Raw genomic sequence first — 144,179 nt, 5'->3', positions numbered from 1 at the left:
CTTCTCCACACTACCATCTACAGCTTTCTTTACCTTGTAAAGCCAATGGGAGCTCACCACTGACTTGTCCTCTAGTCTCTGGACCACATCCCAAACACTGTTACAAACTATGGAATCATACTCATCCATCATGGTATCAACCCAAACTGGCTGTTGTACTACTTCCTTAAAGGAATATGTCTTTGTCACAACACATTTTCCCATAACAGCCATGTATCTAGTGTACTTCTCAAGTGACCTCCTCTACCTGCACTAAGAAGTGGGTGCTCCCACATTCTACCATGCATCGTCCAATAATCTATCAACCTCTCTAGTGCATTTTCTTCCCTCTATGAAAGACTCTTCCTAAGTGGATGTCTCCACTCCCAGATACTATGCATGTGGTTGCTCCACATAAAGCTGACGCTCCTCAAACTTAGGAGCAAAAATACCCTCATCTGCATGTATCTCAATCTCCCTCTCAAGGGAAACTCGCATGGCCTTCCCCTAATTGAATCTGACATCCCTGTAACCACTTTCATCCTGCTGGTTGGAAAGTACACCTGATATTTGTGACATGTATCAGTGTGCCCCATAAATATCCCCAACTCTACTATAGGCTCAAGCTTCTTCCATGCATATTTGGTCACATGGAAATATACCAATTACCCAAAAATCCTTAAGTGACCAACATCTGGCCTCTTACCAGAATAGGCCTCCTCTGGTGTCTTCATCTCAAGTATCTGATGTGGGTTATGGTTCTGAACATAAATAGTTGTGTTGCATGCCTCTAATTGTAGTGGTAGGCCCTGATCTTGCAACATCACCCTTGTTGCACCTATTATTCTTTTGTTCTTCCTCTCAGCCACCCCATTCTGCTAAGGGTTATGGGGTGTCGTCAACTCCCGTTTAATCCATTCCACTTCACAGAAGTTATTAAACTCGTTTGAGACATACTCACCATCGTTATCAATATGTAGAGATTTAACCTTCTTTCCCCACTCTTTCTCCTCCAATTCTTTAAACTCAAAAAACTTTGTGAAAGTTTGATCCTTTTTCTACATGAAAAATATCCAGCATTTACAAGAATAGTCATCTACAAATATAACATAATACCTATGTTTGGTCATGGATGTTGTCGAGAATGGTCCATAAAGCTTTGAATGGACTCACTTTAGAATAGCCTCCGCTCGATTGTCTCTATTGTGAAAGGAAGACTTGGTGTATTTTCCCAAATTACATCCCTTTCATGTGGGAAGACTGGTAGAGATCTGCTGCAATATATTTAAAGCCCCATGATGTAAGTAGCCCAATCATCTTTCCCACAACTCGTCAATTTCTCGGCTCTACACCCTTTCTACTTTTGTTCCCAAAGAAGCACACTCCTCTACCTCCAACTTATAGATATTCTTCACCTGAATCCCTATATTATTTACTTGACCCATGGCTATGTGTCGAAGGAATGCCTTTCCTTTCGAGAAGATCACATCATAGCCTCTATCATCAATCATAGAAATGGATACCAAGTTCTTCTTCAACCTAGGCACATATATCACATTCTTCAAGGTGAGTTGAGCCCCATGCTCCCTCTGAAAATTAATCGTGCCCAATCGAGGAACACTATGCTTCCCATCGTCACCCCTATCTATATGCACTTGGACATCTTTCTCCTCTAGGTCACTGAATAACTCTTTGTCACCAGTCATGTGGAATGAGGCTCCAGTGTCTAAGTACCATATGCTTCCCATCATTGGTGACACCATGAATGCAATGAGGGAAAATTCTAATTAAAATTGAGAGGCCAAAGCCTCACCCACCACTCCCCTTGAGGACTTCTTCTTGGACTTATTGAGTGGAAAATTTGTAGCAAAATGGCCCAATTCATGACAATGAAATCACTTAACTTTCACCATGTATTTCTTCTTACCTCCACGATAAGAATCCAATTTGGAATGGGAGGCTTTCCCTTTCCCCCTTTTCGCCTTAATCGCTAAGGAACAATCTCTTCATCATCAATCTTTGATAAAGAGCCATCCTAGGTGTCGTCCTAATCTCCTCATGCATCAAATCTGACAATAGTCGTTCCCAATCCAATAGCTTCTCCCGACCATTGACAAAGTCTTGATAACTATGAAAACTCTTTACGAGTCCTAGAAGAGATAGGCTCACAATATCATCCTCGGCAACCATGATTCCAACACTTCGAAGTTCATCACGACACTAAGTGAACTTGGTCAAGTATTTTGGAATCATCTCAGTTTTCTCCATTTTCATTTTTTGAAGTTCGTGCTTCAGTGCCAATTTCCTTTGGTCATTGTTGTTCTGATACAAGTTGGTCAATGTTTTCCACATAGCATATGGAGTTTCCTTGCCATGGAGACTTGAGTGGTTTCGAACTCACTCAAGGATTATCTGCCTCACCTTTGCCACACACTTCTTCCATTCAGCCAAATTCTATGCATTTAGTCATGATGGCTTAGGAATTTCTTGATCATCGAATTCCTTCAAGCCATTTTCCTCTAGCACAACATCCATTCTATCCCTCCAGGCTATAAAATTCGAGCTTCCTTTCAAGGCATACTTGAGCTGCAAATTGTAGAACGCCATCTGTCAATCTTGAAGTATGTATTGCAAATTTGAATTTCACCGGTAACCCAAAACTCAAAACCTCGAAATCTTCTCTAGTATATTATTCTCAACCCTGATACCATGTAGAAAATCATGTAGATTCACAAGCTGATTCAATGTACTAAATCATAGGACAAGAATCTACTTCTACTTTCAATCAGCGGAAGCCAATAGATTGATGAAAACAATCTGAACAAGAAGAAGATAAATCAATGGCACGTAACACAATATGTATCTGGGGAAAGCCACTACTCAAAACCTCAGTATATGTATGGAATATATCATAAATATGAGTGAAGATACAAATATTGTTCTCACTAGAACAATTCTGCACAAGTATGCTTAACTCTCTCAGCTCCCAAGCTAGCTCTTGGCCAACACTTAGCCAATTCTATAACTCTCCAAGCCCCTAATCTCTTCCATAATTCCTAGGATGAATAGCCCATATTTAAAGTGAATTCATGCTTCCAAAACTGCGTAATCCAAACATAGGATAGATATCTTATGCATGCATGATATTTAGACTCCAATAAATAATACAACTGATAGTACATTGTCCGTGCACTCTAGTCTCAACTGAGTCCTTCTCATAATTGATATTCATGAGTTTCTGATGAGGGAATCTTCAGTTAACTGGAGTGACACTTGTGGTTGAACTAGTGTACCAACTGACTATTAACTCTCTATTAGTTCCTTAAATAGTTTGGAACTAATTTAACTAAACTTAACTCAGTAAACTCATTGATCTAATTTCCAAGTCAATTTAAACTCATACTGGACCCCTAAAATTTAGGGAAAACATATACATGACTACAAAAAGACTTCCAACTCGAAATTCCTAAGCTAGTTAAGTTAATTAAACTTAATTAACTATTTACAAGATGCTGTGAGAATAGAATTCAATTTTAATTCTCAATTTAATTCAAATAAAAATTAAACTGGAATTTCTTGTTACCATTTCTCAATATATTGTGATTTGGTTTAGTTGACATGATATACCTTGTAGGAAGAGTATCAAATATGACTAGAAATATGGTAGACTACAATTCCCAAGACTCTCCCTATGGATCATATGAGCATCGTGGTTTTATGAAATCCTCTGATTTGGAACACAATGAGAATCTTAAAGGCAGAAATAATGCCTTGTAAGGAAGACAATGAAAAAATTATATAGGCACAGGAGAAACAAGAAAAGGTAAATGCAGTGATACTTCAGAATTTGTCAGAATTGTAGTGATAGGGGCCACTTCAGATAAAACATGAGTAGGAGGACAAAACTAATGGCGCATATGGTAATAGGTGTCGTGGCGGTCATAGGTCAGATAGAGATGACATGGTTAGAGATTGTAGATTGTTGGATAGTCTAGATAGGAGAGGTGATAGACACGGGTACTATTCTAGTTTTGGTTCTGATAGGCATGATGATCAAAATCATTATCATCCTTATAGGAGGAGTAATAGGGGGTATTTTCGAATGAGTTTAAGAAAGCAAAGGCACCTACATTTTATGGAGAGATGAAAAAAACACAAGATGAAGAGGCATGGTTGCTTGGTATGAGGAATTTCTTTAGGTTGCATGATTACTAAGAGAACATGAAAGCCAAAATAGCTACATTCAATCTTAAAGGTAAAGAAGGTTTTTGGTGGGAAGATGTGAAGAATGTTAGAGGTATTCGTGAGGAGGACTTGACTTGGAGTGAATTTGAGAGACTATTCAAGAATAAGTACCTATCAGAGAGATACTTTGATGACAGGGAAAAAGAATTATATGAGCTAAATATGGGATCAATGACAGATGAGGAGTACACTAGTAGGTTCTTGGAGCTACTGAGGTATGTTCCTTAACTCAAGGAGGAGAAGGCAAAAATTCAAAGATTCACTAGTGGGTTACCAATTACATTCAAGGACATGATTGAGTTTGATGAGCCTAGATCATTGGATGAGGCCATCTGAAAGATAAAGAATTGTTATGAGCAATCAAAGCACAAACCTGAGACTAAGCCGAATTGGAAAGGTAATTCAAATAACAAAGGAAAATGGGAGAAGAAGTGAACAAGGCCTCATGATTTAGGTAATAAAGAGAATGCAACACCATTTAAGAAGTTCAATGCATCTGATAGAGGACAGGGACATCAATCTAAGGAGCAGAACAAGGATGCAGGCTAGAAGCCTATAGAGTGTTGGACTTGTGGAAAATATCATCATAGGAGATATTTTCCTCAAAATTAGGGTGGTAGGCCTCAGATATATAGTGCACAAGAAGTGCAGAGTGTTGGGGATGTTGGCTAGAGTGTTCCTCGTATCTATGCAATTTTGGGTAAAAGACAAGTAGATAATTAGGAATCTATCATTGAGGTAGATGATAAGCTTTGTGATCAAGTTGGTTCTATTTTGATTGACCTTGGATCTAATTATAGTTATGTTACTCCTAAATTTTTGGATAAGTGTGGTTTGAATAAATAAGTGTATGAAGAATCTTGGTTAGTGTCATTGGCTAGAAGTACATAGAAGAGAGTTCACTATTGGGTAAGAGTTTATGCATTTTTTTTGAAAGGTATGCCTGCTACAACACATATGAATGTATTAACATTGGGATCATACAATATGTTGTTGGGCATGGATTGGTTGTACCTTCATAGAACCAAAGTGGATTGCTACGAAAAATATATTGAGTTCCTGGATGACAATGGGGAACAAAGAATTTTGCGGGCTAAGAAGAAATAAACATCAGTTAGAATGGTGACAATCATGCAGGCCAAGTGTAGTCACAGGAAAGGATGTGTGTTATTTACAGTGAACATTTCTAGTGACAAAGGTAAGGAAGTTGAGGATGTAAATGTTTTGAGCACGTACCCCATTCTAAAACAGTTAAGGATGTATTTCCTAACGATATTTCATAGTTGCCACCCCAAAAAGAAGTATACTTTTCTATTGAGTTGGTGCCAGGGGTAGCTCCAACATCAAAAGCATGGTACATGATGAGAACACCTAATTTTGTAGAGTTAACATTGCAGTTGAAGGAAATCTTGGACAAGGGAAACATTAGGTCAAGTGTATCACCATGGGGTGCACCGATATTGTTTGCGAAGAAGAAAGATGGTACTCTCAAGATATGCATTAATTACAGACAGTTGAACAAAGTGACCATCAAGAACAGATATCCATTGTCAAGGATTGATGACTTTTTCGATCAGCTGAAAGGAGTAGTAGTGTTCTCAAAGATTGATCTGAGATCCGGATATCATCAGGTACACATTATAGAAGAAGACATCTACAAGACAACTTTCTGGACCAGGTGTGGGCATTATGAGTTTGTTGTAGTTCCATTCAGTCTAACTAATTCTCCAACTACCTTTATGTACTTGATGAATAGTTTGTTTTTTCTGTATTTGGACAAGTTCGTTATTGTGTTCATTGATCATATATTAGTATATTCTAGAAATGAAGAAGAGAATGTCGAGCATTTAGTAGCTATATTGAGATTGTCGAGAGAGCATAAATTGTATGCTAAGCTCAGCAAGTACAGTTTCTTTCAGACTGAGGTACACTACTTGGGACACGTGGTTCTAAAGGATGGCATAACAATGGATCCAAAAAACGTAAGAGCTATCATGGGGTGGGAACCTCCCAGGAATGTGGATGAGGTGAGATATTTCATGGGAGTGGTAGGCTACTATAGGAGGTTCATCAAGAAATTCTCACAGATCTCTTATCTTATGACATCATTGTAGTGTAAAGGTAAGCTTTTTGAATGCAAAGAGGAGTGTGTGACCAGTTTTGAGAAACTCAAGCAGTTGTTGACACATGCACCAATGCTAAAGATTGCAAATTTGGATAAAATGTTTGTAGTACTTACAGATACTTTCAAGAAAGGACTTGGTGGAGTCCTTATGTAGGATAGAAATGTGGTATTTTATGAGTCATGAAGGCTAAACGAACATAAGCATAAATACACCACACATGATCTTGAGTTGACAACGATCATACATGCATTGAATATTTGGAGGAACTATCTTCTTGGCAAGAGGTTTGTATTAATGAGTGATCACAGTGGTTTGTGATATATATTTGACCAACAAAATCTAAATGGTATGTAGGCTCGGTGGTCAGCCACGATTGCTGAGTTTGATTTTGAGATTAGGTATATCAAAGTTAGATAGAACAAGGTGTTCAATTCCCTTGGTAGGAGGATACAGGTAATTATGATCTCATAGGTGACAAATTTACATCATAGGATCTTGCAAGCAAGTAAGCAGGATGTTAGGTATATGGAGATTGTGCACAGGCTGCAGAAGAGTTCAGGTACAAGTACAGGTAGTGGTACATGAACAAGTACAGGTGAAGGTGCATAGTGTGTGGACTATTATCTTACAATAGATGGATTGGTCAAGTTTAGAGACAAGATATATGTGCCAGACAACAGTGAGCTCAAGAGGGTGATCTTGAGGGAGTTTCATGTAAAACCATATTCAGGTCACCCAAGTTATCAGAAGACACTGACAACAGTGAAGAAATTCTATTATTGGCCAAATGTGAAGAAGTGTGTAGCAGAGTTTGTGGCTAGATGTTTGGATTTTTAGTAGGTGGAGGTATAGTGTAAGAATCTAGGTGGACTACTACAACCGATTGCAATTGTAGAGTGGAAATGGGAGGTAATTTCCATGGACTTTATCACAAGTTTTTCGAGGACAGTGAGGCAACATGATTCCATCATGGTAGTGGTAGACAAGTTGACAAAGGTATCACACTTCATTCCAGTGAAGTCTACATTCTCAATGAGTGATGTAGCAAGGTCTTCATCAGGGATGTGGTTAGATTGCATGGAGTTATGAAGAAGATTGTGTTAGATAAAGATGTGAAGTTCACTTCCAAGTTTTGGAAGGAGTTATTTTGAGGATTGGGCATAGAGTTGGCCTTCAGTAAACCTTATCATCCATAGACAAATGGACAGACAAAGAGGGTCAACACAATATTGGAGGACATGTTGAGGATGCCTGTGATGCATCAACAATGTAAGTGGGAAGAGTGCCTTCGACTATTAGAGTTCGCTTACAACAATGTGTAAAAAGAGTCACTGAAGATAAGTTTGTTTGATGCATTGTATGGGTGGAGTTGTAATACTCCCCATCAATTGGAGTGATCCAGTTCATAGGGTTTTGATTGGATCGGACATGTTGAAAGACATGGAGCAGGAAATGCAAGTAATCAAGAAGAATTTGAAAGTAGTATAGGATAGGTAGAAGAGCTATGTAAATCAAAATAGGTTGTTCAAGGAGTAAGGGGTTGGGGAACATGTGTACCTGAGCATCAAACAGAAGAAGGGATCCTTATGGATTTGATCATGTTCCATGTTGGCACCCCGGTTTTGTGGACCCTTTAGGATTATTGAGGATTGGGCCAATAGCCTTTCGACTTGCACTACCTCCAACATTGAAAGTCCATGACGTTTTCCATGTGTTATTTCTTAAGAAGTATAATAAAGATGTTGATCATGTGATTGATTGCTCTTTATTGAAGAGGGATCCAGATGAAGAATTCCAGCTGGAGCCTCAGTGTATTTTGTGGAGAAAGTTCTTCATTCTCGAGAACCGAGCAATCGAGTAGGTTAAAGTGCAATGGAAACACTTTGGGCTGGATGAAGCTACATGGGAGATGGCTGATCAGATGTAGGATACGTATCCTTCCTTATTTGTTGGCTGAGTGGATGTTTTAGTATATGTCTTCGGTATCTATTTTTGGTACATGCTTTGGTGATGTTTTGTATATGTACATATGTATATGGATGTAGATACTTCCATGAGCTATTTTATAAAGCTCCAATAAGTGGTATGGGTGTCATGTCATTATGATCATATACTTGTTATGTTGTCATGTTTCTTTGCTTCTCATTAGGATGATGATTGTAAATACTGCATCGAGATAAGTTATAAAGCTTCATGGGTAGTATGTTTTTCTTGTAGAAGCCTTGTTTGTTGTAGGTGTTGTTGAGAATCGAGGATGTTGTTACCCCAAGTCATAGGGTTCTGTAACAACCCTGCTGAAAATTCCATGTAATAAAAGTTAATAAAGGCAAAATAATAACCACGGTTGATGGGACACTTATTCCAAGCTGAATGTTGGCAAAAAAAATAGTGATGGGTATCACTTGTGGTTGATTAATGGCTAAGGAAATTGGAAAATGAAATGGAAAAGGTTTTGGAAAGGAAAAATGGCATTTTGGCACATTTATTTATGAAAATAATGGAAATTAGGAGAAAAGGGAGGTAAAGGGTCACATGTTTAATGTGAGGAGGAAAATGAAGGAAAATAATGGAAAATGAAGAAAATAGAGGCCCTATTAATAAAAAGGCTTATGATGATCAATACATAGACTTTTCTTAGTTTAGTTTTAGAGCTCTCTCTCTCATACTCTTGGACACGTAGAGTTTTCTTGGAGACCTCTTGGAGAGTCTAGCATACTTGGAGTTTTGGAGAAATAAGTCAAAGGAAGAGGAGGAAAGCATAAGAAGGCATCAGGATTAGCAGCTACAATGGGTTTTTCTTGCAGGCAGCAAGTTGCATGTATGTTTCCTCACTAATTTTGGCATTCATGGCATATGCATGTGGTATATTGGTCATGATCTATCACTGGCATGGAGGATTCAGTGCATTGATAGTGGATTTTCCTAGCCTTTTTATTTTCTACATAACCATGGCCTTGTGGGTTTATCTCTTTTTTTTCTTGTTGGTTCTCATGTTTCCTTTAGCTTGGGTTGAGTTACTAGTTCCTGGAAGCCCTGGTTGGAAAAACACTCTCGAAGCCCTGTAACATCCTAGGTTGAGTTACGAGTCCTGGAATCCTTGGTTAGAAACACACTTTGGAAGACCTTGGTGGGTTGAATTACTAGTTTTAGAAGCCCTGGCTAGACAAATTCTTTGAAAGCCCATAATAAGTTATGGGTTGAGTTACTAGTCCTGGAAGCCTTGGTTGGAATAAATGCTCTAGAGCCCTGGAACGCTTGGGTAGAGACTAATATGATGATGGTTTTGTGATGTCTGACCATGAGGTGGAATCACTATTTGATGGGTTGAGGTGGTTGGACTCTGGAAGCCATGGATCGTTTTGGATTGATGTTTTTTATGAGATCCCACATTCATGGTTGGAATATGGAATGAGGGTGACTAGTTGAAGAGATATTTGGCTCAACCATGTCTATGGTACGGTGGTTCATGGAAGTCCCACAACTGGATGGCCTTTGTATCATTAATATGAGGTTATTTCTCCTTGTTATTTCATGAGTATTGTATTAGTTTATATGTGGATTATATGGTTGTTGTTTCCTTGGTATTTCTATTATTATTATGTTTTATGAACATGCATTATGATAGTAGCTATGTATGGATCTCATCATATATTTACTTGTAGATGAATGAACAATGTATCTATGGCCTAATGGATGAAACTGCAGCTAAAGTGTTGAGGCATCAATGATTCTTAGCAATTCTCAGAAGGGTATGAAACCCCTATGCTTATATCTATTTTTTACACATGTAGATTACATATTTGGGATATGTTTGACTAAATGCCTGTCATGGCTAGTAAGGGTCCATTCAAGGGCTTGTTTGAGAAATCAAATTTGCATCATTAGTCCATTGTTATAGTTTTTTTCTAAAGGTATTATTGAATACGGGGAAGTGACTTGGGCTCTGGGCCTGAAAAAGTGGCTCAAATCCTGGGGACATTGGAACAGCATTGGGAAGAATAGTTTTTAGATGCTCACATACCATGCTATGGGAGCATCTAGATGCATGCATACCCATATCGTTGGAGTTTGTGGGGGTTAATTTTTCTAAAAGCTCATTGGGACCCAAGGGCTACTTACTTGAGAGGTTAGGATAGTTCCTAGAGTGTTGTTGTTGATGTGGAAGGTCTGTATGGTGTGCTTCCTTCAATTCCACTTCCTTAAGGTGACTTAGGAGGTCGAATAATATCATATTAACTTCTTGTCACATGTTTACCCTGGCTTTCCAGTTACTTGGGTTGATTTGGGAGGAGTGTGTTACACTCTGGTTGTTATCAAGGTAAAGAAGATTAGGAATATTTACAGACTTAAAGGAAGTACTCAAGTCAGTGAGGCAATGACTTTATCTGAGAAGGCAGACGAAGAAACTTGCCTATGGCATCAGCGATTTGGTCACATGAGCGAGAAGGGTCTTCAAGTACTAAAGAATCATAAATTGCTTCCTAATTCAAAATACTTGAGGTTGGATTTTTGTAAACATTGTGTATATGGAAAACAATGTAAACAAAAATTTAAAACTGGAAGTAATAATAGGAAAGAAATTTTGGACTATATTCATTATGATCTTTAGGGACCATTTCCTACTGTATCTTATGGAGGTGCATTATGCTTTGTAACATTTATTGATGATTTCTCCAGGAAAGTCTGGGTCTATATGTTGAAAAGGAAAGTTGGTGTATTTAATGTTTTTAAACAATTTAAAGCTATGGTGGAAAATAAAATAGTCAAATCAATTAAATGTTTAAGAACTGACAATGTTGATTGCCATGCAGAAAGAGTCAATTTTGCGGACAAAACCGACCTCCCTAGAAGCTAAGGCTTTCTAGTGACAAACAAGACAATCAAGCACTATCTTTCCCTAAATATGCATTTAAAATACAAGCAACCAGGTGTTTAAAGCATACCTTTAGTCCAACGCTGTTTGTAGCAGCCAAGCCTCTTCGATCCAGATGAGCTCCTCCTTCTCCTTGAAGCCTGCATTCACTAACAAGCAAACGATTAAATAGCACCTGAATAACTCATATAATAAAACATATTCATCATAAAGACCAAGGAGTATATGAAACAAATTATATATAACAACTTGTTGAGAAAAATGAACTTAATTGTATTAATTGGAAACAAAAGAAACCATTACAACCAGTGCCTTGGTGTTGTGCAGGTCCCTCCCAGGGTCCAGCAAGAGTTCTCCTTTACTTTGATTAGCTCACCCACTTCCAAATGAAGCTAAGAAAGGATTGGAATATCTCCTATCAAGCTCTAAAAGGGAGTCCTAATTTCAGCAGCATCTACCCTTAGGAATGTTCAGCTTTCAACCTCTCCTCCCTCTGGCCCAATGCCTGTATTTATAATGCTTTGGAGGAAGTTAATCAGGTCCACCATCAATGGGATAAGCCCATCTTTCAATGGGATAGCTCCCCTCTTGATGGGATAAGTTCCTCTTTCTTTGGGATGCATGAACCATCTGGAGGCGCTCAATCCATGTCAAACCATCTTCTAGAATGCTCTAGATTCGACCACAAGTAACTTTTTTGAAGTAAAACTTGCGCCTTTCGACCTTTACAGGAGTACGCACCCACCCCTTTACAGACAGAGCGTACAAGTACGCACGTATTATGAACTTGAGGCGCATACACGCAGGTAAGGGTAAGAGAAACTGCGTAACCAGAGTTATATTGACTTTTAAAGACTTTCTCTCTTTTTTGGAGTTTGACATGAGGAACAGAGATATAAGACTTGCCAAGGAGGACAGTATGACAATTGATGGAGCCATACTGACTGCAAATAGTCATGGTGACAAATTTTAGTGTAACAGATTGCCCCCTAAAGTGCGAAGCCTGTAGTAGATTAGGGTTTCATATCATTTAGGAAGGGTGAAGCACTTTATCATTTCAAGGATTATCTTGTAGAGAGCCTGGTTGGAACCTGCAAATATTCAACACAAAATACATATATAAGATCATATCATCGCTGAGGTAGGCATTCCCATACTCAGATTGAAAACTTTAACTAACAAACTAACTACTGCTCTGAGATAGGAATGATTTAGCAGTACATCATAATTGTAGACTCATGTAGACACAGTATGGACGCATCCATCTGTTTATGATTAGTCTACTGTATAATGAATACAAAACTCCTCGCAGCGTGGATGGTGGAAACTAGATCCAGGGTCTTCATTTCTACTTCCCGAAATAGTATGATTCTATCCATGCGAATAAATGAGTTGATGTCGAACATGGTAGAAACCACTTGATTACCAGTCAATGATGTAAACTATTAACAAGTGTGAGAGAGACCACCAGCGATGTCAATGGCTCTCAAAGTACCCAGTACAATCCATGAGATGTGAATGAATGTGTTGATGTCGAACATGTCATAGAATCCCTTGATCGAAAGTCAATGATGTAAACTGTCGTCAAAGGTGAGAAACCTGCCATTGAGGCATGCAGATCTCAAGGTACTGACGATTTCTAGGTCATCTTTCTAGATAATGTGCTGATGTCGATAGAAAGCGACCCGTTGCAGGCAAGCCCACAACACGAAATCATAGATCAAGTTGAAGAAATGTAGCTGTAAGGACTGACTCAAGGATGGTCAAGATGGATGACAGGTATTTTGCAGATGAATGGTTTATTTGCAGTGACCTCTTGAACACATAACGACACAACAGATGGCTTGGTGACAATTGACCCAAAGTTAATACCCGGAAACCGGCTGAAGACTTTCAATGTGGTTTGATCAACTGTTAGGCAAATGATTTCCCAACCCAGGTGAATGAAAAGTGTCGTGTTCAAGAGTGGTGATAAGGTTTTTCTGAGACAAAGGATAACAAATAGGCTCATTTTTCTCTCTTTTCCCCCACCATTTCTGGCAAGTACCTCTTTATTTTTTTACAAGCTTGAGGAGGATAACATTTGCTTGATTATAAGCTCATCCTTCAGATGAGTCCAACTTAGTTTAGATTCAAACTCTAAGAAGGAGTGGTCCGTTCTTATTTGTAATCGAACAGGTCCTTTACTGTGAAATTTTAACGAGTCCAGTATAGGCGAAACTCGGCGTTTTTCAATTTTAGAGAGTCTAAAAAAACTTAAGAAGACTCCAGGGTTGACCTTTTTCGTAAATTTGTGTCTCCCAAGCCCGAAAAAGTATAAAATAATACTTGAGAGAACCGCTTGATCTTTACGACCAAGGAGTACTTTCATGATTAGTGTCTCTAACCTGAAAAGTAAAAAGTGATCAAGGACACGTCGTTTTATTTCCAATATCGAATTTGAAACGACAAAAATCTGGCAATCTTTTCATGTTTTTACGGTCAGAAAAGGGCTATAAGAGGACCGTCTTTTAATTCCATTTTAATGAGTGTAAAAGAAATGCTCCGCAATCTTTTCATGTTTTAGGAGTCAGAAAAGAGCTTAAAGATGACTCTAAGGTTTCACTTTTTCGTAAATTTTAACGAGTTCGAAAAGATGATAAAAAATGTACTCATATGGCCGACTTTCAATTTAATTTACGAGCAGGAAAAGACGGAAAGAACTCGACATTTTCATTTGTTTTACGAGAATGAAAGATAGCAAAATAATCTCAGGATTTTCATGAGTTTAACGAGTCTTGAAAATAACTGAAATTGACTCGAGATAGGTTTCATTTTTACAAAAGCTTGAAACAGAGAAGAACTATGCTTCAAAGTAGTTTTAGCTTGAAATGAAAAACTATGCTTGTTATAAGTTCGCATGCCCCCAGCACAATGACGCCAATCAAGGTACATCCCCCCAAAGCTTCATTTCATTCAACCAGGTGGATGAAATGAAGGTTTACTTTCGAAATCTTGGAAAGACTCGTGGGAGTTGTTTCATTTTTTAGTGAGGTTGACACAGGAAAAGAACTATCCTCAAAACCCTTGTTTCATTTTTTAAACGAGCTTGACACAAGATAAGGAACTATGCTCATAACTACTTTCTACAATCTACCTAACAAGGAACTCTACTCTAATAACCTTGATTCATTTTTTAACGAGCTTGACACAAGACAAGGAACTATGCTCTAAAATCCTTGATTCATTTTTTAATGAGCTTGACACAAGACAAGGAACTATGCTCATGACTACTCTCTACAATCTACCTATATAACCTATCCTTGTTTCATTTTTTAACGAGGTTGACACAAGACAAGGAACTATCCTTGAACCTGATTTATTTTTTAACGAGGTTGAGTCAGTAACAGGAACTGTCCTCATACTAGCCTGTTTCATTTTTTAACGAGGTGGAGACGGGAAGAAACTATCCTCACCGCTTCCAGTTTCATTTTTTAATGAGGTTGAGACAGGAACAAACTATCCTCACCCCTGATTCATTTTTTAACGAGGTTGACTCAGTAAAAGGAACTTTCCTCGAACAACTGATTCATTTTTTAACGAGGTTGACACAGGAAAAGAACTGTCCTCATACTCACTGATTCATTTTTTAACGAGGTCGACACAGTAAAAGGAACTTTCCTCGTACTCACTGATTCATTTTTTAATGAGGTCGACACAGTAAAAGGAACTTTCCTCGTAACATTGATCATGGCTTTCAACTGGAAGAAAGACATGTCAATGGACACACCTTGATCATGGCTTCCAAGAGGTCTTCATCAGAAGGAAGAATATGTCTCTGGAAGGAACACATGTCCAGAGGGATAAGAACATCGTGTTCAAGTAATCCCATAGAGTTTTCCATGTCAATTACCAGATCTAAATCAAAGGAAGATGAGAAAACAGTGAAAGGCTCACTTACATCGGTAACTGAAAACATGGGACCAGTTGCCACATAATTAACCCGTGGTAGGGTAGATACCACTTTAGAATCAGGAACATTTAGGGGTGTCATATTATTGGTAGTTGAAACAAGACTAGGGAACGAAAGCTGGTCTATAGTCACAATACTGCCATTGTGAGGGAAAGACATCACGCGAAAGAGTGTCGATACGACAACTTTCATTGCATAAACATGGTCTCGCCCAAGGAGTAAATTGAAATCCAAGGGACCTCGAACTACCATAAGATCAATACAGACAATTTTACCTTCCAAGGTAATGGAAAACTTAGGAAGGATCCCTAAAGGTTCACTAATGGTTCTGTTAAAAGCTTTCAGATTCTGCGTAATAGGCGCAATCTTAGGGGAACCCAAAGCTTTCCAAACAGTTGAGGATAAAATACTAACAGAAGCACCTTCATCTCCCTGAGTACGATGTATGTCCCTACCACCAGCCTTGACAATGATTTGGAAAGGGATGGAGGAAGGAAGACGAGGTTCTGTCAGCCTATTCCAATCAAAGGAAAAGACCTCAGTACTTGGAGGGGGTTCCATAGTAATAGGTGAAATGCCCCCTGGTGTAGAAGAATCTGATGTAACAAGAAGAACCTGAGCGGTATGAATTTCACTCTCTAAAGGGAAAGTGGGATCGACCGAATGTGAAATTGAATCGACCACTTGATCAACTAATGGATCATCAACCTGAGTGACATGAGTTTCACTCTCCAATGGAAGAGTGTGATCGACTGTACTTGAAATTAGATCAATCACTCCGCCAGTTGACGGTAGGTTGGGAGAAAGTTTACGGTAACCAGTTGGAAATTCTTGCTGTGGAACAGTAAGGTTTTCCAACAATTTTGAGGCTTCATCCATGTGAGGGCAAATGTGAGTTTGATGACTCCCTTTGCATAACTTACAAGGAAACATAACTTTACCCTTTTTCCCAGGAACCTGACTATCACTGGTTGATGGATCAATAGGAAGTTGATGAGATTTTTCTGACCATACTTCCAAGAACTTTGGAATACCAGGAAAATTGATAAGGAAGTGGTCACCCTTACAAAGCTTGTAAGGGTATTTGGGTTTACGATGCAGGTTGGAGGTTTCCTCAACACAACTAACACTTACAGCGATGGTTGGTTGGTTGACTTCTTTCTGATCTTGCTTCTTCTTCTTCTTATTCTTCTTCCCTTTCTTCTTCTTCTTAGATACCTGATTACTAGCGTCAATGCTTTTACCAAGCGAAGAGGAAGAAATGGAGGAAGAAAAATTAGGCGAAGAAGGTAAAGGGTCAACAGAAGGTTGGTGATGTTGAGATGGTGAACTCTGTTGAGGTGAAGCATTCGGTTGAGGTGGAAAAATTGGAGTATTTGGGGCCAACGAAGTTGAAAATAACCATATCGGTAAACCTATTGTAAATCCAGGTAATGACAAAGTAGCCATATAAGGAGGACCAACATTTCCAAAGAAAGGAAAAGTACTAGGATCCTCATTAAGAGGGGTTCCTAGGTTGGTAAATTCCGGAACAGTTGCCATTATATTCAACTTCAGTGAATTTAAAACTAAAATTAACAATTCACAATTCACACCTAACAATTAAAATTCACAATTCACACCTATGATTTCTAAAAGTAAAAGCAAACAAATTAACACGCGCTATCAAATCTAGGAGTCAAACCACACACAAATAGTAACCTTCCGGACTGAAAACACTAGTTGGTGATGAAATCCAACATCACAGAATTCAGTACAGAAGTGGTGGGTGGAACAGTTACCCCGGCAACTTGCTTAATGAATAGACTGGCACAAGTTCCTCCACTTTAACCGTCTCGAGTGAAGTGAACCCCCCAGAAAATCCAAGTGAGTCTAGCCGACGTCTGCTCCAGGTACAGTGGGATCTTCCCTCCACCGTCACCTTGGGTAGAACCCTAGAGATAATAGTCACTAAGGTCACCAACAGCAACAAATATACCTGGGGGAACATTCTACGATCCGATAGCACGCAAGGGCAGAGTAGCAAGCTCAATCCCCTTGCCGGCTCCTTGAAAATAATCCAAGGTTTACCGACAAGTGACCCCAGGCTCCTCGATAATGATTAATCCGAGGTTTACCGTTTGTAGTACATGCATATCTGGCGTCGTTCCCAATGAAGGAGGATTGATCCCCTCACTGGTTCGGACACGATCTCGTGCTTCTCCTTTAAGAGGAGCTTTCCCAGAGCATAAATGTAACAATTGGATTTATCCTACCGCAAGATAAGCTACTTGTTTGGTTTTACTGTCTTGGAGAGTTAATTACTCTCCTACTCCAAGACACTAGCCTAAGCTATGCTGCTGTATCAGAGCCCTAGAAAATAAAAATATGACTAGATGAATTTTAATTAAGCGGTGTGTTATTAAGGCTGTTATTACTCAAATGGGTAAATGGATATGAAACCAATGGTGTTATGACCCGACTCAACTGAATGCAATCGAATATGATAATGTAATCTTTTCAATTCGATGAATCCTAACTAAAGTAAGGAGAGAGTTTCCATTCACTTCCAACAATGCAAAAAATTGATCACTAAGAGAAAATATAACAAATTCTCTAATGCACTAATTTCATCAAGAAAAACTAATGCAAATCAATTCCACGATAGTTTTTCTTTATTTTTTATTTTAACAAAGCATGAAAAACTACTTAACAAAAATCAATTTTAAAATCTATGAAAATCTAAGAGAAATTTACTTAAAAGCAAAATCAATGAGGTGAAAGCCTACAAAATATAATTCCAGGTTGTTTTACTCGGTTACACTTCAACCAAGGACTAATTCATGCAGAATCATAAATCAGTCAAAAACAGAAACAAAAAGTTCTTGTTCTTTTTCTTAAGAATGAAATTCACAGCTTAACCAACAAGCTTTCTCGAAATTCCGCAAAGAGACAACACAAAGGTAGGTTTCTCACAAAGGTGGATTTTACGAAAGGTCTGACTCCTAAGAAGACTGAAAATACCAGGGATATCCAAGGTTTTTAAAACTTCTAAAGCCAAAGTCACTACAAGACCAATACAAAAATCAAACTTAGGGCTAGAACCTCTATGAACTTCACTAAAACCCTTGATGCTAACGAAACAAGCTTAGATGAAAACTTTTGATAGGTAACCAGTGGATCTGGGCAGTAAGAAACAAGCTATAAACAAAATCTAAAAGGTAAAAAGGAAAAAATGAAAAATTTCTAAACTTTTGACAGGGTATGCAGGCAGCCTGTTTGCACAGGTGCGGCCACGCTCTGTGTACAAAGCAGAAGTGCGTACAGGTACACACTGTGCTTAACGCAGAGGGTGCGTACTGCTCTCAAAATCAAGAAAAATAAAAACTAACTCAAGCCTAAGCTATTCCACCCAAATTCACAGTCAATCAGTCAAAAAACCAGAAAGAAATCAACTTTTCTCAAATCAAAGTATCAATCAAAAGAGAAATCAATCAAATCCATGGATTCCCCAGTGGAGTCGCCATTTTGTCATGCTGAAAGAGTCAATTTTGCGGACAAAACTGACCTCCCTAGAAGCTAAGGCTTTCTAGTGACAAACAAGACAATCAAGCACTATCTTTCCCTAAATATGAATTTAAAATACAAGCAACCAGGTGTTTAAAGCATACCTTTAGTCCAACGTTGTTTGTAGTAGCCAAGCCTCTCCGATCCATATGAACTCCTCCTTCTGCTTGAAGTCTGCATTCACTAACAAGCAAACGATTACATAGCACCTGAATAACTCATATAATAAAACATATTCATCATAAAGACCAAGGAGTATATGAAACAAATTATATATAACAACTTGTTGAGAAAAATGAAATTAATTGTATTAATTGGAAACAAAAGAAACCATTACAACCAGTGCCTTGGTGTTGTGCAGGTCCCTCCCAGGGTCCAACAAGAGTTCTCCTTTAGTTTGATCAGCTCACCCACTTCCAAATGAAGCTAAGAAAGGATTGGAATCTCTCCTCTCAAGCTCTAAAAGGGAGTCCTAATTTCAGCAGCATCTACCCTTAGGAATGTTCAGCTTTCAACCTCTCCTCCCTCTGGCCCAATGCCTGTATTTATAATGCTTTGGAGGAAGTTAATCAGGTCCACCATCAATGGGATAAGCCCCTCTTTCAATGGGATAGCTCCCCTCTTGATGGGATAAGTTCCTCTTTCTTTGGGATGCATGAACCATCTGGAGGCGCTCAATCCATGTCAAACCATCTTCTAGAATGCTCTAGATTCAACCACAAGTAACTTTTTTGAAGTAAAACTTGCGCCTTTTGACTTTTACAGGAGTACGCACCCACCCCTTTACAGACAGAGGGTACAAGTACGCAGGTATTATGAACTTGAGGTGCATACACGCAGGTAAGGGTAAGAGAAACTGCGTAACCAGAGTTATATTGACTTTTAAAGACTTTCTCTCTTTTTTGGAGTTTGACATGAGGAACAGAGGTATAAGACTTGCCAAGGAGGACAGTATGACAATTGATGGAGCCATACTGACTGCAAATAGTCATGGTGACAAATTTTAGTGTATATGGAAAACAATGTAAACAAAAATTTAAAACTGGAAGTAATAATAAGAAAGAAATTTTGGACTATATTCATTATGATCTTTAGGGACCATTTCCTACTATATCTTATGGAGGTGCATTATACTTTGTAACATTTATTGATGATTTCTCCAGGAAAGTCCGGGTCTATATGTTGAAAAGGAAAGTTGGTGTATTTAATGTTCTTAAACAATTTAAAGCTATGGTGGAAAATAAAATAGTCAAATCAATTAAATGTTTAAGAACTGACAATGTTGATGAATTTACTTCCTTAGCATTCGAACAATATAGAAAGAATGAAGAGATTGTTAGACATAAAGCTATTGTTTATACTCCTCAGCAAAATGGCATTGTTGAACGTATGAATCACACTCTTATCGAAAGAGCTAGAAGCATGAACAACAATGCTAACTTGCAGAAGGAGTTGTGGGTAGAAGCAATATCTACTTCTTGTTATTTGGTAATCATATCACCTTTAGTTGCCATTAATTATAAAATTCTTGAAGATGTTTGGTCAGGTGAGTCTTGTGATTATTCGCATTTAAGAATTTTTGGTTGTGATGCCTATGTTATTATTACAAAGAATCAACGTTCAAAGTTAGACCCAAAAGAAAAATGTTATGTCTTTGTTGGGTATGACTACACGGTGAAAGGATACCGCTTGTGGGATTCTTCTTCATGGAAAATAGTCATTAGTAGAGATGTAAAATTTGATGAATCCTCTCTTATAAATGGATATGTTGTAAAAATTGAACAAGAGCAAGTATCATCGAATCAAAAAATTCAGTTGGAGGCTAAACTGTTTTCGGAATGTCAAAAGGAATGAGAGACTTTTCAAGAAAAAAGTGAAGAAGATGAAAAGGAAACTGTAGAAGTTTAGGAACTAGTTCAGCAACGAGTCACTCTAAGGAGGTCTATAAGGAAGTAAAAACACCCAAAAGGTAAGAAGATTTTTCTTCATCTATTTCATCGATTACTGAATATGGGGAACTATCTTTTTATCAGGAAGCAGTGGATGATGTGGATAGTGAAAAGTGGAAAAATGCTATGGTCGAAGAGATGGATCCTTAGCCACGAAAAAAGCCTAGGATCTTGTAGAGCTTCCTGAAGGGAGAAGCGTTTTCAGATGCAAATGGGTCTTCAAATTGAAGCAAAATGTTGATAGAAGTATCGAAAGGTATCCGACAAGGTTGGTAGAAAAACGTAATTCTCAAGTTGAAGGTATTTACTTTCATGATATTTTTTCTCCAGATGTAAAACTTGTTTCTATTCGAACTATGTTAGCACTAACTGCATTACTTAACCTTGAGTTAGAACAGTTAAATTTAAAAAAAAAAAAATCGTCATAGAGATTTGCATGGAGAGATCTATATCGAATACCCAAAATGTTTTCTACAAGTTCGAAACAAAATATTAGTTTGCAAGCTCAGGAAATCATTGTATGTCTTGAGCCAGTTTCCCAGGAAATGGTACAAGAATTTGACTCCTTCATGGTGAGAAAAAATTTACTGGAAGTGAGTATGATCATTGTGTCTATTTTAAAAGTTTCAATGGAGTATCTGTTATCTGGTCTTGTATGTTGATGATATGATTATTGAGAGAAAAAACATGGAAGAGATCAACAGGTTAAATGCTCTGTTTTCTAGGACATTTTATATGAAGGATCTTGGAGTGGAAAAACATATCTTGGGAATGGAGATACCCAAAGAGAGAAAAAATGGAAATCTCTAGTTATCACAGCAGAAGTATGTGGAGAAAGTACTTGAAAATTTCGGTATGAACAACGTGAAACATGTTAATGTTCCATTAGCTTCCATTTTAAGCTTTCTTCAGTTTTGAGTCCTAGAATTGATGAAGAAAAGTACATGTCTCGTGTACCATATGAAAATGATGAAGGCAACTTAATCTATTCGATGGCATCTAAAAAACCTGACTTTTCACATGTTGTTGGAGTTGTTAGCAGGCTCATGGCAAACCAAGGAGTAGATCATTAGCGAGCAGTGAAATGGGTGCTTAGTATTTTAGAGGCACAAGTGACCATTGTATCATCTTTAATGGTAGTGAAGGCATAGTCTACAGATATGTGGATGATGATTATGTAGGTGATTTGGACAAGAGGAGATCTACTACATGATATGTTTTTACTCCTGCAGGTGGAGTAATTAGCTAGATGTCAAAGCTTCAAGAATCTGTTTCTTTATCCACTACTGAAGCAGAGTATATAGCTGCTTCAGATGTCTGTAAAGAGGAAATCTCATTGAAAGGTCTACTTGATGAGCTTGGAAGAACGCAGGAGAAAGTGAATGTGTTGTGTGATAGTCAGAGTTCTATTCATTTGTCTAGAAATCCAATTTATCAAAGCAAGACTAAGCACATTGATGTAAGGTACCATTTTATGAGACATGTGATCAATGGCAACAAAGAATCTCTCAAGAAGGTCCACACATAGGAGAATCATGGAGACATATTCACGAAGCCAATTACAATAGAGAAGCCATGATGGTGTTTGGCTTCTCTTATCTTGTAGAAGAGATGATGAGTGGGCATGAGTAAGATATTAGGAAAACTGTTTTCAAGGTGGATATTGTTAAAAAAATGACAATACTTAATGTAAATAATAATTATCTGGGTAAATCTATTTTACCATTCATTCAGTTTTTATAATGAAAGGAAGTTATGTAACAAAATAACCCATATTAATTGGTGATTTCCTGAGAGGTTGCATGTAACTTGGAGGGTCATTTTGAGCAATGAGAATTCCAATCCCTTGCCCCATGGTAGTTTCCTTGACACGCTATCAGGGTTTTACCTCACAATTCCTTGTGTCAATTTTATGTGATTCAACTTCTTTTATTTGTGTATTTATTTCTTTTATTTAGTCCTAATTCCCTTGAGTTTTTCAAAATACCAAATCAGGACTAATTTGCAAGGAATAATGTTAAGTCCTAAATTTAGCAAAAGTAAATGCAGTGATAGATCTTAGGGGAAGGACAAAAGGCATTATCTTCGACACTGCTAATAGGTTTGATTGACAAGAAGCATTGGTGGAATACAGACAGATACTATCACAAGTCTCCTTTAATACCTACAACCAAATAAGTATGTAGACGTTCTATATCGAACAACTGATGAAACGTGAATTGATTTAAATTCTCTAAGCATAACAATAAACAACTCATAAAATAATATAATATTATACTAGGATTCAAATGGAATCCTTGGAACTTCCCTCCATGTAGGAAAAACACATAAATTGTTCCTATGATTCCATGGTATCTTATTTTACTATTGTAAGGTACACACCTGATATAATTCATCTTAAATAAGTCACTTTCCATGTGAAAAAGGCACCTGTGAGTTGTCAAATGCTTCATCTATCAACCCATATCCAACCAGATAACCCTGAAAAACTAGCCATGAAAGAAGTCAGACCATGAGACCATCTAGTAAAAATTGTAATGAATAATATAACTTTGTTCCGGTCATTGACATATTTTTGAGAGGCAAATTATTAGCAAACAATTTTGACCTTAAGGTTCAAAGTTGGTTTAATACCAGCTTCATCTCCTGTCATAGCCAAGAAAGGGACATTGTAATGGTCAAACATCAAAGTATCCATTTTAAGACAATTTGTATTAAGAAAAATAACAGTCTAGAACCTATGTTTTCCTCAAGTGCAACCTCAAATAAACTTATAGTAACTCCTGCTACCATAAAGAAATTCTAAAATATTTCAAAAACATAGGAACAAAAAAAAACATGCGTCGTGTGTGCTTTTCCATTTGCTATTGAATTTACAACCAATTAAATAATAATACCACAATAAGATTCCCCTTCGACATAAATTAGATTAGACAAAAACACAAGGAATTCTTCAAACAACTGCATCCAAGATTATAAAGTGTACTAATATTCACAAAAAGCTATTCACTTCTAAAATATTTTGTAGTGCGATAGAATTTAAAACCTTTATGAAGAAAGTATGTGTTAGGTCCCTATAATAATAGTGATTCCCCCATTATTAGTCTCATTGTAGCCCCTTATTGTTATTTTTGTGCCGATATTGTCCCCATATTGTTATTATTGTGCCCCATAGAAGCCCACTATTGTTATTGTTGTGCCCTTACATTATTATTGTTATGTCAGCTCTGATTATATTGTGACCCGTTAGACTCCTATATATATAAAGGAGGTTTTTTCATTTGAATCATCCAAGAATTACTAATTTGTGTAATGTAAAGGAGGTTTACCCCTAAAAGAGGCTTATTTTGAAGTCGTTGATATATTTATTCCTCTATTTTGTGAGCTGGTTACATAACATTTCGTATCAGAGCTTTGGATTCTAGGGTTTCACTGCTTCAAATAGGTCATCATGGAATTTTCACTATAACTTGTTTTATATGAATTGTTAGAAGCTGGAAAAAAAACCCATTTGAGATGAAATCGTGATGAACATAGTGTCCTAATTTCAGACCTTTTTTCACTATATTTTCGAAGATATGAACCTAGGAAGTTAGTGTGTTTGAAGGATCTCGAATTCTATCACAAACATATGACCTTGGGAACATCGTCATAACTTTCTTTCTAAGCATCAAATTCAAATTTCATACAATATGACAGAAAGTGGATGAACTCTAGCTTGTTGGGTATGGGTTTTAGGGCCTAAGATGGAAAATGTGATACGTGGCACTTCGTACAAATTCTCCTTATTAAACAGTTTATAATAAGGTCATTGTGGGAGATTGGGCCTAACGCCATCCTAGAAAATCCAATCTTGATCAAACTTGTGGGGTTGGAAAGAAGACACAGAGGGCTACCACAAGATGGAAGTTTAGACCTTGGAAATTCGAAATTACAGAGAAACAATAGATTCAATATCAAGCTCCTACAAAGCGAAAACATGTGTGGTCTTTTTAAAGTTTACATAAGTTTTGTTTGAAAAATTAGTTTGAAGTGATTAAAAGGTCATAGTGAAGAAAATTATCATTAGTTGATGCCCTGAAGAAATAGAATGGAAACACATAGTAGGCAACCCAAAAGCTCTAGTATGACACATGAAGAAGAGGAAGAAATGCAACATGATATATCAAAATTATGAGACCAAGTACAACAAATTTCATTCTCACAAAAAGTAACAGAAGCTAAGATGGATGATTTGAAGAATGACATCAATGGTATAGAAGAAAAACTGAAAGGCAACATTGAAGATTTGAAGAAATACATGGCAGGTTGCAAGGATGGTTAAATTGACAAAGTTTCTACAAGAAAGTCTTCCTAATGGCAAAAAGGTAGTAGAGGAAACTCATGATGAGAAAAAAGAAATGTTAATCATGATTTGAAGAAAGACAACATTGAGGATTTGAAGAAATATATGGAAGGTTTCAAGGAAGGTTTGATAAATTTTCTACAAGAAAGCCTTCGTAATGGTGAAAATGTAGTAGAGGAAACTTGTTATGAGAAGAAAAGAAATGTTAATCATGATTTCATAGAATCTAATGGTGGAACGAAGACCCACCACGTTTGAAAGATCGATATGAGGAACTTTGATGAGAAGGATCCCGTAACATGGATACTATAGGTGGAACAATATTTCGATCTCCATAATGTGCAAAACACACAAAAGGTAGGAATTGCAACTTTATATTTGGAACCCAATCAATTTGTATGGTACCAATAGCTTTTCTCTCATAAACAAATTGTCACTTGGTCAATTTTCATGTAGGAAATGATAGCACATTATGAGGATACAAAGAAAGACACCTTCTTTATCTAATTGATAAATATCAAATAAATGGCGTCAACGGTGGAGCATGATGAGCCTCATCATGGGTAATTATATGGGCCTTAATTCACCTCCTGGCTTAGTCAAACCAACTATTCTCACAACTTATTACATACTTTTGATTATATTTTGTTTATGAGATGAGTTAGAGTTGGATATTTTTCTTTGTGGTCTAGTGTCCATGTAATGCAGGATTAAAGGGTAAAAGCAAGGAATTTTAGCAAATACCTTGGTCAAAACTTGAATGGGACAAGGGAGAGGAATTATAGGAGGGAAATCCTCCTCATTTATCACCCCTCCATTCGAATATTCCTTCATCATCTCGGAGTGAAACCAGCCAAATCATGAGGACCAGAAGGCATTCGAGCAAGTGAAAGTCAAAGCACCAGTTATCTCGAGTTTGGGAGCTGAGCCTCCCTAATTTCAAGGAAGACACAGGAGAATTCAGTTGTATAAGTAGAGAGGCCTAGGACCTCAGTAGGATTAGATTTTTATTTGGACTTTTGATTTTAAAGCTTTACTTTATTTTCGAGTTGTAAGAATTGTGACAGTTTTGGATGTAAATCCATTGTTTTGCTAATAAGAATGAGTTTTGTTTCGAACCAGCACTGAGTTAACTCAGATAGCTGAAGCTCTTAGGTTAGGGCCCAACCCTAACTACTAAGGCTCCTCTTTACTGTACATGTATGCTAGACATTCATTTGCTTAAGTAGACGCATTTTCATTACAACAGTATAGAGTAGATTGGTTGTGTTTCAGATTTCTAGTTATCGCATGAGCTTTGGAGTTTGTTGTCTTGATTCAGTACTTGGTTCATTTCATCATTATCATCTTCAATCACTCTCTTTCTGTAATATATCTCACTCATATTCTCATTTCCTTCAGCATGAAATACTTCAGCGTGAGCCAATAAATCACGCCTTAAGTGGATTATACTCGTAAATCTCCTTACTGTCTGATCCACAAAAAACCTGACAAATCACCGTCCGATTCATTTCAACACTTGACTTTATGTGCTCGAGATCTCCACCATCGATCTGTCTAACTTGATCCAACGACTATTTTGAATTCTTCCACCTACTTTATGCACTCCAAATCTTAACTGTCGATCTGTCGCACCCTCGATCCAACAGCTATCACGTCACCCAATCGCCAACTAGCTTGGCCAATCTCCACCATTGATCAACCCTGCTTGATCCAATGGCTATCGTGCAATCTCATGCATATTTTTGCACGACTGATATCTTCCTGAGAGGACACGAGAAAAGTGGTTTTCTCGTGCTACGTGTCACCCGGTTAGGCTAATTGTGGAAAATTTTGGAATTCTGCTTACAGCCTTGAGGGCACATGAGAAATTACTCACCGCCTATGAAAACCCACTCCATCATTCTGCACATTTTATTTCCTTATTTCGCCACATGACTTAATCCTATTCACCCATCGATTCACTTAAACCCCGCGATAAGATCTTCGCCACTCAATCTCATGTTTAACCCTGCTCATCCATCTATTCATTCAACCTAAGCGATAAGATCTCCATCACTTATCTTTCATTAACCCTGTTCATTCATATATTCACTAAATCACCCACAATACAATCTCCGCCATTCATCTTCTGATTAGTATTGTTCGTTCATCTCCTGACTTAAACCTCCTACGATATGATCTTTTCCATTCATCTTCCGATTAGTCTTGTTTGTCTATCTCTTGACTTAACCTCTCATGATAAGATCTCCACCATTCATCTTCCAATTAGTCCTATTCGTCCATCTATTCACGTAATATTCTGCGATAAGATCCCCGCCACTCATCTCCCGTTAGTACTGTTCTCGATCGATCCAATGGTTACTATGCACTTCTGCCTCATTACATCCTCCCTTCACCGATTTTGATCTTCGATTGCTTTTCCGCTTGACTCCTTCCTGAACCTTGTTCTGCATATCTTTAAAATGTTGCCACTTCTAAGCTTTGACTTGGTCATTCAATAATGTATGATCATCGCAAACACCAAAAAAACCAGAATAAAGTGGAAATAGATTTAGTTTAGTTTCATTGCTTACACCTTAGTATGGTTTTATGCTCTTTACTTCTGCAACTTAGATAGTAGCATTAGATTAGTGTTGATTTAGCAATTCTTCTTAGTTTAGCTGTTTAAATGGTTAATTAGGATATGGTGTGATTTAGCATTACATGTTGTTTTCTTCATTACTATAGTAGAGTAGCTCTCTTAGAATAGATTTTCTCTTCTTCCATCAAAGAATCAAGATTCTTATGACTCTATAGAAGTCTGGCTTGGAACCGTTGGGGTCTCTTGCCAGATGAACAAGTGACAATAGGCAGGACCTTCACTTCTACTTGTGCATATAGCATTGTCACCTCCAAGTTTGTACAAACCCCGGGTTGATAAGTAAAGCTGGTAGCCCAGGAGTTGCAACATCCTTGCTGCAATACTAGCGCTTGCCGCTTTTTGGCATCATTGCCGAGGAGGTGTCAGAGTAGAATGTGAGTACTATTTTCTTTTCTTCTATTTCTAGCCTACTTTCTTTTCTTCTACTTCTAGTCTCCAGTATTCTTCCTTTAGTTTATTTCTACAAAATTAATCTAGTAGCTTCCTTTCTTTCATTTGTCATTATATGCTTTCCTTTCCATTCTGTAAGTAGAATTTCAATTCAGCAAGTAGTTTCTTTTTGTCAGTGGTTTTCATTCAATCAACAATTTCATTTCTGCAAAGTACTTTCTTGCTAAAAAATATTCCGAAAACCAACCCAAAAACATTTCCTTTCATGCCTCATAGGAGTAGGGACAATTTAGGAAAATTGTTGCCAAATACCCCCACTGCATCCAACAGCCAACCTTCTCTCTTCTTCGGTGGCTGTGAACTGGAGGAACCCTTAGGTGAGAAACCTGACATATTTGAAGAACCTATAGGGGAAGAAGAAGAAGAGGAACCCATTCCTACTGAACCTATGGCTGAAAACTAAAATGACAGAGGAAATAGAGAGAGAGTTAAGAGTTTCTTCCCCATAAGGGAAACCAATGGGACACCAAGATGAATAATATAAGCCACTCTACCCTACCTCATTTCCATGGACTGGCCACAGAAGACCCTGACACTTTCCTATTTGAGTTTGTTGTTATATGTTGAACCTATGACTATACAGATGATGAGAAAAAGCTAAAATTATTTCCATCTACCCTGAAGGATGTTGCATTGTGTTGGTTCATGGGTTTACCTGGAGATAGCATCACAACTTGGGCTCAAATGCAGCAAGATTTTAACAACAAATATATGGACTACTGTAGGTCAAAAAATACTAAAGAAGAGATTTTCAGGATGACCATGGGCTATGATGAATACTTAGAAGACTATGAAGAAAGATTCTAGCTTAGTTACAAAAGGGCTAGGTGCACACTTCACCTTGAGTCACTAAAGTTGGTTCTACTCATAGGAGTAAAGGAAGATCTTATAGATGCCTTAAGTCAGTTAACATGAGGAGATATCTACCAATTACCCTATGAGGATATCAAGACTATCCTTAGAAACCATTCTAGGGAAGCCAGAAAAAAGGGTAGGAGTAGTCAACCTCTGGCCAGTACATCATCTTCCAACTCATCCATCAAGGGTGAAATTGGAAATATGCTGGAAGATTTCAAAAGTGAGATGTTGCAAACCCCTGCCTTACAATTGGACACCATGAATATCAAAAGGAAGCAAGAGGAAGCAGAGAGAGCCTTAGCCATGTTTTTTCCTAGATGCACCAGGAGGCATCATAGGAATGAATGTCCATTGAATTGCATAGAGATTTGATGAGTCTATGAAGAAAACCACTCCATAGACAAGTGCCCTTATTTACCTGGACTCAAAGATGTATATCAAGGAGCTAAAGGGGTAACTAAGCAGCTTTGCTATATCAACTAGAGGAGACCTCCTGGGCCTATACCATACCAGCAAGGGATACAAGGGTCATCCCATGCATATTAAAACCAAAACCAAACCACAAATATACCTTCTTGGGGACCCCCTACTCATCCCTCCTAGTCTACACCCCCTCCTTGGTCCTATGCATCTCAGTATCATTCCCAGCCAGCTAACTAGTCATTTCAACCTTCTGTTCCACAACCTTAGTGGAATACCCCACACTAGGGGTGGAGGTCCCAATACAACAATGCTCTAGCTCTATTGCCTCCACCACCTACCCAACCATAACTCCTACACTCTGCTCCACCCAAGCAACCACAGATGCCTGCCCAGCCAAATCTGAACCCGAACAATAAGCAGGCTTAACAAGTATACAATGGAGAGACATCATACCCAGCTTATGTTGTAGAAATCTAGGAGATTAACCTAAGATCTGGAAGAATTCTCCCAAATAACCAACCTATCTCTCCACATAGGGAGGTTGAGGAAGAAAGAGAGGAAAGTAACCTTAAAGTAAATCCACCCTTTCCTGAGAGACTACCCCAACCACTCTAGCCTACCCCAGAAGAACTTGAAATTCTGGGAGAATTGAAAAAGCTATGTGTAAAGATCCCCCTTCTCCAAGCAATAAAAGATGTTCCCATTTACAATAAGTTGATTAAGGAGAAGTGCTTGAAGCATTGAGGAAGAAGAAAAATGGATGCCCCTACCATTAATGTCATTGGGTAGCTATCTGACTTAATGTTGGGGTAGGTAATATGTCCAAAATATTTGGACCCTGGAAGCTCTGTAGTAGATGTGCACATCAATTGCACCATTGTCCCACACACTCTGATTGATCTAGGGGCTGCCATTAAAGTGATGAACAAGGACACCATGCTCAAGCTCAACCTCCAAGGGTCATTGAGGAAGACCACAACAGTTCTGTAGCTTGCAGACCATTCCACAATCACCCCAGAGGGAATTCTGGAGGATGTGATGGTCTCCATTGACTCCTGTGTTATAGACATTTTTGTGCCTCACAGCATTGAGCATGAAATGTCAATAATCTAAGGGATCCAAAGTCCCTAAACATGTTGTTCCTACCCCTAGAGGAACAAGGCTAACTAACCACAGCAATTCACAGAAGTTCTCCACCTGAAACCACTCAAAAACAAGCCAATTCTGGATCATGTCAACTGCTCCACTGAGCATCTGCGCTGAATGTCAACTACTACACTGGCTACCTGCATTGAATGTCAACTCCAACACTAGCTACCTGCGCTGAGCGAGTTTGGACATGTGGCAGAGTCATTCCTCAAGGTGTCAATACTCAGGAAGCTTCCAAAATGACACTTGTATCAGGGAATTCGACTGGTGATGAGTAAGAGGTTCCAAATCTCCAAGTGGAAGCAAGAACCTCCAAGTGGACTCAAGAACTGACAGAGGGATAGGACACTAGTCAGATCTCAAGCTGACTCATCCTCTCTCCAAACATCTATATATGGATCTCACCTCCATAAGATCTAGAGGCTGGAATTTTGTGAATGTAAAGAATTGATGTTGGTTTGAGACTGGAAACATTGGGTGCTTAATGCTTTGAAGGGAGCTGAAGAAGGAATTCCATTCTGTTGGGAAGGAGATGTTGGATTGGAGCCCTATGGGTTGTATCTCTTCCTGAACCCTGTTACTTATCAATAAAGCTATCTTGGTTTGCTCCTATATGCTGGTGTATTTGTATGATTGCATTAGTGTATTTGATTTACTTCTAATCCTGAATCATTTATGAATATGTATATTTGTCTTTGTGTTGTGTTCTTCTCTCATCGCAAGTAGCTGTTCTCTTGTCACAGGTAGCGGTTCTCTTGTGATCTCGTGTGAATCAAGTAGCTATTCTCTTGAGGAAGCGAGGAGGCAAGTAGCTGAGAACACCCAAAGAGGAGAGGATCTAGATTGAGGGACAAACGGAAGACAACGGTAAGTCTATCGATCTCCCCTCTTTCATATTTCATAAAGGAAAGAACTAGAATAGATGTATCTGTTTCTTGCTAAGGCGCTGTCACACCTTAGGTGGATAGGATCGTCCTGCATAGGCATTTTTCCCCACAACAAATTGGCGACTCCGCTGGGGAAGAACTTGTTTATTCATTTCATTTGTGTTTCCGTCATTTTTGTTTACTTCATAGACTTGACAGCAACAATCAAACTGCATCTTTCCCGAATGCAAAGTAGAAAGTTGTTGCTTTGATCCAGTTGCTGGACTTGTCTATGGTCTAAACAATAGATCCCCAAATGATGTGATGATCCTTTGTGATAGTCTTTAGTACCCTCTCAAAGCATCCCTCTATTTATACCTTGCTTGTGTTTCTGATTTGGCCTGAAACAGTTGATTTTTGAGCATTTTATGACCCAGAACCCAGGGGAAACGAGAGTTTCTCCTTCAGCGCAATTGCTGTGAAGGCAATCTGCATTTCAACGCAGGTCCCGTGAGGGCTACCTGCGCTGAATGTAAAGTCCTCAGTGTTGAGGTTGCGCTGAACCAGTTTAGCCTTGTGCAGCTGGGGTTCTCTGTCCTCTGTTGCCCTATTTTGATCTCTATTTTTGCAGCCTTTAACCAGCATAGGTACCAGTCTGATAACCTCTTTTCTTTGCTTAGATTCCGCCTCTTTTTGTACAAAAAGACTGTGAGTGTTTTTATGTGTTTGTGGAGTCATTTACAGTTTTCCTTTGCATGAGTAAAGTAGTCACCCTGTAGCCTTTGATTCAGATCTGATTGATTGTGATCTTAGAAGAGAGTTCGTTGGTTGTTTGCAGATTGATTATAGATTTACTTTTGCTTATTGGTTTGAATTTGTCTCTTTTAAGTGTCAAAACAAGTCTTTATTTCAAAAGTAGCAAAGTGATTGTAATCTCTTCTACCCTTGTTGTTTTCGAAAGAGTGAACTTGTTTGTGTTGAGTATTTAAAAGCAAATTCAAAGTTGTACAAAAAGCTTTCTTTGTAGGCATATATACTAAGAAAGTGGAAAACAAACACTTGCATTGTGCATTTGCATTTGATAAGTTTGCATGTTGGATTTAGGAAGAGTGCATTAGAGTGTGCTGATTGCTCTTTGAGAAAAGATAGTTCCTTTTCCCTTAGTAGCTAGGATTTTCAAAGTTGAAAAGATTATAAAGCTTGCTTATCATCTTTAAACTGCATTGAGGAATTTGTATCATACATCTTGTGGTGAACCTTGAAAGGCAAACTTTAAAAAGATCAACCTAAAATAAACTGAATGAACCTAACAACGCTTTGTAACATAACGCACAACATAGAGGTCTAGGCTAGAGACGTGTTCTGGCGTCGTTAAGCCTAGTGACTGTCGATCTCGTGGAAGGTGGGTGATTCCTCCTGAGGGACGATAGCGCTAGTACAGATTGTGCTCCCACGTACCGTCGCATATATATTGGGAGACCCCTATAGGCATATATCTTTTATCCTTAGGAAGCCGTGTCGGCCGCCCTACTGATCGCAATGCAGTGAACACAGCATTCACGAAGATTGACTGCCCGTACCCTAAAAAGTATTCTGCGGTTTTGCGAAAAGTTTGGCACACCCTCTGCCTAGAACTCCAGAACAGTTTCTTTTGGCCTTTTTCAGACTCTATAACAGAAAAAGTTCATCCGAGCATTTGTCACTTCGGGCTCGTTAAAAAATCGAAGGAGATTAGAGTCATCTTTAGCTTTTTCTCGACTCTTTAAAAGTGAAAAAGCAAGTTGTGTCTAAAGCGTCGTTAACAATTTATTTTAAACAAAACAATCACCCTTTAATCCTGCGTTGATCTTTAGGTTGAAAAGATGGAGCACACCAACCAAGGAGTTCCCCTTGGTGGAAATCCTAGTCCCTTCTCCTCTTGGGGAGATGTTGGTGCGCCCCACATGGCCACATTGTCGCTTCCAGGACTGACAATTGGCCTACCAGTATGGCTCTTTTCAACCAATGTCGTTCAGAATACCACCATTCCTGAACAGTCGAGTCAACAGTTAGATCAGACAAGAGTTGCCTCCCAGCCTTCCACTTCATCTTCCTCCCCTCCTTCCTCTTCGCTTGACGGAACTGGTAAATCAAAAAACCGTGTTCCTAAGGAGAAGAAGGAGAAGAAGAAGAAAGAAAAGAAGAAGAAGGAGCCTAAGGCGACTGGGGGCAAACAAGTGTCATCTAACAAAAATCCACACACCGCACTCATAAGGCCTAAATCGCCATGCGTCATACGCAAGGGAGACCACTTCCATAGAGATTGTCCCTGTATCCCTCGGATACTAAGGGACTGGTCCCCCCGTTTGCACAATTCGGTAGGATCGACCTTTGATAGCCATGTCGACTGCTCACCGTCAACTAGCGGGAGTGAAGCCTCAGGACAGAGTGGGAAAGCTAAATTTCCCTGTAGACTGTGTGAAGGCGATCACGCCATCCACTGTTGTCCCTTCTTAGACGAGGCAAAAAGAGTTCTGGAAGATCGCCCGATTTTACGAGCGCAACTTCCTCCTGGATATCAAAAACTCTTGCCAAGTCCCTCGCTAGTTGAGAATCCGACTGACCCACCCAGGTGGTCAGCCGAAGCACCTGTCATTGAAGATGAACCGTCTGGATCCATGCCTGACGAAAGTCAAAAGGTTGATACGGCAGTTGACCCGGTTTTTCCTTCAGAGGCTCTATCTTCGAATGACACCGTCACAGAGGAGAATCAAGACGATACCGTCCAGATTCTCTTCATCAACACTGACTCTGATGATCAAGGGGGCAATGCCACCATTCCTTTATCGTAGGAAGGAAGTTCATCAGAGTGCTATCCGGTCGTATATTCGGTCCCACCACCAAGCAACCTAGTTGTGTCCTTTGACTGGAACCAACTAGGCAGACCCCAGTTGCCAGCCAGTATACCATTCAGAATTATTTGTCAAATATACAGAATGGTAATGGCTGGCACTATCATTGATGAGGGGGCATCTGTGAGTATCCTTTCCTCTAATGCTTGGAAAGCGCTTGGTTCGCCAGCGCTTTTGCCTGAGATGAGAAATCTATCGAGCTTTGATAAAGGAACCAGTCGACCTTTAGGGATCCTCCCCAATGTGCCTATAACATTGAAAGGGAAGACTGTTCAAATGAACGTGGTGGTCGTTCAAGGACCCTTGGATTATAACCTACTCCTTGGACGAGACTATATATATTGCATGGGAGCTGTAGTCTCCTCACTCTTTAGAGTAATGTGTTTTCCGCATGAAGGAAGAATGGTCAAGCTCGTGGACCAACTTTCGTTTCCCGGATCACGCATCTCAAATAGTCATGTACCATCCCTAAATGTTCTATTCATGCAAGAAGTGTCTCAACCCACGGTCCGTCCTCCTGATGAGCGCGAGTAATCCGGGAGGATATGACTGGAACCCAGGGGGCATGCGTCCTGGCCTGCTTCGGCAGGAAAACTTTGGGTATAGAGTAGGTTTCCGCGGGAGAATATGACTAGTCTGTACCCCGTTCGTGGTTTGAAGAGGGGTTGTTCTGGAATAAGATTCTTTTGTCAAAGTTATGTGAGAGGGCGGGGGTCGTCACTCACCTCTGTCTATTTCGGTAGACATTGCCAAGGAAGTGTTTTGTTTGAAAGATTAACGAAACAATCTTTGGGTAACCTGAAAGAGGTAAGCCTCTCCCGGTGAAACGAAAGTTTCGATGGCAGAAAAGTAGAGGTGACCTTGAAACTCTGTTTTATACCTGGGGGCATGCAAACCTTTTGGAGTGCAAGCAAGGGGCGACTATTTATTTTTTTAAATTTTTAGGTCCTCCCTTTAAACCTGTAGGTCTAACCCTTTAAACTCGTAGGATTAGCCGTTTCCGAACTTGCATGAAGAAAGGATGGGGAGCAAAGCTTAGTGAGATGAAGCTCCATAAAAAATAGAATCTTGATGAGACACTCTTATCAAATGACTGGGTAATTGAGCAGTTTTAGCATAAAGTTCATGCTCGTTAAAAAATAAACGCAAGATCCGAGCAGTTTTAACGCGGTCTTCATGCTCGTTAAAAAATAAATATAAGCAGTGAGCAAGAGTTTCCTCCAGTGTTTAAGCTCATTTTAAAATAAAAAATGAACCTATCCCAGTAAATAACCACTGTGATCGTAAATTTATCAGCCATAAAAGCCTTGGTCGTGTTTGCACCTGCCACCTCCACTTTTCATTTGGCCGATCGTTCACCTCCATATGATTGTTTACCCATTTTGAGGAACAACTGCGAAGAGTGATTTCACCTAGCCATCCTTGTGACACTGCCGTGATTGGAAAATTCCAACCTGTACCTGGAATCTGCTGCTATCCCTGTTTATCACTCGTTCCTCAAAAGACGAGTCTTCTTTAAGCTCTTTTCAACTGACTCGTAAAATATGAAAAGATTGCCGAGTCTTGGCCTTCCAGCTCGTTAAAGGACCGGAAGTGCTATCCCTCCTCTAGATTTTAATCTTTTTGGACCTGAGGGATTATTGCACAAAAAGGTCGAGCGCTTGTTTTATTCGGCTCGTTAAAATTATCGAAAACTCATCCCTTCTGTATTGTTTTATACTTTTTCGGACTTAAGGGATTAGATGACGAAAAAGGAATTTTGGAGTTGACTTTATGTATCTTTTCATACTCTCTAAAAATGAAAGGAACCGAGTTATCCTTGTCGTTAGACTCGTTAAAATTATTAAATAGCGACAAACTTGTCTTTAGACGAGAACGAGTTTCCCTATCGCTAGGCTCGTTAAAACATAGCGATGGGCTTGCTCGAAGGGCAGGTTATAGAACAAGCATATGTTATCCTCCTCAAGCTTGACAAAAATAAAGAGGTACTGGTCAGCAATGACTGGGGAAAAATTGGGAGAAAACTAAAGAGAACTTTGATGGTAGCAGGTCGCTCTTGAACATGACACTTTTCCTCTGTACCACAATCGGGTTGGGTTGTCTCATTCACCGGTCACATCACCATGGTCTCACCATACCATCCATATTTGGGGTAATGCTACCGATCCATCGCATCAGTGTCGCCATATGTTCAAGAGAAGTCGTTCAGAAAGAGTCAACCGGGTCCCATCCACTGCCATACATTATCCTTCATCCATTCATGACCGCCACCCTGAATCATATGTCACAGATTGTTTTCACCTCCATTAAAATCATTAGCTCCGTTCCGTGTCACTGATGTGGGATTCATCAAGGCCCTCCTTTGACGGATCGCTTCTTGTCGACATCAGCTCATTATCCAAGAAGTTGATCTAGGAACAACCCCTTCAGTACTTTGAAGCTTGCATGCCTCAATGGCAAGTTTCTCACTTCCGGCGACAGGTATACATCAATGACCTTCGACCAGAAGATTTTGCGTGGTGTTCGACGCCAAGTCCTTTATTCACACCACGTGAATTGTACTGTAGTACCTTGAGGGTCATTATCATTATCGGTGATTCCTCTCGCGCTTGTTAACGGTTTACATCATTGACTGGTAATCAAGCGATGTCTTTCCATGTTCGACTTCAGCGCAATTCTCACATGGATCGACTTGTAATTAGAGTGAAGATAGAACGAGTTTGAAGACCCCGGATCTAGTTTCATCCATCTGGGCTGCGATATATATTCAGGAAAAATAAAGACATTTGAGATGTACATCATTGCAGCAGATGATCATCCTACTCAAAGGATGATAATTTCACCAAAATTATCAGTCTACCATCAGACGATCATCTGTTCTATGTACAAAAATGAATTTATAAAGTTGAGCATGGGAATGCCCGACTCAGCTAGATCATGAAAGCAGTATGAATCATAATGTATTGTATTGTATCTTATTACAGGTCTCCTCCCAGCAAATGGATGAACTTCGGACCCTCCTGGATAAAGCATTTCACCCGATAAACGGCCTCATACTTTAGGGGGCAACTGTTATAGACATTTTTGTGCCTCACAGCATTGAGCATGAAATGTCCATAATCTAAGGGATTCCAAAGTCCCTAAACATGTTGTTCCTACCCCTAGAGGAACAAGGCTAACTAACCACAACAATTCACAGAAGTTCTCCACCTGAAACCACTCAAAAACAAGCCAATTCTGGATCATGTCAACTGCTCCACTGAGCATCTGCGCTGAATGTTAACTGCTACACTGGCTACCTACGTTGAATGTCAACTCCAACACTAGCTACCTGCGCTGAGCGAGTTTGGACATGTGGCAGAGTCATTCCTCAAGGTGTCAATACTCAGGAAGCTTCCAAAATGACACTTGTATCAGGGAATTCGACTGGTGATGAGTAAGAGGTTCCAAATCTCCAAGTGGAAGCAAGAACCTCCAAGTGGACTCAAGAACTGACAGAGGGAGAGGACACTAGTCAGATCTCAAGCTGACTCATCCTCTCTCCAAACATCTATATATGGATCTCACCTCCATGAGATCTAGAGGCTAGAATTTTGTGAATGTAAAGAATTGCTGTTGGTTTGAGACTGGAAACATTGGGTGCTTAATGCTTTGAAGGGAGCTGAAGAAGGAATTCCATTCTGCTGGGAAGGAGATGTTGGATTGGAGCCCTATGGGTTGTATCTCTTCCTGAACCCTGTTACTTATCAATAAAGCTATCTTGGTTTGCTCCTATATGCTGGTGTATTTGTATGATTGCATTAGTGTATTTGATTTACTTCTAATCCTGAATCATTTATGAATATGTATATTTGTCTTTGTGTTGTGTTCTTCTCTCGTCGCAAGTAGCTGTTCTCTTGTCACAGGTAGTGGTTCTCTTGTGATCTCGTGTGAATCAAGTAGCTGTTCTCTTGAGGAAGCGAGGAGGCAAGTAGCTGAGAACACCCAAAGAGGAGAGGATCTAGATCGAGGGACAAACGGAAGACAACGGTAAGTCTATCGATCTCCCCTCTTTCATATTTCATAAAGGAAAGAACCATAATAGCTGTATATGTTTGTTGCTAAGGCGCTGTCACACCTTAGGTGGATAGGATCGTCCTGCATAGGCATTTTTCCCCACAACATCCTGGGAGTGCCCTGTAGACTTTCTAGTTCTCTAGCCTAACACTAAGCTTATTGGTTACCCTCTCATCCTTGGGAGGCCATGGTTGGCCACAACTGATGCTTACATTAGCTGTAGAGTTGGAAATATGACCATCAAGAATGGGCATATATCCAAGCAGTTAGTCCTATACCCTCCTACTCAACCTTCTCTAGAGCATGATTTACCTTTATGGTTGGAAGAGGAGGAAGAAGATGAGGCTTATTCAGCCCAACTTTATGCTTTGGAGGCAACCATAGGAGGAGGACAACAAGATGAGGATGACTTAATTGAACATGTGCTCCAAAGTCCAACTCCTAGTTCATTACCATTAGAAGAAGAGGTAATGGAAACCAGAACAATCATCTAATTGACTTATGCTTGACCAATTCCAACCCACTCCATGTCAAAACCATAGAATTTGGCCCAGAGAAAACTTTGAAAATTAATCCATCTCTTTCTACTCTTGAAGAGGAAAAGCTATGCAACATGTTGAGAGAAAACCCAGAAGCCTTCGCTTGGAGTTACAAGGAAATGAAGGGAGTACACCCCTCAGTGTGTACTCACTACAGATACATCATAGAAGGTTGCAAGCCAGTCATGAAACCACAAAGGAGGATGAATCCAGCTCTTAAAGATATAGTCAAATAAGAACTGCAAAAACTGCTAGATGCAGGATTCATTTACCCTATCCGTGACAGTGAATGGGTCTCTCCTTCAGTGTTAGTTCCAAAAAAAAAATGGTAAGTGAAGGATTTGTGTAGATTACAGGGAGTTGAACAAAGCCAAAAAGAAGGATCATTTTCCCCTACCATTCATTGATCAAGTGCTAGATGGCCTACCAAGGAAGAAGCTCTTTTCTTTCCTAGATGGATTCAGTGGGTACAACCAAATACAAATTTGCCTAGAAGACTAAGATAAGAACACATTCACCCATCGTTGGGATACTTTTTCCTATACGGTCCCTCCTTTTGGCCTATGCAATGCTCCTGCCACTTTTCAGAGAGAAATCTTGATTATTTTGCTGAATTAGTACATGATGCAGTGGAAATCTATATGGATGATTTTACACCTTATGGCTGTGATTTTCAAGAAGCCCTGACTAACCTAGGCAAAGTATTGCACAAATGCATTGAAATGAACCTTTCTCTCAGTCCAAAAAAATGTGAATTCTTAATGACTGAAGGGACTGTGCTAGGTCATTCAATATCTTAGCAAGGACTACAGGTGGACCCAAAAAAAATAGCAATCATCCAAAGGGTCCCACCTCCTCAAAAGTAGAGGGATGTCAGGAGTTTCTTGGGGTTAGTTGGATACTATCGAAGGTTAATAAAGGACTTCAGCAAGTTGGCCTCTCCTTTATTTGGGTTGTTGGCCAAAGATTCTCAGTTTATGTCGTCAAAGAGATGTCAAGAGGCCTTAGACATCTTAAAGGGTAAGTTAACCACTGCACCAATTCTTCGAGGTCCAAACTGGGCCCTCTTTTTTCATATTCATGTTGATGCCTCATACAAAGCCATAGCAGCAACCTTAGGTCAGGTAGAGGAAAAATTGCCCTATGCCATATATTTTATCTGTAAGAAGTTGTCAAAAGCTTAGCTAAATCGTATTGTGACCGAAAAGGAACTCCTGGCTATTGTGCATTCATTAAACAAATTTAGGAATTACATTATAGACTATCAAACATTTGTGCATACTGACCATGTTGCAATCAAATATTTAATGAACAAACTAGATGTGAATGCTAGAATTATAACATGGTTGCGTTTATTATATCAGTTTGATCTAACTATTGTTGATAAGCCCGATAAGGAAAATGTTGTTGTAGACTTTCTATCTAGGATGAATCTGCCTGTAGATGAAGAAGGAATGGTGGATGACCAGTTACCAAATGATAATTTGTTTGCTATTTCAATTTTCTCCCCATGGTTTGCTGATATAGCAAACTATTTGGTATCAGCACAATTCCCGCCAGACTTGCCCTCCAAAGAAAAGAGCAAGATAGTTAGGAAAAGTGCCCCCTTCACCTGGATTGAGGGAAATCTTTTCAAACTTGGTCCATATGAAATATTGAGAAGGTGTGTAAGGGAGGAGGAAGTTTTTGGCATCCTTCTGGCCTGTCACGATGGGCCTTGTGGAGGTCACTTTGCAGCAAAGAGGATAGCATTCAAAGTGTTACAAGCAGGCTATTATTGGCCCACTCTTCATCACGATGTGAAAAAGTACATTAGTCAGTGTGATCAGTGCCAGAGGATGGGAAACCCTACTCCAAGATATGAAATGCCCTTACAACCTCAAGTGACTTTCAAGCCATTTGACAAGTGGGGCATGGACTTCATTGGGCCTATCAACCCTCCTTCAAAGAAAAAACAACACATTATTGTGTGCACTAATTACTTGACTAAGTGGGTTGAAACCAAGGTGATTAAGGCAGAAACAAAAGAGAAAGTGGCTAAGTTCCTAAGGGAGAAATATTCTACAAATTTGGGTACCTTAGAGAGCTAGTCATAGACCAAGGCAACCAGTTTACCTCCAACATGATTGAAGAACTGCTCAACCATCACAAAATCAAGCATAGGACCTCCACTCCTTATCATCCACAAGCTAATGGGCAAGTGGAGGTGACCAACAGGGCACTAGGGAGCATCTTAACCAAGGTACTCAGCAGTAGCAGGAAGGATTGGGCAGATAGACTAGTTGAGGCCACCTGGGCCTATAATACAACATGGAAGACCACCACTGGATTTACACCCTATGAGCTAGTCTATGGAGAAAAGGATTTGATGTCCATTGAGTTTGAATATAACACATTGAGGATGGTAGTCCGACTAGATTTGTATCTCAGTCATGGAAAAAAAGAAATATTGTTCCATTTGAATGGCTTGGATGAATTCAGAATGCAGGCCCTCCTACATACAGAGATAGTTCAGCTTCAGAGGAAGATCTGGCATGATAGACATATTAAGGAGAAGCAATTTCAAGAGGGTGATTGGGCATTGTTATATGATTCTATGTATAAATACTTTAAGGGCAAGCTAAGGACAAGATGGCTCGGACCTTATGTGATGGAAAGATGCCATGATAATGGTTCAATGCAAATCAGAACTATAGATGAAGAAGTCATTCCATTGTTGATGGCCACCGATTGAAAATGTAGAAGAAGCCTTTATCAAAACAAGAGTTCATTGAAAATATCAATGAAACATTGATTATGGTGGAGTAAGTTCTAGCTCCCCCCTCATCAAGTCACTGAAAAAAGAAAAGAAAAGAAAAAATAATAAGGATTCGGGTGAAAACCTCCATGAGGCGCTTGAGTCCCATCTTTGGGTTGAAAACCTCATGAGGCGGCACAATGATGAAAAAAAAAATGAGAAAAGAATAAGAAGATCCCTAGGTGAAAATCTTCCTTGAGGCTTCCAAGGAAGACATCTAGGGTGAAAACCTCTCTGAGGCAGCCTAGGTGTTTTTCAAAAAAAAAGAAAAAAGAAAAAAAGAGATAAAAAGATGTAATTGTTATTTGTAGGTGGACAAGAAAGACAGTTAAGGAGCAAAAATAGGATCTAAAGGGCACCCTTCCTCACACATATCCATCTCCTCCACTCCTTACCATGCATCACTCCATCATTTCTATCGTTTTCCACTCCATTTCTTCTATTTAGGCAAAGACTATGTTTTCTACAGGATCCCCTATATTCCTGTAGCAGCCTATCCCACATCATATCAATCATCAGCTATAGGTCTTCACTAGGATGATCCATGAGCTCTAGACAAGTAGGTAGAAGAAAACAGATAGCAGAGGAGGAAGAGGAATGACCATGCAGCAAATAAACAATGCAACACCTTTGATCCTCGACAACTGCAACATGGCATCAAGACCATAGGTAAGTATCCCGCTCACTCACTCATATGCATCATTTGATCAAAAGTTGTAAGAGTCGTGAGGTAGTTGGTTTTTAAGTGAAAAGGTGGCAAGTTAACTTGGCCACCTTCATTCAACCATCACATACAAAATCGGGTGTCCTCTAACACGTGGCCGCAGTCAACTCAAAGATAGAGGAGGAGTAGGACAAGAAGTGGTTAACTATGGATTTGCAAGGTGGGAGCTTATTATGAGGAGTGGGAAGAAAAACATCATTTGCATGCATTCATGCATTCCACCTCCTCGAAAATCCCTCACTCAAGTCGCACTTATAACTCTGGCCACCCACCAGAAGCAAGGATCCATCCTTCTGCAAGAGAATTTCTATAGGAGCATGCACAGGAATTCCTATAGGCACAATCTACATGAGCAATCTACCGTATACACAGAGGGAGTCGACAAGATAGGAAAATAGGGGTTCAAGAGATAATATCATGAGAATTGTCCACTGCCACCATTCTAAAAGAGGTAGGATCTAAAAATCTATCCCCATTTACAAGCAAATGAACTAGAAATGCTCTAAAATCTAGTGGATATAACAACTATGGAAGGTGAATTACATACACAGGAAACTCTGTTTTCTCCTGAATTTAAAATTCTTGTGTAAAACCTCTCATTTCCTCCTCAGGCGTCATAAGAAACATGATAGGAGGGTTTAATAGGAGAGAACCCACAAACACTGTGAAGCTACGACAACACCCCCAAGTGCTTGAAATCTTTATAAGACACCAATGGATGGGGTTTTTCAAAAAATTCACAAGGTATGATGATGAGGTGGCTCAATAATTTGCTCATTCCCTCACTCCACATAGTAGTATCCATGCCACTGTTATACTTAGAGGGCTCACTATAGATCTCACCCCGGAGCTCATCAGTAGGGTCACCACACTTCCCCTAGGAATTCCATGGAGAAAAGAAGACAAAGAAGACAGTCAGGTGCAAAAAAGGAAATTCTTTTTAGAAGGTGAAGAACTCACATAGGATAAAAATGGAGTAAGGAATGATAGTCTGCCATACCCATGGAGTGAGGTAGTTTACTAACTCATAAAATATATCTCATGTGAGGGTAGATACAATGTTGTTTATGGCTACCATTTTAGGATGCTTTAAGAATTAATATTTGGGGTAGAAACACCAGTTCACCAAAGACTTAGCATACCTTATTTCTAGATGCAATCACTCATAGAGTCCAGCAACAATGTAAAGGAAGGTAAGTCCCAACAATTGGCTGACCATAGTTTGATTAGGATCCTCATTGAGGATGCCCTTCAAAACCTCAGGATCCCTATAACATGGTCAGTCTTTAGAGACTTACCAGTAGAGGATGACATTAAAACCCTCACCTATGACGTTAGTCCTTCTGTAAGTGAGGAGGAGGCAAAACAAGAAGAATAAGATACAGAGCTAGACGGGGATGAGATGAATGAAGAAGAAACTAACACTGAGGAACATGATGAAGCAGAAGGAGGAGGAGAAGAGAAGGAGGATGATTTTGAAACAGAGGAAGAAATGAAGGAAGAAATTGATGGAGATGAGAAAGAACAATAAGAAGAAGAAAATAATAAAAACAGGCGTTGAAATAAAAGGGGGAGGACACAAGGAAAAGTCACCTAGGGTGTCTCCAGAGGCCCCTACGAGGGAGGCAACAACTTCCCTCACTGCTCTCAACATCCCAGTCAAGCAAAAAGGGAAAACAAGGAGGCAAACCCCTCTATATTTCAGAACAAGAAAGAGCACAAGAATCAAACAAGAGAAGCTTAAGGAAATGGGCAAAGAGCTAAGTCGATTAAGAGATAGAGAAGCAATAATGAGAGATCAACTCGAGAGGGAAAATACATGGCTAAGAGGACAACTTCAGAAAAAGGGAAACCAACTAGCATGTATGGCCAGCCTCTCCTTGGAGGCCATCCAATGTAGGATGCCAGCTAAATCCTGTGCTCTTTACTTCATAGAACAATGGATTCAATTTCAGATTAAAACACTAGCACAAAGGGGCACCATGCTATTTCAGGACTACAAGCAATTTATTGATCTCTGTGATCAAAGTACACTAGAGGATAGGGCCAAAATGGCTGAGTTTTACTTGCACAACATGGCCCTCACAGACATGAATGTTTGGGATCCTAATGCGGAGCTAGGAGATCTACAATTAATGGCTTTGGCATCATGGATGAACCGTAAGGAGTCAAGGGTTGTAGAGATGAAAAGAATATAAGCCAGAGAGCAAAATGAACCTCTTTTCATTAGATCTGAACAATCAAATCCCATGGCCCTAATCAGCAACCATAATCTAATTGCAAATGATCCTCAGTTGGCACCTAGATATCTTGCTGCCCAAGAGTAAGAAATTTCACATTTTGAGGATATGTTTAACCTACTAGGAGATGATAGTATACATGATTGCTCAAGGAGATGAAACACACTGCAACACAACTTGAATATCAGAGAATATCACTCCCCTCATTGGTTGAGAGAGGCACTCAACAGGACACCTATGTATAATCAATTAATGCAAAGGTTGAAGGTCAATTGGATAGGCCTAAAACTCAATCCACCACTACTACTAGGGATTCTAGAATGGACAAAAGAAGAAAAGGAAAAGAGGCAGTGGGAAGAAGTAGAAAGGAAAGTAGGCTTCTATGCACAAGAATAAGAGACCACAGAAGAGGCATGGGATGTCAGAGAGGCTACGAGAGCCATGAAGGACATGGCCATTGACTAAGTTGCTCCGAGGATGAGAAACACTTACAGTAAGGGGTTGATGATGAGCCTCATCATTGGGTAATTATATGGGCCTTAATTCACATCGTAGCTTAGTCAAACCAATTATTCTCACAACTTATTGCATACTTTTGATTATATTTTGTTTATGAGATGAGTTAGAGTTGGATATTTTTTGTTGTGGTCTAATGTGCATGTAATGCAGGATTGAAGGGTAAAAGCAAGAAATTTTACCAACGACCTTGGTCAAAACTCGAAGGGGACAAGGCAGAGGAATTATAGGAGGGAAATCCTCCTCATTAACTACCCCTCCATTCGAATATTCCTTCATCAGCTCGGAGTGCAACCAGCCAAATCATGAGGACTATAAGGCAGCCAAGCAAGTGAAAGTCAAAGCACAAGTTATATCGAGTTTGGGAGATGAGCCTCCCTAATTTTAAGGAATTCATTGGAGACTTCAGTCGTATAAGTAGAGAGGCCTAGGACCTCAGTAGGATTGGATTTTTATTTGAACTTTTATTGTAAAACTTTCCTTTATTTTCAAGCTGCAAGACTTGTGATAGTTTTGGATGTAATCCATTGTTTTGCTAATAAGAATGAGTTTTGTTTTGAACCAGCACTGAGTTAACTTAGAGGGCTGAAACTCTTGGGTTAGGGCCCAACCCTAGTAGCTAAGGCTCCTCTTTACTATACATGTATGATAGTGTATATATATTGTTTAGACGTTCATTTGCTTAAGTAGCTGCATTTTCATTACAGTAGTGTAGAGTAGATTGGTTGTGTTTCAGATATCTAGTTATTGCATGAGCTTTGAAGTTTGTTGTCTTGATTCAGTACTTGGTTCATTTCATCTTTATCATCTTCAATCACTCTCTTTCTATAATATATCTCACTCGTATTCTCATTTCCTTCAGCACTGAATACTTAAGCGCAAGCTAATAAATCACGTCTTAAGCGGATTATGCCCATAAATCTCCTTACTGTCTGATCCACAAAAAACTTGACAAATCACCATCTGATTCATTTCAATGCTTGACTCTATGCGCTTGAGATCTCCACTGTCAATTTTTCTAGCTTGATCCAATGGCTATCGTGAATTCTTCCACCTACTTTATGCGCTCCAAATCTTAACCGTCGATTTGTTGCGCCCTTGATCCAATGGCTATCACATCACCCAATCGCCAACTAGCTTGGCCGATCTCCACCGTTGATCAACCCCGCCTGATCCAACGGCTATCGTGCAATCTTACGTGGATTCTTGCATGATCGATATCCACCTGAGAGGACATGAGAAAAGTGGTTTTATCGTGCTACGTTTCACCCGGTTAGGCTAATCGCACAAAATTTTGAAATTCTGTTTACAGCCTCGAGGGCGCGCGAGAAATGGCTTACCACCTACAAAAACGCACTCCATCATTCCACACGTTTTCTTTCCTTCTATTGCCACGTGACTTAATCCTATTCACCCATTGATTCAGTTAAACCTCATGATAATATCTCTACCACTCAATCTCTCATTTAACCCTATTCGTCCATCTATTCACTCAACCTACATAATAAGATCTTTACCGCTGATCTTTCATTAACCCTGTTCATTCATCTATTCACTAAATCAACCGCGATATGATCTCTGCCATTCATCTTCTGATTAGTATTATTCTTTCATCTCTTGACCTAAACCTCCCATAATAGGATCTCTGCCATTCATCTTTCAATTAGTCTTGTTCGTCTATCTCTTGACTTAACCTCTCGTGATAAGATCTCCACCATTCTGCGATAAGATCTCCGCTACTCATCTCCCATTAATACTGTTCCTGATCGATTCAACGGTTCCTATGCACTTCTGCCTCATTACGTCCTCCCTTCGCTGATTTCAATCTTTGACTGCTTTTCTGCTTGACTCCTTCCTGAACCTTGTTCTACATATCCTTAAAATGCTGCCACTCCCAAGCTTTGACTTGGTCATTCAATATTGTCCGATCATCGCAAACACCAAAAAAACCAAAAGAAAGTGGATATATATTTAGTTTAGTTTCCTTGCTTACACCTTAGTATGGTTTGATGCTCTTTACTTCTGCAACTTAGATGGTAGCATTAGATTAGTGTTGATTCAACAATTTTGCTTAGTTTAGTTATTTAAATGGTTAATTAGGATATGGTGTGATTTAGCATTACATGTTGTTTTCTTCATTACTGCAGTAGAGTAGCTCTCTTAGAATAGATTTTCCCTTCTTCCATCAAAGAATCAAGCTTCTTCTGACTCTATAGATGTCTATCTTGGAACCCCTGGGGTCTCTTGCCAAATGAAAAAGTGACAATAGGCAGGACATTCACTTCTACTTGTGCATATAAAATTGTCACTTCCAAGTTTGTATGAACCCTGGGTTGATAAGTAAAGTTGGTAGCCTAGGAGTTGCAACATCCTTGTTGCAATAATGGTTCTCGCCAGAGCACATTGAGGACTTCCAAAAATTGAATATAAGGGTAAATGATATTCCATAGGAGAATAGGATTGATGTGTTCGTAGGGACTTTAAATGATAAAATCCAACATGAGGTTCACTTTTGGGAACCTAATTCATTCGAGAAGGCATTCAGGTTGGCAGGAAAAATTGAATGAAAAATTATGGCAACAAGTAATCCTACCAATCACAACTATAAATATGGAAGTGTTTTTTCCCCTAGAATTCTACAACAATTGGAAGAAAATGGAGAGAAAGTGCTCTGTTACAGTTGTGATAGAAAATACACTAAAGGTAATAAGTGTGCTGAGAAGAAATTAGTTTACATAGATTGTGAAGGGGAGGAAGAAAAGGAACAAGAAATGTCGAATAAGAGGATATACATAAGGAATCAACCCTATAGAAAGAAGAAATGAATCTGACCATGTCTTGTAATGCATTGGCAGGAATTTCCACCCCTCAAAATTTAATATAGAAGGACATATCAAGAAGAAAAAATGTAATAACTCTGATTGATTCGAGTAGTACCCATAATTTTATTCATTATAAGATAGCTAAGGAATTGAATTGCTTCCTATATCCAGCACCAGAATGTCAAGTGATCGTTGGAAATGGAGGAACCATAAATTTCTCTAGAAAGTGCCATAATATGAAGCTATCCATGTGAGAATATGTATTGAATAGTCCAATGCTTTCTATTCCAATGGGTTGTGTTGATGTTGTACTAGGAGTCCAACGGCTAGAATCTTTGGGTACAATAGCTTTTAATTTTCAAGAACTTTTCTTGAATTCTTTTTTGGAAGGAAAGGAAGTTAAATTAAGGGGTATCGTAGGGAAACCAAGAAATATAATCAACTCTAATAGCATGAAAAAGCTTATAAAGAAATAACGTGGCGTAATTGCACAATTATGTTCACTAGAGGTTCCCACATTGAAATCATCTATTTCTCCAAATCTCCAAAAAGTCTTGGACAATCATTCCAAGGTGTTTGACACTCCCAAAAGCCTCCCACCTATTTGGGATCATGATCTTGCTATTAATTTAATTCCAGGAAGTGTTCCTCCAAACATCAAGCCATACAGATATCTCTATTCCCAAAAGAGTGAAATTGAACGTATGGTTGCAGAAATGCTAGACGAAAGTATAATTCAACCTAGTCAAAGTTATTTCTCAAATCCAATACTATTGGTGCACAAGAAAGATGGATCATGGTGCATGTGCCCAAATTACAGGGAGCTCAACAAGCTCACTATTAAAGATAAATTTCCCATTTCCATCATTGATGAATTATTGGATGAATTACATGGTGCAATTTACTTCACCAAGTTGGATCTTCGTTCAAGATATCATCAATCAGAATGAAGAGTGAAGACATTCCAAAAACAAAATTTAGAACTCTTGAGGGTCATTATCAATTTTTGGTCATGCCTTTTGGCCTTACCAATGCACCTTCTACATTTCAAGGTTTGATGATTTCCATTTTGAAACCCTTCCTTAGAAAATTTGCGTTAGTATTTTTTGATGATATACTAATTGACAACAAGTCTTGGAAGGATCATGTTCAACATGCTGATATGATGCTAAAACTATTAGAGGAGAACTAGTTATATCAAAAAACCTCCAAATGTTTCTTTGGAGTATAGGAGGTGGAATATCTGGGTCATATTGTATCTCATGAAGGTGTTAAGGTAGACCCTAGCAAAATTAAAGACATTAAGGAATGGAAAATCCCCACATCCATAAAGCATCAGTGAGGATTTCTCGGGTTCATAGGGCATTATCGCAAGTTTGTTAAGAATTATGGGAAAATAATAGCACCTCTAACAACATTATTGAAGAAAGATACATTTTCTTGGACTGCACAAGCAACGAAGGCCTTTGAAGATCTTAAAGAGGAAATTTGCCAAGCACTGGTCTTAGGTACACCAAACTTCACAAAAACCTTTATTGTGAAATGTAATGCCTCAGGAAATGGAAATGGACTTGTTTTAATGCAAGAAGGAAAACCCATTCCTTTTAAAGCCGTCGAATCAAAGGAAAGTATTTACACAAATCTATTTGTAAGAAATGACGACCTTACCTAATGAAAAGACACTTCAAGTTAAAAATGGATCATGATAGTCTTAAATACTTTTCAAAACAAATATTATATTCAAAAGAGCAGAAAAAATGGGTCACAAAGATGTTGGGTTATCACTTTGAAATCATCTACAAAAAAGGGAAGAAAAATGTTGTTGCAGATGCACTATCAAGAAAACATGAATGATGCAGTAACATTCGACTCAAAGATATCATTGTATTTTAGTAGACCTAGGGGGTCTTGTGTTCTAATGAAGTTGGTTTCCTGAGTATCCAATTAATGTAATTTTTAAGTTTTTGAGTGATTTTAATGAGAGAAACTAGAATAGGGATTAATTAATTACTGTGAGGATATTTGTAAATGTTCTCGAATATAGGAGAACATGAGTGATGATGAGTGATTAGTGAGGATTGAGAGATTTTGAAATATTGTAAATCCTAGATAAGGAGTTGGTTTCATGACTTTGGGGATTAAAGAGAATCCTTAGGATTTAGTTAAATTGTTGAGATCCTCAAGGGATCATTGAGATATTTTAGGACTTGATGAGCACATTAAGGATCTGAACCAGGAATTGTGTTACAAAATATTTTGAATAAATGTAAGCCTAAAAGGCATAGAAGAGGGTTAGCTAGCTAGGAGTTAGTAAGTGAGTTAAATAGGGTTTGATTGTAAGCCTACGAGCAGGGAAGGAAAAGTCCATTTATTAGAAAGTCAGGCAGAGAGAGAGAGAGACTCATTATGTAATTACTTGTTTATATATATACAAAGAGTTAATTCTAAATTGTGCAAGTGTGGATTGAGTAATCGAATGATAAATTGTGTGAGTCAGAGTATTTGCATAACATAAGTGTGCAGGGAATTCGAAAAGAATTCGAGAGAGACAAAGTGTAGATAGGAGTGTTACGGGTTTATACACAAACATTATTGGAGAAAATCCTTAATGGTTACAGTGATGGTGGAGCTATAAGGTTTCCTAAAACCTAAGGATTTATGAAGGAAGCATAAAAGCGCAAGGAAATGAAGTAACATAGTGGAGATAGAGATCAAAACAAGTGAGTACCATAAGGCGAGAACAAACATACAAACATAGAAGCGAGAAGACTATTACATGGTGAGACGTAGAAAGAATTAAACAACAAATAATGGGAGTCATTGGATCAATCAGATCAACGAATGAGAGTGAGGGAGATAGACGGCTAGAATTAAGTCATGCAAAATAAAGTCAAGAAATGAAGAGATCAGATGAAGCCATGTGTTAATGGACATGGGGTAGTATTAGTCAGCGGTATCTCACATGCCCTCAAAGTGGTGAATGGTATTTCTAAATTCTACGCGATTAACCTTAGGGGTTGACACATAGCACACGGTGAAAAGAGAAAACCACTTTTCTTGCGCGGCCTCAACTTGATATCGGTCGTACAAGTATTTGCACGAGATTGCATGATAGTCATTGGATGTAACGAGGTAGATCAATAGTGGGGATCGGCCAAGCTAGTTGGTGATCGGGTGACGTGATAATAGTCAGATTAAGGAATGAGATTAATGGCGGAGGTTGAATGCGCTAAAGAGAGCATCGATGTATGTGAAAAGGTTTGTGGAATGGCAGAAAGGTAAGGTTTAAGTGTGGTTTATGAAGTATTTCTATTATATGGGAATTATAATAGAAATAAACGGAATAAATGTTTTATGGTTAATGTTGGGTTAAACTGAAACCAGAGTTAAAATGGTATGGTTGATAAGTGCGGGTGTAATCTAATTAATATATGATTAAATAGCTTCCACTTAAGAATTTAATTAAAGAGAGTTAAACCTTGGTCACGGAAAGGTTTATTAAAGTCTAAACTTGGGATAGTTAGATGAAATATTTTCGCTTAAGAAATTGAATTTGATAAAGCAATTTTTCAGTAGATGCTATATTTTTGCTAGTTAAAACTTTGGTTTAAGAAGGTTTTACTAGATAGGAATTATAAAATTCTTGGGACATGTATATGATATGAAATTTATATTCATACTGTGGGTATTTGCGGCTTAGGCTGCATCATTATGGTATATGCGGCTTAGGATGGCATCATTTGGTATCTGAGCTGAACAAGGAAATTTTATGTGAAAGGTTATTTGAGAAACTTAGAATAGAGTTATGTTTTGAAGGTGTGTATGTAGGCAAGAGGAGATTAGATTTTAAATATGAAAAATAGTAGATACACAGAGATAAAGTGTAGCAGAATATTAGCAGAATTTGTAGATGCAAAAGAAACAGAAAACAATCCATTCAAAGAGCAAGTGAATGGTAGAACATGATCATGCAGAGGTCTTGAAGGTAGCGGCATAAGAAGGTGAGAAGATTGTAGCAACCTAGAGCAAGGAGTGCTCAATTGGTTCCAAAGGAGAGAACCAAAGAGATGCCAAAAGACTGAGCTCAGAGGAGAAAAGCTTAGTCAGGCATGTGTAGCAAGAAGAAGACTTGTTACTGCAGAGGTATTGTTGCAACTCATGGAAATATCATAAAGGAAATTCCGCAGAGGATGTGGGTAGAATTGCTAAGGGATGAAGGAAGTTGGTAAAAGTTTCTGAATGAAAGAAGAATGTGGCAGAACCTTAAAGAATTCCAACAGAGGTTGGATAAAGAGGACAGTTGTGTTCTTAAAAGGTGCAGATGAATTGAAGCCTAGAAGGAGTAGAGAGAAGTGTTCAAAGAGGTTCTGGAGAATAGTGAACCAAGTGCTTGCTAAAAGACCAAGTACAGAGGAAAGCTTGGTGAGGTACGTGGTAGTAGTGAGGACTTGATGTTACAGAGGCTTTAATACAGTTCATAGTAAGTGAGTGAGGAACTCATGAACATAGAGAAGAAGATGACTATTGATAGTCATAACAGAGGTTCTAAGGAACACCACAACACAAGAAAAGTGAAGAAGGAGGATGCCAAGGAAAATGGCAAGAGAATGAGTCAAGAGGAGCATGACAAGGAGATTTCAGAGTTAAAAGAACAACTCAATGTATTAAGGATGATACTAGAGGAAAACCAAAGACAAGGTTGGGCCTTGAGGAAAAAGGTAGTGAAGTGGTCTAAGTTGCAGAAAAGGCTACAGTAGAGGCAAGTGAAGTGGTTGGTGGAAGAACTCAGAGAAGCTGAGTTGTAAATGGAAGTTTCCATTTGTGAAGCAGAACAAGGTGAAGTTTTGGGTGAAGATGAAGATTGGAGATCTATGAAGCATCTTATGAACCATTGTCCAAGTTCAAGACATCAAGACATTTACTTTGTTGAGGAAGAAATTATTGATGATTTTCTAAACTGTTGGACAAATTCGGAACAACAGGAGGATATGAAACCTTGTATATTTGAATCTAATAATTTTGATGTGATTACAGGTTTTGCAGAAGATGAGAAGTCTTTCAAAGCTGTCAAAAGAATGGAAGAGTATCTTTCAGAAGATAAATAATTTGAAGTAAAGAATGATGGAGAATGTCTCTTGAATGAGAAAAGCAGTGAATTATTGCAGCAGAAAGAATTTAGTAATACATTGATGTTTGAAGTTGTTACAACACAAGAACAATTTCTTGTGAAAGAAGGAGATGAGATTCAGTCTGAAGAACTGATATGTGAAGCAACAGTTGAGACTGTTGAACCTTGTAATTCTCAAACTGATAAATTGTGTATAAATGTAGGAATTATAAGTGATGATGAAGTAATTATGAACTGTCACAGAGAAATTGAATTACTGGAATATTTGCTGGAAAACTCAGAGTATGACAGTGTGATTGTAGACAAAGGAGTTCACTACAGTGGACAAGAGTAGAAAGACATCATTGAAGTAGATGGTGTGGAAGAGAGATTTGCTAACAGTCTTGAATGTCCTTTAGAGAATTCTTTAGAGAGGTTGAATCAGCATACTGATGTGCTGATAGAGAAGGGAAAATCAGAGCATCATACTGAAATGTTTCCAAAGGAAGAAGAGGCACTAAGGCCTTATGTTTTTCATTTTAATAATTGTTTTGTGAGTGTAGGTTTTGTTGCACATGCTGGAGAAAATTTGGCACATATGAACATCCAAGTAAAGATGGAAGAGGAAGGAAAGTATGCTGGATTTGATGAACAACATAGTAATGTATTTGAGAGCAATCAAGTACAAGGGGAATTGGAAGACAATTTACTTTTTGAAAGTAAATTTACAGATATTGAATAGAGGTTGTTTGGAAAATCACAAGGTAAGGACGAAAGGGCGGTAGTAAGAATATGACAACTTCCAAGAGAAGATAATGAATAGTAGATTGAACATGAGTGGACAGAGTACAACAACAAATGGCAGAGCATGTACCAACTCAAGGATGTGCTAAAAATAGAGATTGAAGAAGTATGGCAAATAATGATGAAGCAATCCAGATGGAGGAGATTGACAGCAACAGGAAGAGTGACAAGGAAAATTTTAAGAACTGAAATTTTTCTTGAAGTTTAAAAAAATTGGCGAATATCACTAATCCCTAATATGCAAACTATACAATGTTTATTGATATATTTGTAAAATTATTCAAATTTATAATGATTTTATATATAGTCTCTATATAATGTTGGCAATTCTTAAGGTAAAATAATTTTTTATTCTAAAATTTGGGTGAATAATGTTTTATAAAAATTGGAAATTGGTGAATCTTTTTTTGTGAAAAGATCATGGAAAATTAGACCACTGAGTGAATATTAGCCCCTAAAATTTTCCATGAAAAGTGATCAGTCAGAATTTGAACCTGATTGACAAGGAGAGGAAGATGAAACATAAGACAACAAACATACAACAACAACAAAGGAATAGAGCATTTAGACAACTACAAACTAAAGTTTGGGACCCTAGAGCTTTTCTATCAACATATGGGAACACATGATGAGGAGATCATGAATGTTTTCAACCTTGAGAGTCTAATGTAGGAGAATTCGGCTTAGAAATATCATTGTATTTTAGTATACATGAGGGGTCTTGTGTTGTAAGCAAGTTGGTTTCCTCGGTATCAAATTAATGTAATTATTAAGGTTTTGAGTGATTTTAATGAGAGAAACTAGAATAGGGATTAATTAAGTATTTTGAGGATATTTGTAAATGTTCTCGAATGTAGGAGAACATGAGTGATGATGAGTGATTAGTGAGGATTGAGAGATTTTGAAATATTGTAAATCCTAGATTAGGAATTGGTTTCATGATTTTGGGGATGAAAGAGAATCCTTAGGATTTAGTTAAATTGTTGACATCCTCAAGGGATCATTGAGAGATTTTAGGACTTGATGAGAAGATTAAGGATCTAAACTAGGAATTAGGTTACAAAACCTTTTGTATAAATGTAAGCCTAAAAAGAATAGAAGATGGTTAGCTAGATAGGAGTTAGTAAGTGAGTTAGATAGGGTATGATTGTAAGCCTACTAGCAGGAAAGGAAAAGGCCACTGATTAGAAAATCAGTCCAGAGAGAGAGAGAATCATTATGTAATTATTTGTTTATATATATATACAGAGAATTAATTTTGAATTGTGCAAGTGTGGATTGAATAATCGAATGATAAATTGTGTGTGATTCAGAGTATTTGTATAACATAAGTGTGCAGGGAATTTGAAAAGAATCTGAGAGAGACGAAGTGTAGACAGGAGTGTTATGAGTTTACACACAAATAGTATTGGAGAAAATCCTTAATGGTTACAATGAAGGTGGAGCTGTAAGGTTTCCTAAAACCTAAGGATTTATGAAGGAAGCGTAAAGGCGCGAAGAAATGAAGTAACAGAGTGGAATTCGAGATCAGAACAAATGAGTACTATAAGGCGAGAACAAACAAAGAGATAAAGAAGCAAGAAGACTATTACACGATGAGACATAGAAAGAATTAAACAACAAGGAACGAGAGTCGTTGGATCAAATCAAATCAAGGAATGAGAGTGAGGGAGATAGACGGCTAGGATTAAGTTGCGCAAAATAAAGTCAAGAAATGAAGAGATCAGATGAAGCCACATGTTAATCGACGTGGGGTAGTATTCGCAAGTGGTCAGTGATATCTCACGCGCCCTCAAAGCAGTAAACAATATATCTAAATTCTATGCGATTAACCTTAGGGGTTGACACATACCACACAGTGGAAAGAGAAAACCACTTTTCTCGCATAGCCTCGACCTAATATCGGTTGTGCAAGTACCTACGTGAGATTGCGTGATAGCCATTGGATCTAACGAGGCAGAACGACGGTGGAGATCGGCCAAGCTAGTTGGCGATCAGGTGACGCGATAACCGTCAGATTAAGGAATGAGATCGACGGTGGAGTTTGAATGTGCTAAAGCGAGCATCGATATATGTGCAAAGGTTTGTGGAATGGCAGAGAGGTAAGGTTTAAGTGTGGTTTATGAAGTATTTCTATTATATGGAAATTATAATAGAAATAAGGGTTTTATGGTTAATGTTGGGTTAAACTGAAACCATAGTTAAAAGGGTGTGGTTGATAAGCGCGGGTGTGATCTAATTAATATATGATTGAATAGCTTCCGCCTAAGCATTTAATTAAAGAGAGTTAAACCTTGGTCATGGGAAGGTTTATTAAAGTCTAAACTTGGGATAGTTAGATGAAATATTTCTGATTAAGGAATTGAACTTTGATAAAGTGAGCTTTCATCAGATGCAATATTTCCACTGGTTAAAACTTTGGTTTAAGAAGGTTTTACTGGATGGGAGTTATAAAATTCCTGGGACATGTATATGATATGCATTTTATATGCATATTGTGGGTATTTACGACTTAGGCTGCATCATTATGGTATATGCGGCTTAGGCTGGCATTAATGAGGATGTGAAAGCATCGCTTTGTTCCATTTATATCATCCAACCAGATTGGAAAAACAAATCAAGGGATGAATGGAAAATGACGAAGAAGTGTGGGCACTCATTCAAAAGTTGCAGCAAGATCCGAGTACATATGATACATTTAGCTGGAAAAATGATTCGTTATGGTACAAAGATTGCTTATACCTCTGTAAGAATTCCCAACTCAAACAAAAGATTCTTATGGAATTGCACACCTATCCCTTAAGAGGGCACTTAGGATTTTTAAAAACTTACCATAAGGTTAAGAAGGATTTTTTTGGGATGGCCTTAAATCTGATATTCAAAATTTTGTGGAGGAATGTTTGGTTTGCCAAAAAAATAATGTTGAGACAATTAAGACCCTGAGTCTGTTACAAACTTTATCCATTCCAAGTCAATGGTGGGAGGAGGTTTTAATGGATTTTATCACAGGTTTACTTAAGTTCGAAGCAAAGAATGTCATCATGGTGGTAGTTGATAGACTTACCATGTATGCGCACTTTGGCGCATTATCTCATCCATTTAAAGCCAGCACAATTTCTACTTCATTTATGGAAACAATTCAAAAGCTATATGGAAACCGAAAGATTATTGTAAGCAACAAAGATCCCATTTCCACAAGAAATTGTCGGACCAAAATATTTTCTTGTTTGGATACTCAGTTAGCTCATAGTTCATCCTATCATCCTTAATCCGATGGAAAAACTGAGATAATGAACAAATGTTTGGAAGGATATCTTCGTTTCTTTGTATCTAATAAACAAACACAATGGGTCAAGTGGTTGCCTCCGGCTGAAAGGTCGTATAACACTTCCTTCCATATTGCAACAAAAATGACCCCATTTATGGCACTTTCTGGATATCATCCACCTTCCATCACAACATCTTTAAGAAAAAATTCTAAGGTTCAAGCAATGGAAGATCACATCGAGCATCAACAACAAGTTCCCCAACTCTTAAAGGATATCCGCACTTCGGTGCAGAATAGAATGAAACAACAGGAAAATCAACATCGCAACAAAATAAGTTTTGATGTCGGTGACTAGGTATTTCTACAACTACAACCATACAAACAAATGTCCCTCAACCAAGCTAAGAAGGATAATAAATTATCACCAAAGCATTATGGTCCGTACAAGGTGTTGCAAAATATTGGTAGTATGGCATACAAATTGAAGCTTCTTGCATCTTCTCGAGTGCACCCAGTTTTCCATGTTTCATATTTAAAAAAGGTTATATGTGACAAGCTCCGAATCAATGTTGCCGGAACTTGATGAGAAAGGAAAAATTATATTGGAACTCAATCAGTCATAGAAACAAGAAATCGACAGCTACGAAATTGCTCAATTTTGAGAACTTACCCGCTCAAAGTTTCACATGGGAGGACGAGAATTTTATACATAAGCATCCAAAACTACTCAATCGTTGAGGACAACACTTTTTTAAAGGAGAGGGCCATGTTAGGTCATACTAGTGACTCCCTCATTATTATTGTCATTGTAGCCCCTTATTGTTATTTTTGTGCTCCTATTTTCCCCATATTATTATTCTTGTGCCCCATAGAAGCCCACTATTGTTATTGTTGTGCCCTTACATTATTATTGTTTTGTCGGCTTCTACTATATCGTGACCCCTTAGACTCCTATATATAGAAATGAGGTTTTTTCATTTGAATCATTCAATAGTTATTTATTTGTGTAATGTAAAGGAGGTTGCCCTCTTGAAGAGGCTTGTTCTGAAGTCATTGATCTATCTTTTTTTCTATTTTGTGAGCTGGTTGCAATAATATACTCACTTCTAAAATATTTTTGTTTGTAGTGAGATACAACTGAAAACCTTTATGAGGAAAGTATGTATATCTTAAACGGACTTAAAATCTCCAGTCATGTAATCAGTAACTGTATTGGAGTAACAAAAACCAGTCCCAACTGGAGAATTAAGAAAAATAATGTTGGATACCTACATGTGAAAAACTATTCAATGTTAATCCATTACAATAAAAGTTTATATATATTCAATGGCATCCAAATTAAGTCAAAGTTGGATTGAAATCAATTTAAAAATGGCACATTCGAAGGTGATAAAAGCAACATAACAGAAAAGTTGATAACAAAGATGCTATATCGATAACATAATCTACAAGCCTTACCAAAATCTGGTATGCTCACTTGACTAATATTGAGAGAGGAAAAAAGTTTTGTGTCCTAATTGAAAACATTTCATTAAAACCATAACAGCAGAGCAAGGAGCCTTAAATGCCAATCTTAATCCAAGAGTGTGGATTGGGGATGAGCGTGGGCAAATTCCCAGAATTGTTATTGAGATCAAAACTCGTTGGACCTGCTAAGAGAAAAACATTGTGATAAATATTAAAAATATCACATAAATGAGATATCTATCATTTTCTTCTACAAATTTATAAACTTTCACTATTATGTTCTGTTTTTACAAATTTATAAACTTTCACTATCCTTCCTAGCAAATTATCAATCACTGCATCTATGGGTGTATGGAGAGATTTGTATATCTTTTATTTATCTCTCTTTATTTTTCATATGAACATGCATTCTACAAGCCATGTAGAAGGGGAGATCAATCAAGTCTTTGGTTCTGTTCTCAATATTCATGCATGCTATTTTTGAATATTACTGTGCTAATGAAAAAAGTATTCTTTCCAGTGAAAGATATGGTACTTCGAATTTGATACTTTCAATTAATGTTACCTTTGAACATGGACTGTATTCATGAATAAATTTACTTGACTTTGGATAGATAGGACGCTTACCCAGCATATAACTCAAAACTAATATTGCCATGATAGCCTGGAAAGGACTCTGCTCTTGCATTTGAAAGTGCTCCTTCGTAATTCAGTTGAACTGAGCTGATAACTACATGGGTAATGAATAAATTAACCGCAAATTGCATAGACTTTGTCAGGGAAGACATTGTTATCGAAATACACCCTTGAATTAAGAAGAAAACTGAGTATATATAAATATATATATGGATACATAGGCTTCGAAATGCTTTAATATATACAGTCTTCTTATCCATCTAATGCGTGGAAAGCTGCGTCCAGGACCATATGGAGCCTGCTCTGGGAGCAAATCCAACGCCCGTACAGAGCCTGCGCTGAGAACAAATCCATCGGTGAGAAGACTAATTACGTTGTTGGACAGGGGATCCACCGTTGGATATTTATCTCGTGGGATGTTAAGTACGCTACATAATTTAACATGGCCACTGGTGTCTGATAACGAGGTCCTGATTATGCAGATTTTCATGGTTGGAATTCATGTTTTGTCCGTGTATATAAACGACCCACTAAGGACTCATAAAGCTTGCGAGATTAAAGAGACGCGCTAAGAGCAAAGAGACCCACTAAGAATCAATCAATAAATATTATTAATACAATTCATATTTTGTTAATTGCTTTGAACTATAGTTTATTATTAAAATTATTCAGTAAGTATTATTATTAATATTAATTTCAATATTATTAAATATATTATTAATTATAATTACATATATCAATGATGTTGTTATTACTAAACATATTTTTCAATAATAAATTAGTTTGAAATTCATTTTAATTTTAATAATATTAATTTTATAAAATTTTAACTTTAAATGGTTTTTCTCTTAAAAATGAATTTGGTGGAGATTTTTAAAGGTCTTATATGGTGTAAAATTTAAATTAAAAAATTCATTAATATTTAAAATGGTTTTGGTCAAGATTATTTAAAGAATTGTTATTAAAATTAATTACTAATAAATATTATTGATATTATTTAGTGAAAGAAGTGTAAGATAGATGGTGACAACGTGGTTTGTTAAGATATTGGTGAAAATGTCACCAGTTTGAAATTTCATGGGAAAATGCACTCATGGTGAGGGCCAGCCTATCCCATGTTGATTTTTGAGTAGTTTGGGAGGTACTCCATGCCCTAGGGTTCGGGGTTTGGAGGATAAAGCGCCACAAAAGTCATTTGCGGGCTTGGAACCCAAAGTTGGGGTTTTGCACCCATCGATGTTTAGGCAAAACCCATGGAGCATTTTGGACAAGTGATGGATGGAGATGATAGAGGATGACGAGGAGAATTGAACACATCAAGAATCATCCAAATCCGAGATGTCCTTGATGAGATATGAATTTTTGAAGTTGATAATTGATTTTTTGGCATTAAGTCGTGTAGGCTTGAAGATAGTTATGCCAAAAATCATGTCTCTTGATAAATTCATGGAGCCCCTTACAAATTCTATAAATACAAGGCGATGTGATGTCAACTAGAGCATCCACAAATGCACAAGCTCATTGAGATACACTTCTAAAGCAACCACAGGTACTTAAGGAGAAGACGTGGAGGAGGATAGGACCATTTTGGATTAGTTTCATCTCCTATGCAGGTCCGAGCAGAGGAGCAGGTAGGCTGCAAATCCTAGATGAGTTCTCAATTTCTTTAGGGTGACTTAAGGGATGGTTCACCTCTTCTTTAATGAGTTGCAGCGTGGCTGTAACCTTCAAGCAGTCACAAGTCTATTTGGGCATCTATTATAAGAGGCTGAGATGCTATTTTAGGGAGCAGTCGAGATCAGGGAGAAGTAGAGGAGAGGTTGCAAAAATTTTAAAGCAGTTCGAGAGAGTTTCAGTGGGCTGAGGATGTCTCTCATCTTGCCCTAACCAATGACCTTGAGTTGTAGTAGTGTTATACTAGTTAAGAGGAATATGCGAGTTGTATCTATAGTGAATTTGTGCTAGATGGAAGGTTGTCCTAGTGTGGAAAAATTTGTTGCAGCCTGTGAGAGCCAATTGGAGGTTTTGACTCGGTGGTTAGAAGCCAATCCTAGGAGAAAATCTAATAGTGGAATATTGGGCATCATTGGACTGGTGGGGAAAGCATGTTGGTAGCCCAAAGTAGCCCTTAACAAGTAGTCATAAAGGGAGTTTGGGTGAAGTTGTGGAGCCTAATGTGTAGTACATTGATGGACTAGTGAACTGTTAGATTGGCAGATTGGAGCTCAGGTATTGGCTAGCCTAGAAGAGTAGATTGGATCAGAGTGTGTTCAATGTAGCAGAAGCGACTTGCAACAGTGATAGGTGGCATCCCTCCTGGAGTCTCTATGTGTTTTCCTTTGATGGACTAAGGGGAAGCTATAGAGAAGATTAGAAGAGAAGGACCGACAGGACGAGATATGACATAGAGGTCATGATTGTGCACTAGAGCAACGAGATTGTCATTGTATCTTGTATTCTTGTACTTGTGGATAATTGAGGGCCATTATCCCTTCTATGGGAGCCCTACATTACTGTATTACTTAGTTGGTTTAATATATCGAAGATTGAGTTGTTATACATATTTGTACAATATTTTGGAAGAAGTTATCTATACTTGTGCATATGTGATTTACTGTTATTTATATTTCGCTGTGCAAAGTAGCTTTGTTGAGATTCTTGGTTTGGTAGCATCATAGATTTTAAGATTCTATCCTAGACACCAAGGTCATGGAAATTCAACATTGTATCAGAGCATCTGTGAGCTACCTTGGGAGACATTGAATCAGAGTGTGCACAATAAAGTACAAATTAAGAGGGAGTTTATCACATTGTAGGTGAAGGGCTCACTATAATGTCAAAATTGCACGCTGATCTCTAGTATGAGGATAGGTTGGAGGGGTTGTCCAACTATAGTCCATGGAAGGAAAGGATCAAATTAGTCTTGTAGGTCAATTGGATCTGGTGTTCACTAAGAAAGCCATCAACAAGCCAACTGCCCCAAAGGAGCTATAAGTACATAATGATTTAGATATGAGGGCAAGATTGATCATCCTAAATGGTGTGAAGGATCCCCTAATACCTAATTTATCTAAGAAGAGCACTACACAAGGGATGTGGATGGCTCTTCAGAATTTGTTCCAAAATAAGAACAAGAACTGGGTACTGGTATTGGTGGACAAGTTGAAGTCCACCAACATGATAGAGGGTGAAGGAGTAACTATGTATCTGACGATATTGTCTCAGGTCAAAGATGAGCTTGTTTTCATCGGTCTGACTATTTTAGATTATGATATGGTGAGGATTTCTCTGAAATGGTTCACCGAGGAATGGAAGCCCTTCATCAAGGGGATTGTTTCCAAAGATAATTTTCCATATTGGAATATTTTGTGGGATGACTTCATTCAAGAGGAGTTGCAAGACAAGGATATTCATCTGAAGAAGATGGCTTCAGATGATGGCATGGCACTTGCAGCACGAATGAAGGGTAAGAAGAAGAATGACTTGAGTAAATTTAAGTGTTGGGTCATTTTTTGTAGAGATATATCATGAATAAGAAGATGGGAGATGATGAGAAGAAGAAAGAGAAGAAGATCGTCAACGTTGCCACCTCTACTAAGATAGATGCTCTCATCGGGGTGTTAGAATATGATGAGAAATTTGCTATGATCTCTCATTTCTCACAATGTACTATCAATGAGGATGGATGGTACACGGACAGTGGTGCGTCGAAACATATGATAGGTTCATAGGACGTTTTTGAGGCTGTAGCTGAATGGGAATTGACTGTTCACATGATGTTGGGTGACAAGAGTCCAAACGAGATCCGAGGATCGAGGGTTCTGCCATTTAGGTTGGAGATAGGATAGGTAATGTGGGTCCAAGATATACTGTTTCTACCAAGACTTAGATATAGTGTGATATATGTCTTGATGATCTAGAAGAAGGGGTCTGAGGTCTTATTACAGGATGGGAAGGCAACACTCAGGACCAAAGGTTCTAACTCCACAAGTATTGTGCTCAGAGTTAGAGAGCATGGTCTATACAAGCTGAAGGGCAAGCCTATGGATCATGGGAAGAAGAAGCTAGAGGATCAGGTGCATGTTCCAAAGAAGTAGGTATAGGTGCAAGCTTTATAGGGGTAGGTAGATGTTCCAGAGAATAAGGTCCAGGCTCCAGAGACTCAAGGAGAGTCGAGTTCTAGAGGGAGTTTGCAGGTTTAGAGGGAGACTTTGCAGCCCAAGAAGATTGTATGTTCAGTGGGGAGCAAGGGTGCTCCTATAACTACTAAGAATGAATCATGGAGAGAGTGGAAGACATTCCAAGAGAAGGATAAGAACTAGGATGCTTCTAGCAAGAGTGACACTTCTTAGAGAGGTGTAGTTCGTACTACAGGGATTATTGCAGTTGTAAGCACCAGGAGTTGGGCAAGTGTTGTGAGTATTGGTGACGATGATGAGTTGCTTCCTAGTCTTGGAAGTATCTCGCTCTCTAAGAGGGAGTGTTTATTTTTTAGTAGGTTGGGAGGTACTCCAAGCCCTATGGTTCATGGTTTGCACGGTGAAGCGCCACAAGATTCATTTGTGGGCTTCGAGCCCAAGGTTGGGATTTTGCACCCATCGATGTTTGGGCCAAAACCATGGAGACTTTTAGACATGTTTTGGATGGAGATGATAGAGGATGAGGAGGAGAATCCAAGGCATCAAAAATCATCAGAATCTGAGATTTCCTTGATGAGATATGAATTTGTTAAGTGGATAATTGATTTTTGGGCATTGAAGTCATGTAGGCTTAAAGATAGTTATTCTAAAATTCATGTCCCTTGAGAAATTCATGGAGCCCTTGTAAAATCTATAATACAAGGTTATGTGATGCCATTTGAAGCATCCACAAGTGCACAAGTTCATTGAGATACACTTATGAAGAAAACACAGGTACTTAAGGACAAGATATGGAGGAGGATAGGGTTGTTTTGGGTTAGTTTCATCTCCTAAACAAGTCTGAGTAGAGGAGCAAGAAGCTTGTATCTCCTAGATTAGTTATGGACTGTTTAGGGTGACTTAAGGGTTGGCTCACCTCTTCTTTAAGGAGCCGCAATGTGGATGTAACGTTCAGGCAACCCCAAGTCTGTTTGGGAAGCTATAAGAAGAGGAAGAGACCTTGTTTTAGGGAGGAGTCAAGCTCCGGTACAAGAGTTGTAGAAATTTCAAGGAAATTTGGGAGAGATTGAGTCAGTTGAAGATGATTCTCATCTTTCTCCAACCAGTGACCTTAAATTGCAGAAGTGTTATACTGGTCAAGAGGAATATTCAAGTTGTATTTATCTTGGATTTTTGTTAAGTGGAAGGTTGTCATAGTGTGGACATATTTTTTTCAGCCTGTGAGAGCCAATTGGCAGGCTTGACTTGGTGGTTAGAAGCCCTTCCTAGGAGCAAATTTCATAGTGGAGTATTAGGCAACATCAGACTAGTGGAGGGAAACATGTTGGTAGCCCAAAGTAGCCCTTAACAAGCAGTCATAAAGGGAGTTTGACAACTGAAGTTTGGGTTAAGTTGTGGAGCCTAATGTGTAGTACATTGACAGACTAGTTAACTCCTAGATTAGCAGATTGGAGCTTAGGTATTGGCCAACCTAGAAGAGCAGATTGGATCAGCCCATGTTCATTGTAGTAGAAGAGACTTGCACTAGTGATAGGTGGTAGACCTCTTGGAGTCTCCATGTGTTTTCCTTTGATGAACTAAGCCGCGGGTAGAGTACAGATCAGAAACGAAGGACCGATAGGACTCGATACGACATAGAGGTTGTGATTGTACACTAGAGCAACGATATTGCATTGTATCTTGTATTCTTGTACTTGTGGATAATTCAGGTCCATTATCCCTTGTACGGGAGACCTAGATTGTTGTATTACTTAGTTGGTTTAATATAATGAAGATTGGGTTGTTGTACATATTTGTACACTATTTTGTAAAAAAACGTTTATACTTATGAACATGTGATTTATTGCTATTTATATTTCATTGTGAAAAGTATCTTTGTTGACATTCCTGGATTGGTCGAATACAAATTTTAAGATTCTATCCCAAACACCAAGTTCGTAGAAATTGAATAGCTCAGGCTAGCTAGGATAATCAGACAGGTAATTTTGTCGGCTTAGATGCCATTAGGTGGTAGTTACTCAAGCCATAAGTTAGGGGTACCATTCATCTTAAGACTTAGATTCCCTAATTGATATATCTATATATCTATATATATATATATATATATATATATATATATATATATATATATATATATAATACTGAATTTAAATATTATTAAATATATTAGTAATATTATTAATTATTCCCCCGATAGGGGCAAGCTAATAGATGGTCATGTTTCCTCAGTGATTTTCCCTCAAGGCATGCGACGAGTCTGTTTTCCGAGTGGAAGGAATTAATGAAATGAGATAATGGTTGTTTTAACTCTCTAGATGCCAACGTTGGTCATATATTGAGGACCAGGGTTAACGTAAGGGTTGATGAGATGCAAGATATGATTTTTGGGTGCAAGGTGGTGAGAGTGGATGTTGGACATCATGCATGCTTGGCCAAGAGTTTTTTTTACAAGAGAAACACTATGACAACTTATAACACACAAAATTGCTTTATATTCAGCTCTGAGGCCTTCATCTAGACCTTGGAGTGAAATAGAGAGGGTTTTCAGATTTCTACCATGGGTGTCGTCCAAAATTCGGGAGCTCCGCCTTTAACTTGTGGTGTAGCAATCCTCTTGTTATAGGCCCCAGTGTGTTGCAAGTAATCCTCACTTTTTTTCTTTGGTTTTCTAGTGCATTTGTTGCTTCAATGGTGTTTTGGTTTCAGGTGGCTCTTGGTATCATTATGGGTGTGTGCAATTGGGTTCACAGTGGATGCATGTGGGTGTTATTTTCTTAGTAGCACCTTCTATGGGTATTATTTGTTTGGGGTGGAGGGTTTTGTTGGAAATAATACTGAGAGGGGGGGTGAATCAGTATTATCAGATTAATAAAACCTTTTCAATTTCCTACTCAGAAACATATACGCGACTTCTGTTAAGTGAACCAGCGTGTACACGCGACTGTGTCTAAAGCAACTAGCGTATATGCAGATATCTTATGATTCAGTTAATCTTATCTTCAGTAAATGCATCAGAACATTATTAAGCAATTTAGCAGTAAATAGGTGCAGTATAACAGAACAGAATCATCACACAAGAGCCACACACATGAACACCATGATATAAGGTGGAAACCCAATGTGGGTGAAAACCACCTGCTGCAATTCGTCTCTTTCTTTCTTTAATGAGAAACTTCTTTTACAATATACTGGTGCAGTCCTTTACCAGTATGCAGGCTACAACCTGCAGAGGGCTACAACCCTCTCTCTCGTTTTCCAACTACTTTTGGAAGGGAGCTACAACCCCCTCAGCTCTTGTACTAGCTGATCCATTTACTAGTACGTAGGTGCTGACCCTACAACCTTCAGGGACCACGTTTCATCAATTTTCAGACTGGATCCAAGAGTACAAAGCAAACATTACCGCAATACAATCATCAACTTATACTTGCATCAAAATTCATTAAACAACCCAATACCGAATCACTGAAACCCTGTCATCAAGAACACAGAACCCAAACCAGAATCTAGAACTCTGCAATAACCACCAGAATCAGCAACAACCTGAAATATCAACCCTTATCATGCATACGCTACTTCACTGTACCAAAACCGCGTGTATACGCGCTTTCTCCAAAGGCAACCCGCGTGCAGATCTAGAAATGATTACTTCTGCCTTTGCTGTCAGATCCGACCCTTACCAAGCGTTCCGAACAGATAACCAACAATACCAGATCCTCTCACTGCGTCAACCACACACAATCCATACTACTTTGTCTAGTGATCTTCTCCTTATATAGCTTTAGGCCTTGTTCAATACCAAGAGCCAAAACCATAGAAACACAATACCATCAACTTCAATACTAGGGATCGACACGCCCGTCGAGACACAATGGTCCGAAACCATAGGCACAACTTCCAAGGACTAACCGCCATGGACCAAAGGTACGTTTCCACATACACGCGCTTTTTCTGAAGCCAACCTGCGTGTACACGCGGATATTCCTTGCTGAACCTGCGTATATCTCTTTCTTGTCCTGCTGTACTGAGATCTGTCTTCTAGTTAAGTTGTCATCACCTGTACCAGTCTCTGAGCACCTGTACCAACCTTCTGAGTGAGTTGCCATCAAGGACAACACTTGAATCATAATGCCAACAATCTCCCCCTTTGGACTTGATGGCAACCACCACACCAAGTCACTCTCCCCCTTTGACATCAAGGGCAAAGGGTGGACCAAGATATTCTCTTCCTTGGTATACCTTCTGCTGACCATACTGCTGTCCATACTCCCCCTGAGTACATGCTGAAATCTCCAAATGTGCTCCCCCTTTGTGTATGCCAAAGTGTACCAATCTATCCATCCTGCTCTTGCTGAATTGTGCTGTTCATGCTCCCCTTGACTGTAGGCAAGATCTGTAAAAGATGTTCTACAAGAAGAACAAAGACTTATACATCATAGAAGACCTTCCTATCACCAAAAGACTCAACATACATTCATCACCCAACCTAGTGGGGATATCCCAATATTGACTCATTCACCTAACCATGTGAAGATACATGATAATACATGAACATTTCATCATTCATCCCAGGCATAGTGGGGAAACCAACACAGGCCGTTACATGACCTTGACATCATAAAAGAGATACATGACATAGTGATGAAATATCTAGACCAAGACTTATGAAAGCCACCAACAGCATCATGATCTGTACCATCAGCCTGCAATATCATTCCTAAACAGTAAGATGTATCATTTAGCTTCATAGACTTTATCAACACCTTCTAACCATAATGCCAACAATGCATTATTCGAAGAATATTCTCCCCCTGAGTGTAAGCCAACCTTTTCCTGAGTCTGTTCTGCTCCCCCTGAGCCTGAGCCAACCATGACTGAACCTGGGTCTGTTCTGCTGCCCTTTCTTCATATACGCGACTTTGCAGCCTGTAACTCGCGTATATACGCGACTTGTCTTCAGTCTATCAGCGTATGCAGGATGGAATACTGAATTTCATCACTTTCAGATTCCCCTGTGTCTGTTATGTCAGCTGTCTGTGTTATCCCACACCTTTCTGTCTCTGTTTTCTTCAATTCCTGCAGCTGTGATGATGTATGGTCCCCTTGTCTTGAATTTTGAAATCTGCTTCTGCATTCCCTTGCTTTATGCCCATAGTTGTTGCATGTATAGCACCTTATATTTTTCATGTTCCTTCTATCACAATCAAATGCTTTGTGTCCATATGCATTACAGGCAAAGCAATACCCTCTGAAATACCTGGGATGAGATGATCTTTCTTGAACCATTCTACTTCTGCATCTGGCTGCAACATGTCCAAGATTATGACATACATAACATTCAACTTTATTCAGCGGAGGAAATAATCGTCTATCACGTTCATAGTTAGGAGTAAAGGATCTTCCTTGAGGAATTTCTTTTCTTGGTTGTTCCTTGAGCATTTCAGATTTCTCATTAGAGTTTCTTGTCTCACCTTGTGAACTAGATTCACCTTCAACATATTCATGAAAACCAAGACCAGTCTTGATAGCAGGAGATCTTTGACTATTAAGAATATCATCCAAGACTTTAGAACTGTCTTGAAATCGTAAAAGCTTATCCTTTTCTTCTAGTTTACCTTTCAAGATATTTACCTCAACTTGATGTTGTTCTTCCTTTTTCAGATACTGCTTCCTTAGGTCTTCTTCAACTCTTCTCCCTTCTTCTACTTGTCGCTTTAGTTTGATCACTTCATGTTCTTGATCTTTAAGATCTTCTTTTAGAGAGAGGATCTTTGATTCAAGTCTCTGAATAGTTGAGCTCTGATCTTTTGCTATATCCTGCAATTTCTCCCTTACCCTGGTTTCTGTTTCCAATAGTTCTTTTAATTTGGCAGCTTCTTCAGTTTCTACATTCTTCTCTTCATGTGCCATGAGACTTTTAATATCCTCGTTATCATTGGATGAAGCATTCTTCTTCTTGTGCGCCATGAGACTTCTAATATCTTCACTATCATTAAATGAACTTTTAATATGGGAATAATAGCTTCTACCATCTTCTTCATATATCCTTCCTTTGTTATGAGGACATCTAGCAGCATAGTGACCAACTCTTCCACATAGAAAACATTTGAAAGGCAACTTATCTTTGAACCGTCCAGTTCCCCGTTCAAGATTCTTGACAAAATTTACCTCATCTTCTTCCTCTGACACTTCGAATGCGGCCTCTGGTGGTACCTCTAGTCGCATTTCAAAAGCAGTTAGGATCCCGTGAAGCTGTGACATGGTAAGTTTTCGCACATTCTCCTTTTCTTCTACGGCAGATACTTTAGAATCAAATTTAGTAGACAGAGATCTCAAAACCTTTTGAACTAAGACAACTTCCTCAAATTCTTCACCCAGATCCCTCATACAATTCACAATCTCATCCATACGCAGGAAATAATTAGCTACGCTTTCATTACTTCGCATCTTAAGAGTTTCATACCGGATTCTGAGAGTTTGAAGCTTCGCTATTTTTACCAGATCATCTCCTTCGTAGCTTGTAACGATTTTGTCCCATATTTCCTTAGCTGATTTGAGATGCATGATCTTCATAAATTCTGATTGAGTCAAAGTACCCAATAGGACATTAACTACTTTGGCATTGAGCTCATATTGTTTTTTCTCTGCTGGATCTGTAGGAGTTGCTGATGGGAATTTGTATCCTCCTTCTATGAGTCCCCAAACTTCTGCTCCAAGAGACTGTAAATATGCAGTGGTTCTTATCTTCCAGTGAGTAAAATTGTTCCCGTCAAAGACTGGTGGCCTGATGTGTGCCTCTCTTTCTGGATTAGCCATTTTGATGGATCTTTTCCTTCAAGCGATCAAGCTTCCTCTGAAGGACCTGCTCTGATACCAATTGTTGGAAATAATACTGAGAGGGGGGGTGAATCAGTATTATCAGATTAATAAAACCTTTTCAATTTCCTACTCAGAAACATATACGCGACTTCTGTTAAGTGAACCAGCGTGTACACGCGACTGTGTCTAAAGCAACTAGCGTATATGCAGATATCTTATGATTCAGTTAATCTTATCTTCAGTAAATGCATCAGAACATTATTAAGCAATTTAGCAGTAAATAGGTGCAGTATAACAGAACAGAATCATCACACAAGAGCCACACACATGAACACCATGATATAAGGTGGAAACCCAATGTGGGTGAAAACCACCTGCTGCAATTCGTCTCTTTCTTTCTTTAATGAGAAACTTCTTTTACAATATACTGGTGCAGTCCTTTACCAGTATGCAGGCTACAACCTGCAGAGGGCTACAACCCTCTCTCTCGTTTTCCAACTACTTTTGGAAGGGAGCTACAACCCCCTCAGCTCTTGTACTAGCTGATCCATTTACTAGTACGTAGGTGCTGACCCTACAACCTTCAGGGACCACGTTTCATCAATTTTCAGACTGGATCCAAGAGTACAAAGCAAACATTACCGCAATACAATCATCAACTTATACTTGCATCAAAATTCATTAAACAACCCAATACCGAATCACTGAAACCCTGTCATCAAGAACACAGAACCCAAACCAGAATCTAGAACTCTGCAATAACCACCAGAATCAGCAACAACCTGAAATATCAACCCTTATCATGCATACGCTACTTCACTGTACCAAAACCGCGTGTATACGCGCTTTCTCCAAAGGCAACCCGCGTGCAGATCTAGAAATGATTACTTCTGCCTTTGCTGTCAGATCCGACCCTTACCAAGCGTTCCGAACAGATAACCAACAATACCAGATCCTCTCACTGCGTCAACCACACACAATCCATACTACTTTGTCTAGTGATCTTCTCCTTATATAGCTTTAGGCCTTGTTCAATACCAAGAGCCAAAACCATAGAAACACAATACCATCAACTTCAATACTAGGGATTGACACGCCCGTCGAGACACAATGGTCCGAAACCATAGGCACAACTTCCAAGGACTAACCGCCATGGACCAAAGGTACGTTTCCACATACACGCGCTTTTTCTGAAGCCAACCTGCGTGTACACGCGGATATTCCTTGCTGAACCTGCGTATATCTCTTTCTTGTCCTGCTGTACTGAGATCTGTCTTCTAGTTAAGTTGTCATCACCTGTACCAGTCTCTGAGCACCTGTACCAACCTTCTGAGTGAGTTGCCATCAAGGACAACACTTGAATCATAATGCCAACAGGTTTATGTGAAATGGACCTTGGGTGGCGAATACTGTGTGTGTTGGGAACTAATTCTTTTTTTGGTATATGTACATCTAAGTTTCCTTTTGGCTTCTTTCTCCTTGTAATTGCCTAGTTCTGGTTTAATTCCCCAGGCTACTACTATCTTGTTCTGGTCCTGGTTGGGCATCTTGGTGTTCTATGTCTTCGCTTGGTGGTTGTTGTGTTTAGGATCCATGGAGCTTTCATCTTTTTGGGTGGGTGGTGCAACTTTCTGAGGGTTGCACCTTCTTGCAATCACCCCTACTCAATCTGGGTATTGTCTTTACAATGGGTTTCATGTTCGTTGTTGGTGTGAGGCCCTTTGGTTCTTAGATTGTGCTCCGATAATACGCTCTAGTGAGAAAGTTGGGTTTTGTTTTTGCGTACCCAGTTCAAAATTATATAGCACAGAAAGGCATGCTACACTAGAGAGGGATGCCTCACTGTGGTGGTGGGAAATATGTCCCTGAAGGGCACCAAGCTAACAATCATAGTTTGTCCATGGAAGATTCATTGAGTATAGAAAGTGCAAGGGAGGTGGACCATGCCCAAGGCCAATCCTCAAGACATGTGTATGCTCTGACAAGTTTGGAATCAATAGATGAGGAGCCTTGAGCAATCCAGACCAACTTGGATAACCTTAGGGAACATAAATATGAATATAGAAATGAATTTTTGGCTTACATGAACGATATTCAGTTTAATCCAAATGAAATTATGGAACAACTCAATAACTATTATGAAACCAACGCACAAAAACATAGAAAAGATAGATCAACACCTTAGAAATAAGCCTCTTCAAGGGGGCAACCTCCTTTACATTACACAAATGAATAATTCTTAGATGATACAACTAACAAGACCTCCTTTCTATATATAGGAGAATAAGGGGTTATAATATAATCACAGTCGACATAACAACAATAATGTAACGGCACAATAATAACAATAGCGGACTTCTATGGTGCACAATAATAGCAATATGGGGACTACATGGGCACAACAATACAATAACGGGGTTGTACTAATAACAATAGGGGTTACACTAGTAGTATAGGGACATAACATGCCCCTCTCCTTCGAAAATTGTTGTCCTCAACACTTGAGTAGTTCTTGATGCTTCTGTATAAATATCTCATCCTTCGATGTGGAATCTTCAATGGGTAATTTCTTCCACTTGATGAGATACTCTGAAATTGATTGATTTCATAGTTGTCGACTTCTCTGTTCTGTGAATGCTTCAGGTTCCAATATGATTTTTCCTTCCTTGTCAAGTTCTGGAAATATTGTTGGAACTGAGATATTCGGCAACTTTTGAATGAGTTCCCACCCTGCTTCACCATTATTCCATTCATCCCTTGCTTTGTTTATCAATTTGGTTGGATAATTATACCAACCTCTACCGTTTCTATAACTATGTGTTCAATTTCACTCCTTTGGGAATATGGATATCTATAAGGCCTGATGTTTAGAGGAGCACATCCTCAAATCAAATGACTAACATAATCATGATCACGAATATGTGGGAGACCTTTGGAAGTCTCAAATACCTTGGAATGATTGTCCAAGGCTTTTTGGAGATCTGGAGAAATAGATGATTTCAATGTGGGAACCATTAGTGAACATAATTGTCCAACTACGCCTTGTTGTTCTTTCTTTAGAAGCTTTGTCATTCCGTTAGAGTTGATTTTCTTTCTTGGTTTCCTTGTGATACCCCTTAATTCAACTTCCTTTCCTTCCGAAGAAATTTCAGGAAAAGTTCTTGAAAATTAAAAGCTATTGTACCCAAGGATTGTAGCCATTGGACTCCTAGTACAACATCAATACCACCCATTGGAACGGAAAGCATTGGGCTATTCAATACATATTCTCCCATGAATAGCTTGATATTATGGCACTTTCTAGAGAAATTTATAGTTCCTCCACTTACAACCATCACTTGAAACTCTAGTGTTGGATATAGGAAGCAATTCAATTCCTTGACTATCTTACAATGCATAAAATTATGGGTACTACCCGAATCAATCAACACAATTACCTTTTTCTTCTTGATATGTCCTTCTATATTTATAGTTTGAGGAGTGGTAATTCCGACTAATGCATTACAAGATATTGTCGGATTCATTTCTTCTTTATCTAGGGTTGGTTCCTGGTGAGTATCGTTTTCTTTTGATGTTTCTTGATACTTTTCTTCCTGATATTTCACTGCTTGAACCTTATTCTTCTTGATATGTCCTTCTATCTTGAGATTTTGAGGAGTGGTAATTCCTGCCATTGGAATACAAGATATGGTTGTATTCATTTATTCTTTCTCTAGGGATGGTTCCCAGTGTATATCCTCTCCTTTTGACATTTCTTGATCCTTTTCGCCATTAGGAGGCCTTTCTTGTAGCAACTTTGTCCCACCTTCCTTCAAACCTTCCATGTCTTTCTTCAAATATTTCATGCCTTTCTTCCAATATGCTTTCATACGATTGATATTAGCTTCCATGGCATAGATAAAAAATATTTTTCTTTTTCTTCTCTAGAATATCATTTACCCTTATATTCAATTTTTGAAAGTCCTCAATGTGCTCTGCCATTGAACCCTTTTGTTTGATATTTATCAATTGGCTAAAGAAGGTGTCGCTCTTGGTATCCTCATAATGTGCTATCATTTCCTTCGTGAAAATTCATCACATGACAAGTGGTTTATGAGAAAACCAGAAGAATTGATTTGGTTCTAAATAATTAGATGCAATACGTACCTTTTGTAACAGTGGTACACCATGTAGATCAAAATATTCCTCCATCTGTAGTATCCAATTTACCGGTTCCTTGCCATCAAACTTCCTCATCTCGCTTTTTCTTGATTTTAGGAGCTCGATCTTGAAATGATTGTAACTCTGTAATTTCATATCTTTATGTTCTAAGATTTTGGCCTGTAATAGCCCTTCGAGTTCTCTTTCTAACTTTGCAAGTCTAATCGCAATTGGATTCGCAAAGAAAGATTTATTCCCAATCTCCTGTGATGACCTAATTATAGACTAGTTCAGTAGAGTGAACTTCTACAACATTCCGCGTGTCACCGTTTCAACCTTAGGTTCTGAAAAATATACGCAAACAAAATATAGTTCATCCTTTTCTTGCACCTTCTTATGCTTAGAGAGAAAGTTACGATGATTTTCCCAAGGTTACTTGTTTAGGATGTAATTCAGGAGTCTACAAAAACCCTAACTTCCTCAGATCATTTGTCCAAAAATATAGCGAGAAAATATTTGAAATTTGGGCCCGAGGTTTGGACCGATTTCTTCTCAATTGGTTTTTTTTTTTTTTAGCTTCTGAAACTTTGTACTGAAAACGTTATAACAAAAATTCCACGATGGCCTGTTTTCGATGAAATTTTGGAGCTTACAAAAACCCTAAATTCCTCAGATCATATCTCCGAAAATATAGCGATACAAGATTTGAAATTCAGACCCGAGGTTCAGCGCAATTTCATATCAAATGGGTTTTTTTTCACTTCCGAAACATTGCAAAAAAAAAGTTATAGTGAAAATGCCATGGTTGCTTGTTTGGAGTAGTGAAACCCTAGAATCTAAATCTCTGATACCAAATGTTATGAAACCAGCACACAAAAAGATAGAAAATGTAGATCAACTCCTTAGAAATAAGCCTCTTCGAGGAGAAAACCTCATTTCAAATGACAAGACCTCCTTTCTATATATAGGAGTCAAAGGAGTCATAATATAATCAGAGCCAACATAACAATAATAATGTAAGGGCACAATAATAACAATAGTGGGATTTTATGGGGCATAATAATAACAATATGGGGACTACATGGGCACAACAATATAATAAAGGGGTTGTACTAATAACAATAAGGGGTTACACTAGTAGTATAGGGACCTAACAATAACATTCACCAGAGCCAATTTTGTACCAATGTCGCCCTTCGTGATTTGGAAGCTCGTATAGAGAGTATTGATTTTCACATGCATGAGAGAGATGAACTTTTTGCAGCACCTCCTGTACTTCCTCCTCAACCAACTTCGTGATATGCTGGTTATGGTTTCTTCATTTTGTCTCCATTTTGGTTTATGTGGCCAACAAGCCTGTGAGAAATAATGGTAAGTGGAAATATCTTTTGCATACTCTGGCTTCCCTTGCTAACAAATCAAGTCAGAGTGAAGCCAAAGGAGTCGTCAAAACACATTTTGTACTATCTTCTTTCATGATAATATAATAGAAGACTTTTGGCTAACAAAAAAAATTATTACTTATAATTATACATATTAATATTAATTTTATTATTATTACTAAAAGGAATTTTTAATAATAAATTAGATTTATATTATTAACCATTAATTAGGGGAAAGTACATTTTATTACTAATATTAATTAGTTAAATGATTAATTATTATTATTACTAATTAATTAATTATTATTAACTTATTATTAATAATAATATAATTATTACAATGTTAAATTAATGCTAAGTTAATATGTTTAATTAATAAATGATATTATTAATATTATGAAATTATTGTTAATAATAATAACATTATTTATATATGAAGCTCGATAATTTGTTTTTGCGTGCGCGCGCTCTGATATGTGATCCGTCTAGGTCAGCGATCGCTGCCAAGACTGCCCGCCGCCATGGCTGCACCAGGGGGTGCGGAGCCCTCTCCCACCCCTCCATTATCACCAGCAGAAGCCTTCCGAAGCCTGCTATCGCAGAAGGGGAAAAAACGACCTCATCCCGAAGTCCCGAAGTTTATCAAAAAGCTGGATGAAATCCCAGAAATCGCTTTGCCGGAAGACCAAACGATCAAAATCGCCCTTGCCTTGGCTGACAGAGGTTTAGTGGGGCAATTTATGGGTCGGTGGCCAACAACAAAATCGACTGATGAATGGGTTCAACGAAACTGGAGGCCCCTGCTGCCCAACAATGTGATCAGCTACGCGGTTGGAAGGGGTTTTTTCATCTTCGAATTCACTACCAAGGAAGACCGAGATCTGGTGTTCAGAAACGGCCCATATTTCATGGGAAACCAAGGTCTCTTTCTGAATAAATGGACCCCCGACTTTGACCCCTCAGTCGATGTCCCAAAGGAGGTCCCTGTTTGGGTTCGGCTTCCCAATCTGCCAATACACTGCTGGAGCTATCAATCCCTGCAAAAGATAGGAAACGGACTGGGCAGATTCATCGACAAAGCTGATAACAAGGGCCAATACACCTGCGCCAGAATCTGCGTGGAAGTTGACTTGGAAGCTGGACTGCCGGAAGCCATCAAACTTACAGTTGGAGATTGGCACCACTTCCAGAAGCTGGACTACGAGCAACTACCTTTTAAGTGCAGAATTTGCCATGAGCACGGTCACTTTCAATGGAACTACCCCAAAGCACCATCAGGGGACAAAGTGGAAGAAGAAGGATGGAAGGAAATAAAAAAGGGTAAGGTAGTCTCAAAGCCAAACGAGCAGAAGCAGACAGGACCAAAGGGGAATCCCCAGTCCAATGACAAGACCAAACCAGTCTCAAATGAAGGCCCATCCTCAGGGGAAAAGGTGGATGCCTCAGAGAACCATGAAGAAACTGAAGATCAGTCGAAGAAAGGGAAAGAAACTGAAGAAGAATCAAATGTCCCCCTAACAGAGGCAGATCAAGGGGGAAAAGCAGGCAACGACGAGCACATTAGTCTTGCATCTGACTCAGGGGAAGAATCAAAAGAAAGAGAATCTGAATTAGACAGCTCATAAATTTCTCCTATCAAATCGACCAGGGGCCGAAAATCCAAGAAGAAACAGAGAGAGGAGAAAACTTATTTGGATGTTCTCCAAGGCTCCCAGAAAACTCTCAAAGGAATGATGAACACCAGATCCGGGCGTAAGCATAACAAGGCTTCGGAAGGAGCCACTCCCCCCCAACCTAGTAAATAATGAAATACGTCTCCTGGAATTGCAGAGGATTAGGTAGCAGGCTGAAAGAAGAGGCCCTGAAAGACATTGTGAGGTTGCATTTGCCTGAAATCCTTCTCATCCAGGAGACAAAGCTGGAGGACACTCTCCTCCTCCAATCCAGCAAAACATTCTGGCGCAAAGGCCCTGGTAGAGCTGTCAGTGCTAGAGGCGCCTCTGGTGGGATTGCCTCCTTCTGGGACAGCTCCAAATATGACTTGATTCAAGAAGAAAGTTGCCAGCACTGGATTTTCACTCAGCTCCTCCACAAAGACTCTGGTCAACAAGTAAGTATGTTTAACCTTTATGCTCCGGTCTCTCCAGCGGAGAAAAAAATTTGTTGGGACTCGCTCCAGTCCTTTCTTTTATTGCACAATCCAGAAAACATCATTATTGCAGGGGATCTGAATGTTACTCTAGCCGTTGAAGAGAAAAAAGGTGGTTCCCCTGTAAGGGATCTAGCTAGAGAATGGGTAGAAGATATAATGATTGGCTGGGATCTGGAGGACATCAAACCATCAGCTGGGAAATACACTTGGTCTAATAAAAGATTAGGTCCCAGCCATATAGCTGCTCGTTTGGACAGATTCCTCGTCCAATCCTCCTTTCTTATTAGTGGTCTAATGGCCTCATCCAAAATTCTTCCTAACTGCACCTCCGATCATAAACCCATTAGTCTCGAGCTCTCCATGGATGGATTTCTTGGCTCCATTCCATTTAGATTTAGCCCTTTGTGGATTTAGCAAGAGGGTCTCAATGAGGTGGTTTCTGAAGTCTGGAACTGGAAAATCCTGGGATCCCCTTTCTTTGTGTGGGAAGAAAAGTTGCGGGCTCTTAAGAGAAGACTCAAGGAGTGGGCTAAAGCCTTGAAAACACCTGCTGCCAAGAGAAAAGAGTCTTTAGAAAACCTTGCTGCCCTCCAATCATCAATGGAGGATTCTGTTATTACCCAAAGTCTGCTCCAAAAAGAAGTTGAGCTGCAAAAAGCCCTTCATAAAGCTAGTAGGGACGAAGAGGAGTATTGGAGACAAAAATCTAGAAACTTATGGTTACAGGCCGGCGACAAAAATACTAGTTTCTTCCACAAGCATGCCGAAGCTCGAAAGCAATTCAAAAATGTTTCAGAAATCCGCTCCCAAGATGCAGTGGTTAAAGATTTTGAAGGCATCAAGAGAGCAGCCTTCTCCTTTTTCAAAGATCTCTATTCAGCGCCTGATGACCCGCCTATAGATCCTCAAGCCTATCCGTATAATCTAATCCCCTCCTGTGTGCAAGACTCTGTCAATAATATGCTGACTGCTCCGATCAGCATGGATGAGCTCAAGAAAGCCTTGGATTGCATGGAACCGGATAAGGCGCCAGGGCCTGATGGGTTCACTGCTAGGTTCCTTCAGTCTTGCTGGTCAACTATCAATAAAGACCTCCTGAGAATGGTTAGGAAGTCCCAATATTGCGCAAAGATAGGAGGCAGTACCAATTCAGCCTTCCTTGCATTGCTACCGAAAGAGAAAGGAGCTTCAGATTTCAGTAGATTTCGTCCCATTTCACTGTGTAATACTAGCTATAAACTGATTACCAAAATAATATCCATTCGTCTCAAGAATATTCTGCCAGACATCATACCGGAGAACCAAGGAGGCTTCATCAAAGGGAGAAAGATACTGGATAATATTGTGCTGGTTCAAGAGGCAGTTCATTCAAGTGGCCAGAGAAAAGAGAAAGGAATGGTAATAAAACTCGATTTGGCTAATGCCTTTGACAGGGTGAGGCATGACTTCCTGTTTGTTGTTATGACGAAAATGGGCTTCTCAATAACCTTCATAAATTGGGTGAAAGCCTGCATTGCCTCTCCTTGGATTGCACCGTTGGTAAATGGTCATTCGACTGAATTTTTTAAGGCTTCCAAGGGATTAAGACAAGGTTGTCCGCTGTCCCCTCTTCTCTCTAGGCTGCACAAAATCTCGCTCTAGGCTCTAAAATTCTGTGGAATATTGTGGCTGGGAAAATAAGCTGGAGCAAGAAAGTATTGTGGAAGAAATATTTTCAAGGTCAGCGTTTGAGATGTTTGGACCTTCCACCAAAAACCACCAAAGGTTCCCCAATTTTCAAGCTCTGTACCGCGGCTCTGGAGCACTTCAGTCCCAATCTCTACTGGATCCCAGGTAATGGGAAAAAAATCAGAATTTGGGAAGATCAGATTCTTGGAGACCAGCCGCTACACCATATAGAAGGCCTGGCAAATATTAAATTATGGCTGCATTCCAACTGTTGGAAATAATACTGAGAGGGGGGGTGAATCAGTATTATCAGATCAATCAAACCTTTTCAATGCTCAGAAAAATATACGCTACTTCAGTTAAGTAAAACAGCGTGTACACGTTACTGTGACTAAATAAAACAGCGTATAAGCAGAAAACTCATAACTTAGTTAGCTTATTCTTCAGTTAAGTTCATCAGGACATTATTCAGCACATTAACAGTAAGCAGATGCAGTATAACAGAACGGATCAAAAGCCACACACATGAACACCAAGATATAAGGTGGAAACCCAATGTGGGTGAAAACCACCTGCTGCAAGTTATCTCTATCTTTCTTTAAGAAACTTCAGTTTACAATCTTTTGTACTGGTGCAGCCTTATACCAGTACGCAGGCTACAACCTGCAGAAGGCTACAACCTTCTCTCGTTCTCCAAACTTCCTTGGAAGGGAGCTCCAACCCCCTTTGTTCTTGTACTAGCCAAGATACTAGTACGTAGGTGCTGACCTACAATCTTCTTTTCTTCAGGTATCACCTTTCATACATTTTCAGACTTGAATATTCCTGAAGCACAACATTACAATCTGAAGACCACAATTCATTCAATTTCCACAACAGATCATTGAAGCATAAAACAACCAAACTCTGAATCACTGAACCACTGAACCCTGTCAATCACCAGTTACCAGAACACAAAGCAGACTACAAAACTCTGCAATAACTGTCAGACCCCACTGTAAACCCAAAAACAAGCTTCAAAAGATATACGCTACTTCAAGGAGCCAAACCCGCGTATACACGCTCTTTTACCGAAGCCAACCTGCGTACAGATCTAAAAATAAACTTTCTCAATTTGCAGCTGTACCAGACATTAGTTAGACCCAGAACATAGCATTGCGACAATATGCAGATCTAGAAATAAGCATAATCAACCATATCATGATAGTGCATTTCAAACCATTAGATCCCGATCTATCCTTAGATCTAGTCTTCCATCAACCAATGTGATCTCTCCTTGGCTTAGATCAAGCAACCCAGCACCTGCAAATCAGATCTCTTTCACTCTTAGATATTCAAGCCTTGTCGAAAGATGATTTTGCCTAATGATCTTCTTCTCCTTATATAGTCTTAGGCCTAGCTCAATACCAAGAGCCAAAACCATAGTAACACAATACCATCAACTTCAAAACTAGGGATCGACACGCCCGTCGAGACACAATGGTCCGAAATCATAGGCACAACTTCCAAGGACTAACCACCATGGACCAAAGGAACCTTTCCACATACACGCGCTTTTTATGAATCAAACTAGCGTGTACACGCGACTTGGGCTTAACGAAACGACGTGTATGAGCTTCCTTGGCATGCTGTACTGAGATCTGTCTTCTGATTAAGATGCCATCACTTGTACCAACCTCTGAGCACCTGTACCATCCTCTGAGTGAGTTGCCATCAAGGACAACACTTGAATCATAATGCCAACAATCTCCCCCTTTGGACTTGATGGCAACCACCACACCAAGTCACTCTCCCCCTTTGACATCAAGAGAAAAGGGCTGTGCTCCCCCTGAGGACATGCTGATACCTCTGCTTGGCTGTGCTGACTCGTGCTTCCCCTGACAGTAGGCCAGATCTGAAAAAGATGTTCTTCAACAAGAACCAAGATTTATACACCATAAGGGACCTTCCTATCACCAAAAGACTCAATACATACATCCATACTCCCTACCAAGAGGGGACATATCAGAAACAACCAATTATATTACAGCATTCATCCCAGGCATAGTGGGGAAACCAACATAGGCCGTTACATGACCTTGACACCATAAAAGAGATATGACAAGAGAGATACATGACATAGAGACAACAGATCTAGACCAAGACTTAGGAAAGACACCAGCAGCATCTGATAAACATCTTGTTAGATCAGCAACCAGAATTTCTTTCTGAGCTCCTTCTCCTGAAACCAACAACCAAAACATCTGAATGCCAACAATGCTTTATGAGACTTTTGAGCTGCTCCCCTTGAACCTGTGCCTGTTGCACTCCCTGAAACTGTGCCTGAAGAATTCTGACATTCCTATTGCTGTTCAGAACTTCAGAGTTTTCCCTTGCTGTTCAGAACTTCATATACGCGTTTTATCCTGTATAAAACAGCGTATGTACGCGGATATTCTTTCTGCAACAAGCGTCCAGAATACACGCGACTTACCCAACATGAATCCGCGTGTATACGCTCATATCCCTTCCGTAACCTGCGTATACCAACTTTTCTGTAGAACAAACAATCTTCAACAACAGGATGAAGCATCAACTACTCCCAGCTTTTGTCTGAGATATTCAAAAGTTTCCCTGGGCAGTGGTTTTGTGAGAATATCAGCAACTTGCTCCTTAGAAGGAACATACTCCAACTTGACCTTCTGCTCAAGCACTTGTTCCCGAAGAAAATGGTACTTGATTGGTATGTGCTTGGTCTTTGAGTGCATGACAGGATTCTTTGAAATGCTGATTGCACTTGTATTATCACATAAGATAGAGACAGGTGGAGTGCAAGTGATTTGAAAGTCCTGCAAGGTCTGCATCATCCAAAGAAGTTGTGTGCAACAAGATGCTGCAGCCACATATTCTGCTTCAGCTGTAGATAAGGCAATCGAACTTTGTTTCTTGCTGAACCAAGATACTAATCTGGAACCCATGAAGAAAGCACCTCCACTTGTGCTTTTCCTATCATCCACACTTCCAGCCCAATCTGCATCTGTGTAAGCATGAAGAGTGAGATCAGTATTTCTAGGATACCATAAGCCATAGTTTTGGGTCCCTTGAAGATATTTGAAGATTCTTTTGACTGCCTGAAGATGAGTTTCCTTTGGGTTGGCTTGAAATCTTCCAACCATTCCTACTGCATGTGTAATATCTGGTCGAGTACCTGTCAAATAAAGCAAACTCCCAATCATGGATCTATAAGTGGGTTGGTGAACTGCTGCTGATTCATCATTTGCACTGAGGCTGCATCCTGTAACCATGGGTGTACATACTGGCTTTGACTCTTCCATGCCATACTTCTTCAAGATCTGCTTGAGGTATTTGGTTTGAGACAAGAAGATACCTCCTTCATTTTGTTGGATTTGCAATCCAAGAAAATATGTCAATTCTCCAAGAAGTGACATTTCGAATTCTTTCTGCATAACCAAGGCAAAGTTTTGACTCATGGTCTCTTCATTGCTGCCAAAAATAATATCATCTACATAAACAACAAGGATTAGCAATTTGTTATTTTCAACTTTTATATAGAGATTGCTATCTGCTGATCCTTTTGAAAAGCCTTGTTGGTGAAGATATTTGTCCAACCGATAGTACCAAGCCCTTGGAGCTTGTTTGAGCCCATAGAGTGCCTTTTTCAATCTGCATACAAGGTTTGGATCATTTCCAAGAATGAACCCATCTGGCTGCTCAATATATACTTCTTCTTCTAAGTCTCCATTTAGGAAGGCTGATTTCACGTCCATTTGAAATACCTTGAAGTTTTGAAAGCTTGAGAGAGCAAGGAACATTCGGATGGCCTCTAGTCTTGCCACAGGAGCAAAGGTCTCTTCAAAATCTATTCCTTCTTGCTGTGCATACCCTTTACAAACAAGTCTGGCCTTGTTTCTAATTACTTCTCCATTTTCATTTAACTTATTCTTGAAGACCCATTTTGTTCCTATTACATTCTTATCTTTTGGTCTAGGAACTAATTCCCAAGTGTTGTTCCTTTCGATTTGCTCAAGTTCTTCATCCATTGCTTTGACCCAACATTCATCTTTGCATGCTTCTTTCACATTTTGTGGTTCAATGGAGGAGAGTAGAGCCAAGTAGCTTGAAGCTTCTGCAAGTGTCCTTCTTGTTTGTACTCCTGCTTCTTTCTGCCCCACAATCTGAGTTTCTGGATGATTCTTTTGGACATATCTGGATGGAGTCTTCTCTTCTATTCTTGTCTGCTCCTCTGGTTCTTCTTGAGATTCTTCTTCTTCTTGAGGTTCTTCTTCTTCATCATTTCGCCTTTGAGAGTAACCTTCATCTTCTTCAATGTCTTCATGATGAACTTGCCTAGGAATATATCCCTTCTCATCAACCACTATATCAATACTGTCAACAATTCTGCCAAGTCTTTTATTGTAGCACTTGTATGCTTTGCTATGTGGAGAATAACCAAGAAGAATGCCCTCATCTGCTCTAGGTTCAAGTTTGCCAAGTTGCTCATCAGTATTCTTAATATAACATTTGCTCCCAAAGATTTTGAAATGCTTCACGGAAGGAGTTTTACCACTCCAAAGCTCATGAGGTGTTTGAGTGCTGTTTACTCGGACATTTGTTTTGTTAAGAATGATAACAACAGCATGTGCAGCTTCACCCCAGAAGGTTGCAGGAGTACCTGATTCATCGAGCATAGCACGAGCCATTTGTTGGATAGTTCTGTTCATTCTTTCCACAACCCCATTTTGCTGAGGAGTTCTAGCTGTAGAGAATTCTCTTCTTATCCCATGTTCATCGCAGAAATCGAAAAATTCATTTGATGTGAACTCCCCACCTCTGTCAGATCTGAGGCACTTAATTTTGTGTCCTGATTCATTTTCAGCCAATGCTTTGAAGGATTTGAATTTTTCGAATGCTTCATCTTTGTGCTTCATAAGCCCTAACCAAACAAACCTTGAGAAATCATCAATGAATAATATCAGATATTCTTCTCCTCGAGGTGTCCTTTTCCTAAATGGACCACATACATCTGTATGGACTAGCTCAAGAGGCAAGCTAGCTGATCCTTCCTTTTCTGGAAAGTTAGTTCTGGTTTGCTTTCCAAACTGACAAGATTTGCATATAGTGTTGTCTGGAATTTTGATATCTGGAAGATCGCGAACTGCCTGATATTTGCATGCTTTTCTTATTTGTGAGAAGCTTAGATGTCCCAACCTTCGATGCCATAGCCAGTGCTCTTCATCCTTGCTAAGATAGCATTGTTGTTGTCCTTCTTCAAATATGTACAGATTATTTGGAGTTCTTTTGCCTTTGAGAACTGTTTTACCTGTATCAAGATCACGAACAAGACATCCATTCGATCTGAAAATAACCTCAGTTTTTTGATCACACATCTGACTGACACTTAGAAGATTATGCTTCAATCCATCAACATACAAAACATTTCCAGCCTTGACCTTTTCTTTCAAAGGAGCAATACCTTTTCCTTTTATAGTTGCAGGAGTATCATTTCCAAAAGAAACTTTCTTTCCCTTTTCTAAAGTAGAATAAGATTCAAGTTTTTCTTTATCACCTGTCATATGTTTCGAACATCCACTGTCAATGTACCATAGATTTTCCTGTCCTTCTGCATAAAACGCTATCCCACATCTTTCTGTCTGAGGTTCTTTTATTCTCCATTTTTTGGTGCTCGTGGCTTGTTCCTTTTTCTCCTGAAACCTGCTCCTGCATTCAGATTCTTTATGACCAAAATTATTGCAAATAGAACATTCAACTTCATTTTCAAGAACCGAAAAGTTGTTATAGGTCCTCTTTGTAATCCCTGTCATACTTCTTTGTTTTTGAGCTTCCCTAGTCATGATTGTTTTATATGCAACACATTGAGCTGCTTTGTGACCAAAGTTATGGCAAGAAAAGCATTGTCCATTGAAGAAGCTTCTGCGGTTATTGAATCTACCAGCCAACTGATTGTAATTTCTATTTTCATCTATTCTTGTGCCAAACTGAGAAGATTTTACCTGTGGTTGGTTGTAGCTTTTGTTCACCCTTAAGAAGGATTGTCCCTGATAGTTTCTGTTTGTAATTCGTCCCTGCTTTACCTGATTATCTTCATTGTTCTTCTGCTCATTTCTTCTTGCTGCATCAAGATAACTCTTTGAGGTGGATGCTTTAGAGGTTTCTCCATTATAGCCCAAACCTGTCTTGTTTAGAGGAGACCGCTGCACATTGATAATCTCATCCAAAGTTTCAGATCCTTTGACAAACTTAAGATTAATAGCTTTTGTTTTCTCAATTTCTTTTCTGAGACCAACAATTTCACCTTCTAGTTTTTCAAGATGTTTTTCCTTTTCATCAATTTGAAATTGCAAAGTATCAATGATCACACTCTTTTCTTCTATGCATCTCTTGAGTCTAGTAATTTCATTATAGAGATTATCCACATCTACAGCATCCTCATAATCATCATCTTCAAATGCCATTAATAGCTTATATTTATTACCTTGTTCATCTTCATCACTGTTTGATAAGCCATCACTATCTTCATGGGTGTAGTAGCTTTTCTTATTTGCACTTTGTTTCTTATTCCATCTAGCAGGTTCTTTTCCTTTATCTTTATTAGGACATTTTGCAGCATAATGACCTACTCTTCCACAAGCAAAGCATTTGAAAGGTAGCTTACCTCTGAACCTTCCAGAACCCCTTTGAAGATTTCTGACAAAATTTGATTCTTCTTCCTCTTCTTCTGGAACATGACTTGCTTCATAGTAATCTTCTTTTCCTGATGCCTTAAAAGCAGCTTCCCTTCTGTCTGATGGACCTCCCTTTCTCATTTCATAAGCAGTTAGAATTCCATGTAACTGAGACATAGTGAGAACTTTGAGATTTTCCTTTTCTTCTATTGCAGATACTTTAGATTCAAACTTGGGGGATAATGATCTTAGAATCTTTGAAACTACTATAGTCTCTTTTATTTCTTCACCCAAATTTTTCATACAATTAACAATCTCGTCTACCCGAAGAAAATAATTTGCCACACTTTCATCATTATACATCTTGAGAGTCTCATATTGAATCCTGAGAGTTTGAAGTTTAGCTTCCTTTACCTGTTCATCTCCTTCATAGCTAGTGATCATTTTGTCCCATATCTCTTTTGCTGATTTGAAGTGCATGACCTTCATGAATTCTGTTTGGGATATACTTCCTAATAGAGTACTGACTGCTTTTGCATTTGTTTCATATGTCTTTTTCTCAGCTGGATCTGTAGGAGTAGCTGAAGGAAAAGCATAGCCTGTTTCTACAATGTTCCAAACTTCTGTACCAAGAGATTGAAGATATGCAGTAACTCTTACCTTCCAATAATTGAAATTTGTTCCATCAAAAACCGGTGGCCTGATTGATGCTTCTTTCTCGTAGTTGCTCATGATGAATGATCTACCTTCAAGCGATCAAGCTTCCCTGAAGGACCTGCTCTGATACCAATTGTTGGAAATAATACTGAGAGGGGGGGTGAATCAGTATTATCAGATCAATCAAACCTTTTCAATGCTCAGAAAAATATACGCTACTTCAGTTAAGTAAAACAGCGTGTACACGCTACTGTGACTAAATAAAACAGCGTATAAGCAGAAAACTCATAACTTAGTTAGCTTATTCTTCAGTTAAGTTCATCAGGACATTATTCAGCACATTAACAGTAAGCAGATGCAGTATAACAGAACGGATCAAAAGCCACACACATGAACACCAAGATATAAGGTGGAAACCCAATGTGGGTGAAAACCACCTGCTGCAAGTTATCTCTATCTTTCTTTAAGAAACTTCAGTTTACAATCTTTTGTACTGGTGCAGCCTTATACCAGTACGCAGGCTACAACCTGCAGAAGGCTACAACCTTCTCTCGTTCTCCAAACTTCCTTGGAAGGGAGCTCCAACCCCCTTTGTTCTTGTACTAGCCAAGATACTAGTACGTAGGTGCTGACCTACAATCTTCTTTTCTTCAGGTATCACCTTTCATACATTTTCAGACTTGAATATTCCTGAAGCACAACATTACAATCTGAAGACCACAATTCATTCAATTTCCACAACAGATCATTGAAGCATAAAACAACCAAACTCTGAATCACTGAACCACTGAACCCTGTCAATCACCAGTTACCAGAACACAGAGCAGACTACAAAACTCTGCAATAACTATCAGACCCCACTGTAAACCCAAAAACAAGCTTCAAAAGATATACGCTACTTCAAGGAGCCAAACCCGCGTATACACGCTCTTTTACCGAAGCCAACCTGCGTACAGATCTAAAAATAAACTTTCTCAATTTGCAGCTGTACCAGACATTAGTTAGACCCAGAACATAGCATTGCGACAATATGCAGATCTAGAAATAAGCATAATCAACCATATCATGATAGTGCATTTCAAACCATTAGATCCCGATCTATCCTTAGATCTAGTCTTCCATCAACCAATGTGATCTCTCCTTGGCTTAGATCAAGCAACCCAGCACCTGCAAATCAGATCTCTTTCACTCTTAGATATTCAAGCCCTTGTCGAAAGATGATTTTGCCTAATGATCTTCTTCTCCTTATATAGTCTTAGGCCTAGCTCAATACCAAGAGCCAAAACCATAGTAACACAATACCATCAACTTCAAAACTAGGGATCGACACGCCCGTCGAGACACAATGGTCCGAAATCATAGGCACAACTTCCAAGGACTAACCACCATGGACCAAAGGAACCTTTCCACATACACGCGCTTTTTATGAATCGAACTAGCGTGTACACGCGACTTGGGCTTAACGAAACGGCGTGTATGAGCTTCCTTGGCATGCTGTACTGAGATCTGTCTTCTGATTAAGATGCCATCACTTGTACCAACCTCTGAGCACCTGTACCATCCTCTGAGTGAGTTGCCATCAAGGACAACACTTGAATCATAATGCCAACACCAACAATAAGGAAACCCTTTGGGACATATCCACCTGAACGAAGGATGCTGGTAGAAGGTGGGACAGCTGGAATCTAGGAGAGGTACCACATCGTCTGCAATCTGAAGCTTCATTACTATTAGACAAACTCCAAGGAAAATCCCCCTTGTCAGCAACAGCCAAGGACAAAAGAGGGTGGGGCTCCCATACTGGTTCTTTCTCGGTTGTTGAAGGATACAAAAGTTTGATTGATGTTCCTAATGTCCCTCCAAACCCAACGCAATGGAAATTCATTTGGGGCTTCCCTTTGCTCCCAAAAATAGACTTCTTCTGCTGGACGCTAGCTCACAACAGTATTCTCACAGGAGATAACCTGAGAAAACGTGGAATGGAAGGGCCATCCAGATGCCCATTATGTATGTCAGAGGAAGAAACAGCTGATCACCTGTTGTTGCTGTGCCCTTTTTCCAAAGCAGTTTGGAAGGGGGTTCTGAGATCAAGGGCGGACAAGGTTGAGCTGCCAAGAAATATGCCAAACCTGCTTCACGAGTGGGCCAAGCTATCATCGTTCTGCCTCAATAAAAAAAACCTGCTTAAGACTGCATGGATGTGGATCCCTAAATTCATCTGCTGGAAGTTATGGCTGGAAAGGAATAACAGATTATTCAGAGGAGAAATTTGCACTTCAAACAATGTTATATCCAAACTTAAAGCTATCCTGGGAGAGACTTTGGAAGCTATGCCGGCCTTAAGGAACGAAGAGATTCTGGACAGTGAGGAGGAGCTTTGGCTGAAAGATATTGTTCCAAATAATCAAACCAATCCTATTTCTCCGGCCTCTTGCCATGCTATGTGGGAAATACGTCTGGAAGAACAGGAGTTTCTAAAGTGGCGATCGGCTCTAGATGACCACTGTCTATTCTTCGACGGGGCCTCTAAAGGAAACCCTGGAGCTGTGGGTGGGGGTGGAATTCTGCTGAATCTCGATGGCACTACATTGCTCAGGTATCATTGGGGTCTGGGATTCGAATCAAACAATAGAGCTGAGGCTCTGGCTTTGTGGCAGGGGCTGACTCTGGCTCTAAATCGGAACATTCAATCTCTGACGGTCTTCGGAGACTCTAGGCTTATCATTCAAGCAATGAACTCACTCTCGAATCCTTTGCAGATCCATTTAGTCCTATTCTCAAGAAAATTAGATCCATGCTGGCCAAGTTTCGGAAAATTTCCTTCTATCATATACTGAGGCAGTTGAATTCACAAGCCGATTTGGAAGCCAATCTTGGCTCAGCCAGTAGCCAAAGAACCCTTTCAGTCAACTCTGAAGAATCTCTCTGCATCATCCCCTAATATTCTTAACACCCTCTCTCTCAGGAAATCTGTTCACTTTGATGCATTGGGGATCTGCTCCTGAACTAGTAACATTGGCTCTGCATCAGGCTATTGCTGAGCTAGTTACCAGAGCTCCATGGGTAGGCAATCAAGAAAAGATTGATGCTCTGGAATCTCAGTCCCTAGCAGGCACTGTAAGCTCTGTCCCCAGCTGAAGCATGCGCCAGAGGATGAATATCTGAAGTTAAGTAATCAAAAATCCAAGCTGGTCTATTCACAGGAAGGGTTCATCATGAAAAAAGGAGGGAATTATTGGGCAGCAACTGATTCGTTTTCCAGACATGACCAACCCCAAACTGAAAGATGTTCTTTCCTGTGTCGACTTGGATGTTGTGAGTTTGAATGAAAGGATGTATCAGCATTTCCCTGTCACAGGAGTGGAGTTTGATGAATTAATTTTCGGTTCTCTCCTGCTGTCGAGTGGCTGTATTCTGTTCTGTGGCGCAAATACAATCAACAAATCTGTAGGAGGTAAAGTTCAGAATCTCATTTGTAGCTGAAATCATTGCTTTGGGTATGAAATCCAAGGATTTGCAGTTGCAGTAGCCCATTTTCGTAAATCCAAACAGCGGCGCAGAATTTTCTAAGCCCGTTCCTTCTTCAGTTCATCCAGAAAGCGGTTGGTACTTCATTTGCCTGTGGACTTAGTGGAAGGACGAGGAGCAAGCATTGGTCCTTATCGCTGGACAGAGCAGCAAAATGGACAGAGCAAACTCTTAAATGGTTGATTTCCCTGACACTAAATGACGGCAGTTCATAGAGCCTTCAAGCAGGGATTCTGCGAAATAACTTCTCCAAAGGGCGATCCAGTGTCAAAGCATCTCCATGGACCTGATGTAACAAAGAGCAAACCCTCTCTGTGTAGCAAGAAAACCTGAGTGATAAGAAAAATTGGGGAAATTGATCTCTGTGTAATAAGTACGCGGCAGCTGTTTTGCCGCCTTTCAAAAAAAATTAACCGTTAAAGTCAAAAAAAATAATAATATTATTTATATTTATTTTCATATTCTTATTAATATTATTATGAATAAAATTAACGAATTATTATTATTAACCAATAATTAAAAATTACCAAATTCTTTATTGTTAATTTTTCTTTAGCTTTAATATTAATGAGTTCATTGATTTTCTCTTTAATTAATTGAAATAGTTGAAATGTGAGAAGTAATACCAAATTAAAAAATACATGTCATCCACAATACATTGTTTTTTTCCAGGGAGAAAACCCAACTAGTACGTGAGGCTACACTATTATCTTTTCTCTGACATGGAAAATGTGCAAGTACAAAGAAATAAGTACTCTCTATGGTGTTACCTGAGATCGATGACCTATATGGCTACGATAGAATCTTGAACCCCTATGCTTTTTTCTCTAACTTATCACTCCTAGTTCCTTTGCTCAACCATGGAACACAATACAATAACATACTAAATGGAACCCTACTCCTCGTACTGGCTTGGTATTTAACATAGTCCAACAACCAACTTGGGGGTAATGTTTGACTAGCTCAACCATCAACTCGAGTTATAGATTTCATAACTTCTAGAGTCTTCTTCAATGTCCACACATGGCTACTCCCATATGCATGTGTAATGGGGGATGATGTGGTATCCACTCATACCATGGTGGTCAACACATTAGGCCAACTTGTAAGAGGAATAACTTTTTCATATGAACTATATTTGACATGATTCTTGTACCATTCAAAAAGCATCTTAGCATAGAAAAATTTCAAGGGATCATACATAAGTAGGATTTTTTGAACCCCAAAAAGCTTAATTTAATGCCTCAACTCTGGAAGGTTTCAGGACCCAATTTTCCAAACTAGGATCTAGTAGCAAAAATGACCATACAAGCTAATCCATTCAAATTTTCCACTCTAAAAGCATCAAGGAAAATGAAAAATAATATAATGATCCAATATGGATCATACCAACCCACTTAAGGAGAATTTTGATCCGCAAAATATTTAATTAATGAGGTAAGAAACATTTTCCTCTACCTCCTCCTTGGAGTATTGCTTTTATTTTCCTAGAAGTTATCCTTTCATCCCCATTTTATAAACGTCACAATGCCCTTATCTTGTAGTTTTTTACCTCTTCTATAAAATTGTATCTCCTACCAACTCCGCATGATCATATAGTGCTAAATTACTTTACAAAGGGTAGGATCTACCCCTCCTCCTTGTCTAATAGGGAAGGCTCATAAGGTATGAGGTTTTCCACATTCACAACTAAGTAAATGCAAATTTATGGGGGTAGTTTACTTGTATAGTCGTTGTCTCTTACATTTTCCAATATCTCAAAAGGACCATATCAAAAAGAGTTGATCTTCCTAGCAATACCCTATAGCCTTTCCTTGGTAATATGTGACCATACTCTACCCCCCACTCTAAATGACTTCTCTATTCTATCTTGATCATGCATAACCTTATTTTTTTTGTATGATTCTTCAACATCCACTATACTTTCAAATGGATCTACCTGATCTTCTTAAGAAATTTATCTATTCTTAATGCATCTTTCATGGAGTAACTCCCTCACTACTGCTTGCTACTCATATACATCATCCAAGGGTCAAGGTGCAAAATATGTAAGAAAGCTTCAAAAGAGGATTTACTAGTAGAAGCGCCAATTACAACTTCTAAGTTATTTTTATATAGATCATATTTCCATCCCAAGACTCAGATGTTTTTTATTATAAACCTTCAAATGGTATGCCAAAGTCATGTTAACTACTTCTATTTGGAAATCTATCAATGTATTGAATCTATTTGACCTCTTCAAAATTCTGTCTAACTTCTCTCGTAATGTAGTCTAAAATTCATTGAGAAATTTGATTTCCCTATCTAAAATGATGCTTCTTGGTATCCCAAAGTGCACCTGGACTTATTCAAAGAGAAATATTTGTTTCTTCTTCCCCCATGGTCTTATTATAGGGAATGAGAATTCTAATCCTACTAAATCTATGAACTATCACAAAAAATATAGTCATGTCCCTTCTTGATTGTTGATAAACCTCCCATAAAATCAATGGAAATGCTTTCCCAAGCATGAGTGGCTACATGTAAGGTATGGTATAGACCTTGCTTCCTATTACTAGGCTTGTTGGTGTAGTAAAGTACACATCCTCTAACATATCTTGCTGCATCTTCTTACATTTTGTATTGGACATAATGTTTTCATTAATGACAGCCAGTGTCATTGATGTCAAAGGGTATGTTAAAGGAAAGGTGCCAATGTTGGAGAATAATAACTTTAGAGCCCTAAGATTCCAATCAGCTCAATGCCATCACATAGAAATATTTTATTCCTTGATATTAATATGGATGATAGTTTAGAGAGTGCCTTTTGATAAAGAGGAATTTTTAAATATTCAATGATTCCTTTCTTTCCATACTACCCAAAGGAGGGATCCAAGAGAAAGGATCCAAATGCAATTTCAAATAAGTTTGGAAAATATTCCTTTACACCAATTTTCTATAGTATTAGGGATGCTAAGAGGGTATCTATTATAGTTTGATAGGAATAGGTTGAGGACATGGAATAACTCAAGGGTATAGTAGCAGTGGTTGAAAAAGTATTCCATATCCTTTGAGTGTTGAAGACATAATGGATAGAAAGAAGGGTATACAAAATTGCATTTTATAAGATTGTCCTAGGCCAGGGTTTTATTCTTAAACAAAATCCAAAGGAAGAAAGATGCCTTTGGCCATGCACATGTTTTCTAGATTTTAACCCATCCTTCATCTATCAGGTGTGCATGGAATCATGTTGCTAAATTAGAGGATTCAATGGATGAATGGAATGAGGGATTGTCCTACTCTCAAGTGATTTCCAAATCTATTAACATTGATGTTCATCAGGCTTGGGGTGCTATAAGCCTAGGGGTTGCCATTGGCTTCATTTACAAGGTGAAGTATTCTAGGACCAATAATGTTATACATTTTTTCCTTCATATTATCCATGATAGCTTGTATTTGAGTTTTTTTCTCAAATTTTGGGAGCTACAACCAGGAATAATATTGTAACAACCCTTGGTTGATGTTTCATGTAAATAAAGTTAAAGCAAGGTCATGGGACACATATCCCAAGCTGAATGGTGGGGAAACATAATAGTGGGCATCAGTTGTGGTTTATTAATGGCTATGGAAATTGGAAAAGGAATTGGAAAAGGAAAAGATGTAATAATTGGCATTTAATTATGAGAAATAAAGGAAAATAGGAGAAAAGGAAGGTGAAGAGACACAAATATGAATGCAAGGGAAATTAGAGAGAAAATGAAGGAAAATGAAAGAAAAAGGTAACACCCTTGCCCCTCATTTACCCGATTTTACAAGCTCTCCAAGTAAATGTGAAACATAGTGCTACTATGATATGAATCAACCTCCTAGATGGCCTTAAGGAAATGGAGTCGACACAACAAGACCTTACTAGCTTTCCTCAGGTGCTACAAGACCCCTGAGGGTTGAATCACCCTTCCTAGACCATCGTCCTTGAGAAAAAATCTCTCTTTTAGTGACCTAAGGCCCTAGTCACTCCCTTTCCAAGGCATGCCAATGAATACAGCCCTCCAGTCACACTGATGAGCCTGCCTAAATGCGAATGTATCCTTTTTCTGCCAGTTCAATGCCAACAATTGCAAGATTTAAGGCTATTTTCCAAGGCCAAGACCCATTCATTGCCCAGAACTCCATGAAATTTCTAGAACACATAAAAGACATGAAGAAAATGATTTTGATAACAAACTTGATCAACGACTTGACTGGACCTTCCCCAACTGGAACTGACATTCCTTCAAACACTTGGTAAACATGCAACCTACAGATCCTTAATGCAAGTATGAACATAAGGAGCTAAAAACTTATCCAAGGTTTAAAAAGAAGTATCAATGTCTTCTCACATTAGTTGTCATAACATCAAGTAGTTATTGCATTCATTATTCATTCAGTTACAAGTAAAAACATAGAAAGAGCAATGACTAAGAGTTGCCAAATAATCATGCTTATAACCAACATATAACTACATAAATAACAATGAGAGAACAACCATTAAAGCCACATAATAACAAGTACATTTATTCATGAAAAGCAAGTCAGGAACTTAGCTCTTATTAAACATAGGAAAAATCCAACCAGGTTTGAGACATCCATGTACCATCCGACCATAAATTGGATGAACCAAATATTTCTTTTAGCCAATCACCCTCGTGCCATATTCCAGGCATGAATACGGTATCTCATGGGATAAACCGATCCATAAACAGCCAAGGGAATCCATAAGTTAAACCACCTCCACCCTCACCATACCATGATCTCACCCAAACCAGTGCTAATATCACAAAACCAAACCGAGCATGGATGCCTAAGAATTTTTTCTTTAATACCTTGAGGATTTTTCTGTCTTTGCCCTTAGGATTTACTGTGTATCCTAACATTATCGGTCACGGGATTCCTAGTCCTTTGGGAATTTTTTTGAGACCACCTCACCTAGATCCAAAATCTTTTGAAAATCCAAAGCTCAAACTCAGAAAAGTCCCATCACACCATGGCTATTGGGAAATATCAAGGAAAGGCTAAAATCCACTTTTGAAACCCGACAAAATCCATGCCAATGACAACAAAAGAACCAAATACCAACATGCACATACCATGCATGTTAACAACCAACTAGGAAGTAATACATGCAACCTATTACCTGCAAGTATTCTTGTTGAAGCTACTTGATCCAACTTTATTTGCTTGATCCTTACTTTCCTTTGCTTCCTTGTTCTTCCTGGTTGTCTTGGTTCTCTTATCCTCTTTGAGACTAATTCCAAAACTGAACTCACAAAAGGCTACCAACTAATGCTATTATGTCTTTTAATTATTGATGCCTCTAATTCCTTCAGTTTCCATTATTTTCCTTCAATTTCCTCCTCACATGAAACATATGACCTCTCACCTTCCTTTTCTCCTAATTTCCTTTATTTTCATAAATAAAATACCAATAATTCCTTTTTTCCTTTTCAAATCCTTCACCATTTCCTTTGCCAATTTTCCTTATCCATGAACACAACAGATGATGCCCACTAGGATATGTTTCCTAACGTTCAGCTTGCAATAAGTGTCCCTTGACCTTGCTCTTATTTTTCCTTTATTAAATTTTAATACATGAAATTTTAACCTAGGGTTGTTAGAGAACCCTCCACCTTAGGGGAACATTTTCCTCGATGTTCTATGACACCTACAACTAGAAAAACCACTCAAAATAAAAACATACTACCCATGGAGCTTTATAACCCAGTTCGTTCCAATATTTACAATGAAAAACTTGCTCAAAAGCAAAACCATAATGACAAACATGACAACATGAAAACCATACGGCTTATTTGATCTATATAACACAATCATTGTGGCATTTACAATAACAACCATACACCAATATGTACATATACCAAAATTGCTTTGCCTCAACTGGTAAACAATGAAGGACACATAACCTGTATGCGATAAACCTTCTCCCTTGTAGCTCCATCAGGCCCAAATTTCTTCCATTACACTTTAACTTCCTCAATTGTTCTATTCCAAAGCATGATTTTGTTTACGCTGCAATATTCACTGAGGTTCTGGTGGAAATTATCCTAATGGTTCCACCTAGAGTAAACACCAATCATTAACATGATCAACATCATTTACATATATTTTAAGCAATGAAACATGGAAAACATCATGGAATTTCACTGTTGGAGGCAATGCAAGTATGTAGGCCATTGGGCTAATCCTCTCAAGGATCTGAAAAGGACCACAATACTGTGGTGCGAAATTGACACATCATCCAATCCTCAAGGATCTCTTCTTAGTCTTGATGCACAAATACACATGCTCCCCAACCTTAAACTCCTTAAATGCCTTAAGCTTGTATGCATAAATCTTATGTCTATCACATGGTAACTTTAGATTCTTCTTTATAACTTCTATTTCCTATTCCATTTATGCCAACATCTTTGGTCCAATATGTACCATGTTCACCGGATCACTCTAACTCATGCCAGTATTACAACTCTGCCCATACAGTGCCTCAAAGAAACTCATAATCAACGACTCTTAATAACCATTGTCATAAGAAAACTAATCTAATGGAAAGTACTCCTACTATCTCCTCTCTTGATTCATCACATACATCATCAACATATCCTCAAGTATCTTGTTGACACCCTTTGTCTGTCCATCTGTATGCAGATGATAAGTTGTACTGAAGGCCAACTCTGTCCCCAAACTTGCAAACAAATCCTTCCAAAACATCGAAGTGAACTTAGCATCCCTATCTGACACAATCTCCTTTGGAACACCATGCAATCTCATGATCTCCCTGATGAAGACTTGTTCCACGTCACTAACTGAATAAGTAGTCTTCATAGGAATGAAGTGAGCTACCTTGCTCAACCTGTCTACGATAACTATGATAGAATTATGCTACTATGATGTCCTCATAAGACCTGTAATGAATTCCATGGAAATGCCCTCCCATTTCCATTATGGAATTGGAATATGTTGAAGCAATCCACTTGGATGATTACAATATGCCTTCACTTACTGACAGTCCAAACATCTAGCCACGAAATATGCCACTTCCTTCTTTGGATTCAACCAATAGTAGAACTTCTTCACTTTTTCCAACGTCTTCTAATATCCTGGGTGACCTGAATATGGGTTTACATGAAGCTCCCTCAATATAAGCTTCTTGAGTTAATTGTCATCTCGCACATAGATCCTGTCCATGAATCTGACCGAGCCATCTACTGTGAGACGATAGTCCACATGATGATCACATGTACCCTTCTATAATCTGTGCATAAGTTCCCTGTATTGGTCATCCTATTATCCTACTTGTAAGATCTGATACTATAAATTTGTCCCATATGAAGTCATTGTTGCAACATGGTTCAACTGTACTTTCCTACTGAGAGCATCTACAACCCTATTCTCCTTACCGTTGTTGTATCTGATATCAAAGTCAAATTCAATAAGTGTGGCCACTCATCTAGCTTTCTCGGCATTCAAATTCGATTGATCAAACAGATATCTCAACCCACTGTGATTGTTCATCGATAAAAACCTCCTACCAAGATGATAATGTCTCCATATATTTAAGGCATGAATAATAGATACCAACTCAAGATCATGAATCACATAGTTCTACTCGTGCTCATTTAGTTTCCTAGACTCATAGCATATCACCTGGCCCTCTAGCATAAGGACTCCCCCAAGCCCTCTCTTTCAAACATCTATACACATTACAAACTCTTTATTCGGATATGCAATCTTTAACATTGGAGAATTCATCAACAACTTCTTTAACTATTCAAAACTGACTACACACTCCTTTTTCCATTCAAACATATTACCTTTCCTCTGTAATGATGTAATAGGATATGAAATGCGTAAGAAGTTCCTGATGAACCACCTATAATAACCCTCTAACCCCATGAATGATCTGACTTCATCCACATTGCTAGAGTTTCCCATTCCATGATAGCTCTTATCTTTTCTAGATCTATTGCTATGCCTTCCTTGGAAACATGTCCCAAGTAGTGCACCTTTGTTTGAAAGAAACTGGACTTGCTAAGCTTGGAATACAACTAATTCTCTCTTAGAAATCTCAGGAATACTACTAAATCCATGACATTCTATTCCTCATTCTTAGAATATATATGGATTTCATCGATGAATACAATAACAAAATTGTCCAGATAAGGATGCAACACATCATTCATCAAGCACATAAAAGTAGCTGGAGAATCAATCAAACCAAATGGATCTATAACAAACTCATAATGCCCATACCTGGTCATGAAGGAAGCCTTATAGATGCCCTCTTCTTTGATGCATACCTAATGATATCCTAATCTCATGTTAACGTTTGAGAACACTATTGCTCCCTTCAATCGATCAAACAAGTCATCAATCCTTGGGAACGGATATTCGGTCTTGATCATCACATTGTTCAACTTCCTATAATCAATGCACAACCTGAGAGTACCATCATTTTTCTTCACGAACAATACTGGTTCAACCCAAGGTGATACACTTGGCCTAATGTATCTCTTATCAAACATTGCCTTCAACTACCACCTTAACTCTACTAACTCTCGAGTGCTCATCATGTAAGGTTCCTTTGATGCTTGCACTACCCTTGGTGCCAACTCAATAGAAAATTCCACTTCCCTATGCGGTGGAAACTCTGTAATCTCTGCTAGAAACACATCTTGAAACTTTTGTAATACAGGGTACCTCTTGAATATTTCTACATCCTCAACATCCTCCCTTGTCACTAGAGGTATGGACTACAAGCATCACGCATCCTTTCCTGCAACTGTGCTTATCCCGCATACAGGTAACCATCCTCATTGATGTAGGCTTCTTATTCTGCAAGATTCTCTTTTCCCCATTATCATCCAAGCACTCAATAGCCTTGTCATAACAATATCCTTTGGTCCTATGAAGATACAACCAATCCATACCCAAAAGCGTATTATACGATCCAAATCGTAGTACATTCAAATGTGTTGTTGTAGGCATACCATTCAACATGAATGGACAAACTCTTACCTTGTGATGAACTCTCTTCTTAGTACGTCTAGCCAACTGCGCCAACCAAGACTTTGCATGCATTTCTTTTCTCAAGCCACACTTATCCAACACGTTAGGATTAACATAACTATAATTAGATCTAAGACCAATCAAAATACAAATAACTTGATCACAAATATTACCGTCCATCTCAATAATAGATGTCTGGTGATCCGCCTACCTGTTGTCCACAACTACATAAATTCAAGGGATATTGTGACCAACATCCCCAACTGTCTATGCCTCTTGAGCACTACAGATACGAGGCCTATCTCCCTGGTACAATGGACAATCCTTCTTACGATGATCTTTTCCACACATCCAAAAAGTTGCAACGATCCTCTACCATCACCTCTAGTTTGTTGCTCTCCAGTCTACGACCCATACACCTTCTCAACTATGTTGAACTTCTTATAAGGAGCCACATTTTTTTTCTCACCTGCATATTGAGGTCTGCCCCGTTTCAGTGGTCACTTCTCTTTAACTTTCTCATTTCCCTTCAAGTCACATTTAGGCTCAGGTTTTATCTTTGAATGGTCATAACAATGCTTCAATTTCTAGATGGCTTCCTCTACGGATCTAGGCTCATCGAACTAAATCCGATCTCTTTTTTCTATTGGAAATCCACTAATGAACCTATGAATCTTAGTCTTCTCCTCCTTGAGATATGACACATACCTAAACAACTCTAGGAACCTACTAGTGTACTCATCATTTATCATAGATTCTGTCTATAACTCATAAAACTCCTTAGCTACGTCATCATAGTACCTCTCTGACAAGTACTTCTTCTTCAAGAGTCTCTCAAACTCATCCCAAATAAACTCGTCTTCCCGAATGCCCTTGACATTTTTCACATCTCACCAAATATTTTATTTCCCTTTGAGAATAAAGGTGGCTATCTCGGCTTTCACGTTCTCTGAATAACTGTGCAATCTAAATAATTTCTTCATCCCAAGTAACCATGCCTTTGCATCTTCTTCCTTCTTCATCTCTCTGCCAAATGAAAGTGGTTTGACTTTCTTGAACTCCTCAGGTAAGTGCTCACCCTTCCTATAAGCATGATGATGTCTCCTCAATGAAGAACTAGAATGATTCCCATACATACTAATCCTATTAGGTGTATCCAATGATCTGCCACCTTTAAGTCATGTTTTAATTGAGGGTCGGGCATTGAAATGTGTTGAAATCTACAATCATGAAGGCTATTATTCAAATCTATTTTTGAAATCTACGATCATGAAATCTACATCCATGAAGGCTATTATTGAAATATACGGTCAATAAATCTTGGGTAGTTATTATTGATTCTACAATCATGAAGGTTTTAGTTTTTTCTAATTTTTGTTCTTACAGCATTGAGTGGCGATTAAAAAAATAAACTTAAAAGCCCAAAACTAGTTAAAATTTGATATTAGTCCTCAGAAGATGATGATCTTATGTTTATATATTTAAAAGGCGTTGTTTTACTTGCGACCTAATTTCGAAGACCACAGTTTTCGGAGACCATTCATTTCATAGAAATAACAAACACAAAATTGAAATTGAAATAAATAAATATCTTTTGATTAAATATATATGTTTGTTCGAAAGTATTTTTTAATATGAAATTATATATTTATACATGTTATATATTGAAGACATATATGATTTTTTCATATATATAGCTAGAGTAGGGTAAAGTATGTATACTTTCGTAAACTTAATAATCATATACCAATTTGGTATTTGGATTGAAAATTAAATATATATATATATATATAATTTAATTCCATCAATAACATATATACAGTTGTTTTTCTTAAAATATTAATATGCAATTATTTATATTTATTTAATAATAATATTACTAATTAATATTTTAAAAATATCTCATAATAATAACTCAACCATACAATAAATAAATATCTATATATAAAATTAAAGTTGCATGATGCTAAAACAACACGAAAGGAAAAACAAAACAACGTGAGTGCCCAATATCGTTTTAGAATTATACTTGAAATAAGAAAAACAAATCCAGTAATGCCACGTATCACAATAACTGATTGTGGTTTTTCGGGCGGAAATCAACTCACGCTATTCAAAGTAACGGAAAACTCTATGGTCAAATCCCTTGCATTCACCATCCTCGGATTTCAAATTTAAAAGTTTCATAAACCGAGTTCATATACCGAATTTAAAATAATAAAAATAATCTTGAATTTAAATGAAATAAATTTATATTAATTATATATTTATTATTTAAATTTACTTTATTTTAATTTAGGATTGATGAAAGGTAGAGATTAAATTTTAAATACGAAATTTAAAGAAAAATTTATACGTCAGGAGATTTGATTCTTCTAAATTTTTAGTGAATCTTGTATAATATAGATAATTAGTTTTGTTATTAATATGTTTTAAAATATTAAATATTATATATATATATATATAAATTTTACCTATCAGATTTCATATAAAATATGGAAGAAATTACAAATTTCTATAATAAGTTGACTTAAAAATAATTTATTAATGAAATAATAACATACATATACACAAAAAAATTCTCTATATAAAAATATGCATATTAAAATATTTAATTTATGATATATATTAAATTATTTCTTTGCTATTAATATATTTCAATATCATGCATAATGGAAAGTGAAAATATTAGAAATTTTTTAATTTAGATTATAATATTTTTTTGGTCCATATAAATTTTGTTATTTATAATTGGTAATACATTATAATTTTTTTCTGTTATTAATATACTTTTGTTTTAAATGTTAATTGTCAACTAAACATAAAATGAATTTCATATCATGTAGGATCAATAACATTTTTTTTACATGTCATTTGTCAACTCCATATTTAGGTGGAAATTGAAGTATTTTATTTATGGTTAACATTGAATTTTTTGTTATTAATATTTTTTAATTTTATTATTTTTAAAAGTGATGTTACATGACAACATCAACATCTCCCTCATATTGAGTTGTAGAGTATCTTTATTCACAAAAAAAAAGTAATTCAAATAAATAAAAAAATTTATTTTATCATTACATGTTTTCATCATTTTAAGAGAAGAATAATTTATATTCTGCCCTTTTTTTTGTGAACTGGTACAAATGATTTTCATTAATAACAAAGATTGTACATTGAGACTAGATATCCTAGCATTGTAAAAGATATCAACATTAGAGTATGGAACTCCTCAAAACAACAAAAGGTATCAACACCAAAAAAGACACAACGTTGACTACCCAAATACTATAACTTAAGAGCAAGAGACCAAAACTATGTGTAAGAAAAATGCCTCTACCCAAAACCACGAAGCAGGGAATCATCATGGGCAGAGATTACAACAGAGGAAATATACAAGAGCCAGAAGGTCTTTCATCTTAATTTTCATGCCAAAAAGTGGACAAGGACTAGCTGAGAGAACTCTCTATGAAACCACCTGCCTACCTTATCATCAAACCTTCAAAAGATGCAACACAATATGTCCCATATATAAAACCCCTTTACCATTTACTAGAAGATGCACCACAATAACCATATCCTAGAAGATGCACCACAACAGAAGTATCAAAAGACATAAAAACCGCTGGACAAGAGAAACCAAAAAACCTATGAGGTAATGACCCTTTTTAATCAGATGAAATAATGTGATATTTGGAGTGTGATCAATAGGTGGGTCACTAGGGTCTCTTGGAGGATCAATGATATCCCCTGAGGCAGAGTGTGACACCACATAACCTTCCACTTGACTGAGACGATAATCTATATCATCAAGGCATTGATATGCCTGAGCAAGTATTTTATATCCTCCTTACCAACAAAAATATTGTAATTATAAACCTTTCTGTCACATAAGACCATACAAAAGAGATTCCCAACCTATTGAAGAATAGAGAGAGAATGTAAAATGTGATATCTCCACTGACTAAACTTGCCTAGGTTTGAATCTACTTTAAACTGTCAGGCTAGGTAGTAACTCTACCAATTCAATTCATATATTATTCCTTCAAGTTGTTATTTATTATATACATGAGGGAGACTGTTCACTTCATCCCGATGACTGTTCATATTTCTTCTTATTTATTTACGTCAATTATATTTATTCACCCAATCCTGATGATTAGGTGTCAACATTCCCCCCCTTAATCTGAAGGGATGTTGGTGAGTCTAAGCATTATTCTGAATTGTTCAAGCTTTTCTCTTCCAAGTGCTTTGGTGAAGATGTCTGCAATTTGCTCATTAGTGGAACAATGATGGAGATGGATTTCTTTGGCCTCAACATGATGTCGAATCAAATGATATTTAGTATTGATGTGCTTTGTTCAATCATGGAACTTTAGGTTCTTGGCCAACTTTATTGCAAAGGTATTGTCAATCATGAGTGGAGTTGATTGTACTTGTTTTACCTACAAATCTTTAAGAATTTTCCTGAGCCACACAATTTCTTTTGTTGCCTCAACTGCTGCCACGTATTCTGCTTCTATTGTGGAATCTGCTGGAACTGATTGTTTGCGTGATCTCTAGGAGACAGCTCCTGATCCAAGACTCACAACATATCTTGAAGTAGATACCCCAGTTTCTTTGTCTCCATCGAAGTCTAAATCAGAGTATCCAATCAAATTGAAGTCATCCACCTGTGTATACTTGATTCCAAAGTCTGGAGTTCCCTTCAAGTACCATAGAACTCTTTTTGTAGCAAACCAATGTCCTTCACAAGGCTTTTGCATAAACCGGGAGAGGATTCCAACAACAAACGAAATGTCTGGTTTGGTAGTAGTTAGGTAGTTGGGACTTCCTGCAAGCTCTCTATACTTTGTTGCATTCTCAAATTCTTTTCCTTCAATAGATGTGAGCTTTAAGTTTTGTTCCATTGAAGTAGTAAGAGGATTGCATTCTGTCATGCCAGACCTATTCAATAGATCTCCACTGTACTTCTTTTGAGAAAGAAATATGGACTTCGAATGTTGAGTTACTTCAATACCAAGATAGTAATGAACATAGCCCAAATCAGTCATTTCAAAACTTTTCCCCAATTCCTTCTTTATGGATGCAATGTAGCTTTCATTGTTCCCTATCATCAAAAGATATCTACATATACCGCAAGATATATAACTGTTTTGCCAACTTTCCTGACAAATAAAGTTGCATCATCAAGATCGTAATGTTTGAAATTGAGTTTCAGAAGATGCTCAATTAGTTTCTCATACCAGGCTCACGGTGCTTTTTTGAGGCCATACAAGGATTTCAAAAGTTTGCATACATTATGTTCATGTCCTTTCACAGCTGTTACACAAAAATATCGTCACCATGATTATTTGCAGTCAGTATGGGTCTATCATCACTTGTACTGTCCTCCTAAGCAAGTCTCAGACCTCAGCTCTTCAAGTCAAGCTTTGAAAATAAAAGAAAGACATTGAAAATCAATAAAGCTCTGGTTCCGCACTTTCTCTCACTCTTTCCTGCGGTCCCGCACCTTCTGTTTACAAAAACTGTGGACCTATCCGCTCTGTCCCTAAAGGTGTGGGTGCGGACCCCTGTGAAAGTCAAAAAGGTGCAATTTTATTCTAAAAAACTCACTTTGGGTTAATTCTAGATGATTCTAGAAGGAATTTTGACGTGGATTGGCCGTTCTTAGGTGGTTCATGCATCCCAAAAGAGAAGGAGCTAATCCCTTGATGAGAGGAGCTATCCCTTTGAATGAGGGCTTTATCCCTTTGAAGGAGGACATAGTAACTTCCCTCCGTTGCACTATAAATTTAGGCATTGGGCTGGTTGCTAGAGAGGTTGGAAGCTGAACATTTTTGAGGGTAAATGTTGGTGAAATTAAGCCTTCCTAGTTGAGCTTGAGAGGAGAGATCACATACCTTTTTGGCTTCAATGGGAAGAGAGTGAAACTTGTCAAAGTAGAGGAGACTTCTTGCTAGACCCTGGGAGGAGCTTGTACATCGTCAAGGCACAGGTTGTAAAGTTCTTCTTTGATTTGAATTAATACAATCAGATTCATTTTTCTCAACAAATTGTCTTATGTAATTTGTTTCATGAATTCCTTGACTTTCATGTTAAATATGTTTTATGATATTGGCTTTTCAGGTGCTATTTAATTTGTTTGCTTGTTTGTGTTTACAGATTCATGACAAGGGAGCTCATTTGGATCGAAGGAGCGAGGCTTCCACAAACTTGCATTGGACCCAAGGTAGGCGTAAAACACTTGTTTGCCTTTGTTTATAAATGCATATTTAGAGAAAGATAGTTTGTGATTGGTTTGCTTGTCATTAGGTCTTCTTTAGATTCTAGGAAGGTCTATCTTATCCGCAAGATTGACTCATTTCGTGTGACAAAATGGCGACTCCGCTGGGGAGCTTGATTTTTTCCTTGTTTTTACTTTGACCTAAGAAACTGTGTTTTGCTTTCTATTTTTGGCTTGTTCTGCCTACCTGTTGTCCACTACTACATAAATTCAATGGATATTGTGACCAACATCCCCAACTGTCTATGCCTCTTGGGCACTACAGATATGAGGCCCATCTCCCTGGTACAATGGACAATCCTTCTTACGATGATCTTTTCCACACATCCAAAAAGCTGCAACGATCCTCTACCATCACCTCTAGTTTGCTGCTCTCTAGTCTACGACCCATGCACCTTCTCAACTGTGTTGAACTTCTAATAAGGAGCCACATTTTTTTTCTCACCTTCATATTGAGGTCTACCCCATTTCGGTGGTCACTTCTCTTTAACTTCCTCATTTCCCTTCAAGTCACATTTAGGCTCAGGTTTTCTCTTTGAATGGTCATAACAATGCTTCAATTTCTAGATGGCTTCCTCTACGGATCTAGGCTCATCGAACTGAATCCGATCTCTATTTTCTATTTGAAATCCATTGATGAACCTTTGAATCTTAGTCTTCTCCTCCTTGAGATATGACACATACCTCAACAACTCTAGGAACCTACTAGTGTACTCATCATTTATCATAGATTCCGTCTATAACTCATAAAACTCCTTAGCTACATCATCATAGTACCTGTCTGACAAGTACTTCTTCTTCAAGAGTCTCTCAAACTCATCCCAAATCAACTCGTCTTCCCGAATGCCCTTAACATTCTTCACATCTCACCAAATATTTTCTTTCCCTTTGAGAATAAAGGTGGCTATCTCATCTTTCACGTTCTCTGAATAACTGTGCAATCTAAATAATTTCTTCATCCCAAGTAACCATACTGTTACCGGGAAAAGTGTCTATTTAGAACTGCTCTATCCCACTAAGGTGTGACAGCTGCCTTAGAAACAAATAGAGAAAAACTACTTTTGTATTTCCTTTATGAATTAAAGATAGAGGGGGATAGAAAGAACCAACCTGTGTCTTGCGCTAATCCTTTGATCCAATCCCTCTCTTCTTTGACAGCTTCCCGCTACTTGCTCCCTTACTTGCCCAGCTTCACCAAGTACCTGTAAGATCGCAGAAGAAGAAAACTATACAAAGACATGGATCTATATTCATAAACAACTTAGGATCAGATTTAAGCTAGCCATACAAATGTAACAAGCATCAATGATACAAAAGCATGGAGGAGAAACTCAAATATTTTTTATTGATATACAAGAAGATCCAGGAGGAGTTACAACCGATGATTCCTGATCCAGCATCAACCTCCCAGCAAAGAAGCCCCTCTTCACCTCCAACAAAGCATAAATCACCCAATACTCTGATATCCATCTCAAAACCAGCAGCAATTCCTTACAATGTGCAAAATTCCAGCCTCCGGATCTCTAGGATGAGGGATCCATATATAGATGTATGCAAGGAGGATGAGTCAGCTTGTGATTTGATTAGTGTCTTCTCTCTGTCAGTTCTTGCTTCCACTTGGAGACTGAAGGCCTCTTACTCATCCTTTGTCGAATTCAGTGAGGCAAGTGTCATAGGAGAAGATTCTGGAAGCTTCCATTGTCTTTCCACCTCGCGAAATGGCATTGCCATTTGTCATTTCCCGCTCAACGCACCGTCATAGTGCATTTAGGTGCGTTGCAACGCACCTAGCTAGTGTGTTTAGGTGCTATGCAACGCAGCTAGCCAGTGGAGCAGCTGAAATGATCCTGTATTGACTTATTTTGAGCAGTTTCTGGTGGAGAACTTCTGGGAGAAGCTGTAATTTGTTGACCTTGTTCCTTTAGGGGTTGGAACAACACTTTTAGGGAATTAGGAGCCCTTGGTTTATGGAAATTTCATGCTTGGAGCTGTAAGGCACAAAAATGTCTATAACAGTTGCCCCCTGTCTCACGGAATCAGTCGATTGTGCGGACACAACCAACCTCCCTAGGAGCCTAAGACTCTCTAGTGACAAACAAGACAAACTGGAACTATCCTTCTCTAAACATGCATTATAATATGAGAAATCAAGTGTTTTGTTCTTACCTTTGTCCAAACACTGTTGTAGAAGTCCAAGCTTTGTTGATCTGGATGAGCTCCTCCTTTTCTCCAAAACCTGCAATCACCAACAGTCAAACAATTAAATAGCACCTGATTATAACATAAAACAAAGCATATTCAACATATAGACCAAGGAGTACATGAAATAACCCATGAACAACAAGTTATTGAGAAGAATGGACCAATTTTCATTAAAGGTAATCAAAAGGAACCATTACAACCTGAGCCTTGGTGTTGTGCAAGCTCCTTCCAGGGTCCACAAGAGTCTTCCTCTACTTTGACAAAGCTCACCCACTTCCAAATAGAACAAGCAAAGATGGCAATCTCTCCTCACAAGCTTCTAAATGGGAGTCCTAATTCCTGCAGCATTTACCCTTAGAAATGTATAGCTTTCAGCCTCCTCTCCTTCTGGCCCAATGCCTGTATTTATAGTGCTCAAGAGGAAGTTAATCAGGTCCACCATCAATGCGATAATCCCCTCTTTGGATGGTATAGCTCCTTTATTGATGGGATAAGTTCCTCTTTGGTAGGAGTGCATGAACCATCTGGAGGCGCTCAATACACGTCGAACAACCTTCTAGAATGCTCTAGAAATGACCACAAGTGACTTTTTAAAGATGAAACTTGCGCATTTTAACCTTTACAGGGGGACGCACCTGTCCCTTTACATACAGAGCGTCTTTGGACGCAGCTTTTGTGAACATTGGGAGCGTCCCCGCAGGTAAGGTTGAGAGAACCTGCGTCCCCAGAGATAAATACATTTATACAAGACTTTCTCTCTTTTTTGGAGTTTGACATGGAGAGCAGAGGCATAAGACTTGCCTAAGAGGGTAGCATGACTGTTGATTGAGCCATACTAACTGTAAATAGTCATGGTGACATTTTTTAGTGTAACAGATTGCCCCCTAAAGTGCGAAGCCTGGAATAGATTAGGGTTTGTAATATCTAGGAAGGGTGAAGCGCTTTATCATTTCAAGGATTATCCCGTGGAGAGCCTGGTCAGAACCTGCAATTTTCAACACAAAATACATGTATAAGATTATATCATCACTGAGGTAGGCATTCCCATACTCAGATCAAAACTTTAACTAACAGACTAACTACTCTGATACAGGAATGATCTTGCAGTACATCACAATCATAGACTTTTGTAGACACAGTATGGACGCAGCCATCTGTTTATGATTAGTCTACTTAGATAATGAATACAAAACTCCTCGCAGCCTGGATGGTGGAAACTAGATCCAAGGTCTTCATTTCTACTTCCCGAATTGGTACGATTCTAGCCATGCGAATAAATGAGTTGATGTCGAACATGGTAGAAACCACTTGATTACCAGTCGATGATGTAAACTGTTAACAAGCGTGAGAGAGACCACCAGTAATGTCAATGGTTCTCAAAGTACCCAGTACAATCCATGAGATGTGAATGAATGAGTTGATGTCGAACATTTCACGGAATCCTTCGATCGAAAGTCAATGATGTAAACTGACGTCAAAGGCGAGAAACCTGCCATTGATGCATGCAGACATCAAGGTACTGACGATTTCTAAGTCATCTCTCTAGATAATGTGCTGATGTCGATAGAAAGTGACCCGTTGCAGGCAAGCCCGCAACACGAAATCATTGTTCAAGTTGAAGAAATGTTGCTGTAAGGACTGACTCAGGGATGGTCAAATGGATGACAAGTATTTTGCAGATGAAAGTTTTGCTTGCAGACCTCTTGAACACATAACGACACAACAGATGGCTTGGTGGTAAACGACTCAAAGTTAATTCCCGGAAACCGGCTGAAGACTTTCAAAGTGGTCTGATCAACTGTGAGGTAAAGGATTTCCCAACCCAGGTGAATGAAAAGTGTCGTGTTCAAGAGTGGTAATAAAGTTTCTTCTGAGACAAAAGATAACAAATAGGCTCATTCTTCTCTCTTTTCCCCCACCATTTCTGGCAAGTACCTCTTTATTTTTAACAAGCTTGAGGAGGATAACATATGCTTGATTATAAGCTCATCCTTCGGATGAGTCCAACCTAGTTTTGATTCGAACCCTAGGAAGGAGTGGTTCGTTCCTGTTTGTAATTGAACAGGTCCTTTACTGTGAAATGTTTAACGAGTCCAGTATAGGAGAAACTCGGCGTTTTTCAATTTTAGAGAGTCTGAAAAACTTAAGAAGACTCCAAGTTGAACTTTTTCGTAGATTTGTGTCCCTCAAGCCCGAAAAAGTATAAAATAATACCTGGGGGAACCGCTTGATCTTGCGACCAAGGAGTACTTTCATAATTAGTGCCACTGACCTGAAAAGTAAAAAGCGATCAAGGACACGTCGTTTTATTTCCGTATCGAGTTTGAAACGACAAAAACCCGGCAATCTTTTCCTGATTTTACGGTCAGAAAAGAGCTATAAGGGGACCGTCTTTTAATTCCGTTTTAACGAGTGTAAAAGAAACGCTCGGCAATCTTTTCATGTTTTAGGAGTCAGAAAAGAGCTTAAAAGATGACTCTGAAGTTTCACTTTTTCGTAAGTTTTAACGAGCTCGAAAAAATGATCAAAAATGTACTCATGGTTTTCACTTTTTCGTAAGTTTTAACGAGTTCGAAAAAAATGATAAAAATGTACTCATATGGCCAACTTTCAATTTAATTTACGAGTAGGAAAAGATGGAAAGAACTCGGCATTTTCATTTGTTTTACGAGAATGAAAAATAGCAAAATAATCTCGGGATTTTCATGAGTTTAACGAGTCTTGAAAATAACCGAAATTGACTCGAGATAGGTTTCATTTTTACAAAAGCTTGAAACAGAGAAAAACTATGCTTCGAAGTAGTTTCATTTTTTCACAAGCTTGAAACAGAGATAAAACTGTGCTTGATGCCCCCTAAGCGTAATTGCTAGAGCGCATGCCCCCCCACCTTCATTTCATTCAACTAAATACAAGCTGGATGGAATGAAGGTTCATGAACGAGATCGTTTGAAAGACTCGACCTAAACTATAAGAAAATTATGCAAAACTAACTAACCTAAATATTCAACTTAACATTTATGAGATCTAGTCAAACTCTCGACTTAATTAGAGGAGGATTTGTTTCATTTTTTAACGAGCTTGACACAGGAAAAGAACTATGCTTGGATTCGGTTTCATGTTTACACAAGCTTGAAACGAAAAACTATGCTTGTTATAAGTTCACATACCCCCAGCATAATGACGCAAGACGAGGTACGTACAGAATCAGTCGATTGTACGGACACAACCAACCTCCCTAGGAGCCTAAGACTCTCTAGTGACAAACAAGACAAGCTGGAACTATCCTTCTCTAAACATGCATTATAATATGAGAAATCAAGTGTTTTGTTCTTACCTTTGTCCAAACGCTGTTGTAGAAGTCCAAGCTTTGTTAATCTGGATGAGCTCCTCCTTTTCTCCAAAACCTGCAATCACCAACAGTCAAACAATTAAATAGCACCTGATTATAACATAAAACAAAGAATATTCAACATATAGACCAAGGAGTACATGAAATAACCCATGAACAACAAGTTATTGAGAAGAATGGACCAATTTGCATTAAAGGTAATCAAAAGGAACCATTACAACCTGAGCCTTGGTGTTGTGCAAGCTCCTTCCAGGGTCCACAAGAGTCTTCCTCTACTTTGACAAAGCTCACCCACTTCCAAATAGAACAAGCAAAGATGGCAATCTCTCCTCACAAGCTTCTAAATGGGAGTCCTAATTCCTGCAGCATTTACCCTTAGAAATGTATAGCTTTCAACCTCCTCTCCTTCTGGCCCAATGCCTGTATTTATAGTGCTCAAGAGGAAGTTAATCAGGTCCACCATCAATGGGATAATCCCCTCTTTGGATGGGATAGCTCCTTTATTGATGGGATAAGTTCCTCTTTGGTAGGAGTGCATGAACCATCTGGAGGCACTCAATACACGTCGAACAACCTTCTAGAATGCTCTAGAAATGACCACAAGTGACTTTTTAAAGATGAAACTTGCGCATTTTAACCTTTACAGGGGGACGCACCTGTCCCTTTACATACAGAGCGTCTTTGGACGCAGCTTTTGTGAACATTGGGAGCGTCCCCGCAGGTAAGGTTGAGAGAACCTGCGTCCCCAGAGATAAATACATTTATACAAGACTTTCTCTCTTTTTTGGAGTTTGACATGGAGAGCAGAGGCATAAGACTTGCCTAAGAGGGTAGCATGACTGTTGATTGAGCCATACTAACTGTAAATAGTCATGGTGACATTTTTTAGTGTAACAGATTGCCCCCTAAAGTGCGAAGCCTGGAATAGATTAGGGTTTGTAATATCTAGGAAGGGTAAAGCGCTTTATCATTTCAAGGATTATCCCGTGGAGAGCCTGGTCAGAACCTGCAATTTTCAACACAAAATACATGTATAAGATTATATCATCACTGAGGTAGGCATTCCCATACTCAGATCAAAACTTTAACTAACAGACTAACTACTCTGATACAGGAATGATCTTGCAGTACATCACAATCATAGACTTTTGTAGACACAGTATGGACGCAGCCATCTGTTTATGATTAGTCTACTTAGATAATGAATACAAAACTCCTCGCAGCCTGGATGGTGGAAACTAGATCCAAGGTCTTCATTTCTACTTCCCGAATTGGTACGATTCTAGCCATGCGAATAAATGAGTTGATGTCGAACATGGTAGAAACCACTTGATTACCAGTCGATGATGTAAACTGTTAACAAGCGTGAGAGAGACCACCAGTAATGTCAATGGTTCTCAAAGTACCCAGTACAATCCATGAGATGTGAATGAATGAGTTGATGTCGAACATTTCACAGAATCCTTCGATCGAAAGTCAATGATGTAAACTGACGTCAAAGGCGAGAAACCTGCCATTGATGCATGCAGACTTCAAGGTACTGACGATTTCTAAGTCATCTCTCTAGATAATGTGCTGATGTCGATAGAAAGCAACCCGTTGCAGGCAAGCCCGCAACACGAAATCATTGTTCAAGTTGAAGAAATCTTGTAGTAAGGACTGACTCAGGGATGGTCAAATGGATGACAAGTATTTTGCAGATGAAAGTTTTGCTTGCAGACCTCTTGAACACATAACGACACAACAGATGGCTTGGTGGTAAACGACTCAAAGTTAATTCCCGGAAACCGGCTGAAGACTTTCAAAGTGGTCTGATCAACTGTGAGGTAAAGGATTTCCCAACCCAGGTGAATGAAAAGTGTCGTGTTCAAGAGTGGTAATAAAGTTTCTTCTGAGACAAAAGATAACAAATAGGCTCATTCTTCTCTCTTTTCCCCCACCATTTCTGGCAAGTACCTCTTTATTTTTAACAAGCTTGAGGAGGATAACATATGCTTGATTATAAGCTCATCATTCGGATGAGTCCAACCTAGTTTTGATTCGAACCCTAGGAAGGAGTGGTTCGTTCCTGTTTGTAATTGAACAGGTCCTTTACTGTGAAATGTTTAATGAGTCCAGTATAGGAGAAACTCGGCGTTTTTCAATTTTAGAGAGTCTGAAAAACTTAAGAAGACTCCAAGTTGAACTTTTTCGTAGATTTGTGTCCCTCAAGCCCGAAAAAGTATAAAATAATACCTGGGGGAACCGCTTGATCTTGCGACCAAGGAGTACTTTCATAATTAGTGCCACTGACCTGAAAAGTAAAAAGCGATCAAGGACACGTCGTTTTATTTCCGTATCGAGTTTGAAACGACAAAAACCCGGCAATCTTTTCCTGATTTTATGGTCAGAAAAGAGCTATAAGGGGACCGTCTTTTAATTCCGTTTTAACGAGTGTAAAAGAAACGCTCGGCAATCTTTTCATGTTTTAGGAGTCAGAAAAGAGCTTAAAAGATGACTCTGAAGTTTCACTTTTTCGTAAGTTTTAACGAGCTCGAAAAAATGATCAAAAATGTACTCATGGTTTTCACTTTTTCGTAAGTTTTAACGAGTTCGAAAAAAATGATAAAAATGTACTCATATGGCCAACTTTCAATTTAATTTACGAGCAGGAAAAGATGGAAAGAACTCGGCATTTTCATTTGTTTTACGAGAATGAAAAATAGCAAAATAATCTCGGGATTTTCATGAGTTTAACGAGTCTTGAAAATAACCGAAATTGACTCGAGATAGGTTTCATTTTTACAAAAGCTTGAAACAGATAAAAACTATGCTTCGAAGTAGTTTCATTTTTTCACAAGCTTGAAACAGAGATAAAACTGTGCTTGATGCCCCCTAAGCGTAACTGCTAGAGCGCATGCCCCCCCACCTTCATTTCATTCAACTAAATACAAGCTGGATGGAATGAAGGTTCATGAACGAGATCGTTTGAAAGACTCGACCTAAACTATAAGAAAATTATGCAAAACTAACTAACCTAAATATTCAACTTAACATTTATGAGATCTAGTCAAACTCTCGACTTAATTAGAGGAGGATTTGTTTCATTTTTTAACGAGCTTGACACAGGAAAAGAACTATGCTCGGATTCGGTTTCATGTTTACGCAAGCTTGAAACGAAAAACTATGCTTGTTATAAGTTCACATACCCCCAGCATAATGACGCAAAACGAGGTACGTGCCCCCCAAGCTTCATTGCATTCAATGAGGTGGATGGAATGAAGCTTTACTTTCAAGATCTTGGAAAGACTTGTGGGAGCTGTTTCATTTTTAGTGAGGTTGACACAGGAAAAGAACTATCCTCAAAACCCTTGTTTCATTTTTTAAACGAGCTTGGCACAAGATAAGGAACTATGCTCATAACTATTTCTACAATCTACCTAACAAAAAACTTTACTCTAAAAACCTTGATTCATTTTCTAACGAGCTTGACACAAGACAAGGAACTATGCTTATGATCCTTGTTTCATTTTTTAATGAGCTTGACACAAGACAAGGAACTATGCTCATGACTACTCTCTAAAATCTACCTGTCTGACCTATCCTTGTTTCATTTTTTAACGAGCTTAACACAAGATAAGGAACTATTCTCAAAAAGCTCGCATGCCCCCAACATAATGATGCAAAGCGAGGTACATGCCCCCCAGGCTTCATTGCATTCAACCGGCTGGATGAAATGAAGGTTTACTTTCAATATTTAACTTGAAAAGGGAGTTGTTTCATTTTTAAGGAGGTTGACACAAGAAAAGAACTGTCCTCATACCTGATTCATTTTTTAACGAGGTTGACTCAGTAACAGGAACTATCCTCATACCTGATTCATTTTTTAACGAGGTTGACTCAGTAACAGGAACTATCCTCAAACCTGATTCATTTTTTAACGAGGTTGACTCAGTAACAGGAACTATCCTCAAAACCCTACTTTCTACAATCTATCTACATAACCTAAAATCTACCTGATTCATTTTTTAATGAGGTTGACTCAGTAAAAGAACTATCCTCATACTAGCCTGTTTCATTTTTTAACGAGGTTGATACAGGAAAAAACTATCCTCGTTCACACTGATTCATTTTTTAACGAGGTTGACACAGTAAAAGGAACTTTCCTCATAAACACCTGTTTCATTTTTTAACGAGGTTGGCACAGGAATAGGAACTATCCTCGCACTCACCGATCATGGCTTCCAACTGGAAGAAAGACATGTCAATGGACACACCTTGATCATGGCTTCCAAGAGGTCTTCATTAGAAGGAAGAATAGTTCTCTGGAAGGAACACATGTCAAGGGACTCAAAAGGGATAAGAACATCGTGTTCAAATAATCCCATAGAGTTTTCCATGTCAATTACCGGATCTAAATCAAAGGAAGGTGAGCAAACAGTGAGAGGCTCACTTACATCGATAACTGAAAACATGGGACCGGTTGCCACATAATTAACCCGTGGCAGGGTAGATACCACTTTAGAATCAGGAACATTTAGGGGTGTCATATTGTTGGTAGTTGAGACAAGACTAGGGAACGAAAGCTGGTCTACAGTCACAATATTGCCATTGTGAGGGAAAGACATCACGCGAAAGAGTGTCGATACGACAGCTTTCATTGCATAAACATAGTCTCGCCCAAGGAGTAAATTAAAATCCAAGGGACCTCGAACTACCATAAGATCAATACAGACAGTTTTACCTTCCAAGGTAATAGAAAACTTAGGAAGGATCCCTAAAGGTTCACTAATGGTTCTGTTAAAAGCTTTCAGATTCTGCGTAATAGGCGCAAGCTGAGGGGAACCCAAAGCTTTCCAAACAGTTGAGGATAAAATACTAACAGAAGCACCTTCATCTACCTGAGTACGATGTATGTCCCTACCACCAGCCTTGACAATGATTTGGAAAGGGATGGAGGAAGGAAGACGAGGTTCTGTCAGTCTATTCCAATCAAAGGAAAAGACCTCAGTGCTTGGAGGGGGTTCTATAGAAACAGGTGAAATGCCCCCTGGCGTAGAAGAATCTGATGTAACAAGAAGAACCTGAGCGGTATGAAATTCACTTTCTAAAGGGAAAGTGGGATCGACCGAATGTGAAATTGAATCGACCACTTGATCAACTAATGGATCATCAACCAGAGTGACATTAGTTTCACTCTCCAATGGGAGAGTGTGATCGACTGTACTTGAATTTAGATCAATCACTCCGTCAGTTGATGGTAGGTTGGGAGAAAGTTTACGGTAACCAGTTGGAAATTCTTGCTGTGGAACAGTAAGGTTTTCCAACAATGTTGAGGCTTCATCCATGTGAGGGCAAATGTGAGTTTGATGACTCCCTCTGCATAACTTACAAGGAAACCTAACTTTACCCTTTTTCCCAGGAACCTGACTATCACTGGTTGATGGATCAACGGAAAGTTGATGAGATTTTTCTGACCATACTTCCAAGACCTTTGGTATACCAGGACAATTGACAAGGAAGTGGTCACCCTTACAAAGCCTACAAGGGTATTTGGGTTTACGATGCATGTCGGAATTTTCCTCAACACAACTAACACTTACAGCCATGGTTGGTTGGTTGACTTCTTTCTTATCCTGCTTCTTCTTCTTCTTCTTCTTCTTCCCTTTCTTCTTCTTCTTAGCCTCCTGGTTACTAGCATCAAGGCTTTTACCGGGCGAAGAGGAAGAAATGGAGGAAGAAAAATTAGGCGAAGAAGGTAAAGGGTCAACAGAAGGTTGGTGATGTTGAGATGGTGAACTCTGTTGAGGTGAAGCATCCGGTTGAGATGGAACAATTGGAGTATTTTGGGCCAACGAAGTTGAAAATAACCATATCGGTAATCCTATTGTAAATCCAGGTAATGGCAAAGTAGCCATATAAGGAGGACCAACATTTCCAAAGTAAGGAAAAGTACTAGGATTCTCATTAGGAGGGGTTCCTAGGTTGATAAATTCTGGAACATTTGCCATTATATTCAACTTCAGTGAATTTTATTAACAATTTAAAACTAAAATTAACAATTCACAATTCACACATAACAACTAAAATTCACAATTCACACCTATGGTCTCTAAAAGTAAAAACAAACAAATTAACACGCGCTATCAAATCTAGGAGTCAAACCACACACAAACAGTAGCCTTCCGGACCGAAAACACTAGTTGGTGATGAAATCCAACATCGCCAAATTCAGTGCAGAAGTAGTGGGCGGAACAGTTACCCCGGCAACCTGCTTAATGAATAAACTGAACCAAGTTCCTCCACTTTAACCGTCTCGAGTGAAGTGAACCCCCCAGAAAATCCAAGTGAGTCTAGCCGACGTCTGCTCCAGGTACAGTGGGATCTTCCCTCCACCGTCACCTTGGGTAGAACCCTAAAGATAATGGTCACTAAGGTTACCAACAGCAACAAATGCACCTGGGGGAACAGTCTACACTCCGATAGCACACAAGGGCAGAGTATCAAGCTCAATCCCCTTGCCGGCTCCTTGACAATAATCCAAGGTTTACCGACAAGTGACCCCTGGCTCCTCGACAATGGTTAATCCGAGGTTTACCGTTTGTAATACTTGCGTGTCTGGCGTCGTTCCCAACGAGGGAGGATTGATCCCCTCACTGGTTCGGACACGAGCTCGTGCTTCTCCTTTAAGAGGAGCTTTCCCAAAGTACAAATGAAACAGTTGGATTTATCCTACCACAAGATGAGCTACTTGTTTGGTTTTACTGTCTTGGAGAGTTAATTACTCTCCTACTCCAAGACACTAGCCTGATCTATATTGGTGTTTCAGAGCCCTAGAAATGTAAAAATTACTAGATGAATTTTAATTAAGCGTTGTGTTATTAAGGCTGTTATTACTCAAATGGGTAAATGGATATGAAACCAATGGTGTTGTGACCCGACTCAACTGAATGCAATCGAATATGATAATGTGATCTTTTCAATTCGATGAATCCTAACTAAAGTAAGGAGAGAGTTTCCATTCACTTCCAACAATGCAAAAAATTGATCGCTAAGAGAAAATATAAAAAATTCTCTAATGCACTAATTTCATCAAGAAAAACTAATGCAAATCAATTCCAAACCATTTTTTATTTTTTATTTTTGTGTAAATTCAAATCAAAGAAAACTGATTTAAATCTACGATTGATTTTTCATAATGTAAACTATGCAATGGTAATCTAAGCACAATTCACTTGAAAAGTATGCAAATGCAATCTATGCACATTTTTCATTAATATTCTGAAAATGAGAATTCTAATTATGCAAATGTGATCTATGCAAAGGGAATTCTCAAACACAAGACGATTCTAATGTGATCTAAGAACCAATCAAGTGCAAGTCGAGAAAATTGGGTGAGAGTTCCAAATATCATAAAATAAAAACACTCAAAGGCGATTAACACTCATACACAAAGGGTGCGTCCTACTGGAAAACTCAAGAAAAACCAAAATAAATCTAACCCTAAGCTAACCCACCCAAATACAAAGTCACAGAGCCAAAAACCAGAAAAATAAACCAATTTTCTCAGAGCAAAGTTCATACAAAGGAAAAGACTTTCACATCAATGGAGTCCCCAGCGGAGTCGCCAATTTGTCTCACGGAATCAGTCGATTGTGCAGACACAACCAACCTCCCTAGGAGCCTAAGACTCTCTAGTGACAAACAAGACAAACTGGAACTATCCTTCTCTAAACATGCATTATAATATGAGAAATCAAGTGTTTTGTTCTTACCTTTGTCCAAACGCTGTTGTAGAAGTCCAAGCTTTGTTGATCTGGATGAGCTCCTCCTTTTCTCCAAAACCTGCAATCACCAACAGTCAAACAATTAAATAGCACCTGATTATAACATAAAACAAAGCATATTCAACATATAGACCAAGGAGTACATGAAATAACCCATGAACAACAAGTTATTGAGAAGAATGGACCAATTTGCATTAAAGGTAATCAAAAGGAACCATTACAACCTGAGCCTTGGTGTTGTGCAAGCTCCTTCCAGGGTCCACAAGAGTCTTCCTCTACTTTGACAAAGCTCACCCACTTCCAAATAGAACAAGCAAAGATGGCAATCTCTCCTCACAAGCTTCTAAATGGGAGTCCTAATTCCTGCAACATTTACCCTTAGAAATGTATAGCTTTCAACCTCCTCTCCTTCTGGCCCAATGCCTGTATTTATAGTGCTCAAGAGGAAGTTAATCAAGTCCACCATCAATGGGATAATCCCCTCTTTGGATGGGATAGCTCCTTTATTGATGGGATAAGTTCCTCTTTGGTAGGAGTGCATGAACCATCTGGAGGCGCTCAATACACGTCAAACAACCTTCTAGAATGCTCTAGAAATGACCACAAGTGACTTTTTAAAGATGAAACTTGCGCATTTTAACCTTTACAGGGGGATGCACCTGTCCCTTTACATACAGAGCGTCTTTGGACGCAGCTTTTGTGAACATTGGGAGCGTCCCCGCAGGTAAGGTTGAGAGAACCTGCGTCCCCAGAGATAAATACATTTATACAAGACTTTCTCTCTTTTTTGGAGTTTGACATGGAGAGCAGAGGCATAAGACTTGCCTAAGAGGGTAGCATGACTGTTGATTGAGCCATACTAACTGTAAATAGTCATGGTGACATTTTTTAGTGTAACACCCCCTAAAGTATGAGGCCGTTAATCGGGTGAAATGCTTTATTATGAGGATCCGAAGTTCTTTCAATGCTGGGAGGAGACCTGTAATAAGATACAATACAATACATTATCTTCATACTGTTTTTCATGATCTAGCTGAGGTGGGCATTCCCATGCTCAGCTTTGTAAATTCATTTTCATGTACATAGGACAGACAATCGTCTGAGTGTAGACTGATGATTCTGATAGAGCCATCATCCTTTTGGTAGGATGATTATCTGTGCTGCAATGCTGTACATTTTAATGTCTTTATTTCCCTGAATATATATCGCAGCCCGGATGGATGAAACTAGATTCGGGGTCTTCAATCTCGTCCGATCTTCACTCGAAGTACAAGTCGATCCATGTGAGAAATGTTTTGAAGTCGAACATGGAAAGACATTGATTGATTATCAGTCAATGATGTAAACTGTTAACAAGCACGAGAGGAATAACCGATAATGATAATGACCCTCAAGGTACTACAGTACAATTCACGTGGTGTGAATAAAGGACTTGGCGTCGAACACCACACAAAATCTTTCGGTCGAAGGCCATTGATGTAAACCTGTCGCCGGAAGTGAGAAACTTGCCATTGAGGCATGCAAGCTTCAAAGTACTGAATGGGGCGTTCCTAGACCAACTTCTTGGATAATGAGCTGATGTCGACAAGAAGTGATCCGTCATAGGAGGGCCTTAATGAATCCCACATCAATGACACGGAATGGAGCAAATGATTTTGTTGGAGGTGAAAACGATCTGATGATATATGGTTCAGGGTGGCGGTCATGAAAGAATGGAGTATAATGTATGGTAGTGGGTGGGACACACGTGACTTCTCTGGATGACTTCTCTTGAACATGTCGGCGACACTGATGTGATGGATTGGTAGCATTAACCCCAAATGTGGATGGTATGTCGTGACCATGGCGATGTGACCGGTGAATGAAACAACCCAACCCGACTCGGACACGGAGTGGAAGTGTCATGTTCAAGAGCGACTTGCTACCAATAAAGATTCTTTGAGTTTTCTTCCCAATTTTTCCCCAGTCATTGCTGACCAGTACCTCTTTATTTTTGTCAAGCTTGAGGAGGATAACATATGATTGTTCTATAATTTGTCCTTCGGGCAAACCCATCGCTATGTTTTAACGAGCCTAGCGATAGTGAAACTGGTTCTCGTCTAAAGACAAGTTTGTCGCTATTAATCTTTTTAACGAGTTTAACGACAAAGATAACTCGGTCTTTTTAATTTTTAGAGAGTCTGAAATGGTACGTAAAGGTAACTCCAAAATTCCTTTTTCGTCATCTAATCCCTTAAGTCCGAAAAAGTATAAAACAATACAGAAGGGATGAATTTTCGATATTTTTAACGAGCCGAACAAAACAAGCGCTCGATCTTTTTGTGTAATAATCCCTCAGGTCCAAAAAGATTAAAATCTAGAGGAGGGACAGCACTTCCTGTCCCTTTAACGAGCTGGAGAGGCCAATGGCTCGGCAATCTTTTCATATTTTACGAGTCAGTTGAAAAGAGCTTAAAGGAGACTTGTCTTTTGAGGAATGAGTGATATAACGGGTAGCAGCTGATTCTAGGTAAGGTTTGGAATTTTCCAATCACGGCAGTGTCACAATGATGGCTAGTGAAATCACTCTTCGCAGCTGTTCCTCAAAATGGGTAAACAATCAAATGGAGGTGAATGATCGGCCAATGAAAAAGTGGAGGTGACGGTGCAAACACGACCAAGGCTTTAATAGCTGAAGTACTACATTCACGGTGGTTATTTACCAGGGAATAGTTCATTTTTTAATGAGCTTAAACGCGGGTGGAAACATTTGCTCATGTCTTATGTTTATTTTTTAACGAGCTTGAACTATGTGCTAAAACTGCTCGATTAATCCAGTCGTATGATAAGAATGTCTCATATAAAAACGACAATTTTTAGAGTCTTGCCCCACATCCTTTATTTATGCAAGTTAGGAAACGACCAATCCAAAAAACAGATAAATAATCGCTCTTTTCTTGCACTCCAAAAGGTTTGCATGCCCCCAGGTATAAAACAGAGTTTCAAGGTTACCTCTACTTCTCTCCACCAAAACATTTGTTTTAACGAGAGAGGCCTACCCCTTACAGGTTACCCAAAGATTGTTCTATTCGCGGCGCAAACAAAACACTTCTTCGGCGATGTCTACCGAGATAAACAAAGGTGAGTGGCAGTGCTCGCCAACTTGCATAACTTTGACAAGAGAATCTTGTACTAGAATAACCCCCTCTTCCAATCACGGACGGGGGTACAGACTAGGCATATTCTCCCGCGGAAACCTACTCTATACTCGAAGTTTTCCTGCCGAAGCAGACCAGGATGCATGCCCCCTGGGTTTAAGTCATATCCCTCCGAATTACTCGCACTCATCGGGAGGACGGACTAGAAATTGAGACATTTATTGCGTGAAAAGACCATTTAGGGATGGTATATGACTATTTTCTATGCGTGATCCGGGAAATGAAAGCTGGTCCACAAGCTTGACCACTCTTCCTTCGTGCGGAAAACACATTACTCTAAAGAGTGAGGAGACAATGGCTCCCATGCAATAAATATAGTCTCGTCCAAGGAGTAGATTGTAATCTAGGGGTCCTTGAACTACCATTACGTTCATGTGAACAGTTTTCCCTCTCAATGTTATGGGCACATCGGGAAGGATCCCTAAAGGTCGACTGGTTCCTTTATCAAAGCCTGTCAGATTTCTCATCTCAGGCAAAAGCAATGGCAAACCAAGCGCTTTCCAAGCAGTTGAGGAAAGGATACTCACAGAAGCCCCCTCATCTATGATGGTACCAGCCATAACCATTCTATATATTTGAACGATAATTCGGAATGGTACGCTAGCTGGTAAATGGGGTCTGCCTAGTTGATTCCAGTCGAAGGAGACAACTAGGTTGCTTGGAGGTGGGATCGAATAGACGGCCGGGTATGGCTCCGACGAACTTCCTTCCTGCGGTAAAGGAACGGGTAAATTGCCCCCATGTTCGTTGAAGTCTGTGCTTATGAAGAGAATTTGGACGATGTCATCTTTGTTCTCCTCAGTGACTGTATCATCTGAAGATGAAACCTCTGAAGGCAAGACCGGGTCAACTGCCGCCTCGACCTTTTGACTTTCGTCTGGTATGGATCCAGATGGTTTATCTTCAATGATAGATGCTTCAGCCGACCACCTGAGCGGGCCAGCCGGATTTTCAACTAGTGACGGACTCGGCAAGAGTTTTTTATATCCAGGAGGAAGTCGTAACGGTGAAACCGGATGATCATCCAAAACTCTTTTAGCTTCGTCTAAGAAGGGACAACGGTGGACGGCATGATCGCCTTCACACAGTTTACAAGGAAATCTATATTTTCCTTTTTGTCCTGGGGCTTCACTTTCACTAGTCGACGGTGTGCTTTCAACATGATCATCAGAGGTTGACGACACTGGGTTGTGCAATCTAGGAGACCAGTCCCTTAATATCCGAGGGATGCAAGGACAATCTCTGTGAAAGTGGTCTCCTTTGCAAATGACACATGGCGATTTAGGCCTGGTCGATGCAGTGTGTGGATTTTCGTTAGACGACACTCGTTTTCCCCCATTCACCTTTGGCTCCTTCTTCTTCTTCTCTTTCTTCTTCTTTTCCTTCTTCTCCTTAGGAACTTGACTTTTGGCTTTACCAGCCCCATCAAGCGAAGAGGAAGGAGGAGAAGAAGAATTAGAGGAAGTAGAAGGCTGGTGGGCAACTCTGGACTCATCTAATTGCTGATTCGATTGTTCAGGAATAGTGGTGTTCTGAACGACAGAGGTTGAGCAGAGCCATACAGGCAAACCATTTGTCAGTCCTGGAAGCGACAATGTGGCCATATGGTGCGCACCAACATCTCCCCAAGAGGAGAAGGGACTAGGATTTCCTCCAAGGGGAATTCCTTGGTTGGTAGACTCCATTTTCTCAACCCAAGATCAACGTAGGAAAGGGTAATGGATATTCCGTTTAAAATAATTTTTAACACGCTTTGACACAACTTGTTTTTTCAGTTTTTAAGAGTCGAGAAAAAACAAAAGGTGACTCTAGTCTCCTTCGATTTTTAATGAGCCTGAAGTGACAAGTGCTCAGATGGACCTTTTCCGTTAAGGAGTCTGAAAAGGAACGAAAGGGACTGCTCTAGAGATCTAGGTAGAGGGAGTACCAAACCAATCGCAAAACTGCAGAATACTTTTTACGGTACGGCAGTCAATCTTCCCGAATGCTGTGTTCAGTGCATTGCGATTGATAGGGCAGCCGACACGGCTTCCTATGGATAAAGGATTTAAGCCTATAGGGGTCTCCCAAAATATACTCGACGGTACGTGGGAGCACAAGTCCGTACAGGCACTTATCGTCTCAAAGTGGAGGAATCACCCAACCATCAATGAGGACAACAGTTACCAGGCTTTACGAAGCCGGAATACGTCTCTAGCCTAGACCTCTAAATGTTGTGCGTTAAGTTCCAAAGCGTTGTTAGATTCATTGAATTTATTTTAAGTTGATCTTTCTTATGAAGTTTACCTTTTGGGTTCACCACGAGATGTAGATGTAATTCCTAAAATGCAATCTAAAGATGATAAACAAACTTTTATCTCTTTTCAGCAATGAAAATCCTAGCTACTAGGGGAAAAGAAAGACAAAATCTTTTCACAAAGAGCAAAGAGCACACTGTAAATGCACTTTCCTAAATCAAGCCAAACAGACTGTCAATATGCAAATGCACATGCATGTATTTGTTTTCGACTTTCTTAGTATTGATGCTAAAAAGAAAGTTGAAGTACAAATCTGAATTTGCTTTCAAGCGACAAACACAAACAATCTTCTTTTCGAAATCAAAAGATAAAGACGATTACGACACTTTACGATTTTGAAATGAACACTCGTTTTTGCCACCAGAAAAACACAAATTCAGACCAAAGGCAATAGTAAAAGTATAATCGACTATCAACAGTAATCAAACTTTCTCCTATGATCAAAATCGACACTTGTGACAGATCTAAATCAAAGGACGACAGTACGACTATTCTACTTTTGCAATGGAAAACTGTAAACGACTCAACAAACACACAAAAACATCTACAGTTCTTTTGTACAAAGGAGGCGGAATAACAACAAGGAAAAGGGGTTTTTAAACAGACATATACTGATCACAGGCTGCAAAAATCAGAGACAAAACTGGAAAGAATGAAGCACAAGAACCTCAGCTGCACAGGGCTAGTCTGATCAGCGCACCTGTAGCACAGAGAAACTGGATTGCAGCGCAGGTTTCCCTTTCAGGAAGTGCGCTGAAATGCAGGAACTCTTAACAGTACCTGCGTTGGGCCAGAAACGAGAATCTGTCTGGGTTCTGTGTCACGGTTTGCAGTTCAGTCTTTGGTTTTTGGCCGAGTAAAAGAAATCAGTAATGCACAATCAGGGGTAGATCTAAGGAGGGTATAAGAGCTATCACAATGGCAATCAGATCATTTGTGAATCAGCTGTTCAAATCATAAACAAATCCAGTGAATGGATTGAAGCAGTAGATGTCTACTTTGCATTTGCTATGGCAAATGCAGTTCGAATGCTACTTATAAGTTTATGAAACAAACAACAAAGAGATACACAAACAAACTAATTAGACAATCGTCCCCAGTGGAGTCGCCATTTTGTTACCGGGAAAAGTGTCTATTTAGAACTGCTCTATCCCACTAAGGTGTGACAGCTACCTTAAAAACAAACAAAGAAAAACTACTTTTGTATTTCCTTTATGAATTAAAGATAGAGGGGGATAGAAAGAACTGACCTGTGTCTTGCGCTAATCCTTTGATCCAATCCCTCTCTTCTTTGACAGCTTCCCGCTACTTGCTCCCTTACTTGCCCAGCTTCACCAAGTACCTGTAAGATCACAGAAGAAGAAAACTATACAAAGACATGGATCTATATTCATAAACAGCTTAGGATCAGATTTAAGCTAGCCATACAAATGTAACAAGCATCAATGATACAAAAGCATGGAGGAGAAACTCAAATAGTTTTTATTGATATACAAGAAGATCCAGGAGGTGTTACAACCGATGATTCCTGATCTGGCATCAACCTCCCAGCAAAGAAGCCCCTCTTCACCTCCAACAAAGCATAAATCGCCCAATACTTTGATATCTATCTCAAAACCAACATCAATTCCTTACAATGTGCAAAATTCCAGCCTCCGGATCTCCGGGATGAGGGATCCATATATAGATGTATGCAAGGAGGATGAGTCAGCTTGCGATTTGATTAGTGTCTTCTCTCTGTCAGTTCTTGCTTCCACTTGGAGACTGAAGGCCTCTTACTCATCCTTTGTCGAATTCAGTGAGGCAAGTGTCATAGGAGAAGATTCTGGAAGCTTCCATTGTCTTTCCACCTCGCGGAATGGCACTGCCATTTGTCATTTCCCGCTCAATGCACCCTCATAGTGCATTTAGGTGCGTTGCAATGCACCTAGCTAGTGTGTTTAGGTGCTATGCAACGCAGCTAGCCAGTGGAGCAGCTGAAATGATCCTGTTTTGACTTATTCTGAGTAGTTTCTGGTGGAGAACTTCTCGAAGAAGCTGTAATTTGTTGACCTTGTTCCTTTAGGGGTTGGAACAACACTTTTAGGGACTTAGGAGCCCTTGGTTTATGGACATTTCATGCTTGGAGCTGTAAGGCACAAAAATGTCTATAACACATACCTCTGCATCTTCTTCCTTCTTCATCTCTCTGCCAAATGAAAGTGGTTTGACCTTCTTGAACTCCTCATGTAAGTGCTCACCCCTCCTATAAGCATGCTGATGGTGATGATTGTGACGATGTCTCCTCAATGAAGAAGTAGAATGATTCCCATACATACTAATCCTATTAGGTGTATCCAATGATCTGCCACCTATAAGTCATGTTTTAATTGAGGGTCAGGCATTGAAATGTATTGAAATCTACAATCATGAAGGCTATTATTCAAATCTATTTTTGAAATCTACGATCATGAAATCTACATACATGAAGTCTATTATTGAAATATACGGTAAAGAAATCTTGGGTAGTTATTATTGAAATCTACAATCATGAAGGTTTTAGTTTTTTCTAATTTTTGTTCTTACAGCATTGAGTGGCGATTAAAAAAATAAACTTAAAAGCCCAAAACTAGTTAAAAGTTGATATTAGTCCTCAGAAGATGATGATCTTATGTTGATATATTTAAAAGGCGTTGTTTTACTTGCGACCTAATTTCGAAGACCACAGTTTTCGGAGACCATTCATTTCATAGAAATAACAAACACACAATTGAAATTGAAATAAATAAATATCTTTTGATTAAATATATATGTTTGTTCAAAAGTGTTTCTTTATATGAAATTATATATTTATACATGTTATATATTGAAGACATATATGATTTTTTCATATATATAGCTAGAGTAGGGTAGAGTATGTATACTTTCGTAAACTTAATAATCATATACCAATTTGCTATTTGGATTGAAAATTAAATATATCTATGTATATAATTTAATTCCATCAATAACATATATACAGTGGTTTTTCTTAAAATATTAATATGCAATTATAAATATTATATTTATTTAATAATAATATTATTAATTAATATTTAAAAATATCTCATAATAATAACTCAACCATACAATAAATAAATAAGTATATATAAAATTAAGTTGCATGATGCTAAAACAACACGAAAGGAAAAACAAAACAACGTGAGTGCCCATTATCGTTTTAGAATTATACTTAAAATAAGAAAAGCAAATCCAGTAATGCCACGTATCACAATAACTGATTGTGGGTTTTCGGGCGGAAATCAACTCGCGCTATTCAAAGTAACGGAAAACTCTATGGTCAAATCCCTTTGCATTCACCATCCTCGGGTTTCAAATTTAGAAGTTTCATAAACAGAGTTCATATACCGAATTTAAAATAATAAAAATAATCTTGAATTTAAATGAAATAAATTTATATTAATTATAGATTTATTATTTAAATTTACTTTATTTTAATTTAGGATTGATGAAAGGTAGAGATTAAATTTTAAATATGAAATTTAAAGAAAGATTTATACGTCAAGAGATTTGATTCCTCTAAATTTTTAGTGAATCTTGTATAATATAGATAATTATTTTTGTTATTAATATGTTTTAAAATATTATATATATATATATATTAAAATCTTACCTATCAAATTTCATATAAAACATGGAAGAAATTACAAATTTCTATAATAAGTTGACTTAAAAATAATTTATTAATGAAATACTAACATACATATACACAAAAAAATTTCTCTATATAAAAATATGCATATTAAAATATTTAATTTAGGATATATATTAAATTATTTCTTTGCTATTAATATATTTCAATCTCATGCATAATGGAAAGTGAAAATATTAGAAATTTTTTAATTTAGATTATAATAGTTTTTTGGTCCATATAAATTGTGTTATTTATAATTGATAATAAATTATAATTTTTTTTCTGTTATTAATATACTTTTGTTTTAAATGTTAAATGTCAACTAAACATAAAATGAATTTCATATCATGTAGGATCAATAACATTTTTTTTACATGTCATTTGTCAACTCCATATTTAGGTGGAAATTAAGGTGGAAATTGAAGTATTTTATTTATGGTTAACATTGAATTTTTTGTTATTAATATTTTTTAATTTTATTATTTTTAAAAGTGATGTTACATGACAACATCAACATCTCCCTCATATTGAGTTGTAGAGTATCTTTATTCACAAAAAAAAAAGTAATTCAAATAAATAAAAAAAATTATTTTATCATTACATGTTTTCATCATTTTAAGAGAAGAATAATTTATATTCTGCCTTTTTTTTGTGAACTGGTACAAATGATTTTCATTAATAACAAAGATTGTACATTGAGAGTAGATAGCCTAACATTGTAAAAGATATCAACATTAGAGTATGGAACTCCTCAAAACAACAAAAGATATCAACACCAAAAAAGACACAACGTCGACTGCCCAAATCCTATAACTTAAGAGCAAGAGACCAAAACTATGTGTAAAAAAAATGTCTCCACCCAAAACCACGAAGCAGGGAATCATCATGGGCAGAGATTACAACAGAGGAAATATACAAGAGCCAGAAGGCCTTTCATCTTAATTTTCATGCCATAAGGTGGACAAGGACTAGCTGAGAGAACTCTCTATGAAACCACCTGCCTACCTTATCATCAGACCTTCAAAAGATGCAACACAATATGTCCCATATACAAAACCCCTTTACCATTTACTAGAAGATGCACCAAAATAACCATATCCTAGAAGATGCACCACAACAAAAGTATCAAAAAACATAAAAACCGTTGGACAAGAGAAACCAAAAAACCTATGAGGTAATGACCCTTTTTAATCAAATGAAATAATGTGATATTTGGAGTGTGATCAATAGGTGGGTCACTAGGGTATCTTGGAGGATCAATGATATCCCTTGAGGTAGAGTGTGACACCACATAACCTTCCACTTGACTGAGACGATAATCTATATCATCAAGGCATTGATATGCCTGAGCAGGTGTTTTATATCCTCCTTACCAACAAAAATATTGTAATTATAAACCTTTCTGTCACATAAGACCATACAAAAGAGAGTCCCAACCTATTGATGAATAGAGAGAGAATGTAAAATGTGCAATCTCCACTGACTAAACTTGCCTAGGTTTGAATCTACTTTAAACTGTTAGGCCAGGTAGTAAGTCCACCAATTCAATTCATATATTATTCCTTCAAGCTGGTATTTATTATATACATGAGGGAGACTGTTCACTTCATCTCCTGATGACTGTTCATATTTCTTCTTATTTATTTACGTCAATTATATTTATTCACCCAATCCTGATGATTAGGTGTCAACATTCCCCCCCTTAATCTGAAGGGATGTTGGTGAGTCCAAGCATCATTCTGAATTGTTCAAGCTTTTCTCTTCCAAGTGCTTTGGTGAAGATGTCTGCAATTTTCTCATTAGTGGAACAATGATGGAGATGGATTGTTTTGGCCTCAACATGATGTCGAATCAAATGATATTTAGTATTGATGTGATTCGTTCAATCATGGAACTTTGGGTTCTTGGCCAACTTTATTGCAGAGGTATTGTCAACCATGAGTGGAGTTGATTGTACTTGTTTTACCTGAAAATCTTTAAGAATTTTCCTGAGCCACACAATTTCTTTTGTTGCCTCAACTGTTGCCACGTATTCTGCTTCTATTGTGGAATCTGCTGGAACTGATTGTTTGCATGATCTCTAGGAGACAGCTCTTGATCCAAGACTCATAGCATATCCTGAAGTAGATACCACAGTTTCTTTGTCTCCATCGAAGTCTAAATCAGTGTATCCAATCAAAATGAAGTCATCCACCTGTGTATACTTGATTCCAAAGTCTTGAGTTCCCTTCAAGTACCATAGAACTCTTTTTGTAGCAGACCAATGTCCTTCACAAGGCTTTTGCATAAACCCGGAGAGGATTCCAACAACAAACGAAATGTTTGGTCTAGTAGTAGTTAGGTAGTTGAGACTTCCTACAAGCTGTCTATACTTTGTTGCATTCTCAAATTATTTTCCTTCAATAGATGTGAGCTTTAAGTTTTGTTCCATTGGAGTAGTAAGAGGATTGCATTCTGTCATGCCAAACCTATTCAATAGATCTCCACTGTACTTCTTTTGAGAAAGAAATATGGACTTCGAATGTTGAGTTACTTCACTACAAAGATAGTAATGAACATAGCCCAAATCAGTCATTTCAAAATCTTTCCCCAATTGCTTATTTATGGATGCAATGTAACTTTCATTGTTCCCTATCATCAAAAGATCATCTACATATACCACAAGATATACAACTGTTTTGCCAACTTTCCTGACAAATAAAGTTGCATCATCAAGATCATAATGTTTGAAATTGAGCAAAGTTGCATCATCAATATCATAATGTTTGAAATTGAGTTTCAGAAGATGCTCAATTAGTTTCTCATACCAGGCTCACGGTGCTTTTTTGAGGCCATACAAGGATTTCAAAAGTTTGCATACTTTATGTTCATGTCCTTTCACAAAAAATCCTTCAGGCTGGGACAAAAAACATTCTCTTTTAGATCTCCATTCAAGAAAGCAGTTTTTACATCCATTTGATGTACTTTCCAACCATTCTGACCTGTTAGGGCAAAGAGTGTTTGGATGGTAGCCCATTTTGTTGTGGGGGAAAGAGTCTCCTCATAATTGACCCCTTCCTTCCGTGCAAAACCTTTTGTCACAAGCCTAGCTTTGTGCTTGTCAAGTGAGCCATCAGCTTTATACTTGTTCTTGTAGACCCACTTGCAGCCAATTGGTTTGGTTCCTAATGGAGGATCAACTAGCTTCCAAGTGCCATTCTTTATGAGGGCATCATACTCCTTTTGCATCACTTCTTTCCATTCATCATGAGAAGCAACTTCTTTGAAGGAAGTTGGTTCGAAATCTGTAGATGAGTTCAATTCACAATCATAAGGAACATCCATATCAACAGGTGAATTAGAGTCATCTACATCACCTCCATTTTTCCGGTTTGAATTTCTAGTTCCTGTCTTTCCAACCTCATCAAGATGAAAACTTTCAAGTGTCTTTGCCAGCCACTTTGGGGGTCCTTTCTCAAATGGTTCGGGCTGATCCATTGATTGAGTTGGGACTGAATCAAGATTGAGTCTCCCAATTCTATCAATCACATCACTTAAAGCATCATCCATTGTTGGAGTTTCATGTGGGGAAGAGAGTTCTTCAGAAGAAGATTCCACATGTTGATCTAGTATAGGAATCCCCCCTTCAAGATGTCTAATCTGATTATCAAATTCTTGAAATGATTTTGCATTTGTGAATTTATCCAAGTGATCAAGTTGTCGCTCAACAACATCGTCAGTTTTGGATGATTAAAGAAAAATTACATCTCTAGATACAAAAAACTTTTTATTGAATTCATCATAGAGATAGTATGCTTTGGAGGTGTTTGAATACCCCAGGAAGATACACTTACGACTTCTTGCACCAAGTTTATTTCTATGTACCTTTGGTATCAAGGCATAACAGGTGGAATGAAAGACCTAAAGATGCTTTACCGAAGGAATGTGCCCATACCACATTTCATAGAGAGTCTTGTTTCTGATAGCATTAGATGGACATCTATTCTTTATATATGCAGCACATAGAATAGCATCAACCCAAAACATTATTTTTACATTTTTGAAGAAGAGCATGGAGCGTACCATATTTAAGATTGTCCTATTCATTCTTTCAACTACACCATTCTGTTGGGGATTTGTTGAGGCCTCGAAATTCGTAGCAACAACATCGGGGAAACCACCCGGTCCGGAACTTAGTGCAGCTCCTTTTCCGTTTGGAATAGTGGCTCCGACTGGGGATAACGGGACCAGTTTCCCAAAGATTATAAGTGAACGGGATGGATGGATGATTTAAGATATGAAATGATAATAAACAAAATAACTAAACTATAAAAGAAATGCAAAAAACTATAAGCTAATCCCGGGACTTATCAATTCGGACAGTACAGCGTTTAATAAACTATGCTTAATGACAGGCATATAGATGACACTAACAACAAGCATAGATGTTTAATCATTTGAGATTGCTCTGCGTAAGTAGTTACGCAGAGCTAAAATAGCGAATTACTGTACTCAGTCATTTATATCATTGATACATACATGGGTGAAAGATAACAAATCTCAAAACATTCAATAGTGATATGAAATGAAGACCTGTTGTTGTATTACATACATGTATTTAATAATAGCAAAGTAATAACACAGCAATTCATATAACTGAAAAGAGAACAGATACAGATAATAGTACCATGCAAGCTGTTTGATCAATCCAATGTATTAATCGCTATGTAGCAGTCCTTCCTTCCAACCAGAAAGCATTCCAAGCAAACGACAATAGTGCACAATTTACTTAAACAGCATTCCAAGTAAAATTAAGGACCAGTGGTCGAGTTTCAAAAAGAATATGGACTGAAGCACAATAGTGCAAACTTCAACCTTTTAGTCTTTTACAAAATTTTACGACCCTTTCCAAAACAATGAAAGGGTCTATAAATACTATTCTAATCTAACTATTAAATATCTAAAAACTGAAAACTAAGAAATCGGCATCAACAAATATCATCTTGCAATTTGGGTGAATCGGCAGTCGGCGGCGATGCTTCAGTCAGCTGTCTCTTTGCCTTTACTCTTTCGCTGACATATAGCCAGCATTGGCTCTACTTCAGGTGGAGTATTGAGGCGAGAAGTCAGCTGTGCATCATATGTGGCATCTTGGAAATCGGCAATCAGGTATTGGAGAGCGTCGGTTAGACAGTTGAGAGCCGACCTTTGAGAATGCGGTTTAATCAAGAAAAGCCAGTATGCATCGGAGGTCAAGGTATTTACTCCAGCAATTAACCGCCCTTGTTCTTCCAGCTTAAGATAATTCTTATGCTCCAGCATATTTGCGGTTGTTATATTTCCAGGTGTGCATTGTGAAATCATATTAGCCAGATACAATGTATCATTGACTATATTGATCATGTTCGTGGAAATTGTTTTGCATCTGGATGCTGCCCTCTCTGCCTTCATTACCTGTGTTTCCCATTCCATGAAAAGTATGTTCTTGTATGTTTCACTGATTCGGGCTAAATTAGCAGCTTGCCCTTCTGGAGTATCTTGCCATTCAATATATTCTATTATTTCATCTTCGGCCTGATCCAAGTTAGTCCTGGCTTTCTCGATTTGCTTACATACTGCTGTAGATATATCACAAAGTGACTCAGCCTCAACTAGCTGTCGGCACAAAAGTCTAATCTGGGATATTAAAGCGCCGTTTATCAGAGTTGCCTCTGTTCTGAAATCTTCAATGCTCTTGGCGCCTTTAATACCTTCAAGTTGTGCTGAGAGCTGAACTATTTGATCTTCTTTAGATTTCATTAACAGCGCATTTGGTGCTTCCAACTGTGATAATGCCTCTGCTAACTCTCGTGCTTTAATGTCACTTTGGTCTATCCTTAGTTTTTCAATTTGCTGGATTAACAAATGATTCTCTTGTTGTTGAGCCAGCAATTGTTCTTCCGCCTGTGTCGTTTTATTCTTTGCCTCTATCACTTCTGCTTGCAATGCATATACCTCATGCTCTTTAGTCTTCAAAAGAAGACTCACTTCGGATGCTTTGTCAATGGTTGCTGCTGAATAAGCTCCCGCGAATTGCGACAGCTTTGTTAAATCTTCAGAGGGACTTAATTCTCCCTTCCAGACGACATTGCCCGTGACTGTTTGCTCATTTGAGACAGAAAGTTGATCAAGCCTTCGTCTCTTCCTTGAGCGTCTTACAACGGCTTTATGCTTAGGGCTGTAGAAAATGTCTAGAGGAGGAATTTCCTCTACCTGAAGATCAACTTGATCAGATGGATTCTGAGTAACTTCTTCAACATTCTGTACTGTGGGTGGGCCGCTGGTTCCTTCAAGAACTGGAGAAACAGTAATATCGGGAGTCTTTAAGGCATCTGAGTCTTTGGAGGCTTCTTTACCACTTATAATGGAATCAAATTGGTTCCATTCCTCAATTAATTCAGTATCGACAGAGATTTGCTTACTCTGTTCTTTTTCTTTTTCAATTTTCTGCTGTTCTTCGAATGCCTTCCGCTGTTGCTCCTCTTGTATTCTCCGTTGCTGTTCCTCCAATTCCGTTTTCTGCCTATCTTCCAGTTCTTTCCTAATTTTTTCTTCTTCCTCTCGTTTCCTTTGTTCTTCTATCTCCCTTTGCCTTCTCTGTTCTTCTATCTCCCTTTGCCTTCTCTGTTCTTGTTCAATTTGTGCTTTTTGCTGCTTTTCTGCCTGCAGTTTTCTTTGACTTTCCTCCTGTTCTCTAATTGTAACGGGAGGTAAATTTATTTCTGGCTGATCAGGCTCGCTTGAGGATGAAGTTGGGGTTGTAGATAATAACTTTAGAGGCAAAGTTTGCAACCTTTGCTTTCTAAGTTTATTAAATTCAGTTAATTCCATATCTCCATATCTCATTGCAGCAAGTTGTTTGACTTGGCTTATTGAATCAGCACCCATGAACAGGTCGTCAAACTGGTCTTCTTGATGAACCACCTTTGTCAGCTTAGCCTGTTCCAAGGCAGTGAAAGCAGCCTTGTTCGGGTCATAGAGTCTGTTGGGAATAGAAACTAGAGATAGCATTTGGAGTTTTGCTGCTTCCTTTTCTGCATGTTTATAATTTAGCAGCGTATAAACTCCAATTCTTAAGGGAAACGATGGCCATCCTCTCTTCTTCTCCTCTTTGAGAGTTTGGGTAACACCTTCAGACATTATCTGATAAGAGATTTCTCGGGCCAACAGTTTGTCTGGGATGTATACGGGAAGAACATGTGGCCTGGCCTTGCTTCCAAAAACTCTGATATAAGAAAAACATTCTTCGCCGAACCAATGGGCTACGGCTGGCAGATCAAAAGAGGCTTCATAGGAAATCCTAGGGATAGGTCTGTCAAAAATAGAATAGTGAACGGGAACCATAAAACCATTGCAAATTTGGTACAAATGGTCTTTGTGAGAAGGTTTCCACAATTTACGATGATACAAATGAATAGGTGTTGGGTCATGGGTTGTCCATCTCCAACCAAGGACAGGAAACTCAGAATTAAAACAAAGGGCATCCATAATGTATGCAGAGTAATAAAAAGGTGGGATTTTCCTCTCACTGACTCTGGTTTTGGCCCTAAACTCACGAATAGCTAAGACCAACTTATCAGATAGGATAGTGGCCCAATCCATAATTATACTATTAACGGCCGCTTCCATTAAGGGAACCATATCAACATGGATATTTGCTGAATCATGAAATCCCCACAATCTACACATCATAATTCCAGCATAGCAGTAAGGTGAAGCCAGAGAAGCATTGGAGTACTTACCCGACATATCTTGTTTGTGTTTTGCTGGATTTTGCCTCCACTCTCGTAGAGGTTCGGCTGGTGATTCATTCTCTCTGGCAAATTTTTCCACAAATGCTCTGTTATAGACTTGCTCGGGATTGGGCAGATGATACATTTGTCTTAAGTCTTCAGGCTTGAAGGAGCCGAAAATCCTTCTATCCTTAGAAACGAAGTTTCTGTTAGTGAGAGGAACTTCTTCAATTGCCCAACGTACCACATCAGTATAAGGCAGGACTTGTTCCCTGGCTGCTATTCTGTGCATAAAAGAGTCCGCCAAATCTTTAAGAGTTGCCTCAGACTTTCTTAATTCATCCACACTTGCCTCCGTTACTGTCACTTCTGGTTGTTCTCCTTCTAGCAAATTGTATGTCCCTTGCCATGTAGTACCAGTAAGACCAGTGCATGTAGTATCTGAGATTAAGCCCTTCCTTGAAGGTGTAGCAGCTTGGCCTGAGGCGGGTGTTGCAGTAGAACCTGCCATCTTCTTAGACTTTTTTCCCATCATATTCAGACTTCTCTCGTTAGTTGAATTCTACACAAGTGCAAGAGAAATCGTAACAAAGAAATAACAATGACAATCCATAACGGGATAAATATATGATTTGAAGCGTGGCGAGATTATTCTAAAAAGAGGCTGCGGATTTAATGATTTGAGCAGGCGCCGTAGATGTAATGATGGTGATTTTACGGCCTACAGCTTCATAAATGACCATTACTTAAGTTATTAAACCGAATGACTCCTTAAAGCGTGTAATAGATCTTTGAAAGGTCTAATTGTAGTTGTTCGTTAATTCGAAGGGGCAAAGCTTTTAAATACGCATGCATTACCTTATCCCTTTACTTAACGGCTTTTTGAAATCTGTGATTTTGTCAAATCGATTTAAATATAACTTTAATGCTTTGAAATAATCACCTTTTGGAACTGAGGTCATCATTAAGCGTCATCATATCGCATCGGAAGTGTGTGTGTGGCGTTATTACTTGGGAAAGTTTTTAGCGAAAGCCGATTGCGATATCGCATTCGGCACGCGAACATACCCCCAGATGTGTATCAATTGCTTTTAGTGAATGCCGATAGCCGATATCGCATCGGGCCGGAGTGTTAAAACATTTTCCATACGACATAGTGGAATGCCGATAGCCGATCGCCGATATCGCGTCGCATCGGGGAAAGGTATGTGCCCTTTTGTGTGTGCATTTGCTATTGCCGATGGCCGATAGCGATATCGCATCGGGAAAAACCAAGATGGCAACCGAACTTGCGATTACTTCTTTGGACTTAACCAAAAAAATTTGCTTACCACTTGCTCAATAAGGGTTTTTTGCATAAATTCATTTGATTATCATACCTTATTTGAACAAGTTTATTAATGCCAATTAAAAAATTTAAAAGGGACCCATTTCATATGTAAATTGTTTGTGATAAAATTGTTATGAAATGGGGGGTTGTTGTAGGGCACAACAATTGGCGATTCGCTGGCAGAACCAGTTATCTCTGAACTAACAATTATATTTACATTTTCTCAAATAGAATCTTCATAAAAGAAAGGAAATTTCTAATATAACTAGATATCTATTGATTCTAAATAAAACAGGTTTCTTCATTAAATTTCCTCTTTTTATAAATGCACTTCGAGTATTAAAATAAGTCCTTATTGGTTTGTAAGAGTAAAAATAGAAAACTTTTCCATATCAGCTTTTAAAATAAACTCCTCTGTCACAGGTAGAGCCTCTGCTGCCAGCAAACGTTCATAGTCTCGGCAGGGTTACCTTTTAACCATGTTCTTGTCCATTGTTCCATTCACCTTAGAGTGTGACTAAACAGAATGAATTCAAAAGATATTCTCGTATTTTTTGAATTTCAATTTCTTTTTTCCGTTTAAGATAAAAGCCATTGTCCTGGTTTGGTGGCCAGATAGGTGACAATGCCATTCACGGGTAGTAATTAAACTGAACAAGCTGGCTCGTGATGAGACCCCTTGTCTTGAGATTTCAAGCCATTACCCTGTTTGGTATGCAGTTTTGGTAATGTCAGTTAAATTATTTTCCTATGAACATGGTAAGCAGGCTTGTGATAAGACCTCTTATCTTTAATCTTTTATATTTTAGAATTACACTCTGAGTCATCAACAACTGTTGGTGAATGGGATGAACAATTATCTTATTAAGAATAAATGGATGACAGGTTCAAGAGTTGAAGATGCTGAAGATGAATTAGCTCCTATTTTTGTATAGATAACCTTTGGGGACTAATTTCAACCACTCAAGATGATTCATAGATCTTTGTTCAGAGTGAAATTTACAAAGGTGAGTCTGTAATGCTTAGAATAAAAAGACATCTAATTTCCTAGAAATGATCTCTCTTGGTTCAGGATGCTATTTTTTTAAAAAGTAAATATTAATATTACTATGGCGAGACAGCTTTTATTTACAGCGAAAGGTCAATGGGAATGTCCCACATTCTTATTCCTACAAATCCTACAAACTATGAAAAACTAATAAGCTAGAAAGAGAAGGGGTTACCTCCTCAGTTAAAGAATTTCTTCAGAATTAGACCATTGACAGGGAGAGAATCTCTCACCCCTGATAGATTTTGAAGTATGAATGTAGAATGGCCTACTTTTTCACAGATTTGAAATGGTCCCAGCCACAGTTTTTGGAATTTGGAATGTTTACCTTTGTCTTCGTGGGCTTTGTCCCATTTCAGGACTAGATCTCCGACTTCAAATTGTCTAGGGCTGGATGAGGCTAGATCGAAAGCTGCTTTAATGACTTGCTGATGTCTTGCATGTGTAACCTTGGCTTTGTCCCTTTCTTCTTCCAGTTTGAGTATTTGATCATGTCTAAACTGTATGGAAGAAGAAGGAGTTTCGTCTATAAATTGCACTAGGGCTAAAGATGGGAGAAGAAGATTGGTTGGTACAACTGCTTCTTTTCCATAAACAAGATTAAAAGGAGAGGTCCCTATGGAAGCTTTCTGTGTAATTCTATCGGCCCATAATGCAAATACCAAGGATTTATGCCAGTTCTTATGATTTTCTTCAATTGTTCGCTTAATGATTTTGATTAGATTTTTATTAGTTGATTCTGCTAGGCCGTTACCCTGAGGGTAATAGTTGGCAGAATATTTTAATTTGAATCCTCTTTTGATAGCGAAATCAATCATTGCATTGCCTGAGAAGTAAGAAGCATTATCAAAGACAAGAGCTTTTGGAACACCAAACCTGGTTACGATGAACTGATCTATAAATTCGATGATTGCTTCCGAGTTTGTTGTCTTTAATGGAACTGCTTCTACCCACTTTGTAAAGTAATCAGTTGCTGTAAGGATATACTTGTGTTGCTTGGAAGATGAAGGATTAATTTCTCCAATGATGTCCAATCCCCATTGTTCAAAAGGTTGTTCAATGTTGATTGGTTGTAAAGGGAAAGCTGGCTTTCGTTGTCTTCCACTGGCAGCTTGGCACTTAATGCATTTCCTTACATATTCATGAGCATCCTTAAACAAAGTAGGCCAGTAATATCCGGCATGAATTACTTTATGAGCTGTTGTATCAGCTCCAAAATGTCCTCCTGCCGGTCCATCGTGTAGCTCCTGCAAAACCTTTTGAGCTTCAGGTTTCTCAAGGCATCTTAGTAATACAGAATCATAGTTTCTCCTGAAGAGCACATTGTTAATAAGAGAAAAACTTTTAGCTTTCAACCTAATGGCTCTCTTATTCTTGTAGGACAAATTGGTAGGTGCATAACCATTCTTTAAATAAAAGATTAGATCTGAATATTGAGATTCGGAATCCGGTATACTTAGCTGATTGACTTCTTGATTTTGCTCTGTATCACCTGATTCAGGAATGTTTGATGCTCCTGCTAAGATCCTGCAAAAACCTTGACCTTTAACAAATTTTGCTGGCTTTATTTCTAGATCATATTCTTGGAGAGCTGCGACCCAGTTTGCCCTCTTTTCTCCCAATTCCTTTTGAATTAATAGTTGCCTAACTGCGGAGAAAGGAACTATTACTTTAGTATGGGTTTTAAGGAGAAAGGGTCGATAATGTTTGACTGCTTTAAAGACAGCAAAAGCTTGTTTCTCAATTTCTGAATAATTCAATTCGGCGCCTTGGAAGTTAGAACTGAAGAACGAAATGGGCGCTTCCAAATTGTCATCATTCAATTGAGTTAGTACTGCTGCGTAAGATAAGTCGGATGCAATAGTATATAATGTAAAATGATTAGAAAGATTTGGAGTATTCAGGGCTGGGACATTGATTATGGATTGTTTAATATCATGAAAAGCTTGCTTTTCTTCTAGTCCCCATCTGAAGGTTGAATTCTTTTTAATCATCTTTTGCAGTGGTAGTACAATCTGTGAAAAATCCGGAACAAATCTCTTAACGAAATTAATTTGTCCTAAAAACGACTGCATCGATTTTTTATTGTGTGGAAAAGGAATTTCAGAAATTTCCGTAATTCGCTCAGGATCTACATAAATGCCATCCTTAGATACAATAAACCCTAAGAGCTTGCCTTGATTGAGAGCGAAAAAAGACTTTTTCGGGTTAAGAGAGATACCATATGTTTTGCATCGTTGAAAAATCTGATTCAAATCATGCAAGTGATTATATCTCTTTTTAGAATATACAGTAATGTCATCGAGGTAGACAACTACTGTTCGGTTAATTAACCCTCTAAAGGCTGTATCCATAGCTCTTTGAAATGTCGCCCCTGCATTTATGAGTCTGAAAGGCATCTTTTGGTATGCGTAAGTTCCCCATTTTGTTCTGAATGTAGTTTTTAATTGGTCATCGGGATGGACCAGTACTTGATTGTATCCTGAGAAACCATCAAGAAAAGACATCAATTCAGATCCTGCTACCGATTGAAGGATTTGCTCCATGGTAGGCAGAGGGACGTTATCCTTTAAACTTGCCTTATTTAAATTTCTGAAATCAATACAGATTCTGATGTCGCCGTTTTTCTTCCTGACGGGTACCATATTGGAGACCCAGTTTGAGTGCCGGACAGGAAAGATAATCTTAGCTTTTAAAAGCTTATTAAGTTCCGACTTTATCTGGCTCTCCAAATTTGGATGGATTTTTCTTAACTTCTGCTGGACTGGTTTTTGATCAGGAAGCATAGGAATAGTGTGTTGTATGATAGATGTATCATATGTTTTAAGGTCATCATACTTCCAAGCAAAAACTTGTTTGTTTTTTCTTAAAAGTTTGATAAATGCTTCCTTTTCTATGGTAGAAAGTCCTAATCCTAAATTTACATTCTGAGGAGTTTGAGCCGTTCCTAAATTAATCAATTCAAACCTAAGAGTAGAGCTCTGGAGTTTAGCATTAATTACAGGTTTAAATCTATCTTTAATGTCATAAAGATCTTCAAGCTTTACCACAGGTTTAGGAATAACGTTATCTTGAGATGTTTGCTTCATTTGAGAATCATGCTCATCCTCTTCAATGATTTGATTGTCATAGGACTTTTCAGAGGTCAAAAATTGCAGAATATCCTCGTCATGGTTGAAAACCCTCCAGCTAGTGATGTTATCAGGAACTGAAGGTCTAAAAATTAACTCTACAGAAAATCTATCAAGACTATAGTCTTCGGAAGGGAGAAGTTTGGAAGCTACGTTGGCTAGTAAATCAGCTGCTGAGTTTTGCGATCTTGGGATTGATAAAATATTGAATGCTGAGAAATGTGAAGTGAGATCTTGCACTAAGGTTTGATAATGCTTAAGGTGGCTTGAGAGGCAATGGATTGTATTCCTTACCTGTTTAACAATGATCTCACTATCGCCGAATACTTTTAAATATTGGACTTTAAGGTCAATTGCCTTATATAATCCCTGAAGTAATGCTTCGTATTCGGCTGTATTGTTGGTGCATTCAAATTCTAATCTACAAGAAAGCATTGTCTTTTCGCCTTTTGGACTAACCAAGATGCAACCTGCTCCTGAGCCCTCGCTGGACTTAGAGCCATCAAAATACAAAGACCAAAATAAAGGAGAATCAGAAATATTTACATCCTTTTGATCTACATTAAAGCATTTGGATAAATTTGATTGTGAAAAATTTTCTACTTGAGATGTACAATGATTAACTTGAAAAGGGGAAGATTGGGCAATAAAATTGCCAAAGAATGATTGTGAAGAATAATTTCCCAAAATGTTATTGTTGAAAGCCACCGGCTGGTTTTCTTGTTCGAAATCGGTTACTGTATGAGTCATATGCTTCTCACGGTCGATCCTTATTTGATTTGGCTTACCCTTGTAGGGGAGCCACATATGTGACCAATCGGTGGAAATGTATCCATGTAGTTTCTCAGACCAGTCTCTGCTCAAAATTAAACCGTAAAATTCAGGTATGTCGGCTATCAAAATGTCTATTCTCTGTACTATTCTGGGATCAGCAGACAACCTGATAGTCACGGAATTAATTTCTCCTATGACCTGAACTTTGGTTCTGTCTAACTGTACAATGTGGATGGCTGACTTCTGGGGTTCTATGTTCAGCTTAGAACAAACTGAAGCTGGCATAATATTGGATGAAGCCCCTGAATCAATTAAACAGTTATGCAGATTTCGATTATAGATTTCATAGGTGAGCAAAAAAGGTGGGGTATGAGAATTGGATCTATCTCCAATCAGAACCGAATCGGTAGCCTCGACCATATCTGGAGGGGGTTGTCCTGAATCATTAGCAGCTTTTGAACTGGGAAGAGGGGAAGAAGGAACATCGTTAAATTCCCTTAGGAGCAGTTTTTGCTGATGTTTTAATTTACCTAGCTCAAACATAGTTATGTTTGCCTTGGTCTTTTTCATGTCATCGACAATATTATACTCCATATGGTCAGATACCACTAGTGTTTTGGATGTTGAAGGAGAATTAGAAATTGGAGGCTGGTTTTGAGGGGCTGCTACCGGAGATTTCTTTGGAAGAACTTTTTCTTTTGGTGTGGCAGCACCTGCGCTCCTCTTTTTGGTTTGAGTAGGTTCAGAAGCGCTTCTACTTCTTGTAGTAACCGGAAAGGCTTCTTCTTCATTCTCAGTATCAGAATTTGGGAGTATAAAATCCCACATTCCATGGCACTCAACTACTTCTTCTTCATCATGGGTCTGTTCAGTTGTTTCACCTTCCTCTTCTTCTTGGTCTGAGTCTGCATTTGATATAACATTGGGTGGCTTTGACTCTGTTTTCTTGAAAGTTCTAAATGGTCTTTTATTTGAGGTTTCAGCCACCTGTTTCTTGATATCAACCATTTCATTAGACAATGTTTTAAGGACCTTTTGTAAACCCTCCATATCATAGGGGTCCTTTGGGGTTTTCTTCTTGGAATCATCTTTAAACGAGACTTTTTTAGCTTTTCGGTCTTCAAGAGCAGCTTTCTTCTCAAGAGCATTAATGCGCTTTTCAACAGCAAGTGCTTCTTTCATGTTTTCAGCTAAGGTAGGTTTGCCAGCCCTGTCTACAAAAATAGCTATGTTGGCAGGTAAGGCAGTAATATACCATTCGCTTCTGATTTGTTCACTTGGTTTAGAGTCAGTAGGGATTTTATTCAGGAGTTTATTAAATCTAGCATTAAACTCTTTTATTAGTTCCCTATGCTCTATTCTTAAGTTGGAGAGATCATTTATTAAGGTAGCTAAGGACCTATCATCTCCATACTTGGTAAGAAACTCCTCTTGGCATGTGTTCCAACTGGTAATTAAACCAGAAGGTAAGGAAAAATACCAGGATCCTGCCGATCCTTGTAAAGTGTAGGGAAACAGTCTGACAACAACATCCTGCTCTGTCACTCCTTTCAAGTTGACTGCTAACATAAAATTGTTAATATGTTCTTCAGCTTGGGTTCCGTTATTTGGATTAAATTTAGGCAACCATTTTTCGGGAGCATCTGGTAGATCATGTAATGGTCCAGGCATGTTGACTGCACCTGGCCTAGTCCATGGATCTGCCATTGTGCTAGCAACAGGGGTTGGCACTACTTTCGGGGTTCCAGATATTTGAGGAGGTATCAAAAATGAAGAGTGAACAGGTTGGGATATTGAGGCTCCTATTCCCTGATGAACAACAATCTGTAATGGAGGAGTGGATGGTCGACTTTGCAGATGAGGAGATGAAATGGAAGATGTGGAAGAAAAATCTCCACT

Source organism: Pinus tabuliformis, chromosome 4_2, assembly GCF_031772625.1.
Source record: "Pinus tabuliformis cultivar Carrire ecotype Pingquan chromosome 4_2, CPIR1, whole genome shotgun sequence".
NCBI classification, from domain to species: Eukaryota; Viridiplantae; Streptophyta; class Pinopsida; order Pinales; family Pinaceae; genus Pinus; species Pinus tabuliformis.
This window is presented reverse-complemented; position numbering follows the sequence as displayed.